This window comes from Cyclopterus lumpus, chromosome 21 (assembly GCF_009769545.1).
Source record: "Cyclopterus lumpus isolate fCycLum1 chromosome 21, fCycLum1.pri, whole genome shotgun sequence".
In the NCBI taxonomy this organism is placed as follows: domain Eukaryota; kingdom Metazoa; phylum Chordata; class Actinopteri; order Perciformes; family Cyclopteridae; genus Cyclopterus; species Cyclopterus lumpus.
The window spans coordinates 21,013,094-21,152,563 of NC_046986.1; the positions used below are offsets into that span (position 1 = coordinate 21,013,094).

Consider the following 139,470-nt stretch of genomic DNA (forward strand, 5'->3'; position numbering starts at 1 on the left):
CACATCAAGGTTGTACAAGTGTGTGTGTGTGTGAGAGAGAGAGAGAGAGAGAGAGAGAGAGAGAGAGAGAGAGAGAGAGAGGGAACTGACCAGCCGTGTCCCAAAACAAATAAATAAGCTTCATAATAATATAATATAAAGGATAATAATGGTGAGTGTGCTTTGATGTTGAGCCAGAAGTTACTGAAAACACCTTTAGTTTAGGACGATTCGACTCACAACCCACAGTTCTTCTTTCAGGTCAAAGGCAGAAGAATCGCAGAGTAAAAGGTCACACATTTAGAAATCTTGCGTATAAGTAAAATATGTTTGCATCAAAGTCAGTTCAATTTCCGAAAGTAAGAAAGTACTGTGAGAGAGTACTGTATCTTACATTTAAAAAAATTGAAGCAATACTGTGCAAGCATTTCAAATGCTTTTTACACCGCTGCCCTCTTGATCCAAAACATTTAATAATTTGTATGAATTCTAAAGAGAGTGCAAGGACAAAGTAGCATAAAAGGGAACTACCAAGCAGAGTGCAACAATCCACTTACTTTCAATACTCGAGTCATAAACGTTCCACAACTGGTTATGGGTTGTCCCAAATCAGTAAGAAGTACATGTACAACGATAACAATAGTGGACATCTTTGCCAGTAATCTACTTATTTGTATTCAGGGAAGGAACTCAATTACATAAAATTACATAAAAATATATATATATATTTTTTTTATAGCGTGCCTTCACCCATTTGAGGTATTCTACATTTACAGGGGAAAGGCGGGTGAAGTCAGACTGTAAGCTGACCAGTCTGTTTACTGTCAACACAAATGCTGCGTTCAACAACCTGTACTTTCTAGTGTTAAGTGGTGGAACCTGAAAGAGTGTGTAAGCACAGGACACACCTGTAGGCCCAGGTCCGGATGGTCTTCACTCCTCTGTGATACAATTGCAGCTATATATATATATATATATATATATATATATATATATATATATATATATATATATATATAACGCGTTATTAATGCGTTAACGCAGCAATCCATTAACGCCGACACCTGAAATCCAGACGAGAGCAGGCGGCCGTTGCAGGGGGCGTGGCCACAAAACTGCGATCGAATCCGACAGTTTTCAGCTGCGTTCAAAGAACACACCGGAAGTCAGTGTTCAGGAAGTCGCAACAACAGTTGGAACTACTTTAGTACTAGTTTACAGACCTCATTTTGATAACTATGGCGGAAGAAATAACGTTTGCATTCTTGATCGCCAATGAAATTGAGGCAGAAGAGAGCCCTCTACTTTTGTTGTAGTACTAACAAGAATAGTTTTCAGCAGCTGGAGTTTTAGTAGTGGTTGTAGTAGAAGTATCAGTGGTTCCAAGAAGTAGCAGCAGCAGTATCAAAAAGCTGAATCATACAGTAATAGTTGAAGATTATGTCAACATTTAAAAGTTGAATTGTGTTGAAATGTGTCTGAAATGTGTCTGGAGATGAAGTTCACTTCACAGCATTCCAACAAATACATTTAACAGAACTAATCATCTTAACAGGCATATTAAATAAGGTTTGGGATATCTAATATGTAATCTCACAAATGAACCAAATGCATGTTCAGTCTGTTGAGGTCACACAAATGGGATTTTCCAAAATAAAATAAATCTACTTTTCACCGTGGTCAAAATGTTTATATCCTTTTATTTAGTTAACTATGTTATTTTTGGAATTGAGGACAAAAGATTGGCCATATCGGAGTTGTTGGATGTCATATTTATTTACACATTTATATAAATACATATATGTAAAGATAGTTGTCATTTCTCTATACATTACTTATATACAGATGCTAAATAAATAACCTTATACATTATTATTATTATTAAAACCCACATATTTGCACTACATGAGACAAATAGTGAACAATCGAATGTTAAGTATTACAACCACACATAAAATATGGATTTTCTACAACACGTGGTGTTTGTTTAATGCTGCTGCACACATTGACCGAGAACATGGAGAAATGCACTTTTAAATGGACATTTTCATTTTAAATCTCTACCAGACGGCGTAGTTAATAAAAGCAAAGTTATTTGTAACCACTGTAAACTGGAGTTATCCAGAGCTGCCAACTCTCACGGTTTCGCCGTGTGACAAAAGCATTTGCATGTTTTCACACACACTCACGCCACACAACCAATTTCTCAGGGCAAAAAAAAATTCTGATTTTGGGCAGAGTGGGAGGTCCTTCCCCGAGACGCGTTCGTTCCTTTTCAAACTCCCCGACGATAGGTGGCGCTAAGGAGCGCATCTGTAACCCTATTCGCTGCATAGACATCCTATTTATCCCAAAGAGTCCCGAAGTTAGCAACAGAAGAAGATTTTCAAAGAGACACTCTGGAGGAGCAGAGACTAAGGTATGTTAACTCTCTTAAACTTTAAATCTTGAAAGAAATGATTCGTTGTTTTTTGTGAGTGTGATTGTGTGTGTTGAATGTACACTCAGCTGTCATAACAAGCAGCAGGAGAGCACCTTGTTAACCTCTTGGTATACTGCATGCTCAAAACATCATAGCATTGTTTATTAAGGCTGCTCACATTTATCTTTTTATTTACAGGCCAAAGAAAAGGACCCTCTCAATCATTTTACAAACAGCACTTTGAACAGGTAAGATGTATTCCAAAGAATTTAACAAAGACAGGAAATGTGTGCAATAGAATTCATTTTTGTAAATGAGAGTAGTTATTAAAAAACATTTAAATTCTTTAAGGTAGCAAAGATGTCTCGTAAAAAGACCTTTGACAGGCCAAGGACAAAAACAACATTTATTATATTATTTAAAGAACCAGCCACTGTCAGAACAGCCAGAACAATTTATAGAAACAACAGGGCAACAGACAGAGGAGCAACAGACAGGACAGAGAGAGATATGGACAGATATGGACAGCTTCTGGGCTGGAATGGCAACAAGGAAACATAAGGTATACATTTTTTTTGGCAGGTGTGGCTTGACTACATCTGAAGTGTGTTACAGTATACTTACAGTATTAATGAAAACAAAATATGGTATGTTTTTCCATTTTGTTCTTGGTTCATTTTCAATAGGTGACAGGAGCCAAAGAATTTCAGAGGCTTGCTGCCGTCGCCAAGCTGGTCCTGGTGTTGCCCCATTCAAATGCAGATGCTGAGGGTGTTTTCAGTTGTGGGACTAAATAAAACAAAGACCAGAAATAGCCTGGCATTGGATGGCACCCTGTCCTCCATCATGGCCATAAAGATGGCCGACCTGGAGCCCTGCTTCAGAGGGGAGCCCCCCTCAGCGGCCATCAAGGCCTCCAAGAAGGCCACAGGCCAGTACAACCTTGCCCACAAATCGTAAAAAAATCATTTTTTGTTGTTTTATTTCTGTGTTGAGCCATTGTTTTTGGTTGAAAAGGCTACTGTTTAAGCACTTTATTTGTTGCACTTTTATTTCATAATGAAAAATATTTCTCCCTAACTAATCTTGGGTCATTTTTTGCTTTTTTGCTCTTAAGAATACAATTATTAACAATATAGGTTAGGTTTCAGTTAAGAATTAGTTGAATACCATTGGAATCAAAATGTCAATCAACCTACCTTCTTAAACACAGGTCTATTAATTAGGCTATATTGTGGTACATAGACAGTCATTGAGGCACAACAATAGTTTTCTGGTTGAATGTTCAGCTCAAGTCTAGAAGGACCTGCAAGTCATGAGCAGATGGACATGAATCGGAATAAGTTCAGGTATTGCACATCTTTAGCATACCACCCAAAAATCCACTAGAATGCATGAAATAACATCTACTTAAACCAACATTTCCTGGAGGCGAACCACCATGTCTTTGCTTCACAGAATGTAACCAATGTTGTCCATCTCCAGTAGGCCGCTCCTATCAACGACTATGGGCCCCACAAACCACCACAATGCAGGGCACAACATGGGCACAACGCCAAATTAATTCAAATGTCCTGATATTTGAGCCACCAACGTGTGTGGCTGCGTGCGCAGCAAAATGTTGGTCACCCCCGACAAAATCTCACTCCAAGGTTTTTTGAAAAGTTGGCAGCTCTGAGTTATCTTTATCACCGGAGGACTACGAGCATGAAGTAATACGCGCATGAAGTACTACGAGCATGAAGTACTACGTGCATGAAGTACTACGAGCATGAAGTACTACGAGCATGAAGTACTACGAGCATGAAGTACTACGTGCATGAAGTACTACGCGCATGAAGTACGTCTTAAAGGCGTTACGCAGCATTTAAACAACCAGTGGAGCTAAACTTCGTCAGACTACTGCGGCGTGCGGGAGAACTGTCGATAAACCAACGCAGGAACAATGAACAACTGCCTCGGCCAAGAGGAGAGCAGCGGACTGCAGACCGCTTCCTGCAGAGGAAGAGGTCCGTCTGAGGAGCGTCCTCATGCTGCGTTCACACCAAACGCGTTTGGAACACGAAAGACGGCGCGGATGAGCCTCAAGACGCTCCGTCGATTTGTATGAAACGGAGGGGACTACAAAGATGGCGGCGGGGTTAGTGTAACTGCTTTGTTTTTTCAGAGGCTTTACAGACTAAAGGTCCCCTGCACAGTCAATTATTTTTGTGCTAGACCTTTTTTTAAAACAGATTTATATTCTGTATGTTAACTTGCTGTTGCGCCCAGAGTGCCTGTTATAATGTTCTGATAACATTACTTTAAAATAAAAGTGTGCAATACACTAGTTTTTTATTCATTCTTGAATTTTGCGCATAATGCGATTAATCGCAGTTAATCACAGAAAAACATGTGATTAATCGATTAAATGTTTTCATCTTTTACCCAGCACTAATATATATATATATATATATAAATAAAAATGTCATGAACATTTTGGCCCAATAGCAACTAGTGGTCACATTTTGATATTTACTGTATTCAAAGGATGTATAATGATAATAACTCATCTTAACATCAGGACACAAGAAGCAAGAAGGATAATTTGACATGAGGATCTGACACTGAACCAATCAGCTGCAGGAGGAAGAGCTACGTTACATTCATCCTCAGTCTGCTCTTTGAAGAAGACGAGCTGAAGAAAAAACAGCTCGGCTCAGAATATAAAAAGCTGTTTGGCTTCCTATATAGATCATAGAAATCATAATTTATTGTTAATTATAGTATTAAATAACACAAACTGCAGTCGTAGTGATGCTGATAAGTAGAACATTTAGTTATTTTTGCTGATCAATTGCTTCCTAAATAATGGTCAGGAGCTGAAAACAGTTGAAACTGAAAACGATTTAAAAAAAACATCGAAAGCAACTTTAATGTTTTTAGTTTTTCTCCCCAAAATGTCACCAACAACAAACATCTTAATAGAAAATACAGACAGACAGATTAAGTCAAGAGATAGACAAGAGAGTGAGTGAGCAATACCCAAATCCCCAACACCCAGAGTGATGACGGGAGGAGGTACAGAAGGAGAAGATGTCCGCGTCAGTCCATCACTGCCGCTTCACCTCCTCCTTCTCTCCTCTCGCTCTCGGTTCCTGTCTCTGTTCTCTTTATTCCTCTCCCTCTCCCTCGGCTTTTCTCGCTCCTTCTCGCCCTCTCTCTTCTCCTCAGGCTCTCGGTCCCTCGCTCGCTCGCTCTCTCTGACCCTCCCTCTGTCTCTCTCGCTCACTCCGTCTCTTTGTCGGCCTTGAAAGTCCATTTTGCTTCTCCTCCGTTCCTCCTTCTCCTCCTCTTCTTCCTCCTCCTCAGCCCTTTCGTCACGTCTGCTCCGGTGGGTAGCCGCACGGTCCTCTACCTCACGTGCGCGCTCACGGCCTTCTGCCTCACGTGCACGCCCTGCCATCTCACGCCCCTCCACCTCACGTGCACGCCCCTCTACCTCACGTGCACGCTCACGCCCCTCCACCTCACGTGCACGCCCCTCTACCTCACGTGTACGCTCACGCCCCTCCACCTCACGTGAACGCCCCTCTACCTCACGTGTACGCTCACGCCCCTCTACCTCACGTGCACGCTCATGCCCCTCCACCTCACGTGCGAGGCCTTTCCTGTCCTTCCTCGCCTGCTTCTCGTCACCGTGGTCATCGTCGTTCTTGCGTTCGACTCGCTTCTTGTCCGACTGTTTGTCCTTCTTGTTCTTGATCTTCTTGTTCTTCTTCTTCTTGTCCTCCCCCTTCTTCTTGTTGTTCTTCTCCTCGCTTTGTTCTTTTCTCTTCTTCTTCTTTTTCTGTTTGCTGTCCTCGTCTGAAGGACAAGAGGGGAAAATAAAATATATATTTTTCAGAAAAAGAACATTTACAGATAAAAAAAAACCATGCAATTAGTTTCACTTTTAATAAAATAATATGGATGTACCTGAGCTGCTGCTGGAGTCAGAGGAATCTGATTCACTCGAGGAGTCTGAGGAGGAGGAGGACTCAGACGAAGAGGAGTCTGAGGAGGAGGAGGAGTCAGAGGATTCCACTTCCTGGTTCTGAGTCATGATTATCTTGGGAGCATTCTTCAAATGTTCCCTCAACTCGTCCCTGAGAGAGAGAATTATGTGCGTGAGAAATGTTTGTATATACACAACATTCATGCAAAAGTTTGGACAGAATGTAATATTGGTTTTGTAATAAAATACAAATAAAGAAATATTAAAATGTTACAAAGTAAAATGATACGATCTATCTATCCATCTATCTATAAATCTATGAAACATTACATTCAGAAAACAAAAACTTATTTTTCTTCCAAACAAACTTTTTTGTGTGTTGAACTTCAGACTTTCATGCTATTTATTTCCCGTTTAACCGACGATACAAACTACAATTATGTATTATATCAATAATCTTTCAATGCTTGGACATGGCTAGACTGGCAAACCACTTTTAATTCTTTAAATTAATTTAAGTCTCGGATAAATTGACATTTACCAATTATGAGAGTACAATCAACTTTTTAATTTATAGATGCAAAAAATTATTAAGGAAACCACTTTCACATATGGCTCAAACATTCAAGCGTCCTCCAATTTGAGGCTGAGACAGTATAGTGTGTGTGTGTTTGTATGCATGTATGTATGTATGTATGTATGTATATATATATATATATATATATATATATATATATATATATATATATATATATATATATACATACATACATACATACACACACACGTTATGCGTTTCTTACGTCAGGCCTCCCAGTCCGATAGAGGTGAAGAAGTTGATGGCAAAGCGAGTATTTCTGGGATTATCACGAGGAAAGAGACCTTCAAAGTACGGCTGCAGAGTCCTGAAACACACAGTTTGCAGCTTAATTTGCTTTTTCTAATCTTTATTTATCTTTGAAGCGAAACAGAATACCTCATGTTTCAGTGGGTGTGTGTGTGTGTGTTCGTACGGGTCTTTGAGCCTCTGGTTGAGTCTGGGGAGGCCCATGTAGGCACAGAGCTCCTGGAAAAGGATCTTAACAAAGATCCTGCTGGATGACGTTGTGGTATCCTCGCTCATCCGGACGCACTCCAGCACCTGGTGATCGAGAGACATTCACAAGACAGCACACACACACACACACACAGAGAGAGAGACAGAGAAACATGAATTCTGAGAAAAAATCAATCAGAAAGAACAACCAGATCCATGTGTGCGTGTCGGCCCTTACACTCCAGGGCACAGAGTCCGTGTAGAGCAGGTGAGCAAACAGCCGAGCCACGTTCCTCAGTTTGTTGGTCTCCAGCCGGTGAATGGTTTCGTACTGCTCCGCAAAAATCCCCTCAAAACTCTCCATATACTCCTTCTTCAGCAGACAGAACCTCTGAAGACAAAAGGCACAACAGTTACATGCAGTTCAGCAGGATTTCAGATGGGATTTGAAGGGAAATCAATCTGCACCCGATCACGTGTCACTCATCACGTTGGGATGCTAGCCCGACTGAAACCTGATCACAAAGCATCGCTTCACAGGCCTCAATGTGCAGGGCGGTTAATCAACCATGATAAGAAAGGGGAACCGTCTGCCTGACACATATTTAAAATATTAAATATCTGGTTTGTATGGCACGGTTGACGTACTCAAGAGCACCGCCAGAAAAATAGAAATTAAATAACAAACAAAACGGCTTGCGAGTTTCCACAGTAACAGGGAAACCGATTTTTAAATGAAAACCACAAACTTCGTTCAGAGAGAAGATGAAGTGTTTTCCCGTCTCACCCCGGCCAGCAGACCAAAGAACTTCTCGTAGGTTCTCTGTTGGGCGCAGCAGTCCAGGATCATGTTACAAAGCTCCTTCTGTTCACACAAACAGAACACATCTTATGAATACATTACATCCCACATCAAAGATCACGTCATGTTTACCAAACAACAATCTTATCGTGACGTTGACTTTGCGTCTGTTCGCTCATGTTCCGGCTTCTCGACCCGCTGTGATCGGACAGGGAGCGGCGCGTTAAATGAGGTTCAAAGGTCAAATGATGTGAATGAGAGTGCAGCGGCCAGGTGTGAAATCCCAGAGACGCTTTGTTTCGACCGAGTGTCGAAGGCAGCTGTGATGCATCGGTGGCGGTCAGCGTCTGTCTTGTACGACACACAAATTCAAAACACCGACCCCTTTCCCAAAAGCATGCTGGCAAAGATAATATTTAAAATCTATTTTATGAACTTTCTTAAATCTGAAGGGGCGTTTCTAAAAAGAACGAAGCGTTTAGTTCCTGTTACCAAGCGTTAACATGCAAACTGGGGCTGAGAGATGTAATGGGGATTATTTCTGACTGACACTAGAATTGAGATATGATTCGGGATATTAGAGGGAGCGTTTGTTTTTACAGTCATTTTTGTTTTCATTGATTCAGCCATTCATCCCTGTGAAAGGGTATCTTGACACATATTTTCCATTTGAATCAAATACTGCCATGTTGCAGTATTTCCATAAATTGTTCGAGAAGTTGTTGGGAAAGAGGAATGCGGTCCCCCGCGAGGCCGCCGCCGTCTTCTTGGTGCAACTGATTCAGACGTCTTGTTTTTCTTTTTGATGTGAAAGCTGTGCAATTATATTGTAATGTACTTTTTTTGCTTCCATCAACATCTCAGTCAATCGGTGTTCCAGCTGCTGAGTCGAGTGAGTCAGTCTTAACGCTGATGAAACGCTGGTTGACAAGGTTCACTCTGCATATTAATTATCTTGAGCGTCCAGCTGTTGTTATGGCAACACTTCTAGGAATCGACTTTTTACCATTTGTCAGCTTGTTTTATTCTTCCACATTATTTTTAGATTTATCCTCAGTGGAGAAAAGAAGAAGGAAAAGAGACAATTATCCTCATCTGTGTGCGTTTGCGTCACTGAGGCTTTTTAAATCTGCCAAGTGTGTGTGTGTGTGTGTGTGTGTGTGTGTGTGTGGACTTACCGTCTGGCTGTCAGGAAAGTCCATCTTGATCAGCTTGTGAGCGCACTCCTCAAAGTCCAAACTACAGACAAAAAAAAAATCTAGCCATTAGTAAGAATACATCTGTGAGCTTGTGTGTGTGTGTTCCTGTTTGTGTGATATTTTCTAAAGCCATTTCAGTTTCATCCTGTTCTCCAAACCTGTGAGCCGCTCTACAATGAAACCATGGTAACTAGGCTGCACACACACACACGAGATTTAAATATTATTCCAAGTCCATCAAATATAGAAGGAGCTGTAAATAACTGCCAACACCCTGAGAGACAATTGAGTCACTGTGTATTTGTAAGAGTGTGTGTTACTCTGTGTATGTCTGCTGTGTGTGTGTGTGTGTGTGTGTACCTGGACTGGATAGCGAGGTAGATGGTTCTTCTAAAAGCAACCAGGTTGACTTCTGTCATATCATAGATGGTGATTTTCTCATCTGAGGGAAAGAGAGAGAGAGAGGCTTCTTTAATATTGTGTTAAAATCTGTAACTTTGGTCTACAAAATTTCCCCCCAAAATGTTAAACTATTACTTAAAAAGCAGAGGCTGTGACCCTCACAAACACTGGATCCTACGTTTCCCATAATGCAACACAACATCTTTTTCGTTAAAACCTACCACGTTTAAGAGTTGCCTCAAACAAACAATATACAACCGTTTCCAAAACTGTCTGTTTTGCAGGCCTCACCTCCTCCCTCCTCCGCGTTCTCTTCTTCATCGTCTTCCTCTTCGTCGCTGCCATCGCCCTCCTCCCCTGAGTCGCTGCTGCCCTCGTCCAGGATATCTGTCGGGAGGTGAGAGCTGATTGGTTAAACTGAGAGGGAAGTGACAGCTGATTGGTCGGTTTGATGTTCGGGTGTATTCTGACCTCTTTTAATGGTTTTGTATTTCTCCTCGCTCTCCAGGAAGTCTGGGTCCATCTTAAACACATCTGAATGAACATAAACACACACACACACACGTTAGAATTACATATACAGATGTCTTTCTGCAGAGAGACTTGGAGAGTCAGGTAGAGGTCTTTCTTACTGAGGAGTTCTTCGGTGTTGTACTCGTCATCCAGCGGCAGCATGTGGGTGAACTGGTCTCCCTCATCCACCAGGTCCAGGCCCTCTAGGATCACTGGATGATCTTTGAAACCATCCTTCCTGATGGCAAACATCACCTCGATCATGTACTGGACCCTCTTATCAATGGCCGACTCGTGAAGGACGTTCCTGAGACGCTCAAATATGGCTGAAAAGAGAGAAGGACAGGGTTAGTAGTCACAATTACGATGAATTGTGCAGATATTTAGGATGAATTTTAATTAGAAAATGTCAGATCTTCTGACAAATGCAATACCGTTAGTTTAACGGTTCAGATTTTCGGATATTTTTGCTTGTTGGAGGTCTTACACAGTTTTGAGGGTGAGCTCAGGCCGAGAAGACAGCTTCAGGGGAAACAAAGTCCCTGAACGCTTCATGTTTTTGTCATGAAGCAGGCTTGTAACAGCTGGCTCCCAAAAACCGTGTCTCTTTTACTTTATTTACAGCTCTCTGTGTGTGTGTGTGTGTGTGTGTGTGTGTGTGTGTGTGTGTGTGTGTGTGTGTGTGTGTGTGTGGCAACAAAGGCGCCTGGCTTGAAGTAGACGTGGAAGGCCGTGTTTAAGTGGCTACCGTTGATTCCTCGCGGGGACACCTCGGTCAGTTTGAGTCCACACTCCTTCAGGAAGGCGATGGCGACCTCCACGCTGTCGTCAGTCGGACGCTCCAACAGCAGAGTGAGCATCTCCAGACAAAGAACCTCGTGGGCCTGAGGGCGAGAGACCACGGCGCCGACAGAGAGAGAGAGAGAGGGAGAGGGAGAGGTAAACAAACTTCAATAGAGCTGAACACAAACACTCAAACCGTCTGATAATAATATTATTAGAACTGATATTATTAGTATAATAATACAAGACAGCAGGACCTACCACGTTCTGGTTGATGAGATGTGCCACAAACTTTGAGGCCGTCAAGCATTGTTGCTGGAAAACAAAAGACAGACTGGTTTTAATAGATTACTAATATGAATACAGTCAAAGTCTATAATGATAGGAAACACAATTCAAACTTCAGGAAAAAGAAAGAAAGAAAAGACTTTCAGACTCTTAACCTTCCATTTAAATAAAGAAATTTGGTTCAGAATAAACATTGTGTCAAATTATTTAAGCAAATGTTTGTGTTTATTTGCCACAAACAGAAACTCCGCAATGAGCTGGGATACTGGGAGGAGCATCAATGTACATATGAAGAAGTTATGCATTTGCTGTGTTGTACTGGCTGAGAAAACAAATCTGGGGTCATGAATCTAATCTTAAACATCTTATAGACGTACAGATATCATCTGTAGTGAGGTGGCCGGGGTTAAAAACCATCTAGAATAATTCAGGTGTAGTTTCTTATTCGTCTCTCTACATTTGAATCATCCAGCTTCAGCCTGCTCAAGTTAAAACATGTTCACCTCAGTGGAGGTGGGAATACGTTGGAAATGGCACAATTAGTTTCTCAATTGAATAAACAGAAACGGCTCAATGGACTTTGAAACATAACCTAAAGTCGGGCTACATGGTCTTGATGAAGGTCACAGTCTGACAAACGGAGAAAAGCTTTTCAATTTCTAAATGTTAACGGTGTTGCTTTGGAAGCATCTCACCGTCCCCTGACTGTATGAGAATAATGAAATCAGAGTTAACTTTACTGACCAACTAAACCATCACTGTGCTGCTACCAACATTATATCTCCAGTAATGGTGAACAAGCTATTATTATTATTACAAAACGCTGTACATGAGCAGGTCTTGTAGATGAAACGGACCAGCGATCACGTCATTGTCCACAGTTGGTCAAAGTTTTGAGAAGTGGTGCAGTTTGAGCTGACCCGGCTGTCTTGTTCACTAGTCCTGGAGTTTAGGGCTCTGCTCATGTTAGTCTCCGGGTAATGGCATTAAAACTATTAACAAAAACACCTCGCCGTAGGGCTGGGCGGTATACCGGTATGGATTTTTCATATACTGTCATAGCCGTAACAACTGTTGTCGCTCTTCGGCAGGCAGCAAAATATATTGTTCACCGCTCACCACTGAGGGTGCAGCGGTCGAAGCTACATGTCTTACGTGTATTGAGATGGAGTTATGGTTATAACAACAATTAATAACACACAACCAACACTCTTTAACAGAGTAAAACACCACAACAACAGTTTGTGACACAAACAATTTGTAGCGCTAATAATGGTACATTTATAAAATGACACCGCCGAACGGCATGCTGGGTACAGCTCGCCCACTATCACAACAAGAAGAAACTCTGTCGCTACACTAAAAAACGGAAAAGAGCGATGCAGGAGGAACAACGAGAGACCAATACAACTTGTTGTTGCTTTTTGGTTACACATATGCAACGCTGATTACTGTGTGGTATTTGTTATAAATGTACGTTGGTACAGAGAGGGTGATAAGAAGATGAACCTGGAGGGACTTAGGACCCAGGGGAATGTAGTTGAACAAAACAGGAAGAGACAGAATGGAAGACACAGCCACACAAACATCTGTTCAGTTGGCTGGTGGTCCTTTTCGAAGTCAACGAATGAATGCGTTTACTGGGAAAAAAAAATACCGTGATATACCGCGAAACCAGCAGAATCTTACAAAATACTGTGATATTTTGGCCATACCGCCCAGCCCTGATTGTATGATATAAAATCAGACAGACAGGTACCTTGAGGTTGCGGCGGTAGCTCCTCCTGAAGGCCAGGATGAGGCGTTTGAGGATCAGCTCTCCAATCTGAGGGAACTTGGAGTTAATGATGGCGACGACGGCAGAGTAAACGTGAGTGAAGGTCGGCGACGCCGCCTGAGCCTGCAGCACCGAGCGAGACAGCAGACCCCTGAGAGACAGACAGGTAGACGGATACAGCGGGAAGTCAGGGAGACAGTCAGACACGACCTCCAGTGGAATACAGAGGAAAGATTCTCAGTTTCACTGTTTTCAATCAATAACACTGATCAGGAAGCATCTTTGTTTAGTAAAGTAGCCTTTGAGTATTAATGTGAAGTTTTATGTTGCTGCGTTCCATTGTTCACCTGCCCCTGACGATGTTCTCCTGCAGCAGCTCCTGGATTATGTGGACGATGTTGGACACGTTGACTTTGTTGATCAGACCGTTGATGGACTTCTTCAGGGCCTCCCAGCTCATCCTCTGATAGGCCAGGCTGCACAGGACAACAAGAATTATATGGCGTCGTATAAATACAGTCAAGATTTCAGTTACACGTCGCAGGTATAGAGCTAAACATTTGATTAGAACTGCAGCTCGGTGTTACATTATTGTTGGCTTTATGCTGCATGCTGGTGCATTCATGTGTCGATAAGATTATTTCAGATTTTTCTTTCTTTAAAAGCCAATTTTACATTCCTTATAGTCTGACAAATGACTGTTTTGGGGTTGTGCTGAACATTCGGTAGGAGCAGACACAGGTCAGAGATCATGTCATAAATGTTATACATATATAATGCATGTTTTACCCTCCACTATACGACTCATTCCTCAGAACTTCTCAAGTTTTCTTTTTTTTTTACCTGAAATGTTCCATTTATTTGTTTGTTTGCTCTTTGTCTTTCTATTTAGTTTAGTTTTGTATGTCTATGCCTTATGTAAAGCGTCTTTGTTATTATTATATGTTTAATGTGGAAGTTCAGGTATTTTATTGGCTTGGGCCCAAAAGTGCTGAGGTGGTTCTGGGCTCAGGTCAGGCTTGGACAGAAGCTTGTGGGTTCATGTAGGGCCAGGGATGTTTTTTGGGCCCGATCATAGCTCTACTTTGAATGCATGTTCAACGGTGATAATTCAACATTGACCAATTTACAATGGTTAATATTAGCGTAATTAAACATTTACTATGATGGATTTTCTCTGCAGCGAATTTTAAATCTGGACATTTTCCCACGTAAATAACTTCCTGGAAGAAAGAAAATAAATCTACAAACTGATGGACAATTGACAAAAACGAAGAGGAAAAAAATAATAATAATTTAAAACAGTCTTACCTGGTCTTGTCAGTGATTTGCTGCTGCATCATGCGCAGCTTGGCGGGGGGGATGTAAGCTCCACCCGTCCTGGTCAGGATCGGGTCGATCTCCTCCTTCTTCTTCTTGACCGGCGGCCCCTCTGCCGCCACTGGCTCCCGGTCTGTTGTAGGGGAGCCGGAGTGTCCTCGCCTCCTGTGATCTGACTCGGCACCCCGATTGGTCCACCGGTCACGCCCGTCCCTATCGTCACGCCGATCATCATAGCGATCCCTGGGTGGAGGACAGAAAGCAGAGAGAAAGCAGAGAGAAAGCGAATAAAATAAAAAGTTAAACTAATGTTCACCTTTCATAAACTCTCTAGCCTAAACTGGTCTGGTAAAGGCAAACTTAAAGGTTTTAGTGGTTCGAGTAGGTTTACACCGTGTCAAAATAAAAGAGACACCGTTTTCTGGAAAGAAACGGTTTCTAAAACCAGGTGTAAAAACTTTTTATCTATTGAAATGGAAAGAGCAGAGTTAACGTATTCAGTATTTTAGTAAAAATAGAATTCGTATAATCAACACTATTATTTCTACCCTAATTAAAGATGTATGTTACATGTCAGTAAGTAATGTCACACTTTTCTGTGTCATGCTTTTAGACAAAACAACACTTTGTTTTATATCATGTGTTTTATATCATGTATGGCCCATTGGCTTGCGGACTACTGCTTTGAAGCCTTAAGTTTGACAATTTGAACGGTGCCATCTTGGTTTTTAGCCATTGTCTTCTTAGTACACTTTTGCAACCAGAAGTGACACAAAAGGGTGGCGCTAAGAACAACTGAATGTGGAATACAATATTATCAGGCAACCAACATTTTGATGAACTTGAACAGAAAACAGACAATGCATTGGTAGTGACCTGTCAATCACCGTAAGCCCCGCCCTAAAGCATCCCCTGCTTTATGGTCTATTTGACTCTAAATGGACCATAATGTACTAAATGAACGTCATGCTGTATTAAAGAAGACTTTGTGTACGGTGTTTTATGAACGAAATGGTGTTGATGACCCGGTTTCACAGGGTATTGAACATATTGATCAACTAATTTTAAACTCGTGAAAAGTTAGTCAGCAAAAATCTACAAGCCAATAAAAAGCTGTGTGCGTCTGTTCGTTACCGTGTATAGCGTCCTCTGTCGTAGCGACCCCGGTCCCGGTCTCTCTCTCTGGACCTGGATCTGTCTTGTCCTCTTGACCTGGACCTGTCTCGTCCTCTGGATCTTGATCTGTCTCTCTCTCTAGATCTGGATCTGGACCTGTCCCGTCCCCAGGATCTGTCTCGCTCTCTAGACCTCGATCTGTCTCGGTCTTTGGATATGGATCCGTCTCTTTCTCTGGACACAGACTTGGATTTTGATCTCTGAACATCAAAGAAGAAAATAGTGTCAGCTTTATTTCTTCAGTCTTTGGTCCCGTTAAAAGAATCTTGATTATCCCTGTATGATGGAATTGCTTGTGATGCCAAATAGCCTACAAAAGAAGGGTAAACATGTAGGTGTGTGCCAGCTGACTAGCTGGAGAGCTAAATGCCAAAAAAGATGATTTATAAATCAGAATATTTTAATAAGATAAACACATGTGAATTAAGAATTTTAAATTTTAAATACATTTTGACTGAAACAAACTGAGTGATCCCGTCACACGACACCGCATCATATTTCTTGAAGCACTGCTGTCACAGCAACATTTTTCCTTCCACATATTTCTTGCCATTTCTGTACATGCGCCAGCCCCTCCCACCAAACAAATGTGAGTTTCTCCAGCAGAGGTTCCTTCCCTGAGCCCGATTGTGTGCAGCAAACATCCTTCGTTTACTAACAGCAGGAAGTCGACCATAATCAGTGTATGACCTGACATGAAATGCCAGTAAAGACAACATTAATCCTTGCTTACTTTGATCTGAGCTACACTGCTCCTTAACTTCCTCAATGCACCATGATGTTCATCCTCATCATCACTGCTGCTGCTGTCGTCTGAGCTGCTGGAGGCACCACTCCCGGAGGCGGGACTCCTGGAGGGGGAACGCCCTGCAGGACTGGCTTGAGGGGATGACTTCTCTTTGGGGCTTCTTTCAACCGATTCGGCCTGTTGAGGCGTCTCTGCTGCGGGATTGGACTTGTCTTCTGGCGGTCCTGAAGACAGCATTATTAGATAGATGTCAAAACAGCAGCCACTAGTATTACCACTGTTACAACAGCATAAACAGTTACAGCAGGTTTTACTCACCACTTTGTTCTTTTTGCGCAGGACTGGGACTTTGACTTCTGCCTGGAGAGTCCATACCTGAAAAAAAGAAAGAAAAAAAACCCATAGATACACATTTATATGATTCTAATAAATATTGTAAAAGCCATTACATATTTACTCACACATAAAAGTACCAAGATTCCATTGATTAACAAACATTATTAAAACAATATTTAATCTTTTCTTCTGGTTATCTAATCCCATGAAAAGACCAACATCAACAGTCACTACAAAATGCTATCTAAAAGGATATTAATAGTTTTGATACATATTTCCCCAATAGCTTCACCTTTGAAGAATTAGCTTAACAGTATTGTTGTGATGACATCAGCTCCTTTTGAACTAAAAACATGATCAATCACATCAAGCCAACTTCTTATTTTCTTGATGATTCATTGAGTCTTAGACATGGGAAGGCAGTGAAAATGGCAAGTGCCCATAACAACAGAAAAAATAATAATAATAATAATAAATATATATTGTATTGTATTTCTGTTCAACCAACAGTCCAAAAACGCGACGGTTCATCAGTTTACTGTGATGCATAACAATGAAAGCATTACATTCTCACATTAAAGGTGGGATCATAAAAGTATTTGGTCTTTTTATTTGACACGTTCATTTTATTATGATTGTCAAAATAGCTGCCGATGTGTTTTCTGTCTATCGATTTATCAATTACCCGGATGACCGTCCCAGCATCATGTAAAGACACTTTTGTTGAGTCTTTCCAAATCATTTTCTGTCCCGACTAAATGCATCAGAGACACATATTTCTAAACGACAGCAGGTATAAAGGGTATCGTTTGTTTTGCTTCTGGGCCATCCGATCCCTTCAAATACATTAATACAAGTTTACTGTTAGCTCGATCTACCTGTAGCTAACGTACAGGAAGAGATAACACCATTAAGTGTCTCCGACATAACTTAAATTAAAAAAAGCCGTAGGCCTCAATTAGTCATGTTAGCCGGTTATCATACCATTATCACCCGTTAATACTCAACCAAAACCCCAAAGACCACGTCTGTGTTATCGCCATGTGTGTTTGGATGAGCTTAAATTAGCTAACGCTAGTGAGCTAACAGTTAGGTTAATCTTACTTTAGTTCCAGCTAGTTAGCAAAGGTGCTAGTTATTTGTCGGTGAAACCTCCAGACTGTTTACTCTCCAACTCTGAAGATAAACTCTATCTGTATTTCGGTGTCTTTTAATGTCCTCTTACCGATCTGTTTTCCGCCTTTTTGTCCGTTAAATCAGTGACGTTCTTATGGCGGAATATTTCCTACAATAACTTAAATACTTCCGGGTAACGGATCGCTTACGGATTTCACAATAAAAGTCCACAGGCTGCTTAAATGTAATGGCTTTTTAATGTATCGCCCACTGGTGGTGGAAATATTTACTTTCACAATGTGACTAGTCCATTACGAGTGTCATTTAAGATAGGAAAACACTAGAATGTCTTTTTGGTATATCCGTCTAAATACAAAAAAAAGAAAAATGCAGGATCAATTTGAAAAAGCAATTAAATGCTATTCTAAAAAGTGTGATGCATAAAGTCGAAGATTCAGTTCAGTTCAAGCCCCAAAAGGAGTGGAAATGAAGTGTAGTTTACTCTATAACGATGCAGAATAGGCTCAATATTGGGTTTATATGTACAATATTATACTACAAAGTAAAAACAAGCAATGGTTGTCAGATAAATAAGTTAAATAAAAAGTACAATATTTCCATTTGAAATGTAGAGTAGAACTACAATTAGCACAAAGTTAAGCAACACTCATCTGTACTGAAAATAAATACATCTTTATTATCCTCTATTTCTACAGAGTGATCTCTCCCCTGCATCCCGCTGAGAAGACATCAATAAAAAGTACACATCATCATTAATACACATCAATAGAAATGATTAGACACCAATAGTCAGACAGAAAGGTCAAATTAGAAGTGTGGGAAGGATTTTCTTGATCAGTTCAAAAATTATAAAAAACACATTACACTGTGGATGTTGGTCCAGCAAAGTCTGTGATCATAAAAACAAAGAAAAGTTTTAAACAAATACAAAGGCAATAAATGTTGATGAGAATAAAGGTTTGAAGTTCAGACTCATTACCGTCGAGCTCAGAATCTCTTCACCATCTATTGTTCCAAACATCAAAACCGAACAACGACAAAAAAACACAATCAATAAATTGTTTCCCAATAGTTCATCTCTCAGTATTTAATTTAAATACTAATATGAGTCTGTGCAGAAGAAGATTTTAAAAAAAGAAAGAAAGAAGAGGAGGTATTTAGCGCGTTTGTTTGATATTGACTGTGCTGTGGTCGGTACAGAGTGCTTGTGTTGCCTCAGCTACTCCCAAGATCTTCAGTTTTCAGCCCCTGATGGTGTCTCTGGAAACCTGCGAGGCACCATGCAGACACTACACACAGGCTTTAGTGCTAAAGAAAAACTGATGTTGAGTAAATGGTCATTAGTAATTCATTGTTCAGTGATCAATCACTTCTGTGGATTCTGTACAAAAAGCAGGAACATCTGCAGATAAGTTTGTATGAATTGTGCTGCAGTGGAGCAGAGTGACCTGCAGTGTTAGCGGTGATTTACTGATACAATAGTCTCAGTAATCAATCAATACGTTCATATTATTGCACAGATTTGTCATCGGACAGTCGGAAGTGAACACACTAATGCGGCTAACATCCTAATGCAGCTACGGTTTGGGCTACTTTGCCTGCTCCACCAATAAATGTTCTGCTGACCAGGCTCTGCGTCGTCATCATCATAAACATCATCATCACTGTGGCCATGACAACTTACTGAAACCTGCTGCTGCAGAGTGACCGTTGACCTCTGCAGTACCTAATGATATAACACGCTAACCTCATCACCTGCTCTGTAACAACCAACACACAGCACACACACAAAGTAGAGACTGTGAGTGTTAAAGGGACAGTCCAACATCTTGTTCAACCCTTTCAGTTCAGAATAGGTTTTGCCAAGCTCAACAAATCAGGATAACAATGGAAAGTGACAGATTCAACGGTGAATGAGGCAAGAGGAGCAGAAGCTCAATGACGATGATGATGGCAATGATGGAGTGTGGACAGCTGTAGAAGCATAAACCTTAAACTGTGTATCTTTAAATTTAAATCATTAACATTAAGGTGAAATGTTCATGGAATGAATAACTTTGAGTAAAAGCTCACTGAAGTTTAAGGAATGCAAACTCAAACTAAAAGGCAAGAGGGCTTAGATTTAAATATCCTTAATAAGGCAATTACAACATTCATAAAGGAGTTTTTCCCCTGTATGTTGCTTTAAAAAGGTTAAACTCTGCCAAATTATTGAATATATTTTAAGTAACAAGCTACTGATTTATAATTATCATCATTATTACTATCACTATCATCAATACGCACTGATCTGATCTCAGACTGGGATTGTAGGGAAAAGAAATTCACAGGATTGGGACTAGTACTGGCAGAGTAATATTAGCAGTACTACTTGTAGTATTAGTGGAAGTGGTAGTGGTAGTTTGATCAAAACAGCTTAGAAACAGGATGTGACGATGACACATCCCCACTGATGGTTCACAGGGACAGCTGGTGTTCCCAGCATGCATCACACCAGCAACAAACAGACCCATAGAAGTGCACGAGTCCTGTCTGAGGCCCCGCCCTCCACAGGTGTGTTGGAGGCGGGGTTTATCACATGTTGGTCACCAGTGTCACAGACATACAGTGTTACAGACACATAGTGTTCGCACAGACAGTGTTTGTTACTCAGCTATACAGTGTTACAGACAGACAGTGTTGCTGCTCAGGCTGTGGTTACGAAGGCAGGATGTGAAAAAGTTGGTGCTCTGCTGTGACTAAAGGGGGTGTTGCCTGCCGGGCAAGGGTGTTTGGCTTGGCGACACGACAGCCAGCAGCTCGCTGTAGATCTCCTGTCGGACCTCCTGCGCCACGCTCTCTCGAATCTGGAAAAGAGTGGAGACAGAATTTGAAAACAGCCGCCATGTTATTTTTAGGAAAACACTTATTTGAGAGTTAAATGAGCAGTTTGAAAGTACAGACAAGCTAAGAATAAGCTATTTTCCCCGAATGTCAAAATATTCCCTAATAGAGGCTGCATTGTGCAAAATGCTCCTGCCGTTTGTCTTTTTAGAACCTTTTATTGCCAAGTATGTTTTCACATACGAGGAATTTGTCATGGCGGGTGGTGCCGACTTTATTCTGTCCTGCAGTCATGTGGCGGTAGAAAGAAGTTTACATTTGTGTGACAACAGGGTGCTTGAAAAATAATCTAAAAATCAACCACTAGCCAACAGCAATAAGAAAGTAATACGTTTCCCACAAAAACAGGACTAAACTAAAATAATCACAAAAACGTATTACAAATTTAATCAACACATAAAACATGATCATGTTAAAGATGGATAAATGGAGATGTTTTGACATTGGCTGTTTTTTATCTCTATACACACAGTTAACATTATATTACAACAAATAAACACAAGACAAGAGTGGACGTTACTTAACCAGTGAAGTACCAGTCAAAATAAAATGTTACCTCTCTGATGAGCTGCTGCAGGTCCCCCACTCTGATTCCTCCTGCTGCTCCTTCCTCCTCTGGTACTCCTCCCCCCTCACTCTCTCCCTCTTCCCTCTCCTCTTCCTCAGTGTGTGTGTTGGGTCGAGGAGCGGGGACAGGGTTTATGTTAATTGATGCCCGGTACACGCCTCCTTTCTGCTCGCCTTCTCCTGCGACTGGAGTGGAGGTTCGGGAGGACGGTTCGGTGGAGGGGGTGTGACTGCCGTAGCTGAGCTCTGATTGGAGGAGGAGCTGCTCTCTGAGGAGGTCTGACACCTGGAGAACAGACACGAAGAGGTTGTACATTAAGACAAACTTAGGGGAATTTAGGTTTATCGAACAAATGTGTGTGTGTGTGTGTGTGTGTGTGTGTGTGTGTGTGTGTGTGTGTGCGCTGACCGGCTCCATGGCTCTCAGCGCAGAGGTGGTGGACAGACTGTCGAAACTGCGGTCGCTACGGAGACCCTGAGAAGAGAGCAGTTCACATCATGTCATGTTTTTAGTTTGGTCATAAATTGTTTAAGAGAGGTTTTAAAAAACTGCAGTTACGTATCTGTATACCCTGTGTTGTGTGTGATGTGTGTGTATACCCTGTGTTGTGTGTGATGTGTGTGTATATACCATGTGTGGTGTGTGTATATACCCTGTGTGGTGTGTATATACACCCTGTGTGTTGTGTGTTGTGTGTGTATATACCCTGTGTGGTGTGTGTAGATACACCCTGTGTGGTGTGTGTAGATACCCTATGGTGTGTGTGCGTATATACACTGCGCTGTGTCTGTTTTTGTGTGTATATACCCTGTAGTGTGTGTGCTGTGTGTGTATATACACTGCGCTGTGTCTGTTTTTGTGTGTATATACCCTGTGGTGTGTGTGCTGTGTGTGTATATACACTGCGCTGTGTCTGTTTTTGTGTGTATATACCCTGTGGTGTGTGTGCTGTGTGTGTATATACACTGCGCTGTGTCTGTTTTTGTGTGTATATACCCTGTGGTGTGTGTGCTGTGTAAGCTCCATCAGTCTGTCTTCCAGCTGTTGTTCCAGCTCCTGCAGCTCCTCTCTGACCGATGACCTCAGAGACTGAAGCTGCTCCACCTCCATCCTACACACACACACACACACACACACACACACACACACACGGTTTTGTATCACACATTATCACTGTCCAGATTACTGTGAGACATGCATCTGTCTGCTGTAGTCACCTGTCAGCAGGGCTCAGGTGTTTGTAGACCAGGGCCTGCTGTCGGATGATTGACTTCTCCAGATCCGTCATCTGACAGCGGAACAAGTTCAGACTCTGCCTCTTCTGGTAAATCTCCGCCAAAGACTGAAAATACAGAAAGAGAGTAACACTCTTAAATAACGCCAACAACAGTCAACTATGACGTCCTAAATGCATTATACTGCAAATCAACAGTAATATGCAAAGCTACTATGTCCTTTTATTATATAAATATGAACATACAGTGGTGGGAAATATGTTAGTATTGAGCATGTGGTCTTTACCCCTCCCCTCTACCTCCTGTTTCATGAATTGTGGCGGTCTGGATCGTGGTCCATGCCTTCTACTAATTATTCATAAATTTCTGTCATATTCATGTAATGTGTTTATGTAATCTGTACACATGACATATATTGCTTCTGTCCATCCGGGGAGAGGGATCCTCCTCTGTTGCTCTCCTGAAGGTTTCTTCCCTTTTTTCCCCTGTTTTTTTGGAGAGTTTTTCGTACACATTTTTTTTTGTGAGGTCCTGGGACAGGGATGTCGTATGTGTACAGATTGTAAAGCCCTCTGAGGCAAATTTGTGATTTTGGACTAACCAAAATAAACTGAATTGAATTAATGACCCAGTCAGAGAACACATCTGCCTTCAAAAGGGAACTTGGGATTCTGTGTTTGTGTCATGGAAGTCCAATGACAACTGTACATTGTGAGATGCACATAGACTTTAAGTGCCAGAAGCATCGCTGCTGGATTCAACACACAAACTTGATAACATTGATAAGAGTGATGAGTGATGACCGTACCTGGTGGTTGAGCAGAGCTGCTCTGTGCTCACTGAAAGCCTCAGGAGTGTCGGCTTGTTTCTAGATGGAGAGAGGACAGTGAGGCCAGGTCAGGAGGTGGAACACGACAAGCTGACAGAAGGATCCGCGCTAATCTAGTACAAACTAAACTGCAGGAAGTGATACTAATCATGTCAATAATCATGGTCGTTTTTAGGAGTCATGGGCAGCAGGGAACAGCTGCTCATTCACACAATGTTCTGCCTGCAGCGTTACCAGCTGTTTCTGACAGGTTACCACCATAGACAGAGAGGCCAATGTCTGAAACACCAGATCTAAAGAAAAATACTGCTTTAGAACATACTGTAATTAGACTAACACTAGAATAAAGTGCAACACATACAGAGTGATGGGAAACTGTAAAATGACAAGCCAAACTAAGTTTATTGTAAACATTGACCGCAGTTGAGAGGAAAGTTTCATATTGCGGGAACTATGTTTATTCACTTTCTTGCCTCTATTATTTGGACAGGATGTATTTTAGGCAACCAGTGGACACTGAAAGAAGTTACTGGTCCCAAATGAGAAATCATTCACAACATTATGAACGTGCTTTCAATTTGACCTCCAAATACAGTGGTAGCTAAAACTAATTTAAAGATAGTGGGACTCAAACCACAACTGACTACAGCTAGTGACAAGAGCTTAAGGGACTGGGACTAAAGAGGACTAACCTGGCTCAGACTCTGAACCGCTCCTTTGATGTCATGCAGAACTCTCCTTAGCTGCATCTCAGTGCTGGATGGGGCCTGGTTGAGTCCTGGACTTGGAGCAGCCTGAGGAGCCAGCCCAGGGGACAGGCTGTGACCCGGGCCGTGGCTTGAGGCCAAGCCTGGGAGGAAGCCTGGAGCAGGAGGAGTGAACCCCGGGTGGAGGCTGTGACCCGGCCCAAGGGTTGAAGCCGGGCCTGGGAAGTAGCCTGGAGCAGGAGGAGTGAACCCCGGGTGGAGGCTGTGACCCGGCCCAAGGGTTGAAGCCAGGCCTGGGAAGAAGCCTGGAGCAGGAGGAGTGAACCCCGGGTGGAGGCTGTGACCCGGCCCAAGGGTTGAAGCCGGGCCTGGGAAGAAGCCTGGAGGAGGAGGAGTGAACCCCGGGTGGAGGCTGTGTTCTGGGGCCAACGGCGGATACTGGGTGACGGGGTAGGGAAACGCCAGGTGTGGATTCATGTTGTACACTTGGTTACCAAGGTAGGGTGATGCGAACTGTGAGCCGTGAGGAGTGGCATGGTAAGGTGACTGATGGCCGTACTGTTGATTGTACGCCTGGTGGTGCATTTGTGGGGTTCCTGGATGCAAGTGGCCCAGATTGAAGTGGTGAGGAGATGTGGAAGTTGAGGGCTGATGCAAGTTGGAGAGGCTGCCATGCTGAGGGACTGGAGGAGTTGTAGGTTGGTAGAGACTGGCTAGACTAGAATGGTGGGTCAAGTTGTGGTGGTGAAGGTGGTTAGGAAGACTGGCGTACGGATGGGGAGGGGATGAGTACTGCGGAGTAGGGTTCAGAGGAAAGGGGTATGGGCTGGGGTTAAGACTAGGGCCAGGATTGGGGCTTGGGTTTGCGTACTGAGCTGTTGGATCAGGATAACGGAACCTCGTCTGCCCTGGATTCCAACTTTGCTGGTTTTGGTTGGCCTTCATGTTCTGTTGGAACATGCCCGGCTGATGCCGATTGGAGGATAGATCAGGAACGCTCTGGGTGCTCCAGAAGTGGGCGTCGGGAGGAGGGCTGCAGCTATGCAGGGAACAGGTTGACCGCATTAAGTAGCGCGGGATGGGTTTAGGTGGGATGGGAGTTTCTCTGGGGAGCCTTGGTGGTTGGTTGTTAAAGTAAGACGAGGGGGCCGGGTTTATGATCAGAGTAGATAAACAATTGTTTTGTCCTTCCTCCTCCTCTTCTTCATCTTCACCATCACAGGTGTATTTGAAGGAGTACCTGGGCTTAGAGCAGGATGCCTGGCCTTGACCAAACTGGATCCTGACAGAGGACACGATCCTGGAGGGCGATAGAAGCGTGGAGGGCAGGGAGGAGGACCTCTGTAGAGTAATACCACGTCTTCTTCGTCGTCCTCCTAGGAGTTTGGGCATATCAAAAGACTGGGGGTTGGCCCACTGCTCCCCCCAGCTTAGCTCTTTCTGTTTGGCTCGGTTCAGAGCATTGAGAACTGGAGACGAAGGACCAGGAGTAGGACAAAGTGAATCGGAATCAGACAAGAATGCATTCTCTTCTTGGGCTTCGTCGTCAGCACCCACCTCTGTGGGTGGTTTTATGTCTGTGGCGGTCTCGGTGGGGTTCTGAGTGTGTTCTGATTCTTGTTCCGAAGCAGTCCGATTCTGAGTGTGTACTAATTCCGATTGTGGTTCTTGTTCTACAGCAAACATACTCTGGAAAGTCTCTTGTTCTGGATCTGGATCAGTCTGGTGTCCACCCTCAACCTGCTCCTCCCCTCCGGTTCCACCCTGCTGTGTTCCCATCGGTCCGTTTTGGGCTGTGAACTGCGGTACCTGCTCTGAACTCCCATCATGCTTGTCTTCTCCCCTGGAACTACTTCTCTCATCGGCCTCAGCAGCGACAGCAGGCTCCGCCTCTTCCTCTTGGCTGTCCGGCAGCTCGAACGCTGGTTGATCCATTGCGAGGGGCGTGGCCACATCTAGTGAAGGGTGTGATGTCACAGTGGTCTCGCTGTCACAGCTGTCACTGCTCTCCTGCACCTATTCACAATTAATCGACAATTAATTACCTGTGGTGGATGAGTTACTCAGATCCTTATAGTGAGTATTATGAGTACCAATACAACAATGAAAAAAATAGTCCATTACAAGTGACAGTCCTGCATTCTCCTTATTAAGTCAAAGCAAAGTTTGAAGTGTTATCTGCAATCAATGCTTCAATGTGTAAGTAGCATTCCACCGTTGTCGCTGGTCAAGGTGGAGCTACTTTTAACAACTTAATATACAGTTAGGTAGTTACATTCTGTGCTATTTATAGGTTGGGCCCTAACAGCAAGGTCACAAGATAAAATAGAGATAGAAAAGAAACAAAATAAAGTTGTGCTCTAAATATATATATACTTTCTTGGGGGGAATATTGGATAATCTCACCTTGTGTATATCAAGCAGTTAGATTTAGTCGAAAAATCACTGCCTTAGATGAAAGACATCTGACATCTTTCATATTTAACAATGCATGCATTTTATAAGCTTTTTGCGTGTTCTATACTTAAATGTCCCTCTGAAATGTAGTGGAGTAAAGTAAGTAGTAGAATAGGATTTAAATACTCCATTAATGAACAAGCACCGTACTTAAGTACAGTAGTTGAGTAATGTGCCTCGTTACTTTCCACCACTGTTAATCCGTGATTGTTGAGCAAAATAACATTCTGAGAACCTGCAGGGAAGGACGAATTAAGTTGGAGCAGAAGCATTGAAGTATCCATGAGATTAATGGTCTATTTATATTAACACTATATTTATATTCCCTTCTTAAAAAGGGAAAAAAGACTGCAGAACAAAGCATTTACTCAAATGTGGATCTAAAAATGTGATCTGCCTGAATTTGAAACTCCCAAGTGTCTAAGCACAAACCTTGCAGTGGCTTGGACTCCATTGAGGTGGGGTGAGGCTGTTCACTTTAACCTGTTGCAGACATGCATGCTCCAGACTGCCTTACAAGGTCTCATTACACATCATGAAATCCTTTTCTTGCACATGTTATGGATTTTCAGGGATGTTTATGTTATGGTGGGATAAGAGCCCAGACAGTTTTTATTATTTTTCAGAGTTCAAATAACCTAAAGGACCATGTTAATAATAATAATAATAATAATGTACACATTATTGATCCCACAGTGGGGAAATTCTTCTCTGCATTTGACCCATCCTTAGTAACTAAGGAGCAGTGGGCTGCAGTGAAACGCCCAGGGAGCAACTGGGGGTTCAGTGTCTTGCTCAAGGACACTTCATCATGCAAACTATGAGCAAACCATAAACTCCCCATGAGCTACAGCCGCCCTACAATCTAAACTGAGATACAGGGCAGGAAAGGCACACAAACAGACCTTGAGGTAGCTGTTGGAGTCAGCGGAGGGCTCCTCAGCAAAACCACTGCTGTCTGACTGCTGACTGGCAGTCCTCAACAGGTCTGAGGGAGAGACACAGGCAATGACGCTGGATTATTATTATTCCGGGCAGTACCCCGTCTGTCCAAATGATGGCAGAAAAGAATCATCCATGCTGAGCATAAAGCATAAAGGAGGCAGGACAGGGTGTCTTCAGTGACCTTATTGCATATAGAAACAGGCTGCACACATAAACTCATCAGATACACTCGAAAAAGAATGCAGCAATGAGCCAAGAAGGAAAAGCGAAGAGACGACATACATTTGTTTAGACGAACATAAGAGAATTGGACATGGAAACAATTAGGACACTTTATTCTGAAGTTAAGTCAAACAATCAGAAAGTTGAAAACAGAAGTTACGGTGAACTCACCGGTGCCTCTGGAAGTTCTGAGAGGCAAAGCCTCATCTTCGTTACTCTGAATCTGAAAGATAAACAACCCAACGACTTTAAAAAAAAGACAGAAGCATTGGGTCAACGTGCTCGTTCCCCTCCGGCAGCAGACGTTTCATCGACATTTTGCTTCGGTAGTTCTCACACGACTCCCGATGCACGTCTGGTGTGAGTCGAAGTATGTTCGGATGCACAGAGAAGAGGATTTCTGGCGGTATTTGCATGAATTTGACTGCGATAGTTTGTGCTGGATAACTAGTATTTACTGGTTATGGGGGGTGCAGATGTAAAACACACACCAGGATAACATTGTTAATGTGGGGAGGGGAGATGGTGTCAGGAGAACACCACAAAGTCTTCATAGTGTAGGATTGGGCTGGGAGTCGACAAAGATTTCTTTAGTCAATTGTTTTCCTGCTTTTCATGTTGTTTCTTTTGCAGAAAGACTTATTTCCAAGGAATGTATGGGCACATACATGTTATACACAAGATTAAAAGTGTTGCTGTTGTGGAGTTTTGTTTGAACCAACTAATCGATTAGAATACAAAGTCGTATCGAGTGTTAGTCGCCAAAGAATTTAATTGGTCGAGGACGTGTGTAGGGTGATTTGAAAGAGATTAGCCCGAAGATCCGCAATGACTAAGAAGGAATCCGCGATAACGATGTGAACGAGTCCAAACTTTTCCGAATTCAAGTATGATGAACTCAAGAGAACCCAGGAGGACAACGTACCTCCTCCATGTCGAAAGAGTCTGTCTTTTCTATGCGAAGCTGTGCCAGCTGGAGCGGGGCCAAGGTGGGAGGAGCTTTCTCTGGGGTAGAGGTCAGGATCTTCTCCTCCACCTGCTCCTCTTTGACCATCTGGGTTCCTTCCTCTGTTCTCCCATTGGGTGACTGAGAGTCAGCGGACTCTGGTTGATGCTCTCCATTGGATGCTGGTCCGGTTCTGCTCTGTTCAGAACTGATGGGATGCGAGATGTTATGGCGCAGTCAGATCAAAATTCACTTCACTTTAAGATGTTGTTGATAATAATTGTGTGCTTTGACTTAAGTAGGATTGTAAAGACTTTTACTTGTATTGGAGAATGTTTACACTGTTGTTCTGGTACTTTTACTTAAAGCTACTATGAGAAACTTGAACTTTAATTTTGTGAGGATTTTGTCAGTCCCTTGTGAGCCTCATCATAAAACCTCTCATTTTACTGCAGCTGGGTTTAACGTGCAGGCTTAAGACTTTTTTAACGGTAACTTTAAAGGATGCGAGTACTTCTACCACGGCTTGGCAATTCCTGTTCAAATCATACACTTTATATAAGAAGTAGATGTAGTCATAGTGACGTCAAACATTGGTTTGTGGCCTGCCGTTATGGAGCCTCAATGTTGGCGATTTCGCCATGTTTTTTGGCAACCAATGAACGGAAGTGACCATATTTGGACTGCTGAGAATCGACTTAGTGACACCGGAAACGGATCTGGTAAGTCGGCAACAACCTGTCAATCACAGTCAGTCCGCCCTAAAGCATACTGTGCTTTATGGTCTGTTTGACTCTAAATGGATTGAGACCATAAATGCATGTTTACTGAGGGAAAAATCCAGTGAGAAGTAGAGTTCTTTTGTCATAGACTTCTATACAATCTGACTCTTTTTTGCAACCAGAGGAGTTGCCCCCTGCTGGTCAGTAGAGAGCATGCAAGATTTTAGACACTTCCACATTGGCTTCACTTAGAAGAACCGGAGGTTGCCGCCTGGTTCAAATGAGCTCCTAAGTAAATATGATATCTCCCGCTATTAATTGACTAGTCGACTAGTCAATGACGACTAAAATGCAGCGGTCCAGAATGCCCTGGCTACTGGTCTGTCCAGCAGTACCTGTCGTCTCCATCCGCGTTGGTTTCCTCGGCGACTGTCGCCAGGTGACAGCTGTCTTTCTTGCGCATGTGGTTCTGGTTGACTGTCTCTGCCTGGTGGTCGGGGTCGATACTGCAGCCTTCCTGTTCAGGAGCGACGTGTGTGTGAGCGTTGGTGTTAGTTTGATCAGAGGTGGCGTGTCCGTTCATCTGCGTTTGTTGGTCAGGTGTGTGTTCTTCAAGGGACACTGTGGCGGCCGCGAGCAGGTTGTGCTTTGTGATTTTCTTGAGCAGTTTGGCGACATTTCTCCTCCGAGGAGGAGGAGTAGCCGAGTCATTGTCCCCTCCTTCTCCCCCTGAGAGAGTTACAAGACCAACAGATAAGTATGAAAATCAATATAGTTCAGATGCAATTCTTCTTTTGTTAAAAAAAAAGAAGAAATCTGACAAATATATATATATATATATTTGAGAACTAACTTTTGGTCTATGGTGAATACAATTGAGGCGTAATAGACTTAATGGAACAAAAACCGTCACAAAAGTTCTACAGAATATTGCTGACAAAAAAAAGAATTTGCCAAAACGATCAAATAAAAAAATCCATTTAGAAATAAAAAGGTCCAAACTTGGTCTTGACAAAAGTAGATTATCAACTAAATGGTGTATTCCTCATCTAATAAGTTCACAGAACATTAAGTCAAGCAAAAAGTGTGTACAATTCAAATGGACCTTGCCAGCGCATCACGCATCATTTGCATGACATTTTTCAACTTCATACAAATAAATACAGCCCCGGGGCAAAAGTCCCACCATGCACTGCGCGACTGCTTCAGCGGCCCTCTATAATAAATAGAGCATTGAGACGCCCTCCTGCACCGGATCTGTTGGAAATGTTCCAGAACCCTTTGCCCATGGCTCCCTGACAAAAACAGTCCTATGCTGGTGGACTTATGTGGTTTCCCCGGTTACCTGGATCCTTGGAGCTGATGCATTGGACAGGCTGACCAGAAACTTGACTGTAGAGATTAAAGAACTCGTTAGCTACTGTAGTCAAGACTTCGATCTGACGGAAACGACCTGAAAGAGACAGAAACAAAACAACAGTTACAAAGTTCTTCACAGTTGCGAAAGGAAAAGGAAAATCTCCCCCGATTAGGATTCTCGAAAATCTTTAAAGAAAGCTATTTTTAACCTGCTCCTTTAACTGTAATAACTGGCAGTGAGTAGATCAGGATGCACCCGAGTTAAAAGTCTGAACACATCCATGTCCAGCAGCGCTCTTCCTCCTCTGAGCCAGTTCAGATATCTCTGCTGGGTGAATGTTTTCTGGTGTCTCTGTGCTCGTCTTTAAAGCACTCCCCCCGCAAATAAAACCTCCACCTAACAAGGTCTCATCTTCAGCCTCATGAAGACGTTGTCCCCCCTCTCAAACCGAAATAAACCAGGGGGTACGGACTTCTTCCAGGAAGCTGGCGTCAGCGCCTTCAAACAAGACCGAAATGTCTCAAAACACACCCTATTAACTGTATAGAGGTCAATTATTAATATCTGCCATTTTATTGGTAAAAGTATGGTAAAGCACCGTACCAGAATTAAGAAAAAATATCACACTATCTTTATAAAAATAATAATTTAAAAGAAAATTATTTTACAAAAATAAGAGTTTGGAATTCATCAACTATCTACAGGGATACAGGACTGGATACAGACGTCAAAGCCACTCCTCCCTCTTCTTCTACTTCTGTGTTTGTGTAAGTCCAGCTGTCAGTCTTGTCTCTAACAGGATGATGACTTGCAATACTTTCCTTCCTTCCGTGCTCGTCCCTCCTCCCGTCATCCCTCGCTGTCTAAATACGTGTCAGTATGTTATGAAACACATACTTCTGTCTTTTATACATCGCACAGACCTGCTCCCTCTGTCTCGCCCCTGATCCCATTTTGACCTCTAACTCCTAAAAAAAAGACAGACTTGTTTCGGCGGTGGCTTTCATTCACATTTCTGTTGTCCAGTGGAAATCTCCTAACATCATTCATATTTAATCTGAGGTGAAGGACTGAAACTTCATCTCTGGATGGAAGAAGACTACTTTAATTACGGTTACAGTGAGTTTATACTCGCAGTAGAACATCAGCAAATGTTTGTAAACACTGACTGATGCAATCAAGAAGTCCAATACATCAACTAAAATTACTAAATATTTTAGAAACAATGCCTTAGAGCTCTTAGCAACCTTTCCTATCCAAAGAACCATTTGGCCCTATTTTCCTATTTTTCATATTATATATACAAAAGCTATAGTTTGTTGTCCTGTAAACCACAAGGTAGCAGGTTCGATACCCGTCCTCCAGTTCAAAGTGGTGTCAAAGTGTTCTTTAGCAAGACCCTGAACCCTCAGTTGCTCCCCGGGTGCTCCACAGCAGCCCGCTGCTCCTCGAATACTAAGGATGGTTTGAATGCAATAACTTTATTATTTGAATGAACTAAATAGGCCATGTCCTCACTACTACGTAACCATTTTAAAAACGCATCTCTTCCGCTACGTTTACACTGAGCGTCCTCACTACGCCGGAGTTTTAGACTCGAGCACCGAGGACGGAAACTCGTTTTCAATAACTGACTCCTCACTGTCTCACGAGCTGCCACAGAACCAGCAGCAGTCGTTGAGTTTGGAGACTTCATGAAAGTAGATTTACTTCAGTTTGCTGCAGCAGTTGAGAAATCGCTCTTCTTCGCTCGTCTGCAGCTCGACACTGTTCAGCAAATGCTTAGTGCTTGTTCTGGAAGAGTCTTTCAACATTACATGTTTTATAATTCCTGTCAGATATAAAGCATACAGGTAAGCCAGCATAGTTGGCAGGGAAATCAAATGAATACGGCCAAGCAGAATTAAACTCTATTTTTCTCTGTGACTTTGTTATTTTTCATCTATCCATTGGCAGTTTAACAAGGTGCTGGGGCTCTGCCCTCGTTATAATGGACGGTAGAATTACCGTCCAGAATTACAGAATTAAGTTCACATCCATGTCTGTCCAAAATGTCATCACATCATCATTTCATCCTATTAGTCAGTGTCTAAATAAATTGTAATACTTGGCATGGGAATTCTTGAGTTATGGCCCAAAACATGTTTCTGAGGTCACAGTGACATTTGAACACCAAATTCTAATCAATTCAACCGTGGAGGTTCCTGAGAGATGGACGTGAGGTCACAGTGACCTTGACCTTTGACTACCAAAATGTAAGAGTTCATTCTTGAGTCCAAGAGGACCGTTTCTTCCAAATTTGAAGAAAATCTCTCCAGGTGTCCCCAAATATCAGGAGAAACAAAACAATGTTCAAGCAACAAATCAGTCAGTCATACAGTTTAGTGTTTTTCAGTCACATCTGGACATGACTACAGAACATGAACCCCTTATTACAGCAGCCATGTGTGATGATAGTAATGCTGTGAGTCTGTTTCCTGCTGACTGCTGACTTACTCTCACTGTAAGAATCCTAAAACAGGAAGTGAGGAATAAGAGAAAATGACACGTACTCCCTCCCTCCCTCCCTCCCAAGAGATTCTTTCTGATGGTGAGAACAGAGCTTACATAACAAACAACACACACACACACACACACACACATGTCTGGGATCCGGGGAACCGATGGAACAGTATGAGAATGTTCTGGAAAAGAACAAAAAAATCTTCCAGGAACCACAGACAGACCAGAGACTTTTAAAGGAGCCGTTCCCTTTAAACACATTTTAAAAAACAGATCCAGTTCTGATCCGAGTCACTGCAGCTTTTTTATACAGTTAGTTCGGAGTTTAAAGCCAAACACGCACGACGTCAGGCTCAATCAGGAAGCAATCCGCTATACCTCAACCTAACCTGACACACTCAAAATCTTTTCAACTCGTCTTTTTGCAGACGTTTTAATTAGTAGATTATTCTGGTGGCTGACAAAAAGTCAGTCAAAGAAATTGCCACGCTTATGTGAATCCGCTATAACACGGCCCTGTGATTGGTTCTCTTTTGCCTTCACACTAACAAACCGCGCCAGAGTTCCCTCCTGTTCAGGTGGTCTCGACCCACTTGTTTAATTCACGATTGAGTTTAACTGATGGCTTTCACACCTGCCCAAATGAACTGAAGCAAATGGGCAAACACTCAAGGTTATGTATGAAGCCCATTCATCAGTGTCTCATGCACATGTGTCTTATTTTAAAAATACTTGGCTCTGAGGGATGCCAAAGCTGGACTAAGTGTGCTCAAGTGATGGGAGTTAATCAGTGGTAGTGAAGAGCGTTCTGAAGCTCCTCCACTTTCTCTCAGCTGGTGTTCTTCATCACAAGTTTATTGTGACACCGTGAGCTGTTTTCCTGCCCGTCAGACTAAACGTTAGCCTCCGTCACTCCTCCCGACTCAGTTCACTGCACTTCAGTGTGCGTGCGACCAAACAGAGCGTGACTCATTTAGTTATCTGAATATAACAAGAAAATTAGTCTGTGGTCGTAAAATAGGGAAACACTATGTATGAAAGTCTATCATGCACCATGTCAGTTTGTTTGTTTTGGAAACCCAACATCCAGGTTAACACTTGAATGGTCGACTGAAAAGAAATGTCAATACCAAACAAACGGAACGACTGATCAGACCAGTGTCAGCCACTCACAATGACACTGTCGGATGAATTCATTAGACTTCTAAGTGGATGTTCGAGCATTTGGGGGCAAAAAAAATGTCAAAGTGAATCTGCACAAGAAGGTTGCTGTCAACGCTAGAGGTGGGAATGTGTTGCATTGTGTAGGTGGACATCTGCTGCTTGTGACCACCTTGCAGCTGCATTTTGGCAAATATTAAACTAGTTTCACAATATAATGAACAGCGTGAAGGACCGCCATAGATGGAAGAAAATAAAAACCTTCATTCTAAGCAGTCTGACATCAGTTTTACCACACAGCTCTGGGATCGCCTCGTCACATTACTATAATATTTATGGTCAGAATGGTTCAGTCTGCGTTATTTATTGTTGTATGTGTTCAGAAGCAATATGATATAATAATAGCTGTCTGAGTGACTGCTCAAAATGTGTGCTGATACAATATTTCTCCATTCAAAATGCAAAGTCACTGTGGCGACTAGTGTAGTTAGTTACACTATTGCACACAGTCCTGTTGACCATGATGCTTTTTACTGTTGTATGACATATTCAAACTAAACCATTCATCTAAATATATATTCAGCAGTTTGTGTTTAAATCAGTTATATCAGATTGCATGCCATTAATGTGAAAATCATCTGGTTTGTGAGTTCCTGCTGCAACACAAAGGGGGCTAGTTGTAAGCTCGTTGACACCAAAAATGACTTTGCACCAAAGACGGCCTTTTTAATCTGATATCTGTGGTGCCGATCAGGACTTTGTACTTGTATTTACTACAACCAGCAACAGCAAGAGGATGTTAAGCGACAAAACCAGGGGTGGGAAGAATAAAAGAATTGTCCGCCCCACAAAAGACCAGTAAGACTGGAGGAACTGGTGCATCGTGGCAAAAGTCAAAATCTGCTGCACTGAACAACAAAAGAATACACAGAAGTCCAAAAGATCCGAGACAGGAACTCTAGTTCTAAAACCTATTTTTTCTACATTGATGTGCAAATATTTAGAGCTCCTCGGTTAAACAACACTCAAAATGTCTTGTAAAACAAACTGGGACCAGTGATGACTTTTCAAACTGCCCAAAACAGCCATCAAAGTGTAAAGTAAAACTTTAGCAGTCCTGAGGTACTTTCATCTATAGACATCTTCTCACACATACGTGTGTGTGTGTGTGTGTGTGTGTGTGTGTGTGTGTGTGTGTGTGTGTGTGTGTGTGTGTGTGTGTGTGTGCGTAATTAGGGAGCCAGTCCCTTCATGCAAACACAAGTTTGAAAACAAAAAGAGGCCAGAATATTAGCAGTGCAGGTTTGTGTATGTGGTGTGCACGCGTGTGAGTGTCTGAGTGAGTGTGTGTGTGTGTGTGTGTGTGTGCGTGTGTGCGCAATTAGGGAGCCAGTCCCTTCATGCAAACACAAGTTTGAAAACAAAAAGAGGCCAGAATATTAGCAGTGCAGGTTTGTGTATGTGGTGTGCACGCGTGTGAGTGTGTGAGTGTCTGAGTGAGTGAGTGAGTGAGTGTGTGTGTGTGTGTGTGTGTGTGTGTGTGTGTGTGTGTGTGTGTGTGTGTCTGGGACAAATAGATCTTTGTCCCTGGTGGCCAGCCAGTTGGCAGAACAGTTAAAGGGACCCCACAAAACACCCTAATAACACTGGGAACAGGACACACACACACACACACACACTAACAGGGGGAGGGAGGGAGAGAGAGAAAGACAGAGAGAGAGAGAGAGAGATTTTGAGAAAGTATTTGAGCTTCACTTCCTTTGTCTACAGTTTCAGGACATGAACCTCCTCATCGCTAACATGGTTAACCCTCCATTGAGGATGTGAAGAGACGAGTACGGCCATAAACACAAGCACAGATGCCGGGAAGTACAGGTAAGATTATGGAGTATGGCACATACTAGTCAGAGCGTAGTTGGGGTTCTCCACTTCCATGCGCTGCAGCTGAGCTCCCAGGTAGACCTGCAGGTGGAACCACAGGAAGGGATGTCATTACAAAAACAGTACCGGTGATCAACAATGCAAAGCAGGCAGCAGACTCCAAAAGAAGAACCATCCAATGAATCATCCCCATGAGGTCTTCCTCAATTTAATTGATTTTAGATGGGTTTAAATTGGGCAGGACTACACAGTAGTGTAGGACTGTGTTTGTGGGTGATCATAGTCGTCTGTCCGCTCACGTGCTAACGTTATCACACCAGCAGTTCAGTGGGCTTTGAGAACACGCCCCATTTGTCGTCATTTTGTTTTCAGTGGCTCCACGCTGCTGTCTTCCGTACCTTGATGTCGATGCCTCGCGCCGTAGAGAAGTTGCTGAAGAACCTGGAGGGAACCTTCGAGGCTAAGTCAGGTTCTTCTCGACCAAAACCGAGATTTAGGAGGATTTCCTCGGGGTCCTCCTCATACAGGTCTAGCAGCTCTGAGACACTGTGGACACACACACACACACACACACACACAGGCAGTCAGACACTCAGTCGGTGCGTCAGTGGGTCCGCAGGTCGGTGAGTTAGCGAGTGAGTTAGACTGCTGGTTAGTTTAATCAGTCTAACCGCAAGGTAAGGAGGGTCTCCTCAGGGTGCTCCTCTGACTGCTCCAACACCTTTGAAACACTATGAAAACACAGACAGCCAGTTAGTATTTCTCACACAATCGGTTAGTCTATTAGTGAGGTAGTTTAGTTAAATGCCCGGCCCTTCCCCAGCACCTCCAACCGCACCCGGCTAGAGGATGAACACCAGAAGAGACCTGAAGAAAAACTGATCTGCATCACGTTACAAAAAGAAACCGTTCTTGTTCGAACAATCTAAATAGCGTAACAAGTTATAAAAAGTGCGATCACTGAAGCAATTGATGGGAAACACTGGAGCTTCCGTGTACCTCCGTGATAATCGATTAAAAAGGATTCTAGCTCCAGAGAGTCTAGCTCACTCTTCCTACTCATCACAACAAGGAAAGTTATTGTTATAATGTGAAAAATATCTTGTTGTGGCAATAAATTCACTTTATAACGTGATACTGATTGGTTTAGTGTGCAACATTGCGGTGGTTGGTAAACCTGCCAGGCCGTTGTTTTGGCTCATTTGTTCTTAACATTCTCTAAACTGTAAGTGCAATTGTTACAACTGTACTGGCCCTGGTCACACTAAACGTATCGTTTAAAGATTTACACTTATTGTTTTGAAGAAGAAAAAAAAAAGAATTGAGCCAAAGCGAATGAGGAAAAACTGTAAAGTAAAATTACAAGAATTATTTGGATGTGCCTTAATTGACAGATTCCTTAAGGGACTATATGATGTAGTAAAAAATATTATTTTGTATTATTATCCTGTATCACCCAACTGCTAAAAGCTGCTACAGTTAGTCCTCTTACACTGACAGCAACAGTTTAAATCTATGTTTGCCGTTTTCTGTTAACCTCTTTGGTGTTTCAACACATCATTACTCTACATGAATTCAGTGCTTTTCTTCCTGGCACACTTAGAAACCTGAAAACATTTTCAATCTTCTGCAGAACTTTGTGACACAGCCCAGGAGTCTCTCGAACCCTACATCAACAACATAAAACGGAGGATGGATTACCCATGATGCTCCCCCCCCCCCCACACACCCCCCACCCCAAACACACACACACACACACACACACACACACACACCATGCAGCTCCAACGGCTGGAGCACTGTGAAAACCCTGGCACCGTCAGCCTCGTACCAACACCAATAAATCCGCCTTGCATGAGAACTCCCACCACAGACATTCAGTTCAACAGTAAATCCATCAAACACAAATCTGCTGATGATGCACCTCAGACATGAAGATACTTATTTAATTAGTTTACTGACCACTGGCAAGTGACCCGTTTAACCCCCACATTTTGGATGGAGCAGTGACACTGTGAGCGGTTGTGATCAGTCGAACCAGTCAAATGTCACAGAGGAGCTCTGAGAAGAGCCTGGTTCTCATCTGGTGTAAGTAACATCAAAGAGACGCTTCAGATATTAGAGAGAGAAAGCGAGACCATGTGTTCAGACGCAAAGCGACGTGATTCAAATCAGCTGTGTTAAAGTCTTTATATATTTACATCTTTATGTACAGCTAACATAGTCTTATATGACTGGTTCCCGATACTATTTTGCTTTTCATCTCTTAAGATTGTGCAATGTCAATCCATGACCAAAGCCCGACCAATAGTAGCTTTGAACTTCTTTTATAAGGGGGTCCTGGGCTGCTACTGCAGCACGGGAGACGGTGGGAAGCTTTCATAATTAAAACCCCACAAAATGATAATAACAAATTCAGCTGAAGTTCTGTGAGATGCTGATAAGGAAAAGCTGCTAAAATCAGGAAGACACCACAGAAACTGCAGAAAAAAGCACTGTGTTGTGTCGGAGTGGTCTTTGCGAGGAGAATGTCACTCCCGCCGGACTGCTTTTCCTTTTCTGTCCATTTAAGTTCATGAGAAACACAGCGGTGTCTGGATATAGTGGGAATAATACTTAAACACATGCTCCTTGTTGGATTACGTGCTTGCCGAATCACAGGAGATGCTTTGACAGATTCAGAAAAGATGTTGACGCTAACTTTATTGGTACATCTGGTCCGTAATTAGAGTCAAATTGTTATATTCCTTGTTTTTTTTGTTTTATGGAGTTCTGCTCATACCCAATCCCATTGTAGTCGTCCTGCCCATACCAACGTTAATATTTGAGTTAGAAAAAATCCAATGACATATCGAGAGATTACATTTTTTTCAAAGATGCATAAAACAAACAAATATTCTTCAAACTACAAACACATGGCCTTTCCTGTTTCCTGTGTAAAAGCCACTGCATGTTGTGCAAGTTGAATGTTTTTCATGAGAACAGTAGGATATGTTGGGTTAGCATGAGCAGTAACTTAATACAGCTCTGATATGATTGTGGTGGAGTCAATGATATAAAATTACAAAAACAAACGCAGGAATGGCAACTCCACCGATAACATAAAACTACTCTATGGAGAGTTAGTTACTGAATGTAAAAACACCGTGTGGATACTGCTGAAAAAAGAAAAGAAAAGTTGAACAAAATAATGTCATCTTTTTTTTTTTTTATTATCCTCGTCATGAATATTTGTACTTTCTTTAATCATATTGTGTCCCATTAGTTTTCACCCTGGGACCCGTTGCCGATGGGAACCACGTCTCTACATGCCTGTGCCTCTTTTGGTTGAGTTCTCTGCAGTGTCAGTTAATTGGCTTGACGCTCAACAACAGCACTCTGTGTCTCCGCCCCCCTCCACTTGCGTTACTTCCCGCTGAAACCTTCGCGAGTCAGACTGAAGACTGAGGAAGGTGAACTGACCTGGAAACAGTGCTGCTCTTCCCTGATCCTGTGGAGTTCATACTTCTTGCTCTCTCTTTATACTGACTCCTCTTCTGATCCGCCGCAAGTCCAAAGCTACATATTAACACACACACGCGCGCACACACACACACACACACACAGGAGCATTAACACACATGCACAGTTATCAACTTCATTTACTTCATGAATGTTGCGAATTAAAAGTGAACTTACCAGGATTCCGCTTTGCTGTTACTGGACTGAAGATGGTTGGCTGCAGAGAAAAACAAGGAAATTAAGATGACTCATATGAACAACAACAACATAGAATCAGTCTGCAACTACCGATTCCCCAAAGACCACCATTGAAAATTAGACGTCTCTTGACAGGATCTCCAGCTATAAAAATGGTCAATTATTACTCTTTTGCTTATATATATGTTTTTCTGAATTACTTCACTGCTGAACGGGTTCGCCTGTTTTCATCGGTTCATTGACCCGCTGGGACATAGGCACAAACACAATAATAATAATAATAATAATGTGATCCAACATTTTCCCTCAACATACATACAATGCTAGGACTAACTAGCTGTGCTCTGCAATAAAACAATAATGCATAGGTTTCTTCTACATACTGTATATCATCAATTGAGGACTTTTTTTGCCTGTGACGTGCCACTTTAGCTTCAGTCTTCTAGCATATCACGTATGAAAATGCACATTTAAGACACTTTATAGGTTTCTTGTTTCAAAACGGCATTTCTTTTTTAAACTAACTCACGGAGCGATCCTTAGCTTCATTAGCTAGCTCACTTTAACATGAAAACTGCCAGTCTCAGTTCTCATTTCAGGGAGCATAATCATCAGTCGTTGGTTAAAAAATAGAGACGCTGTGTTTTTCCACCTTGGCCTGAAATCAAGGACCCATTGGGTTCAAAGAAAATTTAAATCTGCTTAACACTGAAGCAGATTAACTTTCATACCGTCAGTGAAAGTCATCACCAACTGCAGATGTGTTTTCTTTTTAATTTCAAAAGAACCTGTTGGGACATGTCATCCTGTCAATGTCTTTCTCTGAATGTCTCGCTCTTTTTCCTCACACTTAGTTTTTGCTGAATTTCTTCTTCTTCCTTTGAATCCACAGTATTTTCCTCTGGTTTAAAAGGAGCCTAAAGCAACAAAAACTGGCCTTCCAAGTGTAATTCGCCGACTCACATCCATCCTTTAATGAACTAATTCACCTCAATGCCATTCACACAGTAACACTTTAATCCCCTCCCATCCTGTCCCAATAGTGGTTGACATGGTTGCAGCCCATTAGGATGTGTTCATACATGACAATCCAAAGTCTTCTGTACCACTAAAGCTACTTCTGATGCATGTCATTCTCAACATGATTAGGGTTCTTACTGTCCGGACATGACAAAATGGGCTGAGATTTAGGCCGATGACAAGGAGTAGCCGGAGCCACTCAACTAAATAGGTTTCCTACAAATACTTAACCATAATCTAAAAATGGTACCATTATACTTTCATCATAATGCAAAAACACAAAGACAGTCAACTCAAATGGAAAAAGGTTGTGGTGTGTGAAACTCAAACTCGGTTCTGGTGGCATTAACTGAGGGGACATTTTAAGTCACACCACACATCAGTCTTAAGTTTGATATGAATAAAAGATGTGATGCATTAATATCAGTTATTGTACCTTTAAGTCTATTTTAATATATTTTTTCACAGTCAAATTATTTTCTATTAAGGAAATGTTGCTGTATGACACACACCATTCTACATTTATGTGTTAACATTTACATAATGGGGTATAATCAATATTTTTATATTGGCAATGTTAGCAAGAATATCTCTAGGATGCCGTTTTGCTTCCAACATTTACATTATACATTTCAACTTCAAGGATTTTCAGCAGTTCAGTTCAATGCTTTTGGGCTTCAACACTTTTCCCTTTTCTATATTTTCAGATATTTAAAAAAAACATGTCCGCTTCAAGACACACACACACAACACACACCAAATTTCCCACGTGTCAGTGTTGGGTGGGTTCAACATAACGTTAATAATAATAATAGTTATTTTTAGATCAGTCAACTCACTGCTGATTTTAAGCATAGCAAGACTAAGTGGTCTGGAAGCACAGGGGGGACTTTGTTTAGGGCCGAAGTTGATGCTCACTTTGGTGAGCTGCAGCACTTATTCATGGCCACATTGAAGCCTCCATTGTACATCTACTGAAGCAAAGCAACTTTACCGTTAATGTCTTCGACGCTCCGATCGCCAACAGCCGTTTGCTCCAAGCGCATCTTTCTCTCTCTCTCTCGACCACACACTTGATCAACCCACACAGCTCTCATTTCATAACATATGCAAAGTGTCCACACTCTCCAAATACAGTTGTAACTCCTTCAATGTTGTTACTTCATCATTCACTCCGACTTGTTGTGCAACTCCATCACAGAGGAAGCTATCCTAAACCTGACTGGTAAGTTCTTGAGAAGCCATACCAGCTGTAATACAGGTCTGCACTGCACCACTGGATGAAGCTGCTATTGATATGTTTTCGCACACTTTTCTATACATTGCACTGCATCTCTGAATGTTTCACAGAACCGCTATCTTCTTTTGCATTGAGCAATGCCATTATCTTTGCACTACACTCATTTCCACTTTTATGGCCTACTTTAACTTGCAGATCTTGCATTGTGTAATTACATTGTGTCTTGAACCTTGCTAACTTTTCACATTAAAATATCATTGTACCTTGTATCATAGCACATTAGTCCTACTTAAGATAACCACAAACTAAACAGGTAAATAGTTTATGTTTGGTGACATCTCAGTCTATCTTTTTGAAACTGGACCCTGTTGCAACTATTGTTGGACAACATTAACAACAGATAAAGACAACAAACTTGCCCTGTATCACTCTCAACAAGTGTACGGTTCCTGTCAGATAAAACCCACTGTCAATGTGTCTTAACACCATGTGGTATTGTATTATTTACTATGGAGATAAATGTGGTTATTGGGGTAGTAATAAATTATCAAATATGTTGCCCTCGTTTTCAGTCACAGTTTGTATTTTCTTTCTCGACTAAAGACTCATCTCATTGATATTCTAACAATATCAAGTTATCATCTGACTTTAGGTAAGACGTAGAACAAGAGGATTTTCCAAAATGTCAAAGTCTTTCTTAAGTTTGTGGTGTGAGTTAAAATACAAAATTAGAACACGGGGGACAACTCTGAACAATATGCACAAATCTGTAATCTTGGTTGTTTTGTCAGTTATTCTCTGTACTGACCTTCAGCTCCCAGTGAAAGGTCATCTTCAAAGCTGCAGCCGTTCTTCAGCACTCCTGTTCTCACACACACACACACACACACACACACACACACACACACACACACACACACACACACACACACACACACACACACACACACACACACACACACACACACACACACACACACACACACACACACACACACACACACACACACACACACACACACAGTTGTGAAATACCTTAAAATACCGTAACACATCCATAGAGAGAAATTTCACAATTAATTTGGACACAAAACGTTAAATCAAATACCAACTAAGTTGTGATGGCTGGTTTCAAGTATATTTACTATAAACCAGATTCCCCTAAAGTGTCCTAACAAGTTGGAGTCCTCCCAATGTAATATATAAACAACACACAGACAATGTGGATTACCTCTGCTGGGTGAAGCACTCTGATCATCGAGAGAGGCTCCAAGGGGAGTCCTGGAGAAAACACAAAGAGACAGAGAGTTATATATGAACCCAAAACATAAATTGACCATGAAAAGTATAAACAGAAAGTGTGCTTGTATATCAAATGTTTGATGGCAGTGTGTTTCAATGCTCATTATTTTACTGATACTTCTGGCTAGTTTAAAAATAACTGAAGGCACAGTTCAAACAAGCTAGACCTGCAAATAACAAATCAATGCCCATTAGCCTAAGTGAAGTACTGAGCTACGCTAACTATCATAACGTTAAGTGTGTGTCGTTTGAGGGATAGCGGTCCCACACTGCCAGTCAGACTAAGATGAACTTTCCCCGAAACTAAAAGTATCTCCCAGTCACTGCAGGTCAGGCGAAGGAAAAGCTGACCACCTGTCAGGCAAAGGTCAACCATCCTGTCAGGCAAAGGTTAACCATCCCAAAATTAGCTGCCTGTCAGGTGAAGGCAAGCTTTCTCAATGCCATCTGCTTGTCAGGCTAAGTAAGTCAGGCTAAGTAGCTTAGGTTAACTGCATGTCAGGCTTAGGCTAAGTAACACCGGCTAAGTTCCTGTCGAGGTAGGCTAAGTTACACAGGGTAATTGCCTGTCGGGCGAACTCTAAATTACACAGCTTAACTGGCGGTCTGGTTAAGGCTAAATAACATAGGCTTGCTGCCTTTCGGGTTAAGGCTAAGTAACACAGGGTAACTGCCTGTCGGACTAAGGCTAAATAACGAAGGCTTGCTGCCTTTCGGGCTAACTCTAAGTAACACAGGGTAACTGCCTGTCCAGTGAAGGATAACGATCCCAGCGTCAGCTGCCTGTCAGGCAAAGGCTAACTATCCCAGGCTAACTCCTGGTCAGACTGGGCTACTTATTGTAGTCCAATATTGACCAGGCAAAATTAAATACCCCAGGCAGTTTTTTGGTACCCATTCCAGGTGTCCTTGACCAGACTAGTTGTCCCAGGTCAACTAGCTGAAGGCTCAGGCAAGTTGACAGTGGCCGTAAGCTATCGGGTCTGAGCTTCTGTCTGCAGCTGAACGCTGGGAACACTGAGCTGTTACACAACCTGCCACTCTTATCAATGGGACAAAACTTCCTGCCACCATTTAACACACACAAACACACAGATGGTTGTGCCACAGTGCGCAGCCGCAGTGTTTGCTACTCCTCCTACTTTCCACCGGCAGCCATGTTGGCCTCAAGCCTCTGTCCTGCGGCCGTTGCTATAGTAACCTGTGATTCTGCGTCTGCCGGTCGCGTTACCACGGTGACGTTACAGAGGACACATCAGAGCGCTGGAGAGTCACATGGTTCAGTCACGGCAGCGAACACCGTGCGTGTTTGTGATAACAATATTGACACAACAGGGGAAACCCCTCCTCTGTTGACTCTCTGCCTTTCTTCCCGTCCTCTGTTAGCTTCTTCCTGCTTCTTTCCCTCCTTCTTCGCCTCAACTGCTCTATGTGCCCTATCTCTGGGCGTTGGTCGGCTCCATTTGAGTGTGTGTGTGTGTGTGTGTGTGTGTGTGTGTGTGTGTGTGTGTGTGTGTGTGTGTGTGTGTGTGTGTGTGTGTGTGTGTGTGTGTGTGTGTGTGTGTGTGTGTGTTGTATGCCTAGGTGTTAGCAGCGTGGTTTGACGTCAGCAGCCGATAAGACTGCTACTAAACACACACACCTCCAGGCACCAGAAAAATATATCTATAGGTTTATTGATGTTAGCCACTCAGTCAGGATAGGATCATATCCTGTACGTTTTACATTTTAGTCCATGAAATTCTAAGTCTGTTTACTGTACATTCCTGCTGATCATTTTCAAATCATCCATCAGTTTTGTGATTGATTTTCTTCCTTCTAAGCAGCAGTCACTGGTTTCAGTTAATTTCGAAGAAAATCAACTGGCAGCATTCAACATTTCTCAGCTTTAATTGAAGTCGTCATTAAGCGAAGACTCACATTTGACAAACAGGATATCAAAAAACTTAAGTATGGTCCTTTAATCAGGGGGTGAATGGATACTATACCTGCATTCAATCAGCCAGCTGGTGATGTCGTTAGGAACTCGGCCTGCCACAGAGAGACAGAGGAGCATGTTAAAGCTAGCAGATGCTGTTCGTCACAGTAATTACAACATGCAATAAAAGCATTAAAGCGGTGCCAGACTTTGGAATATAACCCAACATCTCAGCTGAATATTGTCTGCAGCTATTCATTTTCCCCCTTACCATTCTATCTATCACCAATCAATCAATATTTTCATATGTAAACATTATAATAAATCCATATCTGTTTGGTTGAGGGCACGAGACCAAGGGTAACTACCTTGCCTGACGGGTTAAGTCTAGCCCTGGTGGTTTTTTCTGAACCGGAGTGCTTTTCGCCAGTGTTTCTGACCATGAGTAGCTGCGTCTAGGGTCTGTAATGCAACTACTGTATGTTATGGCAGGTGTATTGCTGAGGACCCAAGAGAGCGCAGTGTTGAGTGTGAAGGTGTTTCTATGAGTGGCTCATGAGAAAGCTGCAAGCAGCAACACCACAGGCTAGGAAATACGACCTGTTCTGAACAGGTCCATTGAACGGATGTTCAATGCAGTTCGGATGCAGTTTTTGTAAAGCTGGAACAAGTGAATGTTTAGCATTTTTGACAAACAATTTATGAACAAAGTTGTTTTTTCGAATTAAATCCTTAGTGACTTGAGAGGATTGTGCATGTTTAAACAAGACTAACTCCACCATTGTGAGGATGTCCTAAGGCAAAGCTACAGTACTTTGAGTTAAATGCTCACGTCAACGTGCTCACAATGACATGGCAAACATGCCGATGTTTAGCAGATGCACCGTTTACCATATTCACCATGTTAGTTTAGCGTGTTTCCTTGATAACATTTACAAATTAGCACAGGACAAAGTACAGCTGAGGCAATTGAGAAAGTTCATTAGGTTTGCAGGTGTTTGGTCATAAATCAAAGTATTGTTTCATGGAACGTTGTGGAACCCCAAAGTCATTAAGTTATGCACATATACAGTGTAATAGGAATGAATCCATATTGCCCAGTTTTCTTAAAGCAGCATATAGGCTTGCATGGCTGTCAGTAAACCAAGTAGACGGATTTGCCCTATTTAGCACCGACTTTAGCACTCTGCTATGGTGGTTGCAGAAAATTGAATTTTCTCAGAAAATATAGGTTTTGCTTTTTAAGAATACAGTAAAGATTTAGGATTAAAATACATTAATATATCCCCAGTAACAACATCGTGACAATTTAGCTTGGTCTAACCTGGTTCTTCGGAGGGTCTTTGTTCTTCACCGACCCCGTGGTTCTCTTGGGGCCCCTGGGGGCCACCGCTCCCTGCTTCTGATTCTTGCCAGGTGGAGTCTTTGCTCTGGGCCCAGGCCTGACGCCGCAGAAAGGCTAAGCTGCAGTTTGACTGCACTCGGGGACCTAAGGACCAATCAAGCACACAATCTGTCTGACAGCAGAACAATTTAGTCATCAATCAGGTTTGGCAGACTCAACCTGACAAACAGAAAACACAACTGATTCAATACAAACACACACAGCAGGTGAGTCGAGCTGAACAACCACATGCCCTACATATCGAGGTAACAGACAGACAATTATTCCAACTGTTTATCTGTTACTTTTAGCAAACCATTCCAACCATTTATCCATTTCTTTTTAGCTAATCATTTCAACTGTTGTAACAATGACATTTTGCATTGAATTTATCCGTTACTTTAAGCTAATTGTTTAATTAATTATTATTCCTCCTATTTAAACAGGTTACTCGTTACTTTTTAGCTAATTATTTCAACTATTTATAATCAATTGTTTTGACTGTTTATACATGTTTTGTATTTGTTACTTATGTTTAGTACTTTTAGCTAACTATTGACAATCTTAAAAGGGAAATTTGTTACGGTGTTCAACCGTCTTTGAATCATTGGAATGAGAGCGGTATGTGCAAATGAACAATGTTTGGCTGCCCTCCATGTAACCGGCCTGCGGAGCTTCCCACACCATCGACACTGATACAAAGGCAAAGTCTTCCTTGATGTAAGATGACCCACCTGGAGCAATGTTGGTGTCCATTCCCAGAGGTCCACTCTCCATGTCTACCTGTGTGCGTGTGCGTGTGTCTGGTCGAGGTCAGTCAGTCAGAGGAGACTGAGGACTCTACAGAAACATTAGCAACAGGTAAAACACCTGGAGAGACAAAGAGAGAGAGTGAGAATTCATCTCACTTATTGGTTCATTTAACAGGAACACTACACAATAATATGCAAAGCTATTTTCGTATGTAGACCGTGGACAGATGTTACAAAGTCAAATATAATAATAACACATTACATGTAAGTTACTGAAATAGTTTATAATGTTAGTATTTAATATACATATTAGATGCATTAAATATATATATATATTACAAATCACATAATTATACTACATTGCTACATACCAATTAGCATATACAACACAGAAGCACATGATGCATGGCATGCAAGCAATAAAATGGGCAAAACTACAGCCAATATAAATATTCACTAAATAAGTGCAAAATGCAAAGCAGAAGCATACAGTAGCCAGCAGAAACATTACAAACTACGCATACAGTACATGAAATATATGAATCACTCTGGCATATGTTGAGTTGTAGTGGATTTTATATATACTTGCACATGTAGATAAGAAAGTTTATGTCTTAAATTAATACATAAAGAAAGTTATGATAATTAATTTGGGATATTATGAGGAATATTCTGGGGGAATGTATTGTGAAACATAAGAGAGGATCACTGTTCTATTATTCTGTTTTAATGACAAATGTAATGATTAACTGTATGATGCATGAGAATGAATGAATGTTTTATTGTTTAGACAATAGTTAGACAATAAACAAATGGATGCCGATTGAAACCTGATATGTTGCTTTTATTCTGAAGGCAGGATATAAGGTTTTATTCTGAAGGGGAACTTCCTCTCGTTGACCGGAAGTGTGAGCTTTGACCCCCCCATTTTATCGATTAGCTTAGCGAACAGAACGGCGTTATCCTTTGAACTGACCAATGGAACTAACCCATAGGTGTGAATTCATTTGCATGACCAGACTAACGACCGAGCATTTGTTCTGGAGTCAGAGTTCTTTTGGTTCGGGATCTTGAGACAGCCCCGGTCTGTGGCTCGTTGGGAGCTGCAGTCCGTCTGTGGAGAACTCTCCCTTACCAGCTCCACGATCGTGAACGCTATATGAATATTATCTTTGCCATTAAATATTGTTAAACTTTAACTCATTGAATCCTGAATTTCCTGCGGCCACGGGACCAGGAGCTTTGAACAAATCTTACACATAATAAAAGCTGACAAAGCTAAACACTGATTCGTGGAGTTCTTAAAATTAGCTCTAAATAAATAGTAGCACGTTCCAGCCTGCAGGGATGAAAGACACACAGACACACACACACACACAGCTTTGTTGTCTACCCAAAAACTCATTGATTGTGTTAAAAACACAAGGCTTTAAAAAGGTTTGTTGAAAGAACATTGGGTCCAGTGCAAACCACTTGTTTGGTAGTTGACATTAACACAAGTTTCCGGGCCAGAAAGTGAACAGTTGCTTATTTTTTTCAATCCTCTCTTGTTCTTGTTATTTTATCCTCTCACCACCAAGAAACTGAACCGATTGCCCGTTACTCGCACAAAGAGGCAGACTCCATGCTTTTGGTTGCCGCAAGAAAAAGCCTTTAAAAAGTTCAACCTGTGCACTGTGGACACAGATGTTGTGGTCCCAGCCAATGCACATGTGTCAGAGCGGCACACCGAGGAGCTGTGGGTGGTATTTGGGACTAGAGAAGCTCCGGCTGGAGTCTGAGCTGAAGGAGTTTCTGGTGAACCTGCATGATTTTATCTGATTTCGCACAGGATCCGAGCCAGTGGCGCCGATGACGAGTATTAAGAATAAATTCATAAGTAGCCTTTTCTTGTTTACGTATGTAGATCATTGAGCCATCAGTATTACACTGAGACTGTTTCCTAACCAGTTAAAAGTCTCTTGCATCTTAGTAACATTTAAAGCACTTTTACATTGTGGTGTTGCGATATTTACTTCATCAAAGAATCTGAATACCTTTTCCACCCCTAGTTTTCCCAGTAGCTCGTCTCTCACATTTTCAGATGTCTAAGTGTCCATCAACGCACCAACAGGGAGTTTTACAAACTGTTAACACGCAATGATGATTTGACAAAGAAAATAAAGGGGTGTGTATGTTGACTTTGATGTATTGTCTCGGTCCGAAACAAGCTTCAAGTCTCTGCCAGTTGATTTAACTTAGAAATGACGGGAAACCAGAGGTCAATATAAACACAGATGAAGACAGCCAGCAGTAACCCGTGGTGGCTGACAAAACACGTGTTCCATTAATGCAACAGGATTTCTTACGAAGAAGAAAAAATATGATTTTTGTGTCTGTAACTAATGATTGTTTACATGATCTAAAGGCGTTTTAAGATTATTGTATGAACTATTTAGTCTATAAAATGGCAGCAAATGCCAAACAGTTCAAAATCTTAGTCTTGTTGCTTGATAAATGACATAAACAATCAATAAATTATATATATATATATATATATATATATATATATATATATATATATATATATATATATATATAATATTATATGAAGATTTGCTGTCTAAATGTAAACTTAATCCGATCAACCAAAAACCGATCTGTTAGTAGGAGCTGTATTGAATCTTTTGGCAACAACTCCCTCAGCTCAGTCTCACAGGCGAAAGGCTTGCTGAGCTCGGGCAGCCGGCCATTGACACAAGATCACAGTTCACTACTGAGGAAGTCTAAACACGGTTTACAAACAGAGATGTAATAATAGGGAATTTGGCTATGTGGTTGCTAATAATAGCCAACACAGTAAAAATAAATAAAAGTAAGTTAAAAAACTCAAGATTGCATAATGAGGAGGAGAAAACACAGTGACCATAAGGAGTCACTGACGGGAGTAGAAGGATGCATGCAGCCAAATTTGAATGAGAACGTGTGAAGCAGGAAACAAGTGTTTAGGGTGAATAACAGAACAACTTCCTGTCTGAGATACAGAGAGGGATATATCTATTTTTAGATTCTGAAGTGGAAGGTCAGAAAACAACAACAACAAACGCACGGACAGTGTGCAGTGTGCAGTGAGCGAGTCCATCACGAGCCTCTTCAATACCCTCTCAGGCCTCTTTGGTCCTCCTTCACCTCTTAACATCTGTCTCTGCAGCATCAAACACTCCTGCAGGCTTAAAGAGGGCCAGTCGCTCTTTTTGGTTTGGATTCTGAGGGTTAACAACGGGTGCAATGGTGGCAAACTGTTTACTGGAGAAAGGCTTCAAAACATGTAGGAAAGTGTTGGTTAGCTAGTTTGGTGGATTAAGATATGTAATTTACTATCACTAGGGATGTTAACCATTAAGCGGCAACAAGAATTTGGAAGGATTGATGCTATCAGTTAAAAGGTTAGAAGAAATTTTAAACACATTTTAATAAAAAGCTGAGCAAAACTCAGGAGCGGCTTTTTTCCCTCGTAGTGATAATAGTTGGTCCACCTTACAGGTCTGAAGTGCCCCCTGTGCCCATCGCTAGCATCAGGGCTAATTGGTTGGAAACAAACTATTACTAACTATAATTATATTCTATAAATTATGGACGTCCGTTGTTATTTATGGCCACTAGTTATGTTACGTAACGGTGTTTCCTTAACACAAACCATTTGTCTCCATTTCCTCTCTAACCTTAACCAAAACGAATCAACAACTATATCTATTTATCATTGATCTATTGTTATGGTCACACATCAAGCGAGAATACCGAACATTTTCATGGTTCAAGTTCTAGATGTGTTGCTTTTCTTTTTAGTTAATGTCAATCAATTGAATGCATAATGTAATAGTCTAATTTTGAGGTTTGTGCTATTGGTTGGACAAAAACCAACACGGTGACTTTATGTTCCTGGTTTCAAAAGACATTTGTCACTATTTTCAATCCATCGATTCCCCGGGGAAATAATCAGCAGATTAATCCGTAAAGATAATAGTCATTAGTCACAGTCCTATAAAAAATAGTAAAAAAAGATGAGCTCCACCTTAACCAACTCTAACTTTTATATTAATGCATGAGCACTAATAATTGTATAACACAAAACTTTAATATCTGTAACTCTAGTCTCTGCATATTTTAATACTGTAAGAACATTTTCCTGATGACCTACTTTTACTGAAGTGACATTTTCAATGCAGGCCTTCTACTTCGGTGTGGTATTAGTACATTTACTTTGGACCTGGATTACTTCCTCCACCACTGGCCCTATAAAAACGTCGAGGACTTTCTGCTTCTCTCTGTTCTGCATCACGGTACATCGAATGTCTGCGAGAAGATGAGCCGCTGACGGCCGGCTCTCGACAGAAACCAGACTCGAGGGGTCACGGCCGTGCGAGCGAAAGCACACTTTACGTCGGTTTTCCTGCAACCTGAACTCAACAAGCTCCATCTCCCTGACGGGGACCAAACAGACCGAAACAGAGTGGAAGTGTGGAGCCTGTTTACATCTCGGCTACAGTGAAGCTGCAGGATGTCCACCCGGATGATCAAAGGGACGCTGAAACAAAAGGCTCTACTTAAACTGTCACGTGCACCGTGCAGTCATGACACAGAGAGCAGTGGTAGAAAACTATTTGCTGTACTTGCACTTAAGTATTTCCATTTCATGCAACATTGTTGTATCCTTCATATCTACTTTCCTTTTTGTTTTGTTTTGCTCGTACGGATGCTTCAACTCAGATATGAATGAACTCGTATTTAGTGGCTTGTTCCAGACGGATTAATGCCACCTGTTCACGAGGAGGAGGAGGACAGGAAATTATCACTGCGCTAATCGACCTAGTTGTTTGAATAATTTCTCAAGCAAAAGAAAATAAATTAAGATTCTATTTGGTTCCAGCATCCGTGAATGTGACGACTTTAAGCTTTTCGTTGTCATCACTCTTATATGATAGTGAATTGAGTTTATTTGGGCTTCAGTCAATTATTCAAGCAATTTTAAAAGACATCAACCGGGGCTTATAATTTACAATGTTCTGACATTTCTTTCAGAATAAACAATTGATTTAACTTATCAAGAAATGAATCAAGTACGTTTGACTTTTATAGATACTAGTTACTTTGTACATAAAGAAACATGAAATAGCGCTCTACTTCTAATCTACCCAATAGACAAACTACAACATTGAAATGCTCTTACTTTGCTAGTGAAAGTAAATGTTCTTACATTGCTAGTGAAAGTAAATGTTCTTACATTGCTAGTGAAAGTAAATGTTCTTACATTGCTAGTGAAAGTAAATGCTCTTACTTTGCCAGTAAAAGTAAATGCTCTTACTTTGCCAGTAAAAGTAAATGCTCTTACTTTGCCAGTAAAAGTAAATGCTCTTACTTTGCCAGTAAAAGTAAATGCTCTTACTTTGCAAGTGAAAGTAAATGCTCTTACTTTGCCAGTAAAAGTAAATGTTCTTACTTTGCAAGTGAAAGTAAATGCTCTTACTTTGCCAGTAAAAGTAAATGCTCTTACTTTGCCAGTAAAAGTAAATGCTCTTACTTTGCAAGTGAAAGTAAATGCTCTTACTTTGCCAGTAAAAGTAAATGCTCTTACTTTGCTAGTGATAAAAGAAAAAGAACAACACTGAACGGCGCCGTTCTGCATAATGGCGAGATACTTACATTGAGCCGATAATACTTCTTTACTTTTATTGAATTAACATTTTGTATTTATGACGTTTACCTTTAATGCTGTGATTTCAGTGGTATTTCTACTTTTAAAGGATCTCTGTCACATTACTGTACAATCACAAGTGAACTGAGGTTTTTTTTGTAGCTCCAAGAACTTCAACAGATTGTTAAAAGAGTCAACTCTCTTAAAACGATCAGCTGATCCCATCATGTCAACTTTGGGAGTGGCAGCATTCTGTCAGCTGAACTTTAATTTATTGTTTGGATGTTTCGAATCAAAGCCTTCAGTATTTGGATTGAGGAGCTCCTAAAAATAAATAAAAGGTGTGCCATATTGTGTACACATGCTGCTGATGTATTTATAGAATAATATAACACTCAAAATGAATGGTTCAGTAATGACAATAATCATTAGTTGCAGCCAGTTGTATTATGGGAGTAAAAAACAGTTTCAGTGCTGATTGGCAACTGAATATTGCTTTAAGACAAACTGTGACTGTTCTTCAACAAAGCGGTTCGTACATGCCGTTCTTTTTACTGCACTACATTCACCTGAATGCTCCAGTTGTTCACTTCAAGGGTTTCACATTAGAGACACAAAGGCCTAAGATATCAAATATGATGCAGAAAACTGTCTGTGCATTCCTGACAATTGGCTAATAATGTACTGTTGATGCTTTAATTACATTTTACTGATAATATTCTGTACAATAGTAAATTTACTTATAATTAAATATAACATTTATTGTGTTAAATAATAACATTTTTAATTATCTAGAAAAGTTTTCAAATAATTTACTATAAAGGGAAAATTAGTAATACCATAACAGCACAACACTATAGAAAGTAAAGTAAAAGAAAAATAAAGAAATATTAGGAACAAAATGTACTTTGAATATAAAAAGAGCAAATTTGCTAAATCCACTGTCATTGTTATATAGCTATATTTTTGGATAATAATTGATAACATAATATGTCGGCAGTACTTTAATGTTGAAGTTGGGCAGCTCATTCTAATAAGGCATCATCTTCTTTAAAAGTATCTATAGTGCAGTATTTCTGCAGGGGTGGAGTATTCAGATCATTTACTTAAGTAAATACACACACCCGACTAAATAAAAAAAACTCAATGTTCACCATTGATGTATTGAAAATAGTGAAAAATGCCGTGACAATTGCGCAAAGTCACATATTCACAGATAGAAACCAGTAGTACACATTCAATTAAATGACATTACATTAAATGATGAGAGTATTTAAATAAAAAAACAGCAAACCCTCACATTTTGGAAGCATGAACAGTCAAATGTGTTTGAATGAAAAATGATTTAAATATTAACTAAATAGCTGCCTGATTAACTGACTAATCGTTTGAACTGTGCTATACAGCTGTTTAACAAAACATCACATTTCATAAGTGGTGGGTTTTGTGTGCGAATCTCTTCATTTATTATGTAACTTAAGATGTGGGAGATTTAGATCATATATAATAGAAGCATTAAAAAAGAAAGGAGTGGAGTAGCCTACAGTACAAGTTACAGTCCTTCGGGCAGTGACGTTAGTAGATTGAATGTACTTCCATCACTGTCAAGCTTCAACACATGTGTACCACTCTCACTTTAAATACCGGCGTACTCTTATACTTAATTCACAGTAAGCCAGATTATTAAATCCCCACGCGTCTTTAATCTTTCCCTGGTTGTTGTTTTCAGGTCGGACTCTACTTGTTTGTCCCGTTCAGAGGTTCCTGCGGTTTGACGCGGAGGACGAAGACTGACAGCAGTAAAACTCTCCGTGTGCTCAGAAACTCACGTCCGCGGCGGCCCGGCCACATTCCGCCGTACGACGGGCGGCGGAGAGGAGCCGCACTTTGAACGGATACGGCTACTCACCGTCATGTTTCCCCGCGGTTTATGTCTCTGCTCCCGAACTGTCAAACTTGTCCAAACTTTTTCTGAAAACACACCAACATTCCTGCTTCCGCTTCCTGAAACCTGCATGAGGAGAGGGGGCGTGTCCTTGACGGGTGGGAGACGGCAAAACAGCGACACCTGGCGGACTGACTCGGTGCACACAGGACGGTCATCATATGCGGGGATGGAGGAAGTACTCGCGCATATTTGACTTACAATACAAAATAAATACGCTAGTTAAATACAATTTTAAAGTTGAACAAATGAATACCATAATTGTTGTAAACTGTTGCTGTTGTTACAAAAAAGCTGTTGTCTTATGTGTGAGTTGCTGCAGCAGAAACAGTGACGTTACACAGTGATGGGGAATAGTAATATCATTAAGTAATAATTAGTAGATTTACTAAACTAATGTAATGTTTTGAGAGGGGTGGATACATACATACATAAATGTATCATCCAAAAAAAAGAAAGAAAGAAATTGTGACCTGAGCTTTTACCTGCAGTGCTTTCATTTAACCACCAGGTGGAACCAAACACCATGTTTCAATGAGACGCTCCTGTCAATGCATCCGTGATGATCCAACAGCTACCTGCTCGTTATCTGAATGTAAACCACACTAATGCTATTAAAAGGTGTTCACCCATTAGTCATTTCGTAAACAGGAAAACAGAATCACCGGGACAGAAACATTTACACTATTAAAGTTTATTCCAGATAGTTCAACTAAATATTATGGATTGATACCGAACTTACTTTTAAACCACACACAAATCACAAAGAAAAGAAAAGAAAGAAAGAAAAGAAAGGAAAGAAAGTTAATTAGTCTATTCATGTTCTGTATCGTTTCACACAACGTATTGTACTGGTACTGGATAACACTGACTTTGTTTATTTAAATGCCAATCGTCTTCCTCCCATTGTCATATACGACTCTCCAGATTCATATCAAGTTAATCTTTACTTCAGTGGTATATTATTTTCGAATGCATTTTAATCATCCTCATTAATTAAAACAATTATGTGTCCCTTGTTTTTATAGCTCCGTCTGGACATAATTGTTATCTTCATATATATATATATATATATATATATATATATATATATATATATATATATATATATATATATAACCACCAGGTTAATTGTTATCTTCATATATATATATATATATATATATATATATATATATATATATATATATATGAAGATAACAATTATGTCCAGGCGGAGCTATAAAAAGTTATCTATTTATATAAGTTATTCATATATATATATATGAAGATAACAATTATGAAGATAACAATTATGTCCAGGCGGAGCTATAAAAACAATGGATATATATATATATATATATATATATATATATATATATATATATATATATATATGTTTTTTCTTATAAATTCAATGTTTTATTTGTTCTGATGTTGTGTTATATTTTGTGCTGTTTTCAGCTCGTTCATGTGAGTGTTTGTTTTGGGTTCCCCCAATTAAACCTTATACGTAAACATTTAATAAATGGTTTATAACACACTATAATGTAATTGTAAGCACATATAGATGTTTATTAATATATTTGACAATAAATATAACTTCGCCTGTGGGCACCCAGGCTGCAATAAACACATGATGAATAACAACAAAGTAAAATACAGTTGTTATAATATAAAATATGTCGTTATAGGAGAATATACTAACTATTAAAACAACACTTCATGTGTATCTGCTTATAATGACACTAATCTGTGTTATAAACCATATATTGAATGTGTATATACTGCTTAAAGATGCAATAGAGGTTCAAGTAAAATGTTATTTAAAAGATGACAAATTAAATGATTTAAAGTTTGAAAGTTAATCATAATATAAGACATTGTATTCTGTCTAAGATGTACTACCGTGTGCGTGTGTGTGTGTTGAGTTTTCATTGCTTCCTTCTATTTATGAATAGGTTAATCTGACCTTCTCCACACACACACACACACACACACACACCACCTGCAGTATAGAATAATAGTTCTTATTCAACAGCGAGTTGCTCTGTTTGTTCTCTTTGTTTAGAGTAATTTAGTTATTGTCACCTCACTGCTGTTTAATCAAAAGTTCAAACTCTTCTTGTCCTTGTTTCTTTCTCCTGATAAACGTCTGTAAAATGATTTATGTTTCTCTGGATGTCTTCATCCATTGAAACTGTACAGGTAAATATATTCAAGGCCACTTCCAGCTTTGTTTTGACTGGAAACCATCAAATCAAACTGTGACTTCTGTCTATTTTGGATATCAGTAAATTCTGACGTAGCTATTTATTTGATTAGTATTTAGTTATTTTAGTCACATGTGGTATTGTTTAATTATTCTAGATGTTTGCTTATTTAGTTTAGATTTTTTGAAATATTTGAATAGATTTTTCTTTTGATAGTCTTTTTGTTTACCTGGGATTATAGGAGTAGGCACAGGACCACCATGCACCATGGTTGGGATGTCTTTTATTTGTTGGCTTGTTTTGTTTTGTTCAATAAATTATGAGAAAAACAGAATATTGTATGGACAATGCATTCTTTTGCCTGCGTGGACCACAAACCCATGTTGGCCCTTTGATTTATGTTTCTTTTTGATTTATTCGACAAATGGCCACTGCAAGTTCATTTTTTACATTATAAAGTCGGCCTTATTATAAGTTGTATAGCAGAAAGTAAATATCATTCCATGTTATACTCGGCATTCATGAGTTATATATTCATTAATCCTGAAGGGAACGGTGGATTGATTTTGTGTTAACCATTATCTGTGAGAGGATCCACGGTGATGGGACGGACACACCAGTCCTCTAAAGTCGCCTGGTAACTTCTTGGCAACCAGTTTAGCGTCACCATAGCAACCTCTTCACTGGAGAACAGCCTGGTCCAAAGTCCGCTGCTTCTTTCCGTTTGGTCAGAGGGACTAAACGCAACCAGACTGACTCAGTGGATGTGGACCAATGGGATAAGCCCCTCCTACGGCCTCGATAAGCCACGCCTACTGGTTTCCTCCATCTTCTGCTGACATATTTTTTTAACATTCAGTCGGTGTAGCAAACCCGCTAAACTAACTTTTAAATCATAGACTGTATATAAGAAGTTGTCATTGTCATCGTGACGTCCCCCATTGGTTTGTGGACTGCCGTTTTGAAGTTGCGTTCAATGATTTCGCCGTCGCCATCTTGGAATTTCGCCGTCGCCATGTTGTTTTTTTGCAACCGATGAACGAAAGTGACCATATTTGGAATGCGGAGGAGTGGCGTAGTGACGCCGGATACGGCTCTGGTAGCGGAAGCGACCTGTCATCACAGTAGCCCCGCCCTAAAGCTTACCTCGTTTTATGGTCTATTTGACTCTAAATGGACCATACGTTACTGAATGAACATCATGCTGTATTGAATAAGACTTGAAACTAGAGATTGAGACCATGAACCCCTGTTTACAATCTGAGGTAATAAATCAAGAGAGAAGGAGGAGTCAACCCCTGCTGGTCAGTAGAGAGAATGCAAGTTTTAAGACGATTCTGAATCGGCTTCACTCTGCAGAGCCGGAGGTTGCTGTCTGGTTTATACAAATTTACGGTTAAGCAAAGAGGAAAAATTTTACTAATTGTAACTAATAACTAGCAGCTCTGCAAGGCTGTACGTAGCGCTGCTTTGAGCTAAATGCTAATGTCATGCTAACATTCTCATCCATGTTTCCATGGATGCATCCATTATTACTGGGACATTTCACCCAAAACCTCCCGATTGCAATGGAATGGATTCAAACTTTGACTTTAGGGCGGCGCAATAGGAAAACTCATTGAAAGATATTCCAAAACTATTACTGTTGATCCTGAGGGGAACACAAATGTCTGAAACTAATTCATTGCAGTTCATCCAATACTAATCAATATATTTCACAAAATAAACTGAAATACCAACCTGCTGGTGGTGCTTAGGAAATGTGGATCACCAAAATCATGAGGATTCATCCTCTGGGGAACCCGAATGTCTATAAATCTCATGAAAATCAATCCAGTGTATATGTTGAGATATTTCAGTCCGGAACTGGTGATGGATCAACATCCACCTCTTGAGGCTCTGCACTGGTGGGGCTAAAGCCTTATATCGAGCCAACAAGCTTCACAGGTGGGGCTCAGTATCAGTCAGGGAGATAACTGGTTGGGGTTAGAGGTGAGGTTGAGTGCAGGTAAGGTGGGAGGAAACAGGACAATGACTTTGACACACCTGAAACCTGCACCAGACAGTTAGCACGAACTATCATTTGGTTTGGACCCCATCTGGTAATCTGTAACTTGGATATGTAATCTGGACCACGAAGAACTCCCAATGAAGCAGGTGTACATACACCCAGAATGCATTTCGATTTTCTATATTTCTTTTCTATATATTCATACATTCAACAACAATTATGGTAAACCTTTACATATAATCATCACGCACCTTCCATGATGTGCATAATATTCGTGCGGGTGCGCATGCGTGCTACATGGCGACAGATGGTCAACTTTTCCTCACAAAGAGAGAGAGGGGACGAGAGGGGGGGGGGGGGCGGGGGAGAGAGATAGATAGAGAGACTTTTGGCTCGTACAAATGGATTCGTCACGTGATCCCCGGGGCCGTTTTAATGACGTTCGTACCATATGGCGCGTGCCGGGAGGGTGTGGCCTCGATATGCTAATTACCCCCTTGTGTGTGTGCATGCGTGTGCGTGTGTGTGTGTGTGTGTGTGTGTGCGAGTATAAATGCAGCATCCTCCCACACACACGCCTCAGAAAGCTCAGAGCAGATCACGCACAGTCACGCCCGGACACGCACAGAGCGCGCGGGATGCGTGCAATCTGACAGACAGCGGCTTGCTACAACAGGTAGGGGTTTTCTTCTTTTTAAGATTAGCAACTAACATCTGTGTAATCTAACCTTGAGGATGATGATTATGATTAATTATGTTTCGGCTCCCAAATTAATGAGCCATCACCAATGCTAATTTAGATCCGAGAATCATTAACACGGTTTCGGTTCTCCAATAATTCCTCTCGTATGAAAACTATTTCGCGTGCAGCCTAAATAAACAAAGATGCTTCTTTTTTTTTTTTTAAAGTCTGATTTGTTTTTATTATATTTTAGTTTTTAATAGACTTTTTAAAACTCCCATACATATATTTGTGTTCCCCTCATCAGTTTATTTGACTCATTAATACAAATAAAGGCAGTTATTTGTTGTTATTCGTGTTCGTCCCTTATGTCTCACCTAAACCTGTCTGTCGGTCTGTTGAACAGACGGGACGAGTAAGCAGAGAGCGGGAAGGGTATATAAAGGTAATAATACTCATTAATATAATTATTATTCAAAAGTTGACTTCCAGCCAACTGCTTTTAATTAATGAACGGTGAATCGTTGCCTTTCAAGACGTCCGTAAATCATCCGCTCCTCAATTAAAAAGACGAGGTTTTCTTTTAACGGACTTCATTTTTACATCTGTTAAACAAATCAAATATATTAATTTCACTGACCATGAGCTGCAGATTTGAGCATTTTATCAACAACTAAACTGAAGGCTGTTTTACTTTATATTCAATTAGGCCAAATCTAAAACTAAATATCGTATTTTCTGGGATGAATATTGTGAAGCCGTCCGCGTCAATTGTGTGACTGTGGTATACATTTAAAATTGACATAACTCTGCGGGGAATTGTCTTTTATTTGCAAAACGTTTATCAATGTTCCCCGTTTTATGTATTTAGCCTCAAGGCCTCCGTTTATTTCTCCGGAACCGTTAAGTTCTACGCGTGTTGCATTTTTTGACACTTTATTTATTTATTTTAAAGAAAGCCACATCAATTAAGATTCAAACCCTACATTTATTTTATTTTAGATTCCGTTTTGATTTAGACTGAGAACCTGCCGCATAAAAATAATCTGTAAAAAAAACGTGTGTTTTTATAAGTAATGAATCCGAGCAGCTTCGTTACATATTTGTTTATAGTTTCTGTCCATTTTATTTTAAAGCAAATAAAAGTATGAAGATCCTTCCTCCGTATACCTGTGTATTCCGTTCAGGAAATTAGTCAGATCCCATAATAATAATAATAATGTTCCATAATCATTTACAAAATAAATGCCACCTGTTCATTAAAATATAAAAAAAAACTATAGCAAATAAGCAGGTAATTTCTAATTGTATTACAATATTTATTCAAACTAATAACAGCAGTGAGAACATGCTGTATACTATAACCAGGTCTCTAATGGGCAGTTTAATTATTTACTTTCAATAAGATACAGAGATTAAGTGTGAGTATGAGTTTTGAATTGTTTTCTAATGAACACATCTATTCTGTTCTCTTTACTCTCAAACAGAGAATCAGCATCATGACCAGGTCTGTGCAGGAGGAGCAGGAGTCTGTGGAGTCGGAGGAGCAGCAGGAGCTTCACAGCCCCATGGAAGGAGGGGGAGAAGGAGAAGGCGAAGAAGAGGAGGACAGCCTCCACCATCTCGAGGAGGACGAAGAGGAGGACGATGAGGAGGAAGAGGACGACGACGATGGCGAGAACAAACCCAAGAGGCGAGGGCCGAAGAAGAAGAAGATGACGAAGGCTCGTGTTCAGAGGTGAAGGAGATTGACAGCGTTTTTTTTAAAAAGAAGTCTTTTCAGCTAAAGTGTAAAGTTTGTCCTGTGGGTGGCGCTAGAGGAAACGTCATGCGGTCATGAAAGTGAGCAGGGGTCATCCTCTGAGGAGCAGGACTGGGAACGGCAGATCTTCTGGAAATCTGACCCGTATCCTTGTTGGACGGATGAATATCATCATCCCTCTGAAGGGACAACACGAGCTGGCGGCAAAACCATTATTTGATTATAATAATAAAAAATAACAATCAGACTTTAAAAAGATCTGATTAAAAAAAAAAGTTTTAACTATGGATCTGAGAATATGTTGAAGTGGGACCATCGGACCAGTGTTTCATTACCCAGAAGCCTCAGCAGTCGTCCGGCTCTCATGGTCTGTGGTTAATCATGAAAAAATTTGTTATAATGTTTGAATGCAAAAATATAACTCGACACAAATCAGTTCACCAGTGTATTTGAGCAACTTTTCCGATCTGTCGTCCTCCTCTCCAACACATTTATATTCATCACGTTATACAAGAACGACACCCACAATATGACATCACATTCCCAGCAGTGTAATGATATTTGACTGGTGGAACTTGATGTGGCCACGTGCAGTCTGAAACAACAACAACAACCTCCTCTCCATATTGTCATCTATATTTTGATTCATGGAATTGGACATCAATCTAATGTAAGGCAGTCAACGACAGTTTCCCGTCTTAAAATCCATTACCCCTGCGGTGTGAATCCTTAGGTGGAGTTTCCAGAGTTTTCACTGAAGGTCATATACAGAACTTTCCCAGCGTGGCTGCAGATTTGTAACTACATAATCGCTCTCCTGTTTAATTTTGGGTTAGCAACCTGTTTATCTAACAGCCCATTTACACCAGCTGGGTTTTAATTGCATCTTTTCATGCCTCAAGTGTTTATTTTCTTCTGTTCTATATTTGAGTGACTGTCAGTATCTATTGAGCTGTAAATTACTGCTAAAATGCCTGGAGGCCAACATGCTGACGACTTGGGGCTGCAGACATTTGTCTTGCTCCATGTAGTTCTTGGATGCTGATCCCTGCTAACTGATGACTGATGCTAACTGATGACATATGCTAACTGATGAGGCGGCTAACGTTGAATTTGTTTTGCGTTTCCGCAGGTTTAAGGTCCGTCGAATGAAAGCTAACGCCCGCGAGAGGAACCGCATGCACGGGCTGAACGACGCTCTGGAGTGTCTGCGGAAAATCGTCCCTTGCTACTCCAAAACCCAGAAACTGTCGAAGATCGAGACGCTCCGCCTCGCCAAGAACTACATCTGGGCCCTGAGCGAGGTCCTGCGCTCCGGCAAGGCCCCCGACCTCATGAGCTTCGTCCAGGCGCTCTGCAAAGGTCAGTGTCACCTTAAAACCAAGACCTCCTGAGCTAGTCTGGGGCCTGGTCTCTGGTTATAGGAAATTAAGATGAAGGGAAACAATATGACCACGTGCCCTCGACCAGGGAGAGTTTTTTTATTTAGAAATGTCAGTAAACCAAATAAAACATGAACATATTGTATATTTTAAACCTGAATCTGACACTTTCGTGGAGGGAAAACAACCCGACTTGTCTCCAGCTCTGCTAGCAGCTCTGTGTATTGATCGGTATTGACTGATTATTGTCTCTGCTCTCAGGTCTGTCTCAGCCGACCACTAACTTGGTGGCGGGCTGCCTGCAGCTGAATCCTCGAACTTTTCTGCCGGAGCAGACGCCCGACCTGCCGGTCCACCTCCCCCCAGCCGGCGCCGCAACCTATCCCGGACACTACTCCTACCAGAGCCCAGGGCTGACGGCCGGCCTGCCCAGCCCGCCCTACGGCACCATGGAGCCTTCCCACATCTTCCACCAGGTCAAAGGTCAGCCCTACGGCCCGCTGGAGCCCTTCTTCGATGGCGTGCTGGTGTCGGACGGCCCGGCGTTCGACCCGCCCCTCAGCCCGCCTCTCAGCATCAACGGAAACTTCTCGTCCTTCAAGCACGAGGCCGCCGCGGCTGCAGACTACGACAAGAGCTTCTCCTTCAGCGTGCACTACGGGGGAGCGGGAGGAGCCGGCGGGCACCCTGCCGTCTACGGTGGCGGGGGGCCCAACCCTCGGTGCAGCGAGCTGCAGGTGGACGGGCTGATGGGCTTTGACGGACACACGCACCACGAGCGGATGATGAACGCCCAGCTGAACGCCATCTTCCACGACTCCTGAGGAGGAGGGCGACGAAAGACAGAGGCCGATGAAGACAGGGAGACGAACAGAGACAGTTATTTAGAGAGACGGACAGTTCTATGTATGTCAATCGTTTCATAGCTGTCTTTCTTTCTGTCTTTCCTTTCTTTCTGTCTTTCTGCGCCACAACTCCTCCTCCTCCCCCTCCTCCTCCTCCTCCCGAGGGTGGCGATGGTGACGGCGATGACAAAGTCACGTTGATGATGTAACCTTCTCTGTAGCGCTTCGTCCCGCAGGAGACGCTCTCTGAATGTCTCGTTATTATTATTCTTATCACTTAAAAATAATCAATAATCAATGAGCAATAATCTGGAGGAAACTATGCAATTTTGTTCAAACCTGAGCGATGCTCAGTTGATAATTCCAAATGTTGAAAGAATAAAGATTTCTCTATTTTTGGGTGTGTAAGGCGGCTCTGAGCCGGGTGTTTGGGCCGGCGTCGGGGCCGAAATGTTCATGTTGTTCATGTGGTTTTTACTTTTTGCTTTTTATAACGTTCCTGTAGCGTTCTGTTAACTTTTCATGTGACTCTTGTTCATATTTTATAAGATAGATGTTTATAAAGGCCTTTCATTAAAAGGAATTCCATGTGATTCAACCGAGAGACTCTGTTCATCAGCAACAACACAACAAATGCCCTTTTCGTTCGGTCGTAAGCGGTTCCTTCCAGTTTAGCTCTCTATCAAATTCAACTCAAAATGTTTGGATGACACATTTATACGCGGGAAAAAATCCAGAAAGATTTAAGCAGTCAGGTGATGTATGCAAAAAACGTTCATCTTGGTCGTGCAAAATATGGATATCTGGTATACAGATGACCGATTAACCAGTTACTTCAGTGAATGTCAATACCACAAAATATTGTGATAATATTAATAAACCATATCTTCATTGGAGAAGTTATAATTGTAATGTCAAAAGTAATGGCGAGTATTTTGATAATCAATGAGTCATTTGAGTAGCTTTTTAAGCAACAATGCTTAAATTGCACTGGTTCAAATGTGAATATGTATCTTCTTAGTGTTCTATGATAGTAAATTGAACATCTTTAGGTTTTGGACGGTCGGTCGTACAAAGCAAGGAATTTAAAGACATGCACAATGAATCCAGAAAATGATCAGCAGATAAAATAAGAGTAATAATAATAATAATGAATCATCGTTACAACATCCAACTTTCCACACAGCTGCTGTCAAAAGATCCACTACAAACGGCAGTGAGCTTATTTTAATATTTTTGGAGAACCAGCTCACAAACCTGCAGATTCCGTCGTAAATGAGATGGAAGCTCGAAAAACTTGCAAAGCTGCAGGTTTTACACGTGACTACAGTATTGATAAACACATGAGGGAAAAACACATATCTCCTTACAGAGAAAACCCTGTTGACACGTTAACAACATTATCTCAGACGGAAGGACACAACCAGGATCACTGTAAGTGTGTGTGTGTGTGTGTGTGTGTGTGTGTGTGTGTGTGTGTGTGTGTATGAAGGGCACAGATGTTCGTTCTGCGGGCAAGATTTTAATTTATGAAAATGATCTTGTTTATGCATGAGAGCCCCCCTCTATACACACTATGTCCTGCTGTGTGTGTGTGTGTGTGTGTGTGTGTGTGTGTGTGTGTGTGTGTGTGTGTGTGTGTCACCTGGGACAATATGGTGGCCATATCCCACCATTTAGCCTCCCTTTTAAAGTGGAATAATAATGAGAGAAAGTCAGACGGTGGTGTAAAGATTTATCGTGTTCAAATAGATTAGAAACTATTCTTTTAAATCCTGCGAGATATCTGGAACAAAAACAACAAGGTGTCAAGTAACAATGCAGGGAAAAGATGCTTTAAATTTAATGGCAAACATCGTACCGACATACATAGTGATCTGGAGAAAATACCAAATACTTTTTGTTTAAAAAGCTCAGCTGTTTCTTTTGTTTTTTTGGAGAAATATATGAATTAAAACATCATGTCGACATGTTTTAAATACATTGTACTAGCATCCGCAGTATTAGCAGTATCAATAGTAGTATTAGCAGTGGTCTTTGTGATAGAGGTTTTGTGTTTCAGTCTGTTGTCTGATCATAACACTGATTAATGCAGCTTAAATCCCGCCATCTGCCATCAACACACACACACACACACACACACACACACACCACACACACACACACACACATACACACACACACACACACACACACACACATAGGATGGTGTTTATACCACAGCGGGGGAACACCATGCGCTCTGAATGGTTGGCATGTGTCTTTTAAAACCATATAGAGGAAGGATTGTATGTAGTATGGTGGGCGGGGTCAAAAGGGGTGTTGGTATGTGTATTTTTGAACTTCTGGGTCTGTGATGCCATTGGTACCAAAAGCAATGTTTTGCCTATAATTCAATTGGGAAAGTTATGTCTGTAAAATCAGCTTACCAGTCCAAACACTTGAATAACCCGTATTTAAACTGGACCACGGATGTGGAAGAAGTGCAGAAGATTTGTGTAGTTTTATACACAGCAGTCGAGTCATTTTGGCTTCATGCAGTGACTTTCATAGGCGTGAACCCCCCCCCCCCGCCTCCAACGCTGTACCCCGTTCTCTCTATACGTCCATGTATTGCTAAACTAAGCTAAGCTAAATATCTCCAAGCTCCAGCTTCATGTTCAGCCCCAATTGAGAAGCCGCTACGCGCCGATACGCGCCGCTCTTTATTGGAGTTGGGGAAGTTAACCAGACATACACATGGCGGTCCATTCACTCAAAGTTGCGCACTGCGCAAATGATCTTCTGTAGTTTTGGCGCCATATCATGGATGTATTATTATTAAAGCTGAACACTGGACTCAAACATGGAGCCTTGTCACTTGAATGCAAATCGCTTTATTGAGCATGAGCCAAATTAAGTTGTTTGGCCTCCTGGTTTATCTCCATTTGATACTTGCTTTTCTGAAGCCGGCTTAAATCCTCTTGGCTTCCGGCACACTAGAATGGGATAAAATAAATGAATCCCATGGCTCCTCTAGAAATCCTGATTAATACTGGACCAAATGGAACAACTGAAATACAGAAATATAGTCAATGGATAAAAATACATTTTAAGAACCTATAGAAACCTAAAAGAAGATGACGATGACGTCCCTCAATGCAATGCTGTCAAACCAGTAGCCCAACCTTCACCAGCTGCACCATTAAGATGAGATATAGCCTACATTCTACCAATTATTATAATTATGTTATAATAAAATGGGTTGCTATACATAATGAGTAGGCTACTTTTACTTTTGTAGCATATTTAAAAAAAAACATATGTTGATGATAATACTGTTGGATTTTAAATGCAGAGTATTTTAACCGGAGAAGCCTATTTTTATTGTTACTTTTACTTACGTAAAAGATCGGAGTACCCCGTCCCCTGATAATGAATGCACGTATGAAAATGTGCCAAACCTTACTTAGTAAAAGTATACATGCTTTAAAGTAGCACACATTGGAAATGCTCAAGTTAAGTACAGCTATTAAATGTACTTGCTGAGCCCGTAGCTGCAAACACTGTGCGCACTCCCGCTTGGATGAACGCGGGAGCGAGCGCACCTCTTCGAAACGGTGGATCTCCCGCGTGCCCGAGACAGTCCTGCAAAGCCGCTCCCCGTCTCCATAGCGACGACACCCCGGAAATACAACACATCCCGACCACTGGCGACCAGCTTGCTGTACTCTTATCTTCTGTTTATCCTAGTGGAACAAAAGCGAGTTTGTTTGTTTGTTAATTATTCGGTTGAGCCGGTAAACATGTCGGAGCCTGAGGAGGAACTCCAGGGAGAGCAGAGACACAGCACGAAGAAGAAGAAGAAAGAGAAACGGAGCGCGAAGAAGAAGAAGAAGAAGAAGAAGAAGGAGGAGGAGGAAGAGGAGGAGGAGAAGCGGGAGGAAGAGGAGGTGGAGGAAGAAGAGGAAGCCGAAGATGACAACAGGTGAGTGTTAGTTTTGAGGGTTCCTTCAGATTCAGGTTCCACGTGGAGCAGAGAGGCTCTCTGATTGGTTCACACAAGAAAACCTTCATTTCAGTGAAAAGTATCAAGAATCACACAGCTCTTTCAAAGTAAAAGCCCCACAGTCAAAACTTTACCAAAGTAAATCTAAAACTCCTAAAATATCCATGAAGTTGACTGAGTATATTTAAACAACTAAATATCTCGACCTTCTGACTGTTTGGAATAACCTGTACGTGTGTGGTGTGTGTGCCTTAGTGAGTGTGTCGTGCTGCGTGGGATCTTCAAACTGGGGAAGAAGAGTCACGACGTCCTGCTCACCCGAACCAGGCTGACGTGGATCCCCATCACCCCGGAGACCCCCACAGGTCAGTTACCACGGTGACAGAGCTACCGCGGGGATAACAGTAGCCCTGTTGATGTCAGACAGACAGGCAGACTGTGTGTGTGTGTATGTGTGTGTGTGTGTGTGTGTGTGTGTGTGTGTGTGTGTCGAGCCAGCTGGTGCTGTAATGGAGAAGTTCTGTCATGTTGAGACCACCTAAAACATGACATCTGGACACAAAAACACACACGCACACACACACACACACACACACACACACACACACACACTTACACACACACACACACACACACATTATTACTTGGGTATGAGGTTGTTGGACTTTCTGGCTGTTTTTAAACTCAGCTAGATGATATCAAATCACTCAAACAGCTGTTTCTGAACATTTCTTCAACTTTCATGCACGTTCCTTATGTTAGAATCTGTGTTCTGGAGTGAAAAAAACCCAGAAACAAACAGTGATTCTCTGTGTTGCCAAAAAGTGTCCAGCAGTTTGTGGGCACATTGTTGCCTACAAACCTGTAAGAAACACAAACGGACCAAATACTCTACTTCCACCATTTAACTTTTAGTTGACTTCTGATTGTTAAACGTACGGCATGGCATGCACACTACTTTCTGCTAACAATCCCACAATGCAATATGGTACCTTTTATAGATGCCAAAATTACAGTTGTCCAACACTACACCTGTCTAAAATTCCACACATTTGAATTGAATTTCTTTGCTCACTATAGATCTAACTATTGTAAAGTAGTCAAAGTAAACAGTCAGCGTCCTGATTGGTTCACACAGCCTAGCATACTTTACATTTTTTTATTATTATTATTGGAAACACACCTCTACATTTGTGACTTGGCACCACCACAGACATTAGATTAAAAATACCGTCTTTGGCGTAAAGTCAATAGTCAATAGGTAATAATAATAAAGCAACAATTCATACAATTAATCATGCATTCAACTATTTAATGAATTAATGTTGTTATTTATGTCCTTTGGAATCATCAGTTGCACATTAATGAGCCCATGTCATGGAAAACTGGCCATGAGTGTTGGTCTAACTAGTCTTCTACTCTACCAATGAGACTCCACGGTTTTGGAACAAGACATATTGCGCTGGGACACGTTTTGAATGGACAACAGTTACGACATCGTAGTAAAACACAAACACGTTCCAACCACGGTTATTGTAACAGTGACACGACCAGCTGATCCCAGAGCTGCATGGTAGAACTGATGTACCACTATGTAAATATGCCATTCCCTAAATAACAGCCGCAAGGTGATCACAAGGAGCAGATATATATTAATCTGCTCATTGTACGCCAACTTCCAGTGCAGACAGGAAGTTAAAAGACAAAAGAAATGGAGCTCTTTCTACCGATACAAGAAGCAGTGAATGAGTTCCGTTCTACGAACATAATGTCATTAACAAACTAAAAAAAAATATTTGTATTCTCAGAGAAGAAGGCGTTGTTACATGAGTTTTTTTCTTTATTTAGTCTATCTCAACCCCTTCTACCTGGACTGATTGCAGGTCCAAGTCTCTTAGAATGGACCACCACGATCCCCCATACGCTCACCTCAGCCCTGTTGGTCCCCCACAGCTCCGATCGCAGCAGACGCTGGCAGGAAGAGATCCTCCCTTCTCCTGTGATGACAGGAAGTGGCAGAAGCGCGATATCAAGCCAGCTACGTCTACAGCTTGCCAAAGCTAAACACAACCCTTTTAAAAGACACAGTTCTAGTGTGTACAATATGATGAACTAAAACAGAGGAAAGGACTAATCCGTTTTAGGATGACACGGTCCAGGGTGTGGAGAGAATTCAACGGTCACGATATTTGAGACCGAATATCAAGATAACAAATAGATAACGAATAGAATATCTCGATAGCGAATAGAATATCTCGATAACGAATAGAATATCTTGATAACGAATAGAATATCTCGATGTCGAACATCCCGACGATATTGTCGGGCAGACTATTGGTGCTTTCACATAATATAATATATATAATATATCATTTAAAATAATTAATCATCAGTAATGTCAAATAAAGGCAAATCATAGAACAGCTAGAGCAGTCTGCTATGTTCAGAAAACAACTTTACTGCAATGCAGACTTCAGGATATCAATATAATATTGATACATTGCCCTAACAGAGTCTCTCGTGTAGTCACCAATCGTGGTGATATTTCGGTTATGTGTTGGTGTCACTGTGGTATTTCTGGGATTATTTTGGCAAAATATTGTGTGATTGTTTTCAGTTGAAATCCATTCAGACAGAACTCGTTGGTGGAGAAGGATGAAGGTGTAAATACAGTGTGTGTGTTTGTGTGCGTGCGTGTGTGTGTGTGTGCGTGTGTGTGTGTGTGTGTGTGTGTGTGTGCGTGTGGTTGAAGCCAATCTGTTTTGCTGTATTTCATCCAAGTTAATGTCATTAAGCCAACACTCCATGTGTGTGTGTGTGTGTGTGTGTGTGTGTGTGTGTTGGCAGTAGTATAGAGCAGTTGGTTCGGCCCGTGGGAGGTTATTAGAGTCTCCCAGTGTGAGGAGATTAACACACACACTCTCACACACGCACACAGTCAGCCTGTCAGCATGCTGTGTGTGTGTGTTGATTAGATATTTCTATATAAAATGGATCAGCTGTTGTTGTTTATTTTTTACACATGAATTCATCCTGTTTCACCCAGCAGCCTGTCCGTCTGTCCGTCTGTCTGTCTGTCTGTCTGTCTGTCTGTGGAAGCCTGAGCTGACAGATAGACAGACAGTCCGACAGACTAACAGACAGACAGACAGACACACAGACAGACAGACAGGTGTCTCATGTATAACATCTGCAGTGAGTATACAAGAAATCAAAGTACGTTACTGTTTTTGTATTATCATAAAATCATGGAATAAACAGAAACCTGGGCGCGTTGGGTCGCTTCAAGACTTGGATTGGTATTAACTGTCCTGGCTGAAACATCAGAGCGTCGGAGGAGCAACTGTGTTAATAATATTTTGTTCTTATTTTGTCTCTTCACAATTCCACTACACACTAAAAACAACACCTACCCAGATTAAGTATTACTTAATAATAGACTCACCTACCCTTTCTCTGGGTTAAAAACTGAGAATTCCTACGGGCAGTAAAGTATCTCTGGACGGTTAATAAGAAGTGTAAAGGAAGTGATCACTTTACAATCAATTTACAATATCAGAGCGCTAGAGCAGTTTACATCATCAATGTCACCAGCAACACTAGATGAGTAATGCAGCGCTGTGTGTGTGTGTGTGTGTGTGAGTGTGTGTGTGTGTGTGTGTGTGTGTGTGTGTGTGTGTGTGTATGTGTGTGTGTGTGAGTGTGTGTGTGTGTGTGTGTTGGTGTGAGAGCACAAACTCTGTGGGTTCCATCAGCTCAGATCAGTCTCATCTCTAATGGGGTAGATGAACAATCTGTCTCTCTCTCTTTCAATATAAATCTTTACGGGGGGAGTTTTTCCATTTCCCATGCGAGGGTCCAAGGACATATATAATATCGTATGCTGTACAAATTGTTGTGTCAGATTTAAGTGGTGTACAGCTGTTATTTAAATGTGTCCGATTCATATTCAATAATTGGAATAAATGTAGTATCAGACAGGACCTCGGATTTGGCAGATACCCAATATTATAGAACTTGATTTGGTATCTTGGCCCAAAAAATAAATACAAAGCAAGCTTCTTTTATTCACTACCTTTCATCAACCTTGTTGAGGCCGCCAGCTGTTGTCACTAAACAAGTTCCCTTGTATTATTTAAAATATGAAAGCAACACAGTGAGCAGAGAGTGAAGCAACAACACCAGGCCGACCACCAGGTGACCCTGACATATGGCCGCTGGCCTCTGCGGAAGGGGGTGGGTGGTTTGGGGTTTTTGGTATTCGATAACAGCGGGAGGGTATTTCACAGAGAGGAGGGAGTTAATCAGCTATCCTCGTATACAACTTGTTCCTGAAGGAGCCGTCCCCGATCCGCTGTGCGTTTCATACTGTCGCAGGTGCCGGATTGTCTTTTCATTTCCGCCGAATGGAGGAGCTGAAAGGTTTTTCACCGTCTTTAGAGACCTGTTTATGCTCGACTTCGTTGGATGTTTGAAGGTGATACCTGATGAACATTTAATTAATGATTGACAAAACAGTGCTTCATGACGTCATTTTTAAACTACTGCCTTGGCCCACAGTTGCAGCAAAATCCAAATAAAGAAATGTTTGAGTAACATATTAGATTAAACATGAAAATAATAATAAAAACATGCCTCCATTGCTGTTCCCTGAATGTGCATACAATGGTCAGTTGAATTCCCCCCAACAAATCTGGATGGATTTGATTATTTTTGATGATTAAAGTGGATTAATATCTTATTAAGGAGTTTGTTTTTTCATGTAGAGATGTTTGTCCACCGGCTGCTCGTGTCTGAAGCTCTTTAGATCTTCAAAATGAGAGCCATTTTTTAAATGTCAAACATATAAAAAACGCTAGAAGCAGTGTGTGTGTGCGTGCGTGTGTGTAATGTAACTCTGAGTGGACTGTCTGAGGTCCTCTTACATTATCCTGGCAGGATTGGATGATTAATTGTACACGGACCAATCAGATTTCAGACTTTCTCCCTTATTACACTGATTGATGGACAGGTGCTTCTGTACTGTATGTTTTGCTGATCACTGGATTGTGATTAATACAGTTAATGATATTATGTAATGCAATAGTCAACTACCTCGACTGACAAGGAGGTTGGACAAAATAATGGGAACACCTCCTCTTTGCAGCCGGAATAAACAGATCATGTTATTCACACAATTCCAAACTGATAGTTTATTTTGTGTTATTACTAATAAAATGGTTGTTCATGTACAAGTCTGCACTTCACTATAGCGAGCAAATATCTATTATATTATTGGTCTTATTAGTAAACTCATGAGCATGTTGTGTTCAGGTGTTGCGTGCGCGCTGCAGCCGGGCGTGCTGCTGCTGCGTGACGTGTTTGCGGTGAAGGTGAAGCGGCGGCGAGCGGCGGGCCAGTCATCGGGGGGACCCGTGCTCGGCGTTGCCCTGTTCTGCTGCCGGAGGAGGGGGAGGAGGCTAGAGGAGGAGACGCTGCACCTCCACAACGCCTCTGCAGAACACACACAGACCTGGTACAACACCTTGAAGGAGCTGCTCCCAGGTACACACACACACACACACACTTTTCACACGGCCACTCAGTATGAAGAGCCAGCACCATAAAACCAAACTGAAATTGTGAGTGTTACTTATTTTGAGCAGTGTACACTTTTTCAGCCCAGGATGTGGTCTGCATCTGTTCAACAGAACAGTTTGGAGACTCTTTGGCTCCCCTCTGTCAACGTGATGGACTTGAGAAAAACACATTCAGGCCGGTAGTTAGATTGTCAGCTTTTCTGTGTGACATTAGAGCTGAGGTACACTAGACACACCACTCAGTACTTCTCTGAGCATCATACTATAAGATGATTACAAACACCGTGCCACAACTGCTGGATGGACGGATGGCAGTCAAACTTTGTGCAGTCCTTATTGATTCCCAGATGATGAATTCAAACTTCTCTGCGAGTGCCACCGTGACGTTGACATTTTTGGTGGGTTCTTTTGGTCAAATATCTTGACCACTATTGAATGGATGTCCATGAAATGTGGCACGGCCCTTCACGTCCCGCTTCAGAAGGACTGTCCTGTTAAAAGGAAACAGAGCTGACATTGTATTGTGCAGCTTAGCTTGGACTCATGTGCATCAGATAGGGTTTGCATCCGGCTAGTTAGCCAGTCTGGACCTGGTATTGGAAAAGAGCCACCTGTGATGGCTGCCCTGGGATATAAATCAAAGTCACCTTGACCTCTGCATATGGCCTCCTTTTGCATGAAAGGAAAGGCACCAGGTACACATTAGTTGTGATGCTAGCTGCTTGGATTATAGTTTCCTATCGGTCAGTCACTCAGTTTAATGAGGCGGGTCACAGTTACATCAGACAGTAGATCCAATCTGCTAATCCACCGGAACAAAGAGACTCAGATTACACACACACACACACACACACACACACACCCACACACACACAAACACACATAGTAACGTGCTGTCAGCAATTGAATCATGTTGTCTGCGAGAGAGATTAGCTAAACTAATGTCTGCACAAACACGTACACGTGTCCAATTCACTTTAGCTCATGCCGAAAACCTTTTCTAATGTACAGTACAAGGCTAAACGTATGTGGTCACTCAAACGTTGCATCTGTGTGTGATGAGCTGACCGCGTCATTCCAAAAAAAGGTGGGCATTAATCTGCTTTCATGTCAGCCTTCACGCTACTGGTTTCAGACTTTCCACCAATTTGCTCCCAGTCAGCCGCAAGAGCATTAGGTGCTGATACGGTCGGTGTTCCAGTTCGTCCCCAAAGGTGCCCGATGGTTTTGAGGTCTGAACTTCCAATCCAGGTTTTTCTGAATCAAACTGGGAAAAACTACAGACATAAGATTTATATCAGACTTTGCATCTGAGAAAGAAAAAAGAAAAGAAAAGGTACTGCACAACATGTTATTTAAAGGCTATAATAAAGCTGCACAAAAAATATACTCAGTTACAACACGGAAAAGAAAACTATCAAATTATTTTCCCCAGTTAATACTGGAGAACATAATACAAAAGCATCTTTGTTTGCTCACTAAAGGTACAATTATTTATTTTTATTTAGTTTATTTTATTTTTTTTATTTTATTTATTTAACCAGGAAAAGCCTCATTGAGATTAAAAATCTCCTTTACAAGAGTGTCCTGGCCAAGGCAGCAGTAGCACATTTAATACAGTTTCAGACATACAACATAAAAAATTAGTAAAACCAAAACTAAGATTCAAGTCATCACATCCCAGTTCACACAGGTGCACATACCTCATTTCTTTCAATCTCTTTTTAAAACCACCTAAAGAGACCGGCTCCCGTAGACCCAAATCAGTCTGCACCAGATTCCAAGCCGCAGGAGCAGCAAACCTAAAAGCCCTTTTTCCCATTTCGAGACGGACGCTAGGGACAGATAGCAAGAGGAGGCCTTGCTCATGGGTCACAGAGCGAAGATGGTAGCTTCCAGCATTTTTCTGATGAATTAACATACATAGATAAGATGGAAGTACGTTAACAATTGTCTTATCAATAAGGACATGCCAATGATTTATTCTACGGATGCACAATGCAGTCCAACCAACCCTAGCATACAGGGAGCAATGGTGAGTAAGAGCCTTAAGATTGGTTATGAACCTCAATGCTCCATGGTAGACAGTATCTAAGGAGTGAAGACATTGAGAAGATGCATGCATATATAAAACATCACCATAATCCATCACAGACATAAAAGTAGCAGCAATAAGTCTCTTTTTAACATCAAAAGAAAAGCATTTCTGAAATAGAAGATTGACTGCCCATGTACATTTAGTTACTATCACACAATGACATATTCTTGTGCCTTTATGTAATGCAAAAGGCATCACTCCACTCATAGTAACAAAACCACAAGCCATGCAGCTCTTCTGAGCATTAGCATCATTTTGTTAGTTTTGTTTCACTCTCAAGCGATCATTTCTAGCCAAATCAGGCACTTGTCATGATAAAAACAATTTAAAAAAGCTTTGATAAACCCACGCTACACTACCTGCTCAGCACCACAGAGCTAGATATAGTTTTTATTAATAAAGTGAATATTGAGCTATAATTCATCAGGTGGATACAAACATGATTTCAATTGAATGCTAATGTTGCTGCTGGTAGAAATAGTTATGGAAAAAGGTCGCTTCTTGCTAACCAACAACTTTAAAAGTTGATAATATGTTTTGTAGCGTGTGCCTCTCTGCTGAAAGTAAGCTAACCTATGCTTTAAAAATGAAAAAACTCAGTGTTTTCTGCCAATGAATGTTTGCGTGGATTGCATGAATTCAGGCAACTTGTGCGTCAACCACCTCCTGACAGTCTGATCAACTTCGACGTTGCTGCCACTAAAGTTCCCAGACGCCGGTTTCCCAGGTGCACCGTAGTGGGCGTCGCCTGGCTGACACCGAACACACAATAGAAATGTTAGAGTGCTGTGTGTATGGATTTAACTCACACAAAACACGCTTTACATTTCGTTTGTTTTCTCCTATGTCCACTGCAACAGAGACGTTACAAGCTATCCATAAATTGGCGAGGTCAAACGGTCGCGCACACGCGCAACCGTCGTGCCGTCACCATGGCATCGGTGTGACACGTTATCGCTGGTCACCTGTCGGTCTGTCCCGTCCGCCTGTCCGTCAAACCAGATTACCCACGAGGCCCCGCAGCCAAGTCACAACTTCTTTTAAGCGTGTCGTCTTTGGCCTCACGCACTCACACACACATGAATGGCTCACAGGTCGCGTGTCAGCTCGCGTGGTCACACCGCACATCAAACTGTGACGGCTTTTGTGACTTTACACACCGCGGCGGAAGAGCCTGTGTGTGTGTGTGTGTGTGTGTGTGTGTGTGAGGAAGGTAAACAGTCGACCGCTCTGCTGCGGTGCGGACATTAAGCCTATTTTCCAGCCAGGGGTCAGTGTGAAAAGCGCATTGTTGTGCGAATCGTGGCGTCGCGGAGCGGGCAGTCCCTCCACTGACACCGACACCTCCGCCGCTTCTTAACCCTCAGGTCCGAGAACATTCAGCAGTACAATGGCGAGCGGGAGTGCGGACACTTTTCTGCTTCCATTTGCTGTGTGAAGCAGCTGCAGACAGCCGCGCGGAGAGTGAATGGCAGTCAGGGTGACAAAAGGCCGGCAGTGGTGCTGTATAGAGTTGGCCTCCATACATGCAGTCAGGCGGTGGGATGGATTGACTGCAGTTGTTTAACAGCACAACAGACTGACAGGCCGGTGGCGGCGGCGTAGCTCACGGGACGGCCAGACGGAGCTCGCCAAGGCCGCCAGCGGCCGCCGCGACTCCTCCCAGATCAATTGTCTTGTCAATCCAATGGCAGTTCCTCCGCTCGCTTACAGAGCTGTTAGTCTGAGTTCAGCGTGACAAAGTGAAATCTGTGGGATCTGGTGGGACTGTCAGGTGTCTTAAGGTCAAAGAGACGGCATCAGCACACTGTGTGGCCAGTAAGCATTTCATCAAATCCATATATTTTCATTTCTCTTCCTCTAGTTTCTCCCCTATGTCTTTCAATATGTTTAACTCAAGGCTCAAATATATACAACTCAAAGACTTCTAATCACTTTTATTTCTTGCTGAGAGGCAGTTTTTAGTGTAATTGCTGTTGAGACTGAGATGAGCAGCATGACATGAACTGTTCATTAAATGCATCTGACACATTCAGTTCACAACTGCAGCCTACTGTCCACAAGCTACTCCAAATAGTGAAGGTCCTGATTCACTTATGATTTGTGGGTTGATTTAAAGAGCACATTGCACTGTCAGACTTATGAAAGAAAAATGCAACAGTCTGAAACCCCAAAACTCAGTTTACATTATATAAAGCTGAGAAAAGCCACACATCGAGAAGCTGGAACTATAACAATGACAAACGACTGTTTGATTATTGAAACAGCTGCCGATGGACTAATCGCTTCAGTTCTAATTTGGACTTTTCCCGTGTAAAAATCACTTTCTTCAATAAAATGCAGAATCACAGCACTTGGTTTTACTGAGACACAGCGAGCACAGAACCGTTTTATTATAATTGCTCTCTTCTTCTAGTTTGTCTCTTTTAACATGAAGAGGTGGTTCGGTCTGTGGACGACTCTCTAAACTGCTTTATGGCCTTGTGTGTCTCTGTTACATATTAACTGGGGCCTCTCGGAAGTCAGCAAGTGTCTCCATAGTGACATGAAGGGAGAAACCTGTCTCGCTTTTTATTCCCTTCATATTCAGGTTGAAAGCTTTATTTTTGTTTGTCAGGACACAAACTTTATTGCACAGCAGCACACACTCATACAGTAACCCACCCCCGCCTACCCAATCAATATACAGAGGCTATCAAATGTCCAACCCTTTGATTTGCATACTGTTTTTCTGCAACCTGGCAAGTCAAAGGTTTCTACGGACTTGTGACCCGTCCACATGAGAACGGGAGGTTGAAAGTTAGAGCTGTGAATTCCCATCATGGTACCCAGAGGATGAATCAAACCAACTTTGGTGATCCCTTGTTTTTTTCCTCTAGAGCTAGGAGCAGATTAATGTTTATAATTTGCGGTGAAATGTTTTGGACTATTGAATGGATTGCCATAACAATTTGGTACAGACATTCATGTAGTCAGGATGAATTGTAATAATAACAATGCCCTGAACATCTCGTTGAGCACCATCAGGTCATACCATCAAACATATCAAACATACTTTGGATTACAACCAAATACCTGCAAAACTGCTGACCTCAAGGTGTGTTCAATCCACCTGTTTCATCTCAGATACATGCACCTTTTTACATTTTAAAAACGAACCTGATCAGCCAGATGGTTTATTATTCAGAACCATCTAAGAGGTTATGTGTACCAAACCATTTGGAAAAAGGACAGTATTGGATGGAAGAATGCATATGTTAGCATTTTTGTATGCATACTTCTGAATATTGAGTTATAATTTGCATTCGATTTGGATGGAAACCTGGCTACTGCTGTAATTTATGTTTAGCTCTAATTACCAAATGCTAGCAAGCTAATATACTCAACTAAAATGGTTAACGTTATCCCTACCAAACACCAGTATGTTATCATCTGAATGTTAGCATTTAGCTCAAAGTGTTAAAGTAGCCTCACTGAGCCGCTAGCACGGCTGTACACTCTTAAGTCTTTTGGAAAGCTGACAGAGTCCGAATTCTTCCCAAATATGTACGGCAGTGTTGATAAAAAACATGTTGCCATAACAGACCTCGCCACAAGCAACACATTATCAATACCTTGTTGTCTAGTCTATAAAATAGTGGGAACATGTCTATCAGTGTCCCGGAGAGACAATAAGCTAAAACAGAGAAATCCGTGATTTGGAACCAGAGAATTTGTTTTGTTGTTGTTATTATTTTGAATGTAAAAAAAAACTTTAATGAATTGCTGAGGATTCAATTTCTGCTGTTGAACTCAATTGTCTAATATTTCTTTGAGAGCCACAGATACCAGATTATTTTCTTTTTTAGTCAGAGCCTTTGACTTTTTTTATCGCTGTCTATAAAACCTCTTTGGACTGTATCCTTCTGAGTAAACAGTGTTTATATTAAATTGATTACTTCTTTCCGCTGACCTTCGGTGTCGTCGGCACCAAGATATTATCTGCTTTTTGTCAACAACATGCAGCAGCTTCAATCTTCGGTCCTCTGTCAGAAACTCAACACTTCTCCTTGACAACACTGGGATTGTTTACCATGGGAACGCTTCAGCAGCGCCATAGCAACCTGCGCTGGCCGAGGCTGAGAGATGATCTGATGGATACTTGATCTCTTCACATGTACCTGTCTGTCCGCCTTTCTTCTTAGAAACATATCAACAAATTGAATGATCTCATCTCCTATGAGACTGTGTGTGTGCGTGTGTGTGTGTGTGTGTGTGTATGTGTGTGTGTGTGTGTGTGTGAGAGGGAGCATCAGTCATGCAACAATCACTTAGAGAAAGAGAGAGAGAGAGAGCATCAATCATGCAACAATCACTTAGAGAAAGAGAGAGAGAGAGAGGCCCAGTTTTGGCGTCAGGATCCATAATTTCCTTTGTGACATAACATTGATTCGGACATTATTTAAGTATTTTTGTCAAGAACACCATGCTTATTAATCTGCTTATATAAACAGGCAAACATTTGACTTGCTGTAAAAAGGAAGTATCATGTTGCCACGGTGTCTGGTAATTATCTGTGGCCTCCAACTCGAAACTTGTTTGTTTTATTTGGTCTGAATTTGTTACATTTTGGCAAATTGGCACCATTAAAAGTATGCCAAATTAGCCTTTAGCAGTTTGTGCTTGTGCAAATTACTCATGGATGTTTAAACAAGTATCACTAGGTTACTTTGATACTGAACAAAACCCTAAAACCTGATGATTCTCAGGCAACTTCTGGAAAAACAAAGCCTCTTTTTTTCCATGATATTCTACGGCCATTTATGGATAATTATGTGGGTTAGACATCAGATATAATGATATACTCAGAAAGTGGCCGAGGCTGAGAATCATGAAGATTTGCTATAATCTTCATGGTTCTTCAGATGTGTGGAGGAAATGCAAACAGTAATGTACAAAAGGGACTTTTAGTTCAGGAGTCAGGAAACGGTGGTTCCATAGTGCATGGAACTGTTTGGTCCCGAGGGGCTAATTGGGTCCTGGTGCCACCCTGTCTCCTCGTGCTGCCTTGGGAACCCGTCCTAGTCTGGTAGACAGAGTCCCAACTGCCCTTGCCACCATGGCTCCTTGCATCCTGGTGTCCTTGAGGCACTTGTAAAACAGGGTAGGAGTGGAAGTTCTGTAAATGCTATCGTGGAATCATGTTACTTAATGTTGGGGTTGGGTCTACAGTTTTGAGGGGGGGGGTACCAGAGGGGTCGAACTTCTGGTAATGGTGGGGGGCCGGTAGAGCGAAGAGAGAGAGAGAAAGGTTGGGGGGATTGGGTAACTCCTCACGGGAACTCCTGAGAAACCTGGTCAGAGCCGTGGGGTATGAGTGATGGCAGGAGGTGTGCACTGTGTGCATGTGTGTGGGGTCATTAACAGGGCGAGGTCACAGCCTCCTGGGAACAGATTATAGTAATGATCTGGATAATGGAACCGGTGTATGCGTATGTGTGTGTGTGTGTGTGTGTGTGTGTGTGTGTGTGTGTGTGTGTATTGATCTGCGCTGGTCTACGGGGATTTATAATGCGGCCTCTAAATCTGCCTAATGATGAGCTGTACAGGGGGTAAGGGGTGTGTGTTTGTGACTGTAGTTTGGAGACAACACCATGTGACCGCACACATGCACGCTCATGCCGTCTACCGGTGTTGGGATTGGAAACGATATGCTGGATATTTTGCATCAAACAGGCTTCTGCAGCGTTAGTGCAGTGTACAGGTGTCTAATCTCCTTGAGCACAATCTACAACTCATCAAACATCCAGACGTTTGCCAGTGGGGTCTTTGACAAAAAAGGAGACAAAACAACAATCCAAAACCGCAAGATAATGCGTGATGTAAAATAATAAAAAGTAACAAATCTTCACATTTGAGAAGCTAGAAATTCTGACATCTTTCTCATCCTTTAATCCTTTTTCCATTTCTCAGACACATGCTAGGAGTCTTGCCGTGCTAATTGCGCTATGACGCTGTACTTAGACACTTCTGTGATGTGAGCTGAATGCTAACATCAGCATGCTAACACTGATAATGCTAGCATAGGGGTGTTTAGCAGGTATACGATATTCACCATCTTAGTTCAGCAACTATCGCTCTTTTATTATATATTATATATATAACTACTAACATTGCAATTTGGAATGTGGGGATTAGCCGATTTGGCTATTTATATTAAAGAATTAAAGAAGCTATGACATCCATGTTGTCATGTTTCCTGCATTGACGTTGTTATATACAGTCTATATGGCATTGACACATCTGCGCGTGCGGTGAAATCACCAGCTTGTTTTGATGTGTTTTAGAAAATATTGCCACTCACCTAAAGCGCTGCTTTAAACATTTCTGAGGGAACCAACACTCCCGCCTTTTATCTGTCAAAAGGTGCAATAAATCAAAATCTGAATCAGAAGTGTCTATTGCCAGGTACGTGAAAAGTGTATAACAATAAACATAGACAGAATAAAAATATAATAAAAACAAGAAACAAGAAGAAATAATGGGAGCATTTTGGATAGAAAATGACCAGGGAGTCATGTGAAACGAAAGAAAATGATAAGGTTATCATATATAATGTAAAATGTAGTTTGTGTGAGAAACTTTAATAAATCCAGTCTTTTTAAGGAGATGTTTTCAAATCAACAAAGGCGAGGAAATTATGACCTGTTTAACTTCTAGCCCTAACACAAGCTCTAAGAAGCTTATAACACATTATTAAAATTACTAATACCACAATTTGTTTTATTAATACAAAAACATTAATTTATTTAATATGGGAATAATAATATTGCAAAATGTCTAAAATAGCAATAATATTGTATCGTTACTTAAATTACCGTGATAACATCGTATTGTGACTCTCTTGTGTGCGAGTGTGTATGTGTGTGTGTGTGTGTGTGTGTGTGTGTGTGTGTGTATTGATCTGCGCTGGTCTACGGGGATTTATAATGCGGCCTCTAAATCTGCCTAATGATGAGCTGTACAGGGGGTAAGGGGTGTGTGTTTGTGACTGTAGTTTGGAGACAACACCATGTGACCGCACACATGCACGCTCATGCCGTCTACCGGTGTTGGGATTGGAAACGATATGCTGGATATTTTGCATCAAACAGGCTTCTGCAGCGTTAGTGCAGTGTACAGGTGTCTAATCTCCTTGAGCACAATCTACAACTCATCAAACATCCAGACGTTTGCCAGTGGGGTCTTTGACAAAAAAGGAGACAAAACAACAATCCAAAACCGCAAGATAATGCGTGATGTAAAATAATAAAAAGTAACAAATCTTCACATTTGAGAAGCTAGAAATTCTGACATCTTTCTCATCCTTTAATCCTTTTTCCATTTCTCAGACACATGCTAGGAGTCTTGCCGTGCTAATTGCGCTATGACGCTGTACTTAGACACTTCTGTGATGTGAGCTGAATGCTAACATCAGCATGCTAACACTGATAATGCTAGCATAGGGGTGTTTAGCAGGTATACGATATTCACCATCTTAGTTCAGCAACTATCGCTCTTTTATTATATATTATATATATAACTACTAACATTGCAATTTGGAATGTGGGGATTAGCCGATTTGGCTATTTATATTAAAGAATTAAAGAAGCTATGACATCCATGTTGTCATGTTTCCTGCATTGACGTTGTTATATACAGTCTATATGGCATTGACACATCTGCGCGTGCGGTGAAATCACCAGCTTGTTTTGATGTGTTTTAGAAAATATTGCCACTCACCTAAAGCGCTGCTTTAAACATTTCTGAGGGAACCAACACTCCCGCCTTTTATCTGTCAAAAGGTGCAATAAATCAAAATCTGAATCAGAAGTGTCTATTGCCAGGTACGTGAAAAGTGTATAACAATAAACATAGACAGAATAAAAATATAATAAAAACAAGAAACAAGAAGAAATAATGGGAGCATTTTGGATAGAAAATGACCAGGGAGTCATGTGAAACGAAAGAAAATGATAAGGTTATCATATATAATGAAAAATGTAGTTTGTGTGAGAAACTTTAATAAATCCAGTCTTTTTAAGGAGATGTTTTCAAATCAACAAAGGCGAGGAAATTATGACCTGTTTAACTTCTAGCCCTAACACAAGCTCTAAGAAGCTTATAACACATTATTAAAATTACTAATACCACAATTTGTTTTATTAATACAAAAACATTAATTTATTTAATATGGGAATAATAATATTGCAAAATGTCTAAAATAGCAATAATATTGTATCGTTACTTAAATTACCGTGATAACATCGTATTGTGACTCTCTTGTGTGCGAGTGTGTATGTGTGTGTGTGTGTGTGTGTATGTGTGTGTGTGTGTGTGTGTGTATGTGTGTGTGTGTGTATGTGTGTGTGTGTGTGTGAGTGTGTGTGTGTGTGTGTGTGTGTGTGTGTGTGTGTGTGTGTGTGTGTGTGTGTGTGTGCGTGTGTGTGTAGAGTCCAGCATTCGTCCCAGGTATCTAAAGGTTTTCATCAACCCCAGCAGCCACAAGAAGGAGGCCGTCCACATCTACAGAGAACATGTGGCTCCACTCTTCAAGATGGCGGACGTCCGCACTCACATCACTGGTCAGTCCACCTACGTGTTTATTCATCTGCTGATCATCTTTATGAAGAAAAATAGTGAACTATTATTATTATTATTATTATTATTATTATTATTATTATTATATGTAATTATGTCACACGTTCTGTGTATTCTCATACAAATATGTGTATGTGCAGCAGAGCTGTTGCAGTGGTTTTAATATTTTTAAAGTCCCTCCTTCTTTATTGATATTAGAGAAGACAATGTTAAATCTCTGTGTGTGTGTGTGTGTGTGTGTGTGTGTGTGTGTGTGTGTGTGTGTGTGTGTGTGTGTGAGGTGTGTGTGTGTGGAGGAGGTCCAAAGGTCAGAGTTAATGGCAGTCTCTGGTCGCTAAGTAACCTGATACAGGGGTGGAGCCTAGTCCATCTGTTATGACAGGGAGACAACCTGCTTCTCTCCTCTCCTCTCCTCTCTTGTTTCCTTTCCTTATCCCCTTCTTTTATTGTTTTATCTTCACTTCTTTTCTCCTCTCTTTTCCTTTACTCTACTCTTCTCACCTTTTTGTTTCCTCTATTTATCTCTTCCTTTCTTCTTATTTCCTCCTCTCTCCTCTTTTCATCCTGGTTTCCTCCCCTCTCCTTTCCTCTCCTTGTCCTCATATCTCCTCCAGTCCTCCTCTAAGCAGATGGTGTGATATCCGTTGTCCCACTTTTTTTTTGGCAGCCATCGAACACATGCCTGTGTGTACTTGTGACCACACACATATATGAACATTCTATCTCTGTCCATCTCAATGTCTCTCCATCTGTTTCCCTGTCTCTCTCTCTCCCCCTGTCTGTCTGCCTGTCTCTCTGTCTGTCTCTCTTTCTCCAGTGACAGAAAGGAAAGGTCATGCTCTCTCAGTGATGAAGGAATGCAAGCTGGATGAATATGATGGGTTAGTTGTCCCTTGTCTGTCTCTCTCCTGTGATTTTAAATTGATTACTTGGCTGTGAATATGACACCGTTTTAATAATTACATTTGTTGCATTGTGTATGCATAAAAGGCTATTTATACTGATATTCTGATATTCTTCCACAAAGCTAACAGTCTAAAAGTCAGGATCCCCACCAGCTGAATATCTATGTAGAAGAGGTAAAATAAATACCATTCTTGAATTTCAGTGTAGAGCTAGTTAGTCATGGCATATCTCATTCTTACATAACCCTGTCTGGTTTATCTAAACTAGCAGGACAGAGAAGTATGCGTTATTGTTTGTAATGTCAAACAATTACAATTACACTTCAATAATGCAAGAGAAAATACTTTTAGGAGGACTAACCTGTGTTTACTAAATGTAACACTATATCTTAAATAACAACTTGTTCTGGGGTTGCTGTATTTTCTATGTAAATTAAGTTTGAATTGTAAGATTAAATTCCAGCGTTTGCGTTTAAGTGCAAGGTAACATTTTACAATCAAACTGTGACATCATTCTTCCACAGCAGTCTGAACTGAACCAGATAATTAAACAGCAGTTTACGGTCAGAGGCTGACCAAAACCCACTGACCCACAATGATTACGTACACAAACAGATACTGACACACAAACACACACTGACACACACTGATACGCATGCAGACAGGTGAGGTCAAACTGCGACTGCTAACTGAGCTAACCTCACTGATGAAATAAAAATACAAGTACAAAAACACTGATCAAACTCTCATCTTCACTATCTATGATGGTCACTCTATGTGTGTGTGTGTGTGTGTTTGTAAAAGCAGCTTTTGTGCTCAGCCCTCATAAAGCTTAATGTGCTTAGAGCAGATTAGCTCAGCGTTGCTAAACTAGCTGCTGCTGCTGTGTGTGTGTGTGTGTGTGTGTGTGTGTGTGTGTGTGTGTGTGTGTGTGTGTGTGTGTGTGTTTGTGTGTGTGTGTGTGTGTGTGTGTGTGTGCATGTGCGTGTGTGGCTGCTCTGGTGAGGATTTGGTTGAAACCTACATTTGCCAATTAGGCTGTCTGTCACCGTGGCGACCGGAGCTTCAGGTAATCCCATACACAGGAGGAGGGGGCGGGGGCGGAGTCTGTTTACTTTACATTTACTGGAAACACGAACTCTGAAGATGAGCCTTCTCGCTTTTTAATGAGCTCCTGAAAACATGGACCAATCTGTCAAAACAGTGAAGAAATTCTTATTCTTATTTTATCTTACCTCTATACTACTAATGATAATAATAATAATTAGTTTTACAGTAATACAAAAACTATATCTATATCTATAGATATATATACAGTAAACTCCCACAATTCACCGAAATATCAGCAGACATGACATTAAGGGTAGCTACAGTCCCAACAGTTATAGATGCTTTTCAACTCCAGAACAGTACATATTTCAGTTTATATTGATATATTTCAATCTATTTTTCTTTCACTGCTAGTGCAATTTCTTTAACTTCTGGTTGAAGAAGATGAAAACATTTAGCCTTCTATAATTATTTATGTTCAAATGAGTTTCCGTCTTCCTATCTATGTTTTGGTCTGTCTCAAAGTTTTTGATTGTTATGGCTGGGTATCCTTACAGCATCCTTACTAATCCAGTTTTAGTTTGAGCACAGATGCCTTAACAATACTTTATTGATAACTTACTTTAAGAAATATGAACATGTTTTTTTAAACTATATATATATATATATATATATATATATATATATATATATATATATATATATATATATATATATAAAGAAGCCAAGTATTTCAAATGTTAAATGTTGTCTTTTTCTCTAAATAAAAAACAGCCTCATTTTATTTAGATTGCGATGTTTAAGTAAAAAAGATTACAAATGTGACAAATAGTTCCAGAATCTTGGAACATTTTGGTCGGGACCAAAAAAGTATTGAAGCTTGAGTGCTATGCTCCTATGGAGAAGCCATGCCCCTGGATGACCATGAGCTTGAGGATATACCTGTTAAAAAGGACAAACATAAAGCACTTTTCTGAGTGTTCCCTACCAATGGATTATCTGTTCGCCATCCAAAGTTAGGAACACTCAAAAATGTCTTCAACTTCACCCTAAAAGTCCAAAACATTGGACTTAATGGATGAGTGAGACAGAAATAATTAGTTTGACTCTACCTGGCTGTCCACCTGTCTGTCAGGGTGGTGTGTGTTGGTGGGGATGGGTCGGTGGCGGAGCTGTGTCACGCTCTGGTCCTCAGAGCTCAGCTGGATGCTGATTCTCCAGAGAAACCAGTGAAACCAGTGCTGCCACTTGGAATCATTCCTGCTGGTGAGAGAGAGGACACATCTTCATATATAGATCCAAACACTGTGGGCAACATTGTGCAGAAACACATTTATCTATGTTAGAAAACTGTCTTTCTGTCTGTCGTCTCAGGCTCTACAGACGTGGTTTCCTGTTCTGTTCATGGAGTCAGAGATCCAGTCACTGCAGCCCTGCACATCGTCCTGGGTAGGTTTAGGTTTAGGCCTATTCATTTGCACAATTAAAGCAATTAAAAAATAAACGAACATAATATAGATACATGAATATCACTGTGCAGGAAGAGGCAAAAAGCCAACTGGGCTTATTTAATGCCTCCACCTATATAATATTAAAATATTTTACAAAATTACAAACATAACATGAAATATGCATAAGATAGACAACAAAAGAAAAAGAAAGAAAGAAAGAAAAGAAAGATAATGTAATTGTGTGTGTGTGTGTGTGTGTGTGTGTGTGTGTGTGTGTGTGTGTGTGTGTGTGTGTGTGCGTGTGAAAGTAAGCATGGCTTGTGTTTGTTCAGGGATGTTGGATTATACCTCTGTGGTATTTCCTAAGCAATGAGAAACAACTATCAATGTAGATATAACTGTTAAAACCAGAAGAAAAAAAAGAACACTAATACACAACACTCGTACAAAACGCAATTAGAATTTCTTTTAGGCACTTTTTGAAGGTCATTTTTTTGTTAGGTGGGAAAAGTCCTTCCAGGTAGGTTCCACCTGTTCTACGTCAGTAGGTACAACATCCTTCAGTTAATCACAAACATTGAACGTCCCAAACGTTATAGATGCAGTACCGTTTTCAGCCGCAACAAAATGCCATTGGGCTGGTGGCGCTGTTTCAACATTTTGGCTGCTGGCTTAATCATGAATTGTTGTTGTTGTTTTTTGTGAATTCATTCATTTCAATGATGAAATACATTAAGGGCCTGGGATGGTTGGGGTTAGACGAGGAGAGGAGATGTTTGAAGTTAGGATACAAGTACATGATGTTCCCGCTTTCACCCACACATTTCAATTCACACTGTTTACATGAAATCAAGTAAATGCAGTTTGGGACTGCCTAGACTGGGTCTGTGAGTAACAAACCTCATTAGTATATTGATTATTGAACCAGTCTCGGTTTTGAAAATGTCCCCCATGCCCTCTGGCTTTGGGTTTGCTTCTAGTTTCTAGCTGAGCTTTAACCAGAACATCTTGTCGACTTTAGTTTCTCCCAAAAGCGTCAATGATGCTGTGATCCTGCAGCAGTGCTGCAATGTAGATGGGGAGGAAGTGGTCACAAATTGAAGGTTAGAGGTCACCACAATAGGTTTGACCCCAGAATAGCGACCCCACGTGTGTCTACATTGAAAGGACTTCTTCATTATTGAAAACAGGTTGCAAAATTAAGACTGCAGGTTTTTTCAGAAATATTTTAAATCCACCAGTATTCAATTTCTACAATATTAGAACAATTTAGGAACAACTTGTGTGTTAAAGAGGGGTTTTAATGCTTTGCTGAATGGTTGCAAGATTCATATGACTTATAGCTCGGGAAAAAATGAAATCTATATAACAATCTATATATTAATATGCCACTTGACTCATCACTTGACTGCACGCTCTTTTTGTAATTATGATATATTGGGATTAAGATTACCACTGCATTGGTGTTTTGTATTTTACTGCTGCAGAGTGTTGCTACTTTATCTACTGTACATGTATCTCTAAAAAGTCAACATTTCCTGTATATAAATAAAATATGGGAGTATTTCATCCTTTAGCCTTTGGTCACATTGGCTAAGGTGGGTTCTACCTGTTCTATCGTCTAATAGTCCTAATAATAGTCTAATAATCCTTGATGGGTTTTGTATTTTCTGGTCACATTGTTCTGGGTGGGTTCTACCTATTCCAGATCTATCGTCCTGTCTAGTTTCTACCTGTTATGGATCTATACTTGTGCTCTCCTGGGGGATTTGACCTGTTCTAGGTCTAAAGTCACCTCCCCATCATGGTTATAATTTACTTTACTTCAAGCCACGCACAGGGAGCCAATCAGGAGCTTAAATTCTTGTTTAGCTTTGCCGTGATTGGCTGATGATCACTCGGATTGTTTGAGAAAAACACACACAGACTGTGTGACTAGACTCTGGAGGCGGCACACAGACAGATGTCTAACAGCAGGATCAGTTTAACTCTAAATCACAGGTCTACTCTGCTCACTGTAGCCCGCCCCTTTCACCTCGCAGGTAAACCTGACGACTAATCAGCTGGCAGCAGGACAGGCTGCCGTGTTTGATGATAGGTTGTGGTGAGGTGGTGGCTCGTTAGGTTTTGTGTGTGTGTGTGTGTGACAGATGGGAGTATTCAGTGGCATAAATGAGAATAATACCTGAACAATAGAAAACAGTTAAAGTTCCCAGGCAGGAAGCTGTTCCCACAAACACCAGGGGACTACAGGTGAGTTCAGATGGGTTCATGACACAACCGAGGGGAACATACCTGAACTGCAACGGGCAGCACATCGCATTGTGTCTCTCCTGTATGAAGCTATAGCCTGCAGCCAGTTAGCGTAGCTTAGCATAAAGACTGGAAACAGGGGGAAACAGCTAGCCTGGCTCTATCAAAACGTAATGAAATCTACCTACCAACATATCTAAAGCACAGTAATTAACATGTTACAAAATGCACATTTCTAAAGTGACGATTGTAGCCATAACAAAACAGAACAGGCTAATGTATTCAATTAAGATCAGTCAACTAACAGAAAAGTATGATATTTAATTATTTCTTTTGTAAATCAAACTCTCCAGTATGTTTTACTTGCAGTTTCAAAATGAACATTGGTCACACTTCTAAGGAGCACTGCAGGTTTGATCTCACTGACACACTGACTGTGAGACTGTCCGTCTCTCACACAAATACACGCACACACACACACACACACACACACACAGACAACATGCCATATGGAGAGGAAATCAAATGCTAACCAGAGAGACAGACGGGCAGTCAGTCAGACAGACAGGTGGGCAGAGAGCAGTTCAGTAGGTTACAGCAGGTATGCGGCCAGATGGCATGGTGTGTGTCTGTGTGCATGTGCGCCTGTGTGTGTGTGTGTGTGTGTGTGTGTTTGAGAGAGAGAGAGTATGTGTTTAGAGCATGTTACTGAATGGTCTTAATGGTGAAATCAGGTCAATGAAGTAAATATCATTTTTATCTCAGTTACTTTGATGTTTTCTGTTGCACTCATGGGCTGTGTGTAAATAAACAGTGAAATCATAGTAGAACGTGAACTTGCTGAATTTTGTTTTCAGACAAATCTCGGCCTTCGTCGGCATTGGTTTCACGTTGTTTCTCTTCTCATAGCGTTGAAAGCTTTCAGGTTGCTGTTCTCTGGCTCAACGAGAGTGAGCGAGGGAAAGAGAGCGCAGAGAGTGAACGAAGAGAGGGACGGGCGTTAGTGAGAACAGAGCCATGACCTAAGAATAAAATGTTATTTTGTCTCAAGGTCGCACGTTCTAAGGCACAACAAAATGCATCCACATTTCCTAACACCTGCGGGAAGGTGCCACATAAAAACACGGTTACGTAACAACCTGTGTCAGACGCCTAAAGAATGCCACAAATTGTTGTTTAGGAAAAATAAATGTTAAATTGAATTTCAAGATTTCAAGTCAGAAGCATCTGAAAGGGACATGCTAATGAATTATTTAACAAAAAATTCTCTCTAAATATCTAAACCTGCTCTGATTGCCTTGCGAGAACAAGCCTTTGGAATCCCAGAAGTATATAAACAAGAACTGGAAAGGTATTTCATTGTATGTCCCCTTTAAAAGGAACAGATTGTCTTTTAATCTTCTTCATTCACTGAGTAAATCTGCTGTAAATGTCCTCTGAGTTGTGCTGCCCTACTATACAGATATACAGCCAGACTGGTCAAACTGGAGCAATAACAACCAGAGACTGGTCACTCTACTGCAATGTGATTCCCCTGAGCTTTATAGATATTAAAGACAAACACACACACACGCCTGACCTCTTTCTGGAGCCATATGTGTTCTGCTTCTCATGAATATTAATAAGCTTCTCACCATACGACCACTTGGCCTTCTTACAGGCTGTGTGTGTGTGTGTGTGTGTGTGTGTGTATGTGTGTGTGTGTGTGTGTGTGTGTGTGGAGAGTCCTACGTTTTCTGGATAAGTATTCATAATGTCATGTTTCTCCCCTCTCTGTCCGTCTGCAGGTCACATGCAGCAGGTGGACATGTGCAGCTTCTCGTCTCTCGGCCAGTTGGTGTGTTTCGGTTTCTCCGCCATGTTCGGTTTCGGTGGGCAGAGCTTAGCGCGGGCCGAGAAGAAGAGGTGGATGCCGTCATCGCGGCGCCGAGAGTACGCACTCGTGAAGACGCTGGCGAGGCTGAGGTCACTCACCCACGTACACACAAATGAACACACACACACACACAAGTTAAGTTATATGTTGTTTTCAAGGGTCCAAGTTGGAGGTCATATGGAGGTCATGTGTTAAAACCACTAAAACAAAATGGTGATTTTGGATATTCTAATTGTTCATTGACTTGAATTCAGATTTTAATAAATGTCACTACAATTTAAAATATTAAAAAGCACATTTCAGTCACCCAGTATTGGATGGGTTGCCATGACATTTGGTATTTGACACCGATCAAGACATTTTTGCAAGACATTCATGTCCTCTTTGCCAACTGGCAAATGTGTGCATGCTAACAGGCTAAACTAAGATGGTGAACATGGTAAACATGTTGGCGCCATCCTTGTTGCTAGCTTTTAGCGCCTCTGTGTCTGAGTACAGCCTCACAAAGCTCTCATTCTGGGTCCTCATGTTTGTTTTCTCCTCTGTCTCCCTCAGACCAGAGGACTGTCAGCTGTCTTTTCTCCCTGTGAAGAAGTCAAACGGGTGAGAAACACATGCATTAGCATTGTGAAACAACGTGGTTTGGGTGGTTTCACAATGATTATCTACCTCAGTGGAGCTACAGACACATTTACTCAAACAGTGTTGTGGTCCGGTTTGACTTTAATAGAGAAATATTGTGTATTTGTTTATACATGTCATACTGATTCTCTTCAGAATAAACACAGCTGTCCTTTCATGTTAAACACTAAATTAGATCTCTTTTCTCAGAGACCAGGACCCAGAGTCAGGTGAGACCAATCAGGACATGAGATAAAAAGCTGGTTCAGATTTCCGTCTCTGTTGATCCAATTTGAGTAACAGATTTTTCTTTTCTCTGATTGGTCGCTACAGAGGGGGAGGCGTCTTGGACGACTAATCAGGGCCTGTATCTAAGCATCAGCATCATGTCCATTCCCTGTCTGAGTCCACACGCACCTCAAGGACTGGCTCCCAACACCAGGTACATGACGAGCAGTTAATCCTTTCGGGAAAGTTAAAGTTAGCTTTGTTGTGACCTTGAACGCACCACGCTGCGGGTTTATGTCATTGCCTTTCTGCTACTGCACGTTCTCTTCCACCCCCTGTTTGTGACAGTTTGGCAAATGGCAGCGCAGCATTGATCGCAGTAGGAAACACTTCCAGGTCTGAGTTCATCAAACATCTGAAGAGATACAGCAGCTCTAGTGGACAGGTGAGAGCAGCTGTCAATCAACATCCTCTCAGTCTGTACTTTCAAAACAAAAGGGAAACTTTCAATGTTAGGGATGGGGTTCAAAATCAAGTATCGAATCTGCTCACAGAATCCAATAAATCAAAGTTTTACCTTTCAACAGTCAAAAGTATCTAAAGGCTAAAACTGAGATGTGTCTGATCACCTTTTCTTGGCAGAGGACATACACATTAAACGTTGATTAAATGTTACTGAAGCATTTATTTAACAGCTGTAGTAACTGATGTTGTGAATTTATGTTAAACTGGGTGAATCTTAAAGCGGCTGTAATACATTTTCTTTTCTTTTTTACAATAGCATAGTGTGTCAAATGACAATGTGAAAGAGGCCGCTCATAGTGATGAACTCACAGAGAATTATCATATGACTCTGCAGCCCCCCCCCCCCCCCCCCTGGTTTTGGTTGACCCGCACCACTCTCACAGCTTTATCTTCAGAAGAAATACTCACAGCAGACGGACACAGTTATCAAAGCAGAGCTAAAAGAGATATTATATAATATTTGACTGACATTCATCTTATTTAAAGTAGAAATGAGTCAAGTTATTGGTTGCATTTGATGTCAACAAATAAATCAGACAACGCTTAGGCAACTAGTTCATTGGTATCCCATTAGTTGTTGTCGAGAAAAGGGCGAATAAAAATGCAATTGATTCTGAGACAAAACCGTGGCCTTTTAAATTGTGGTCAAGAGACCGAGGCCTATTTAGAGTACTACAACACCGGACGACTAATTGCTCCGTGACAGTATGATCTGTAAATAAGCAACTATTTGCTGACAAGTTCAACCGTAAATCAGTGATTGCAAGTTTACACTGCTGTGAGGTGATCAGTGGCCCATTTCTCTAGAGACGAGTCACAACTCTGTTGGTTTATTCTCAACTTAAAAAATAAATAAACCACCGTCCACTCGTAATTATACAGTGTTTGGTGTTAAGCGGGATTTCGCTCACCAGAAATCTTGGGCTGAATAGAGACACCCCCTGTAGAGATCACCAGATTAACTAGACACCCTTTTCACTCTAACCGGCAATAGTCAGCTAAAAAACAAGATGCCGCTACCAGGTTTAGATCGGATCCAAAATGGAGCCAGCTGTCTGAACTCATCCCTAATGTGGGTTGTGTTTTCTCACTCCTGACATCTCCATCCTAAAGCCTCCACCTCTCAAAGAGATAAAAAGAAACAAACTAGTTATTAGTGAGTGGATTAGCCTGGTTCGACCCGGCCTGTGAGATCACACTCTGACCCACTTACTAAATATACTGGCAGCGTGGCGTTCACTATCCATCTGAGTAAACCGTCTGTTTACTCGCTGACATACATCCTGTTAGCCCCCACCCTGGTGAAGGAACGGACAGCTCAAAGCCAAACACAACAAGACGGGGCATTACGCAGCTTTTTACTGTTGTAACTGGTTGAGGTGGAGATAATGTTTTACTATTTTATATCAGGCTGCAACAAATGATTATTTCCATTACGGATTAAAACCGTGAGAAATGTCCATCGTTATTACCAAGAACTGATAAATGAGACGTTCACATGCATTGTCAAGGCTGACCCGCCGTCCAACATTATTTATTGTTTAACCAGCAAATTAACATAATGAAGAAGCTAAAACCACAAGATGTTCGGCTTTTTTGCATGAAAAATAGTCACTGAATAATGTATCACTCATTTAAGCTAAAATTGTACCTGTTCATTTTGCAGTGCATCACATTTTTAAAGTTCTTAATTTATCAAATTCACATGGTGGGGTCGAAAGTACAACATTTCCCTCAGTATAAAGTGGCACGAAATGAAAATAAAAATGACATGTACCTCGAATTTGTATTTAAGTACTGTAGTAAATTAACTTATTGACATTCCACTACTGGACCCTTTTTTTTAAACAGACTATATCAGACTACTATCAGCTTTATTCCCAAATAAAATGAGCAAACATGAGGGGGAAAGACAGGAGACAGGGCACAGAAAGACAGTCTGTCTTTCTGTCCGTCTGTCTGTTGGTCTTTGCTGCCCCCTGTTGGAGCTTCATGGTGTTACAGGAGAGACCGTAAAGGACAGTGGATAAGAAAAAACCCAGTCACTCCTACAGATAATTAAGCTGCTTAGCGGGATCATAACGAGCTTTTCTGTCCTCCTCATTTGACCTTCAACCTGTGAGGACACACACACACACACACACACACACACACACAGACTCACTCTCTCTCACTCACTCACTCACTCACGCTCTCTCTCCTTGCTGTCTGATTGTCTGTCTGCAGTTCAGCTTCTCATTCGTGGAGACTCAAGCCGTGTCAGCGGTGAGGATTTGCCCCCGCTCCCTGATTGGCTGGTCAGAGGAGGAGAGTGAGGAAGAGGGCGAGTCCAAAACCTCGGCCATCATCCAATCAGAGGGAGCCGCCTTCCCCTGGAACATCGACGGGGAGCTGGTGGAGATTGCTAACGAAGTGCTCGTCAAGTATGCATTATATATATATTCTATTATGATATTATTATGATTAAGGGCGAAGCTAATGATTCATTTAATTACTAATTAACCTACCAACAACTATATTAATGAAGTGATTATTTGTTTGGTCTTTGAACTATCTGTCCTCAACCTTCAATTAGATCTCACTTACAACCCTGTAAAGTTTTGTAACTGTATCTTCCTCGGTTGTGAAAACAGACAGACAGACAGACAGACAGACAGACAGACAGACAGACAGACAGACAGGCAGACAGACAGACAGACAGACCAACAGACACCTGGTGACTCACACACAGACTCAATACAATGCAATACCAGCGTCACTGCCACGGCTGGAAACATGTATAAGTACGTTAAATAATCCCTGTATGTTATTAAAGTGCATTCAAGTGTGTGTGTGTGTGTGTGTGTGTGTGTGTGTGTGTGTGTGTGTGTGTGTGTGTGTTTACGTGTTGCGTTCAGGGTCCACCCGCAGCTCATCACTCTGTACGGGGAGGAGGTGGACGAGGCCGAGTCGACCGTCCCATGTAGCTGCTTCTGACTCCGGCAGGGGGAAGCTCAGGAGCAAGACACATCGCCATGGTAACCACATTGACTTAACAGCCCCCTCTCTAGGTCATTACTGTTTCCATGGCGATGTGAACTTACTCACATAAAATGTTATTATGTTAATTACAAGCTCATCTCTTAATATTATTTATATCTTTTTTTATTACAATTTTCATTTTGTTTTTTTCATGACCACTTTCTGGTTCTGCTGCAGAGCAAAATAATCCTCTGTCATTGAAATTTTTTTAAAAATTGAATCCAAACCTATAAGGAAAGGTTTCTTTTCCATTAGCCGAGTCTTGAGTATATTGATTATTGTTTAAATAGTGTTTGTTTGTTTGTTGGTGAGAGTCTAGTAACTTTTATATTTTAATATAGCAGTTTTTATTTGTTTGTTTTTTAATTAGAAACTCTTTTAGATTTTTTTAAAGTGAGATAATGCTGTTTTTTAGTGTAACGGCAGCATTCATGATGATAAAAAAAAAAAAACAAGAAAATGTTGTTGTTTAAATAGAAAACCCTTCATTTTAATAGAAAAAAAGTGTTGATAAAAGCAGTGAGACTCTCCAGTGCAGAACAACTTCATATAAACATAAAACAAACTTATTAAAATATAAAAAACATCTCTCTGTGTGATGTGCATTTTTACTAAATAGATAAACGGAAACCTTTCTTTAAGTCGTCTTCCGTTATTTAACCCTGTGGCTCTGCTTCTTTATTTGTGATTTCACACCGATAGTTTAGTCCGAATCCAAGAGAAGGTGGTGACATTGAAGCTTTTTACAAACTAAGGTCACAACCAAGAAAGTAGATCTGGACCATATACTGTCTGTAAGATGTGGACAAAGTCATCATGACATCACCTTTTGGTTTGTGGACTGATGTTATGAAGCCTGGAGTTCGGCAGAAGTTACCATATTTGGAATGCGAAGGAGTGGCGTTGTGACACTGTAGACGCCTCTGAGCATACTCTGCCTTATGGTCTATTTGACTCTAAATGGACCATAATTTACTAAATGAACGTCATGCTGTATTGAAGAAGACTTGAAACTAGAGATTGAGACCATAAAGTCATGTTTACAATGTTTACTGAGGGAATAAATCAAGAGAGAAGTAGTCATTTCCTCATAGACTTCTATACAACCCCTGCTGGTCAGTAGAGAGAATGCAAGTTTTAAGACGCTTCCGAATCAGCTTCACTCTGCAGAACCGGATGTTGCTGCCTGATCTGGATTAACCTGAACCAAGTGGTCCAAGAACAGATCCAGTGAGACTGTGGTACATATGCGTATCGAACAGGATTTCATTTGTCACGTAAAGCTACTTTAAATCTCTAAAAAAGCGCTCTAGAAATTAAATGGATCTCCAAACCGCAGAAACTATTCAAGCCTAACTTGGTGTCACATGATATTTGTATTTTTGAGGCGCTCATTTTTCTCATTGTGACAACTACTTGAGATCCATTTATCATCAGCCTCCATTGAATTGAAGTGATTCTGAAAACTTCCCGGCCTCGAGAGGGACAAAAGCTCAACATAATGAAGTAAAAACAGGCTGAAGTGTCAGTGATGGTGTTCGGCGTCCATAAAACACACGCATAAAAGCCCTGTACCAGCACATCCCGGCGGTCAGCACTTGACTTCTACTTCGTTCTGGACAGCAAGCAGTGTGTTTGTGTGTGTGTGTTTGTGTGTTGGTTAGCAGGTACACTAAAATGTGCACCAGAGAGCTATGGGCCAGTCAGAGGCCAGGCTTCCATCCCCTGAAATGGAAGGTCATCAGAAGGTCACCTCCTTTGATTTGTTTCCTCTTCAAAAGAGTCCAAACGGCGGACATCGATAACCAGGTGATGCCAGGTTTCAGGAAGCTTCAGGATCTTCTAATGGGTTGTTTCAGGGTCACTTCCCTTTTTCTAAATGTAATCATACATCCACCGCTGCAGTCTTTTTCAAGTCATTGAACTTATTATTTGTGAAGGCACATCTGGTGAAATAGTTTTGAAAGATAAGCTTCAGGTTCAGGTGTGTTAAGGAGGCGTTCACTTGAGACATGTTGTCAGCCATCACACTCTCACTCTCACTCTCACTCTCACTTTTGTATGCGTCAGATCAGCTGACTCGTTCTGGACGGATTTCATTGGCCGACGACGCTCAACAGCAGTAATGTTCTACTGTTTTAGGCAAATCGGCTTGCCACATTTTCATAAGCAGCACTCCATCCATCCGTCAGCACACATGTCTCATTGAAACTGTTGCACTGTTGTCCCAATGTGAACTCCTTCATCCTATGGTTAGAGGTCAGAGGTCGTGGCCAGAGGAGACAGCCGGCGCTATGAAGTGCTCTCTTTTTTGTCGTTTTTAGGGACGTAGTCCCAGCTGTCTCTCTTGAACTCCTCCTCCTCTTCTTTCTTCTGGAACTCCCTCTTAAAGAAACCAGCCTGAGAGACACACAGGTAATCAGAGAGGTGGGCAGACAGGCGGCGGGTAGAGACAACCGCTATAATGTGACACACTGTGCTTTATCAGGAGATTATACTGCAGTGTTTCAGTACCATTGTATTGTGATATACTGCAGTTTACCAGTACGTTATATTACAATATATTTTACTGTAAAAAAGATGTAGTGTATATCATTTACCTTCCACAGACACCAGATGAGAGCAGCCAGGATCATCAGACCCAAAACTAAACTGACGACGATGATGAAGACTTTGACTGTTGTTGAGGGTTTCTGGGTAAAAAGAGCTTCTACCACCACCTGTAAATGTGCAGAATACAGGATATGATTACTGGGGACATGGAGAATACACAGTGGATAGATAGGAAACACATTTCCAGGTTGAAGACATAGATGAGCCTTTTCTTGTTGGACTCTACAGCGTGGTCGGGTCTTGGTTGAGACCTGGTGTCGAGGTGTTGTACCTGTGCGGCCGGTTGTTCGGTGATGAAGACGGTGTGAGGACCTTCTCTGGGATGTGACATCGTGGCTGTGCTCTCCAGCCTCATGACGCCGTGACGACCCTGAGACGGAGACAGATGTCAGGAGTTTTTATCCGTTTCTCGAGGTGCATTCGAGATTGTTGGACATTATAAGTTATTTCAACTTTTCTTCTGGATTTTGAGAGTGTTTTCATCTGTGAATGAATTGTTTGTGGGTGTTTACTTATACATTACGCCTTAAAGGACAGATACAGTATTGTTAGTTGAAAAAAGCCTTCTTGTTAAAGAAACTAAAGCTGAGCTGATAAAGTCTGAGTGAAAACAGTAATGTGTGTGTGTGTGTGTGTGTGTGTGTGTGTGTGTCTGTCTTACCGGAGCTTGGAGTAGTACAGCAGGGTTCAGTCTGATCTCCAGTTGGATGAAGGCATCTCTCCCCGCCTCCAGGTTACCGAGACGACACACTAAGCGCTCACACAGCTCATCACTACGGCCACAGAACTACACACACACACACACACACACACACACACACACACATAGTAAAAGGTTGAAGTCCATGCACTATAGACCAGTTGGGTGGAGATCGTTGACTCCAGCTCGAGCATCTCAATATCACGGCCACAAATGATTGGCCCTGCCCTGTGTACCATTCTGCGGGTGGAGGTGGAGGAGAAGAAGAAGATGAGCTGTTTGATGAAGGACGCTTGAGGCACCTCGCAGTCCTCGAGGACCGAAACAGTCGTGTCACTGATGGAGCACGCGCCGTGAGACGACTGCAGAGAGAGAAAGTGAATATATTAGTGTTATCCACACACTTTATTTACCGTGACCATGACGTGACAACTACTACTGCTCATGCTACTACAACCACCACTTCTACCCAATCAGCAACCATCATTAAATGACGGATTCTGAGTCTTGTTGATTTACACTTTGATAAGAGGTTTCCTGATTTAAATATTTATTATTACAGTTTTAAACTATTCTATTAAGTTTTAAATTATTCTATTATCATCTATTAACTGTTCAAGATGTTTCTGGACGTCAACCTTTATAAAAACCTTGGGACCAGGTGCCAGATAGTACGAGCACACATCCGAGAGGACGTTAGGAAAACGTTCCAAAACGATCCGGCTCTACCTCAGCGCCAGCACCGCTCTTCATACAAGTTTCTCTTTTTGCAAACATCGTCAATTTAAATGTGTCTTCAGAAAACCCAAATTAAGGGAGCCCAAATATACTGCAAGTAGTTTTTACACTGACTGTGCTACTTCTACTTCTGTCACTTGTGTTGCTGCTGGACGCACCTGCCAGTCCACCACCTGCAGCAGTCTGTGTCGGTTAGGTGTGAGGATCTTCGGGAGCCTGATGTCCACCACGGTGTCTACAGACCTGCTGGGACCAGAGTTTAACACCTGCAGGCAGACAAAACAACATATATATATGTATCCAACAAAACGCAAAAAGGGACTGTTGAGTAAATGTCATGAAGACTAAGATGTGTCCCCTCTGATTTGTAGTAGAGTAGAAGTATAAACTAGTATTAAATGGTTGCTAGTCAGCAAGCAACGCTCATTAGCTTGGATAATAGTTTCACTTGGTTCAAAAGACCGGTTGTACCATTGACCTCTGTTTCATATCCATTCTACTTGTGGGTTCAGTAAATACCTTGTACGTGTAGTTGAATCTTTCAGAGTAGCAGTCGACCGGAGTCGTGTCTTCATCTCCAAACACAAATGAGGTGGGAGTCACAAAACTGCAAGACAGACAGACGGGCAGACAGACAGGCAGACAGACAGACATCAGTGTGGATTCTTTCTATCTGAGTGGGGCTACAGGCACTGAGGGCTTCTGCTTACACACCAACAATGTTGTTGTCACCCTTGGAGCACTAAGCTTTGACTCCAGCTGCAGAAGACGGTCACATGAACAGAAAAGCGAAACACACTCAGCCCAACAGCTCGGCTGCTATTTTAAATACTTTATCTGAGTGGAATGCAGTTGCTAATTTTTTTTTGGCAATAAGCCTCAGTTATTGTTAGTGCATGAAATTAAATACAAACAGGGCCATCTTCTCTCGTGTGAGCTCACAGATTTTTTAAACCCATTTACTTTCGGATGAGATCAAGAGGAATTGTTGAATTAGGGTGTGTTGCCCATTAGGAAAGAGAATACAATATAGACTAATGTTTATGGTTAATTTCACATTGCATATTTGAAATAATATTCAAATGCATTAATTGCTCATTTTCTCATTTCAACTAATTAAAAGCGCCTCCACTCTCTCTCTAAAAAATGCTCTTATTAGAGTGCATGTTCTGAATTGACTTCAGTTTTTCCTTTTAGTTGAGCCAGCCACAACAAACGGGTCTTGTTTTTCACCTTGTGAGTCTGTGTGTGAGTATTGATATTTCTGTGTGTGGACAGACTTTGTCATAGCGAGCATGACGCAGTCAGGAAACATTACAGGTGAGAAAATTGTGATCAAAATGAAGGCAGAGTTTGAAGAAGCAAGGGAAGTAGGAAGGCCTACAATTTAAGCCCCTGGTCCTGATTTGGCTTTCCCAGTCTCTCCTTTGTTTTTTATCTTTTTTTTCTTACATCACTGAAATTGGTGTGATTTGTTTCATCAAAAAATCAAGTGATTCCATACTTTGCTGACTAACCTTTTGAAAGGTGCACTATGCTATTTAATTTTACTGATATGAATTCTTAAAGGGAATGACAGGAATGAGTGCCAACTCACCCGTGGATGTTAACGTTGACTCCGTATTTGAGAGGGAGGAGGAGGCTGACGGAGTTGTCATAGAGATACTCTTCCCTCTCATAGTTATCACTGAAGAGAAAACAGATTGATTACATTAATACATTTAAATTTAAATAGGTATTTTACTGTGGAGGCGTCTATACTTTTACTCCTGTTGCTTTTGTAAAGGGTTTGAGGACTTTCTTCCCCTCTAGAGACGAGAGGAGAAGTGTCCTTACCTGCCAATGTCGACGTGAATGGTGATGTCACCAGGTGTGCTGTTCTGGTTGACGTCCAACAGGAAATTGATATTCAACTGCAAGAAACAGGAAATGCGTCAGGGGTTTCAAACACGTTATCCTTCCTGTACTGTGGACTCTAATATGGTAATAATGTATATGTAGAAATAGATATATTAAAATGTGTTTTTATTCCTCTTCCTCTTCAGGTTTACACGCTGAGGGAAAATCCACCTAAAACTGATGCTCTGTCTTTCTCTGGTGGGAACTCAGATATTTCAACAGTGTCTTTCACAAGATTTATGCTGAAAAATGATTACGACAAAGCAAATATCTGCTGACGAGGAAAATGCTGGGGTTCAAAAGTACAGACACGGTAGATCTGACTTTTGATCTACAGGCAGAAAGAAGCGCCTGAGTATAATTGTCAAACTGTGTCGGCGACGGCAATGTCCGCCTGCCTCGACTGTCACTAATTAATTTAGACATTCATGGTTTCCATGATTGCTCTTGATTTTGGTGAACCCCTGTCTTCCTGTAGCGCCACCGTGAGGTTCACATCTCACATCTCAACAGCTATCGAATGGATTGCCATGAAATTTGGTTCAGACATCCATTCATTTTGTGCAAACCTAAACTAAACAATTTCAATCCAGGTGTGTGTGAGGTTCACCTGTGCGTTGGCTGGGAGCAGGAGGCTGCTGACGCTGCAGTCAACACCTGCCGTCGTGCTGTTGACTTCCTGTGTGACATCACAACTGACCACATTGTCCTGCTGCACACACACAGACACACACAGACACACACAGACAGTTTTTGTACTTGAATGATGAATGAGTTATTTGTGTTGTGAGCAAGCTATAATTCTTTAGATTTCATGTTTTTTATACTATCTATCGTTGGATTTTCTTTTCAGCAATAGCCATTTGTTGTGTTTACATTCTGTAGTTATCTTTATTTAAAAACATTGTGTTGAAAAGTTGCAGCGTGAAATCAAATCGCGCTGTCTCATTGCATGATGGGTAATGTCAAATTATTGATTTCTTTATTAACACCAGCTGCTCTTCTGTTGAGTGTTTGCATATCAAACTACACCTGCTGTTACCAGCGGTAACCACAGGTGTCACAAAGTCATCCAGGATTTGAATCCTATTTTTACTGCAAAATCACCAACCGATCCTTTCCTCAAGCTGCCCCAACGGCATGCCGTTAACTCACGTTCTGCAGTACTTTAATGTAGTGGATGTTGTCGGGGAAGCGCAGCGTCAGTCGCGGCAGGAAGGCGTCGTCTCCGGAGTTCAGCAGCGAGGTTTTCAACATGATCGTCTGTCCAGAGCCGAGGGCAAAATACTGCTGCTCACTGATGACAAGAAACAACAAGATATGCCACAACATTGACCTGCAGTCAGGAGCCAGTTATTTTAGCTTAGTATGAACACTGAAAACTAGCTGACCATTTCTGGACAAACAGCTGGCCTGTCAATAGTTTAAAAATACACCTTCCAGAATCTTTACAGCTCACCAATTAACATGTTATATCACACATGGACAGACTAAAATGACAAAGTATTTATTGCTTAATCTTAAAACAAAGCCAGGTCAGTGTTAGCTGCATCTAGCCATGTGCAGACACCCAGCAGAAAAGCCAATGAGCATATTTCACAAAGAAATGGCACAGTAACCTATCTTTCCGTCTCTTTCTTTATGATTCACACACAACTTCCTGCTGTGTGTGTGTGTGTGTGTGTGTGTGTGTGTGTGTGTGTGTGTGTGTGTGTGTGTTCTTACTGTGGCAGCACTAGTTGAGCAGACAGCTGCATGTTGGTCGAACAGTTCACCAGCAAACAGGAACGAGTAAACCAAGTCTGGCAGAGAAAAAGAAGCTGTGAGTTTTTATTGATGACATCAATGTTGATAACAAAGAATTTTATAATTCTCCTCATTGATGTCATTACAACCTTTGAGTCCACGGTAGATATAATATAATAATAATGTGCTGATGAATAACTCCAGCTGCAAATTCCTACATGCTAACACATCCTGCTCTGTTTTCATGAGTCAGCGGGACGTGGTGTGCACTCAGGATGAGCTGACTGATGTTAGGTAATGAGCTGCAGCTGTAAACACATCTGGAAGTGTGATGGCGTCGACATCCGATTGGCTGTTTCCTGCCCTTTAACACAGATCAGTTTGGTGATGGACAGAACAATCTGACACAGGAGCTGTTCCAACACGAAACTGATGGGTTAGTTATCATTATTCTTTTAATTTTTTAATTAAACGACAGCACCATCAAACAGTAGTACATATGAGTAAATATAAGTCAAACTAAAAGTGAGGCTAATAGAAATAATGAATACTCTGGGAAAGAGTTCCGAGTGAAAAAAGGCTAATTTGTCAAACTTGTACCTGTTTTGTGCTGAATAAATGTGAGGGACAAATTAAGAATGAATGTTTCCTGAATGTGTATCTACAATAACAAATCACAATCACATTGAGATCAAACTAAGAGGCATTCACAACATAAAATATTAGCACTGAGATGTAGCTTCCAGAAAAAACTGTCTTTAACTTGAAGTCCTTTGAAAAAGTAATTTTGTCTTAGCTGGAAGACATTAAACTGGTAAATGGCTCGAAACTAATGCCAAGTATTTGGAAATTGCTTTTTGGCAATAATGAATTACACCTAGATGCACAATTAAACAACGTTTAATTAAAAAATTATCCCAGGACAACTGCTGCACCTATTTGAAGATACATTAAAAACCACATTTTATTGGCCACTCCTTTTGATAACCACTAGTGGCTAACTAGCTGGTGATAGCATTAGCCTGCACTTGGTTGGTGTTAGCATAGCTGTAGCTGGCTGGTGCTAGCACCGGTTGGTACCTGTTTGGTGATAGTGTTCTGGTGTCCTGCACTCTGCTGCAGAATGGGTTTTAAAGGAGGGAAGGTTTTGGAAGAGGCTTTATGGGTGTTTGTTTCTTTGTGCCTGTAAGAAACCTCAAACTTGACCGGAGTAAAAATGTCCTTCACATCTTTCTGATGGGGGAGCAAACAGGAACAACATTAGCATCATTAGTGTTATTACGCCCAAATGAAAAGTAGTCGCTGTACGTTTGTGAAAATGTGTGTTTTTTACCCTTTGGTAAGCTACGTGTGTTGTACAAGTGAGCTGGCCATGTCGGGCTCTCACACGCCCCCTTGTGCTATTGGATGACCCGTTGCCATGAAAATAGAAACGATGAGGGAAGGATGGTTTATGGAGGAGGTCAGAGGTCAAATTATATTGAAGATCTGAAGAGAGAGGGAACATGTTCAATATCAGTAAGTAAGTCATATACACTTATGTACAAGATAATTGACCATTTCCTGAACACCTCCCCCAAACAGCAACTGGCCAATCATAGCTTAGCAAACGTAACTAGGCACAGAAGGCCTTTCTCTCCATGACGTTACTGTAGTAAGAGAGATATTTTGGAGGGTTGTGTCTGTGGGTACAGTACCTATAGCTCCTCTGAACTGCCTGGACTTGACACTGAAGCAGACGGTAACATTGAAGCAGACAGTTGGAGTCTTGTGTTCTTGGCACAGCGCCAGCCGCTGGTCAATCTGATCGGGCAGAATCAGCGATGCCTTCACCTGAATCACCGGACGGGTCCTGAAATGATTACAGCATTGTGACTGAAATGCAGCCATTTGATTCCCTGCAGGCAATTTCACATGTGGATTGAAAACAGTATTATTATAGTATTATTATTTACAATCTGGAATCTGCTTCTACAAAATCGGATTATTCAAAGCAAAGCTTTCTTCCCACATTATGTTGGGAAGCTTTGGTTATACAGGATGTCCTGCTTCCCCTGCAGTATAATTTCCTTCCAAATCATCTAAAATAAGGAAGCTTCTTTCCTGTACACCTGCATGAAAGGATGCAGAACTAAAACTGGAGCATGTATATGTCCTGTTAGAACAGAAAGCTTCAGTGTGGTTTTACCTGAGAACCACGGCAGAGTCTGAGAGGAAAGCACCAATCGCCACATCTGCAGAGACAAGGTGTTGAATCTGGTTTAAATGTACAACATGACAGCTGTTGTGACATAGGAAATGGTTGTTTAGGTTACCTTGGTAGCCGTTATCGTCGATGTCAATGCCAGAGCTCAGCGACTGGCCAAACATCCTGAGGTTACGACCCAGAGTGGATCCAGTGATCCTCTGAAAACACACACACACACAGTCAAATTTCATCTTCATACTCAGCAAAGTTAACCCTGGTTAAATTCAATATTCCTCATAGTGAGAATCAAGTGAGAGCCTGGTCTTGCTGCCTGCCCTGCATCATTCTTTAATGACATCACACTTGTCACTCAGTTTGGTAGAAACGGAAAGTGAATGTGAAACAATGGTTTACAACTGATCTTTTTGCTCAACTACATTTCACACACATCTATTTACTTAATAGAATTATTCTATTTATTCACTTTCTCCTTTCTTTTGACTTCACAATTGTGAGTTATCTAAAAGTATTCCAATTCACACACAAAACTGCTGCGCTAAGTTCTCTATTTATTCAATAATACATTATTTTTTTATTAGCATTGGTATTATTAGCATTATTATTTGTACCTGAGATGGAGTTGGTGAGATGCCATCCTCCCTTCCGTTGTAAATGTAGACGGCTCCTTTTAGGTCGTCTTCCTGTGGAGCACCAACCGCCACATCTACATACACACACACACACACACACAAGTTGATATTACTGCATTTGTGAGGACCATTGCTGTCTCCAGTAGCTAACCCATCAGCCTAACCTCAATCTGGGGCTGGACAATATATTGATATTATATCAATATCGTGACTAGGTAACGGTTTACATTTTGGATATGTTAAAAAGTCTGGGCTTTTCAGGTCATGTCCAAATTTTCTGAAGGTTGGGAAGGCCCTGTTGTGAAATGCTCAGCGGAATGAAAGTATCCAGGATTAGTACACAAACGTGAGAAAAAAACAGTCTGCTCCTTTAATATTTAACCTGAGTCCTTTGAAGATGTGAGGGTCTGAAAGTCAAACATTTTCTGGGGGTTTTTTTGTCCAAAGATAGAGCTACTGGAGCATGCGCGCACACGCACACACACTTATCTAGTTGTGGCAGATTAGAAGGCAGGTTCAGCTACAGAGCGGCAACAGTTTGTCATTACAGCTTTAATGAACGTAATAACACACTCCGACCTTCACGCTCACTCACACACACAGATTGCGGGGGGGATGTGTATGTGTGTGTGTGTGTGTGTGTGTGTGAGGGCGTTGTGGTAAAGTCAGTGATGACAGCTATCAGGAAGTGGCAGTTACTGTTGGCGGTGAGTGGATGTGTACCCTTGAGTAAGAATTGTAAAATATACATTAATATGTTCTTTTTGGGTGTTCAGTGCAGTAGCGTTCATCAAAGTATTGTAGTAGTATTAGTAGTATTGTGGTATCATTTGTGAAGCAGAAAACCAAAGAGCAGCTCCCCAATGACCGATGTTGAGGTGCCCTTCCGCAACGATGTGCACTCCCACCTGCTCCAGTGGGAATGCTTTGGGGAACCACTGAAGATAGTTATACAGCTACTACCGAAGCAGCTGAATTAATAGAAGCTTTTTAAGTAATTCCAGTAGTAGTATTGGAAATAATAGAAAGCAGTTTCGGAGTACTATTTGCAATATTTATGCTTGCAGTGGAATTAGCAAGAGAAGCCTAGTATTAATGGTAACAACAGTAGTATTATGTAGTAGTGACAACAGAAGGAGTAGTATTTTCAGTAGCAGCATACAGTGATATTTAGCAGTATCAAAAGAAGTAAAGTATTTGTAGTACAAGCAGTTATTAGCAGTATCTGAAAAAGTAGTAGTATTCATAATAATACTTATTAGTAGAATCGTAGTGGTGGCTCCACCAAAATAAAAGCAGGTAGGTCAGGCTGTGCAGGCGCGCTCATTACCGGGGTAACCGTCGTCGTCTAAGTCTCCCAGGTCGGCGATGGTCTCTCCAAACCGGGCGGCGTAGGCATCGCTGCCACTCAGCTGAAACTCCGCCTCCAACAGCTTCGCCTGAGGCAGAGTCAGTTCGTGAGGAAACAGGCGACAAACAAACAAACAAGTATGAGATGTATATGTAGAATGGAGCACAAGGTGTAAAATAGTATTTGTGTTCAAGTGTGTGCTTACCTTCCCCTGGTTGATGTACACATGGACCCTTCCCTCCTCCCTAGTGACGCCCGTTGCCATGGGAGCGCCGACCAACAGATCTGACAACCCATCAGCGTTCAGATCCACCGCGCACACGCTGGAGCCGAAGTAAGATCCCAGCTGCACAACAAACATGCATAAGCCAAGCGCTAAGTACGCCATTGTTGTAAACAGGGGACAGCTGACGCTGAGCGGCTTCTCACCTGTTTTCCGGACACCTCAGAGACGACTCGCAGCATTTTGCTGTCAATAGTGAAGATGAAGACCTGCACCACACAAAGACCAACAGACAACATCAACCAAAACACTATCGAGAGAAAGTGGGAAACGAGACCGGCTGTCTTAGCGTTGCACTCACAACCAGCATTCAGTCTTTTAGTGCACTTAGTAAACAGACAGGTGGATGGCTGCACAGGTACAGAAGGTCTCACCTTGCCCTTCTGGTTGTATTGCGGAGCTCCACCCACCACCTCCACAGTACCGGGATTCAAAAAGGGGCCGGCTCCAACGGCGTAACCTAAACAACAGCAGGACACAGTGTGACATATTAACATAATATATAGATACAAAAATTAGGAACAAAAGAAGAAAATCAAAAAACTATATAAATACATATGTATACACACACATATATACATACTGTACATACATATAAAAAGAAAAATAATAATTATCTTTCACATGTCCAATTGTCCTTTTCAAATGTGAGCCCATGGTAATAACTGAAGGCAATCCAAATTAATCAATAAATCATCTTCACTTTGTTATTATGAGTATATCAGACTGAAAGTATGGAATTAAGATTTGAAAAGTAGAAATGACACCGTTGGTTGAAAGCTGGTTTCTGGCTAGTGGTTCTGGTTAGGGTTTCTGGTTAGGGTTAGGGTTTCTGGTTAGGGTTAGGGTTTCTGGTTAGGGTTAGGGTTTGACATCCTGTGTTTATGGTTGAGTAAAATGAATCTATGAAGTCTATGCAAAACGCAAAGAGAACATTTGAAACCACAGAAACTGAGCTTCCGTCTTTCATGTAAACCACAGGACAGCGCGGCAGGGTGAAAGTTGTTTACCTCGACGATATCTTCATTTAGGCAGCTAACTGTGGCTTCTTGTATTATTTCTCCCCGCAATATTTTAAACTGCTCTGCAGAACACATGCATATCTTGTGTAGTAGACTTTTTACCAAACAACAGCACCGCTAACAAAAGACCTGCTCGCACCCAGATGACAAAAACCTGCCTTTCTTATTGTGAATCACAATAAAAGCCTCCATTTTGAATGTGAAGCAGAAATATAAACACAATGTTGTATAAGCAGTAACTTAAGGTCATTTTCATACCGACATCAGCGCTGCATGTAAAGTCAACTATTTTTCAACTATTGAAGGATTTAACAGCAAAAGCTATGTGGGAGGACAGAACACGCTCCTCCTTCAGTGATATCCTGAGACGACGTCGCCTCCTCTCATGCACCAGGTGCCATATATGAGAGGACAAAATCTAAATACTAACTGAATAGCAACTGTCTTGTGCAACTAGGTTTTATTATCTATCACAACCAGTCGACACAGGCTGCACAGTGAAGGCAGCGCATCGTCAGAGTCCTCTGTCAGTACTCTGTCAGTACTCTGTCAGTCGGCACACAGGAAGCATTCAGCGACAGTAGAAATCATACTGCAGTGTTGACAGCGCTCAGAGCCCAGCACACAATCACTGTAGTTATGTGTGGAGAAAATAGACATAGGGAAGACTAAAAAAGCCTGTGTAGACATCCTATGTAGAATTAATTAATTAAATCATATGAGATGGACAAAACAAAAACTCATCCTGTTTCAACTGAGTCAGAGTCGACCTGTGTATCAGTAGCTGCAACGCACTGAAAGTTTTTTTTTAGGGGATTTGTTTTAGGAAGAAGGTAGATGGTGCTGACTGCCTGGGAGGAACACACACTCTGTGTCTGTGGTGCTGTAGCAGTAACTACAGAGTACAAAGGTGTACCGCAGCAGGTGTATCGCTTACCTAGGTAGCTTCCGAAGCCGACGGCTCCAGCTTCGTCGTCCAGGTACACCGACATCCCCCCGCTGGACGTGTTGAAGACCAGAACTGAACCCGTCCAATAAGACGTCCCCGGGGCCCCCATGATGATCAGATCCTGAGAAGGACAGAGACATGATATAACGTGAGATACATTTATTTAAAAAGCTCTATTGTATACTCTATAATACATGTGACATTTCTCTACACCGCTACGTTTTAAGAATGAGGAAGAAGAATTAGAGCGCAGATCGGTTACAGATATAAAAACAACATCATGTTGGTCAGAGGTTGTACATAAGACAGGATGAATCACATTCAGTCTGGTGGTGTTAACTGTGAAAACAAACAGGATTTTAATGGAGCTTACTGACCTCTGTCAGGAAGTTGGAAATGCCGGCCTGACACGACCCATAATCCTCACCAAACTTCCTCTGGTGGTCTGTAAGAGACAAACAGACATGTCGAGGGGGGAAGGTGAACAATTAAATAAGGAGATAAAACCCAAATATTTTCCTTCTGCCACTGAACAGCTGCTGTGTTCACACACACACACACACACACACAAAAACAAACACAAATGGAAGAAGTGAGATCCAGACATTTCTGGACATCCCAAAAATGTCTCCATCAAACTGCGGAGGGGTCTCTGTTGATTTAGTCACAATGCATTTGGAAAGATTATAATTTTTTACAATACCAAATGTCTGTTGAGTGCTTGTGTACCTCTGTAGCAGGGAATGATGGGTAGGGCGTGTCTCATGTCGTTTCCGTAGCGATAACAGACTCCATTAGGCAGCTTGTGGTTCTGACCATCTTTCTTTGAGTAGAAGACATTCTTCCAGCGGTGAGCACATGCCTGAGCACACACACACACACAAACACACACACAGAGCATGCAAACTCATTACTGACAATAACACAATCACAAGTTAGCTGTAGAATGTCGTTATTCTCATGACCCATGTCATTGTGACCGAGGCTCTGTTTGTGGGTTTTTGTGTGTGTGTGTGTGTGTGTGTGCGTGCGTGCGTGCGTGCGTGCGTGTGTAGGTGTGTGTGTGTGTATGTGTGTGTGTGTGTGTGTGTATGTGTCGACCGTTATCAGTGTGTAAATTCAAAGCGTCTTTCAGAAATGGCCTGAACTGAACTTCTCAAACACAGCTTTGTGTTCTGTAAATGTTCCATGATGCTTTATTTACACACATGACAGGATTTAGAGCTACAGACAACGATGAATTCTACATGTTCTACAGCATTTAGCACTCAGTCACAATGACAGGGCACACTCCTTTATCAAGTTACAAAAGTTGAAAAGCTTTTATGTCAATTTAATTCAATACAAAATATTGTATGTACAGTATGTCCCTTGAAAGCAAGGGAAATTGCAAAATACAAATCTAAAAATACAAATATGTATTACTGGTTTTAAACGTTGGGGCCTGTGTGAGTGAGTAAGAAAAAGAAAGTGTTACCAGGATGTGTCCTCCGTTGACACCAGGTTGTCTGGACAGACTGACTCCCAGCCACTGGTGATCGCTCTCTGCATCACACGTCTTCCCACATTTCGGAACGTCTGCACACACACACACACACACATAAATTAATTCAACAGTTTCATACATGCAGCCTTCATGGGGGATTCATTAGTGTTTCATTGTTAAAGGCCCCAACTGACAAGCTGATAGTGTTAACATGGTAGACATCTGAATCCAATACTTAGTCATGTTCAGACCAGATCTTAGTGTTTGTGTGTGTGTGTGTGTGTGTGTGTGTGTGTATTTGTGTGTTGCTTTGTACTTCTGTATGATTTCTGAATTATTTACCTTATTGTATACCTTATGACACTGTATATCATAGACCTTATTTTGCGTTGTAGGATAGGTGATGCTTGAGATATTATATTGCGTTAAAGAGTGGAGAAAACCTGACAGCACACACACACACACACAGACAGAAACACACCGGCGTGCATGGGGTGGCAGCGGCGGGACTCGGCAGTGATGTTGCAGCGGTACACGGCTCCTGGAGATCGCACCGACGGGCTGGAGGATGAGTTTGCCACCGGGGCGCCAACCACCAACCTGTGAGAGACAGAGAGACAGTTAGACAGGGTCTGTCTTTGTGTCTGCTCAGTGTCTGAATAGCTTCTATGTGTGAAGCATCAAAGAGCGTCTCTCATTGACAAGGACGGGCTAATTAGCATGCACACACCAACACCCGCAGACACAGCCCTTCTGTGAGCGTGGCAGCTCATAGAGCGTCATTAACATAATTAAATGGATCTAAATGTACTGATCTCTCACATATCAACACAAGTTCAATGGCAGGTCCAACAAGGATCAACAGGCAGATCAATAGAGGATTAACTAAATATTAATAGACAATGAACAAAGGATCAATAGTAGTTTAAAATAAGTTCATGGGTAGATCAATACCATCTATGGGCTCCATGGCGATGCAGCAGGACTGAGTACCCAAACATGGACGAGGAGGGGCCGCTGAACTCCAGACTGTGGTCCTGATCCAGACTGTATCCTGCTGTGGGTTGGACCAGGACCAGGACCATGAACAGGACCGGGCTGCAGCTCGCAGACACGCTGCCCGCTGAAGGACACATGATGGAGGACAGACTGCAGGGACACCATGAGAGACACAAATCAGTAATACGCATGAGATCAAAACAAACTTCTGATCTTTCCGTCTTCATCTTTAGAAGATTCTTGTGTCTTCTGTCTAAACCCACAAAGCTGTATTTGAATTTTAGTGACGATCTTGAAGTTCAAAGGTACCAAATATGTCCGACTGAATATACTTGAAAATATCTATTTGATGTAACGTTATATTTCTCTCAGTGTAGACATCATATAGCTTCAGCCAGTAGATGGCTAACCTAGCTTAGCATAAAGACTGAAAGCAGAGTGGGTGGTGGCTATATTGGCTCTGTAACAACATCTATCTATCTCACTAATTTAATGGCAACTTCAATATTTTTAAACCGGGACCATATTTCCCCATGTTTTGTGTCATTTTTTATCACTGGACCAATATGGAGGCAGAACGCACGACCACTTAGCGGGCTGCAATTTTAACGCAAAACCTTCAACACACAGCTGTTTGTTGTTGTGTCATGTGACTTGTGGCCGGAAGACAAGGGTGCAAACGTGAGGTAGAGTTCGAGAGAGCAGTGTTGGGAGGTCTGCTGTGTTGTAGTACAAATGAGGCCTTCAGAGACATGTATACTGAATATGTATTTGATTTCAACTTGATCAGACACAACTAACCGACCGGATCAAGCGAAAAGTGGAAGAAGACCTTTGTCTTTCTTTGTTGGATCCTTTCTATAATGTTGGCAGACATTTAGAATAACAATATTTTTTGGAGAAAGCACATTGAGGTTGGGGGGTTGCCCCCGAGGGTTTACATTGCATCCCGTTTAGTGGCGGCCTACTGCTTCTTTACCCCTCAATGCTGGACCCATTTCAAAAACTGTTGTCCCCATTAGTCACTTAGACACACAACATGGGAAAATAGGGTCCAGGTTGAGAAGTACCAAAGTTACACGTTTGTTTGATTTTTACAAAAAACAGAGTAAAATAAATGAATAAAACAATCAGACAGAATCAGTTGGAGGAACAAATCAGAGGTCCCCCGAACTTCTTGATCCGGCCCTGTCAACTCTTCGCAACTGTATTGTGGTTCTCTTACTGGACCAAAATGTCCTTCCTTGGCTTATTAATAGGCTATACTTACAAATTAATATGGATTAATCAAGGACGATTTTGTATCTAAAATGCCCATTTAAAAAAACAGCGTCTTTGGATGTATTTAAACAGTTCATAAATAAATAAATAAATAGATTTAATTAAAGGAGGGAAGCTTTGTTTTATGACTGAGCACTTTTCTTCATAAACTTTCAGTCACAATTAGTTTTTCCCGTACACTATAATTGTTTAACCGACTAACGGTCATCGTTTCATGTCTAACTAACGGCCAGTTTACCGTACCGCTATCCCGAGTCAGACAGCAGATATCCCGGGTCAGACTGTGGGTCCGGTGGGCTACCGGGCAGATGTTGGATTCGTGGGCTTCCTCCGGGCGGCAGATGTGAACCCGGTACCAAACAGCCGCAGTGTGTTCCAAAAGGTGTCCGCTAAATCCTTCTGGTTTCCCGGCGTGACGCGCTCGTGGAAACCTCCTGTTGCTCGCGGGTCCGTTAACCGTCTCGCGCGTGAAACCGGGCTGGAGGAGCGCACGAGGCTCTGGGTCTGTGTGACAGGCAGGAAAGGTGAAGCCGGGTGGAAGCAAATGGGAAGAGAGAGAGAGAGAGAGAAAATAAAATAAAAAAAATAAAACTAAAGTTCATTTGAGTTTCAGATGAAGTCAATGAAACTGGGAAGTGAGCGCGCGGAGACCCTCCTCCCTCACTGGGCGCGCGCGTGACTGTAGTGTGTGAGCGTGTGTGTGTGTGTGTGCGTGCGTCCGTGTACTTAACGGTGTTTCCTCTCCACCCCAGCAATGTCCGCTTAAGCGCGCGAGGTTCCACGTGTGTGTGCGTGTGTGTGTGCGTGTGTGTGTGTGTGTGTGTGTGTGTGTGTGTGTGTGTGCGCGCGCGCGTGTTCGGGGTGTTTCCTCTTCGTTTATCACTACAGTGTGAATGGACTCAGCGTGGCTCTAATCTGATTTCTACTGTCTGAACGCTGGGACACGTAGTACCCTACTCCAATATACAACTTTAAGAACAACACAGAAACAGACCAATGAATAAATATAAATAGATATCTTCAGCCTGTCCGTCAGAGCTGCTCCATATGTCCCAGATGTGACAACGGAGGGCATGTTGGGATGCCGATTGGAGGCTACTTATCATTCCCATGTTTTGTCAAACCTCTACTCTACATTTCCGTGGGACACATTTCAGCCTGCTTTTTACTGCACCACCAGAATGTGATAACTTAAGTCACTTTGCAGTCTTAGATAAATAATACAAAGTATAATAAACAGATACATTATGACAAATATATATGTATATAAATTACATTGTCAGCAGTGTATTAAGTCATTAAAATCAGCTGCAATATATATGCAGCCTATGTGTGTGTGTTTTTTTTGCTGTGTATTTGTGACAATTTTGTTTTTGTTTCTATTGGACACTAATGTTTATTGTTTCATCGTGACTTCACTTATTTTTTTAACTCAGGACTTTAACTTCGAACAAAGAATGTCCACAATGTGTAAAATTGCTGCTTTTACCGAAAAGATTCCAGTGAGAGATGTGAGCAGGAGGAAACTCTTTTTAAAAGTGTACTTAGAGTGCACTTAAAGTTGATTTACATTCAGCGTGACGTCAGGGCTGTCATGTGGTCTGTAATCCTGCTCAGCTGAAGTGACACTCCTTGTAGTACAACATGTAATTATCGCAGTGTTCAGAGCAACATTAGGGTTGTGTGAAACAGAGGGTTATGGGTAAAAATAAAAAACTCAGATCACTCATTCACTGTTTAAACGCTTATATCATCATTTAGCATTGGCTGATTATTCAACACATAATTCACAAAACAAAAAACAAAAAAGTAATATATACTGTACTTACATAGTAAATAGAGAGGGATTATAACTACTATAGCAGCTCTGTAATGCTGCGTTCACACCTAAAGCGGTGCGGATATTCACTTTACTCGCGTGAGGTTACTCGCCCGACTATTTGTGGTTTATTCGCTTCATTCGCGCCTTAGAGGCTTATCTCTGTGTCTTTACTACGTGGTTATTATTTATGCCATCTTCATGGCGCCTCATAGTTGTCGAGACGTGTCCCTCTGAAACATCGATATCGAGCTCATGACGGCTCCTCTTGAGAAGTCAGAGGATCAGTAGAGTCATTAGGACACATCACCTGGGATCCTTCGGAATATGTAGAAATTATTATGTCAAACCATCAGTCGGATATCATGACATTTCACAGAATAAATAAAAACGTTGACCTGAGTGTAGATGAAAAGTCGGGGGGTCATTAGGCTTCATCCTCTGGGGATCATGAACGTCACAGCAATTCATTAGTTGAGTTTAAACAAAGATTGTGAATGTGTTCGTAATTATTTTACTTTTTAAACAATCTATCAATATAATAGCTTTCTTATTATGCTGTGCTAACATTTAGCTCAAAGCACCAAGACTCCCAAATGAATCCTCACAGAGTGTGTATGGTACAGCCTCATAGAGTTTCTAGCATGACTGTAGGTTGTTTTTCTGTCTATTACACAGCCAAAAAGCTCAGCAGTAAAAGTAGAAGGGGACATGGTAATAGAATAAAAGTAGAACAAGTAGTCCAGTTGGAAATCCATCCTCCATCTATCGTATCATAACTGTTGGTCCACTGGTCCAGCGGTTCTTCTTTAGAATTCATCCTGAAGGAATATTTACACAGACCTACTTTGTGTGATCCAAACAGTTTTAATTCAGTGTTACTGGGCTCAGTAAACAATGACTTTATAAGTAGTTTGACAAGACTGAACAGCAGACGAAGTTCGGGGGAAGAATATTTGTCCTGAAACAGTCACTGATGAACTCAAACAGCTCTGTGATTCATTCCAGGCCTCCAACCGGCCATCTGTGAGTAAACCAGATCGAGGGACACGGAGAAAATAAAAGAGGGAGAGCGTTTTTAAAAACGTTCAAACTTTTTCAAGTTAATTGGCGTATCTGTAGGACATTTTCACAGAAAGTCATTGGTGCAAAGAAATGCATATAAATAGCCCCAGACAGAAAGACCGTTGAGGAGCAGACAGCTTGCGTGAATGGCGGACAGGAACTCTGTGGTACACGCAAACAAACACACACAAATACACGTCCACTCACTGTGTTTGTTGGTATTTCCTGTTAATGACCCTGCAGTTATTATGCTGGAATCTGACCAGCTACTGTTCCCACCCTCCCACACACTCAGAGACCCTGATGTTTAAAAAAAAAGAGGGGAAAAAAAGAAAAGACGTTTCCTCCATGTTTTGAAGGGTGTTTGTTGTCTCTATGCGGTGTCCGCTCGGCCGTTTGCTGGGTGTTTCTGCTCCCAGCTTTCCAAGCAGCTTCACTCTCAACACTGCACTTCCTTGGGTCCTCAGCTGTACACCTGCCGGCTGTGCGGTTGTTACATACAGTTACATACTCAGTGATCTGCGGCACTGGTAATTTTGCTAACCTGAACTAACAACAATGATTTCAACCCACTGCAAGCCAATCAAAGAGCAGGGTTTTCCTTGGTTGTGATATTCAGAATTGAAATTCAGACACCAACTCTCAAAACTTGGAATAAGACCCAAGGTAGGTTTTTGGCTGAGATGAGAACTGTTGTTAGCATACTTTATCCGCTGGAGCTGTGCTGTATGCACACACACACACATACACACACACACACACACATACACACACACACACACACAGACACAGCACTAGCATCCCTTCAGCCGTGAGCAGGTTCCACTGAGGTCACTGTGAACCTCCGTTAAGCCAGCAATCAGGGGGGTCATAGGTCACAGCAGACAGTCATTCAACAGGAGGACAGAAGATGGGAAGCAGATAAAAATACATCCACTCCCATTCCTATTTCTGTGCCTTTTCACTCTGAAAGGATTGAAAGCGCGCTACCAGTAAGACCAGTTAACGTAACCAGTACAAACAGTCAGGTGCCGAGAAAGCAGTTGTCAGTCATGCAGTCATCCTGTGATATATAAGTGGCTGTTTGCTTCAGATTGAGCAGCTTCGACACTTCCTCCGTTCTCTTTCGTTTCCTTCTCTCTTTACTCTCACACAGTCCCAGTTGAACTTTCTGATCTATTTTCAGGAGAGTAGACATCATAGACTAGTTGGTGTTTCAGGGTGTTCAGGGTAAAAACTGGGCTTCTCCAAAATAAAGATATAAGTTGTCCTGTGAGGGTTTAAAAGTGAATCAATCATTAATCAATTATGTTAAAACGCCATTATAGCCAAATACAAACCACAGCTGCTGTCATTAACCTGGATTCATATGTTGTGACCACAGAGCCCACATTGAATGCTACCTATGAGCCACAATTACTACTCAGAAAAATACTTTACTAAAGACTATTTCATACTCGTTCTATTGATGAGCTGGACAACACAGAGGTGTTCCTGTTGTTTAGTCATCGCTCATTGATATAAATGGAGGGCAAAGCAATTGAAACACCCGTCAGTAACAAACTACATGGTTCAAAATAACAATACAGTTTAAAAAACCCTGAACCTTATAACCTTGGTAAAGGGAGGCATTGCTGGACTGTTGTATTATTACTAAAACCCCTTGAGGCAAAGTTGTGCCATTATACAGACTTGACTATTAGGCTGCATCAGTTTTATCTTGGTGTATCTAATAAACTGTGTAAGCGCATCCTGTCAGCTGGTCTTTGACTTGAGGCGAGGCATTTAAATGGTCATTCTTTATTCAGAATAAACGTAAAAGTGTTGTCTTTTGTTTAAAAAAGAGTCAGCTTTTTTTTCTTCAGTTTTTCAGTGTTCTTAATAACACATATGTGTCAGGAGTGAATCTAACAACACCCAGAAAACAATGTTTTCAATATCCAGCATCCTAGCAGTTACGTGCCTCTGTGAAATCATTTCACAATGTCTATGCAGTCGTCGTGACAACGGAGACACAAACACAGCTTATCATGGACAACATCTGTGTGACGTGATACTGAAACAAAAATCGAGAGAGAAAAAACCATGTTCAACCCATTCAGTTACATACTTTAAGAAGCAGGAAGCAATTAATGGAAACTTAGTTTGCATTTATTTCAGTTGTTTAGTTAAGTTCTAAGTTTATTTAATTTACTATAGTTGTTGTATTTCCTTCAGTGGAGTTTAGAAGTGAAGTTACTTTTTTTTGTAGATGTTCAGATGACTTTACTTTCAATTCAGATCTTTGGTTTATTTTGAAGTGGAAGCAGAGAATCCCGACAAAACAATCAAATAAATAGATGCAAAAATGAAACAAAAAATGTAGAACTAAAAAGATGCAAGTGACAAAAAGCAGACACATTTGAAGAAGCAACGAATAAACAACAGATTATATGTCTATAACGGTTTGTTTGTCTTCTCTGCTGATGGAGCTCCACAAGATAACAAACATATTCACAGATTAAACATACCACTTATCTGTGGTATGTTAATAGACAGCTGATCCCTGCTGTGTTCACATCTACTGCTCACAGATCAGCATGATCAGATAGAGGACTTTGATCTCAGAGTAGGATGTGTAAGAGTGTGTGTGTGTGTGTGTGTGTGTGTGTGTGTGAGGCTGTACGGGTCCGGAGAGGGCCGCTAAGACATGGAGGAGGTGGGCGTGGCTGCTGACATTACTGAAAATGAAAGGAAACGACTGTTTATTACACACACACGCACACAGACAGACGTTGTGACCATATCAGATAACCTTTTCAAATTTCCCCTCATGTTTCGTTGAATTAAACCGCTTCTGCACTGTGCTGCTGTGACAGAAAATGCTTGTTTCTGATTGTCTGGTAGTATAGTGACCACTCGTAGTGCTCGTTGGCGAGCTAACTGCTAACACACTAGCCAGCCTGAACGCATGCAAGCCCTGGTCAGTCAGAGTAGTTCTCCAAGGCAGCCTGGTTGCTAACGGGGCAGTATTTGCAACGTTGACAGAATGGGTTAAATATAAGTGGGTTGTGCCTCACAGCCAACAAGCTCTCAGTTCCCTCAAAAAATCTAATTCACCTGCCGACGTTCACCAAAGTTGAACCCGCACAGAAGAAATTAGCAGATTTTTTAAATGTTTTAAATGCTGACAATGGCCTTTTTTCTAAACCCCAGGTCTGGACCAAATCCCCCAGAAGCAGGTGAACTTAACTCTTGTGTGCAGTCCAAATATCATCTGTACTCATCATTCTCATTCTTTCAATAGAGCAGGCAAAACCGAAGAGATAATAATTAATTTACATACTTTAAGGCCTTTCGTCCATCGTCCAGTTCGTCATCCAACCACCGTACTGTCAAAGTGTAAACAGGAAGTGGGACTGTGAACCGTGATGGCCAGTTTGGGTCATAGTTTGACTTGGGTCATGGTTTGATCGACTTCTTTTTAGTGATGCTGCAATGTCCTACGATTACAGTAATTAACTTGGTTATTAATGCTGTTATAATTAGAAATTCAAAACATAATGGATAAAGCTCTGAAAATACTGGAATTAGCCCGTTTACATTGTTCTAATATCATTTTACCTGTTTACGTCAAAATGTATGCTGAAGTTGTATCCTAGTAACAGCGGTAAACAGACACACGGATCGGAACTCAGAGAAAACCCATCTGATTTAAAACATGAGGACACACACACACACACACACACACACACACACAGAGCACTGTGAAGCCCTGTGTGTCCACAGCCCTATATGGAGATGTTCCTGTAGTTGAGGTCACTGACAGTGAGCCATGGCAACACGCAACACACACGCGCACACACATACACGCACGCACAAACACACACACTCACACAACACAGTGATGTGTGAATCTAGGTCAGTAATATAAACTCTAAAACACAGAGGACTGTAAATATTTTAGCAGTGATGTATGTGCAGTGACACACACACACGCACCCCGACACACAGACCCCCCGGGGGGAGGGAGGGGAGGCAGGGGGTGTCTGAACAGCTTGTGACGTCTCCAGGCCATGATAACGTCGGCTAATTGGTTCCATCAGGGCTCAAAGTGTGTGCATGTGTGTGTGTGTGTGTGTGTGTGTGTGTGTGTGTGTGTGTGTGTGTGTGCGTGCGTGTGTGTGTGTGTTTTCGTTTCCTTCCTAAGCAGCGTGGCAAAAAAGGGTCGGTTACCACTTTGGAGCACAAGATGCAGCCGAAGCGGTCCAAGTGGAGGGAGGAGAGTGTCTCGACATCCTTCATAGGTGGTTTCACACCAATTCACCTTGAATGGTTTTGACTCGGACAACTCGGACTGTGACCTCACCACCTCTCCAGAAGTTGGTAAAAAACAGGGTGAAACGATTCCCCAGTGATCAAGGGGTTCAATTCCAGGTAGTGCCACCTACCTAAGGTACACACCAATGGTGGAAGAATTAAGTACTTAAATCCTTTACTTGAGTAAAACACCACAGTGGAACGCTGACTAGAATAAAAGTCAGTGATTCACTCCTACTCATTATGCTGTTATTTAAGATCATTTGAATGTTGCTGGTAAAGCTGGAGCCAATTGTAGGCTCTTAAATAATGCTAGTTAGCTTATAGTAAAGCATCATAATATATATGAAGTATTATTAATCGGAAACTGCAAAGTACCTCGTAACTAAAGTCATCAAACAAGTAAAGACTACAATATGTTCTCCTGAATTGTAGTGGAGTAGCACGAAGGGAAAAACTCCAGTGAAGCACAAGCACCACCAACCTAGACTCCAGTGAATGTACTTACTTTCCACTACTTTATGCTAAGCTACGCTAACAGGCTCCTGGCTGTTGCTTCATGTTGAACAGATAAATACGAGCGTGGTATCAATCTCCTCCCCTAACTCTCTGCAGAGTCTTTAAGTTCTCTATCCGCGGGGGAGCGATGTAGATCCTGTCATCCGCCTGTGTCTGCGTCCACAAACCTCGTGACCGTACAAACCGACAGCGCACGTGTGCCTGTGCAGCAGCATAATCAGAGACGCTTGGAGTGCACCGGGGCCTTCGGAGGGAGACAAGGGCTGCAGTGTGAGAGGACTGCATGTTACAGAAAGAGTGGAAACATGGAAAACATGCCGAAAATAAATAGAATTTAAAAAGAAAGTTAAAAATGTCTGGGGCCAATCAGGAGAACCGAGGGAGGTTCTCGGATGAGAAAAGAAACATCTTCAAACCCAGCTGCCTTTCGACTGGACGATTTTAGATTTTCTATAAGCTGAGCGAGTGAGAGACGAATGAAATAAACCTGACTGTTAACTGAAGACAGAAAACTCATCACAGAACGGTGCAGGAGTCCCGACTGTGCCACTCAACATAAATAAACTCCCCCCACCCCACCCCACCCCAACTGGGTCAGAGTTCATGTCGTCAGTCTGTCTTATTTCAAATACAACAGTAATGAATGACAAAATTAGAGGAAAGAGACTGTTTACTGTGTGTGTGTGTGTGTGTGTGTGTGTGTGTGGCCATATGTTGAATCAGTAATGAGCTATAGGCCTGCAGCAGTTAGACTCTGTGTGTGTGTTGTCCCACAGGCGACACAAGCTGTTACTGAAGAAGAAGCCTGTGGACACACACACACACACACACTGACTGAGGACATGACTACACACAGTGAGACCCTTTAGCAGCTCTTTCTTTTCTAAACACGCTCCTCCTTCATGTCTTGAGAAGGAGGAGAGTTAGAGTTAGGTACTGAACAATCACAAGAGGAACATACGAGGAGTTCAACTAATGGCGCTCCAGACTGAAGCCCCGTCACAGACCTGGAATCTGTAACATTGTTGTCATCCAAATAGGTGCCCCTTACGTAAATGTTATCGAGACACGACAGGACATTTACAGAAAGAGGATTATATATTATATATGCATATATGTTGAGCTCAAGTCTGGTGTGTTCACGTTTGTCTTCAGTCTTTTACAGTCCGGACGAGCGTACAGTGACGCCGGAGCCAACACACTTTAAATCCCGGGTCAGACTCGGTGTGAAGACTCAGCAGCTCCAACCTGTAACAACACCTCCAAGCTCTGCAGTGACGCCCCACGGAGAGGAGGAGAGCTGTGATTGGTCAGCTGGGACTGCTGACCAATCACAGCTCCATATTCCTAATTTTGAATGATTTGACTGAAGACAACAAAGCAGTCCAAAAGAAGAAGAAGAAATGTATGGTATTCCAAAACTGACTAAATACAAAACTGGAAAATGAATCAAAATCCTTAAGTAATAAATTCAACAAATTCTCTGTATTTAAAAGACAAATAAAAGGTAAGAAAATCTAATAATTTATTAAATGAATGTTCAGTTTTTGGTTATCCATATCTATTTAAAATGCATCCATGGTTCTTTATTTCTGAATGTAATTTATAAATGTTATGTTGGCCATTTGGGTCCTACAAATAACTGTAAATACTATTTCTATAAACCTTCCTCTCTTATTGTGATCGTTCCTCTTATCCACACAGAGAATGAGAGAATGTAAACATGATTAGTTTGAATAGCAAACACGACCCGTTGATGTGATAGATACGATGCAGAGTTTCACCCAAGAGCTCCTTCCTGTCCCGAAGTCCTTCACGATGATGTCACATCCTGTCTGGAACAACAGCCATTGTGCTCCCCAGGAAGTGAGCTTCCCGCAGAAGGTGTGTTCTTCCCACCGAGGGTCAGTCAGTGCGGTCTGACACAGGAAGAGTCATGATGGAGATCCATCACTCATGACAGTATTTTTTAACTGTATGTTCACACCAATGCAGGTCATTTACGAGCTGAGGCGTGCGTCTCTCCTTCCATGAACATGTAAGATGATCCTCGAAGTTCGCAACAATACAATATTCTGTGGTTCACAGCTCCCATGTCACAAGTTTTTTCACTGTGACTTAAAGCAAGAGAGTTTGACAACTGTTTCAATTTTGACAAATTCCATATCTGTGGTTATGATCGATATCTCCATCTCTCCCCAATATGCATCAGTTCATCTTTATACCCTTATGAAAGACTTAAATACTGAAGAAAGGCAGTCATTCAACGTCAAAATAAAAACATCCGGCTTCTTTGACCATCCTACCCTGCGTGTTTTTTTCTATTTTTGGGGGGTCAGTAGACTATGAACGTGTATTTTCTCTGAACGTCCAATAACAACGCGTGTGGATTTACATTGGAGGAACTTGAAAGCTTGGTGAAGTTCGGTGGGTAAAGATGCAAAAGCGTTTTATTGGGCATGACAAAGCGCCAGCGTTTGAAGCCCCTGGGAACTCAGGCGCTGAGGCTGCCTGCTGCATCTGATCCCATTAAAGACCGTTAACCACGCAATACAAGTCGGTGATATCCACAGACTCGAATCTCACCGCGATACCACAGAGTCAAATGTTTAGCATTATGAGACACATCACGACACACCATTAATACAGCCAATTTAACGGATACGTTGCTCCGAGATAACTTTCTCCTCATTGATATATTGCTGGAAAAAAGTTGAAAAACTTCGATCATCGATAACTCAGGCGGCAGAAAAGAATATATCGGCGGTCGTCCTCGCTCCACTCGCCACTGCCATCATGTTTACATTAGAAACAATGGAGGGAGAGTCGGCCATTGCTCGCTGTCAAACAGACAAAACATTACCGAGACTATTATTAGTCTGCACATCAAATTAGTTCAATGAAAAACTGTGCCGGAGGAAGCACTCAGACCTTAGCACACTGCAAAAATATTATTTTACGACTAAAAGTCTTACATTGACAATGGTACTTCTAAATACGTAAGCATAATCAGCTAAATATACTTTTAAGAACTGCAACGAATGATTCTTATTTTGATAATGTATTGTATCATTGACGTATTGTTAGATTTTTCACAGGCGATGACGCTCGCATGACTGTTCATGAGAGTTAATCTGTCACTGATTGTTTACACGTTCATAGAGCTGGTGTAAAATCGTCTGCTGCATCAGACTCTGAACGGGACACAAAGGACTTTGTTTTGTCTGTTAACCTGCAGCTTCATTAAGCTAACGAGCATCAATTTATTATGTTAATGAGCTGCAGATAAAATCTCCCCCTAGGGGAAAACTGATAGTCTGTTAACGAGCTGGCGGGTGAGAGGCAATCTGATTGGTTCAAACGGCAGTTAGAGGCAGTGTGTGTGTGTGTGTGTGTGTGTGTGTGTGTGTGTGTGTGTGTGTGTGTGTGTGTGTGTGTGTGCGTGCGTCCATGCGTGTGTGTGTGTGCAAGTGTGTGTGTGTGTGCATGTGTGCGTGCGTGCGTGCGTTTGTGTGTTTGTGTGTGTGTGTGATGGGAAGGAGGCCTTCATCCTGAATTTTATCACTCTGTGGCCATGACATGCTTATCTCTGACAACTACACACACACCCACGCACACACACACACACACACACACACATTCAAGACCTTGTCCCACTCTGGTCTCCTGCCAGACAAGAAAGGATCTATGTGTCGGTGTATGTGTGGTGCGCGTGCGCGCGCATGTGTGTGTGTGTTGGATCCAGCTGTTTGCCTCATATCTGTGACCTCCTGTGGTCGCTGTGTGGGTGTGTTGGGGGGAAGGAAGCTATAACGGGTTTACACTAATATCATCTCTAATGAAGCTCTGTGTGTGTGTGTGTGTGTGTGTGTGTGTGTGTGTGTGTGTGTGTGTGTGTGGGTGTGTGTGTGTGTGTGTGTGTGTGCGTGTGTGTGTGGGTGTGTGTGTGTCCACATGAGCTCAGAGAGAGACAGGCAGATGGATGACATCCTCCATTTAAGTGGAATGAAGTCAGGTTTGTGTTGACGAATGCACAATTTAAAGCATCAAAGCTGGAAAACATTGTAAAACAGTACTATGTTCCTTATTATCTGATCAGAAGAGAATACGAGCAGTTTAATAAAGATTACAGCAGATAGAAGTAGGACTACAGTTGCCTCAGACTCAACAGCATCAGTTATTTCAGCCAAAAGACGAAATGTTGAGGTTCAAGTGACAACGCAGTCGTCCTACTGATAAGAATCCAGATTTGAAAAAACTTTGGTAACACTTTAAAAGACATCCTGCTATTTACATTTTCTTGTATAAATCAGGTTTCAATAAAATACTTTAAAAAGGCCAGTGTGTAGCATTCAGGGGATCTATTGACAGAAATGGAATATAATATTCACAACTATTACAACTCTTTACATTAGTGTATAATCACCTGAACATAATGTTTTCGTTACCTTAAAATGAGCCCTTCACATCTATATAGGGAGTGGGTCTTCTTCACGGAGCCCACTAATACTGGTATAATGAAATACATTTTACCAGTATTTTTGTAAATACTTACTCACAAAGTACAGTAATGAGAAACACAACTGAGCTTCGGGAAACACTGATTCACTAAAAACCAATAACCGAGTAATTACGTACATAATATGCCACCAAACATGTGAGGGGTAAGCAATACTTAAATGTAGGGACCGGTAGGAATCAACCATCCAATGGCATCACGGCTGGATAAGGAAGACCTGGATACAGTATTTCATAAAACTAATACTACTTTCTCACTTTCCCCTCTTAGATTGAATCATTCGGACCGGTGTTTGAACCTCTGACCTTCTGATTTATTCCCATCAACACTGAGGTCATACCCATAATCATTTATTTATTCTTCCTTCCTTCAACCTGAATGGAAGTCCTTGTGTGCCCATTTTAATTGTCCATTGACTTTGTATGCAGACCTTTTTAGACCTGCAACCTGCGACGAGCACAGTTTGCACATCTTGTACAATCTGGTAATATGGAGAAGCACATGAAGTATAGTAAGAATAGTGCACTGTCGGCATCATTACACAGTGTGAAGTGACGAGCCGGATGAAAGTGACACACTGTGAAAAACTATGAAGGAACAATTTTAAAATTTGACCTTGACTTTGACAAATCAGAGGTTCCCTTTGTCGACTGGGAGCCCTCTTTAATTCATTCATCTTAAACCCTTCTTCGGCATGGAAAATGATTGTCAGCATTCACACAGAGACTGCAGTGTCTTTAACTGCAAAATACACACACTATCCCATTAGCAGCTGGCTTGTCTCCCACAGCTCTCCGACTGGTTTCCAACTGTTCAGGGTTAATTAATAAACTGCAGGAAGCGAACCTTCTTTTTCCTGACTTTGTCCCACTTTGTATTACAGCTGTTTTCTTATGTCCGCCCTCTAAAATGTGTCTCGTTATGCTTTGACACATGGCGTCATCGGACGCATGCAGATGTGGTTCAACGTGGAAACCGATCTACTCAAAGGGAAGTGACATCACTGGTGTGTCCCTGGTGGGTGACATCACTGCTGAGTCCCGGCTTCTGGCCACATCAGACGGTTCACTCTGAACTGTTGTGGCGTTTGCTTGCGCTTTGAAACTTATTAAAACTACCCCACACACTTACAAGTCATACCTCATTTGTAGCTAAATGCCCTCCAGATCGACACAAAGGAGCGTTTTCTCATCTGAAGCCCGTCAGCAGAACAACAATCGGTAACCAAAACTTGACTTTTAATGATGATAGTTTCTTACTAGCATGTACGACGGCATGAAAAAGCATAAGTCACAGAGATCGGTCAGATTGTGGATGCACTTGTGTGTGGTGTCATTCTGTATATCTCTTCTTGTCATGTGACCCTAAATACCTCCGGGAGGTTCAACACATGACTGAAGACAGTATCAGCAAATAAACACACACACACACACACACACACACACACAAATAGCCTCAAGATGGTGACAGCAGTGCATCAAAACCCTTTGGTCAAGAGCCTCTGATGACCAGGCTGTCATGAAATTTACCGATCACATTCGGGCTTTCTCGAGGATCTCTCATTGTCTCCCTTGACATTTGGCTCAGACATTCACGTGCACCTCTTTATGAATTAACATTAGTGATCCAACTTGTGCCATCATCAGGTCCAAATATTATTGTGTCCCAATACTTTTGTTAATGCCCAAATATCTACAAAACTAATTCCCTTCAGCAAATGTTGGCATGCTAACATGCTAAAGAGATGCTGCTGATCATGAAAACGGGAACGTGGACGCCAAAAGACTTCCCGTTGTTCTCTCAGCAAGCTAGCGAGTGGACATGTACTGCAGGAAATGACGGAGGAAAAAGATGAGGCTGTTGGAAAAATCCACATATTATAGGTATTATAAAATTACAACGTATTATAAAACGTATTATAAAATTACAAAGAAAAAGTCTATACGTCTAGAAGTACAACCGTCCACCGAAAACTCAACGTCAGCAAACAAGTCACAATTCATGAACTCTGAGCTTTCAGAAAATGTTCACTTACCAGGTTGCGATTACCACCAGATGTGGGTTTTCCATAATTGTCTCTTTTGTGAACAGGGTAAACACAACCCCATTCGAAGGCACAATAAGATGAAGAACATGGTAATCCTTTTACCTAAACATTAGTATTACTTAGCCTTGTCATGAGCATGTTAGCATTTAGCTCAAAGCACTGCTGTGCCTTAGTACAGCCTCATAACGCTCTTAGCTAACGGGGCAAGTATACACCAACAAAGCTGGTGTCAGACCTTCGGATAGCTTTGGAAACTGTTCGCCTGCCCATACCGTGATGATATTCCATGTAAACTTTTGTAACTTTCCAAAACAGACAATCTGACGTTCACATCCACTTGACAAGCTGCAAGAAAGTAATTGAACTTTGGATTTGAACTTTGAGAAAGCTTTTCCAAATAAAATGTAGTGTGTGGTTGGAAAATAAATGTATGAGTCCGATAGGCCACATATGGTCACTACAATGGTTGCCACTTCCTCACAGCTGGTTTTGGTTGTAAATTATTTGCTGACCATAGCAACTGCGTTGAACTTCTTATTTTTCCTTCTTGTTTTTTGACAGCGAGGCTCTCTAGATTGGATTGGGCATGCTGAGGAGGTTTTAGCACCCGTTGCCCCCGGCAACAGATGTTGGCTTGTCCTTTGTTTCCGTCGCTCCCTCTTCCTGTTGTCACAGGAAGTTCACCTCTGTCAAGGTCTCGCCTGTTTAAAGGACATCAAAATGAAAGCACTGAACGCTGACCTTCTGTCAAAATAAGAGTTTAGGTCCTTCATCCCTGTCGGAGAAAAAAATTAACTTCTTGGACACACACACACCTCTCTCTTCATGCCTCGCTTCGATCCATCTTTCTATTACAGCCCTCTTAAAAGCAGAGGTTACTGAGGGAAGCCCCGCCTCTGCTTCTCCCTGATTCCAGCCCAACTCTTGAGATTCTTTTGTATATAGGAAATGTTTTGTTAAGTATGGTCGGCTGCACTTGTTGCTGCTTTCTTGCCAAGAGTGAGATGGGAAGATTGAATTATATGTGGCTACGAACATCAGCTGGTTAGCTTAGCATAAAGACTGGACATTTCATTCAATGGACACATTGACATATTCGCTCATAAACTTTTGCTGTAGTAGTTTTGGTTTTGGAAGGGCTTAAAAAAAGAAGGCTACTTGAAGTCCAAGTGAAACGGAAGTTAGAGCATCTTTAGCCTCTGGGACGAATGCCCCAGAGAAAACGAATATTTGGTATGGGAGTGTAGTGGAGGATATTCGGTGTACAGTTAAAGGAAGGATTTTAATAAAATCCTTTGCATGACTGCAGTTCGACACACACACCTCTTCAAGTCGCAGATTGATTGATGGACAGATGTGGTTGAAATTGGTTGGTACTAGCTCACGTAAGCATTCACATTGTTTTACAGGTAGAAAAGATGATATAAAATATGAAGAAATCAAATGTTTTGTATTATATTGTTATAAAGCCGCACAGGGTGATCTTAAGATTTAAATATCCATTTTTCATTTGATCTCGACTTTAAAAAGTATTATTTATTTCAAAATATTCTACACTCTTGAACATACATGTGAAAATGTTTTCAATTTATGTGTGTTATTTTCAAAACCTCACTGATCGGTGTGGATCCTGTCGAATATTTTAACATGATGTTTGATGAATGTTTTCCTGACAGCATTAAACGGTTCAAATCTCTCCCAAACAAACAATGAGCGAGTCTTCTCAACCAGCTGACAGCTGCACTCAGTGGATGTGTGTACGTGTGTGTGTGTGTGTGTGTGTGTGTGTGTGTGTGTGTGTGTGTGTGTGTGTGTGTGTGTGTGTGTGCGTGTGTCTGTTGAATCAATCTCCATCATAACCAGTTTCCAGAATTACCCATTCAGATGTTTATTTTGCTCGTTAAAATAAACAAACAGGAAGTGAGACAGAATGGCAGGAATGGGACATCCTGTGAGCGGAGAGCCTCAGTAATGACCTCCAACCAATCAGAGACTAGAGCAGCAGTGAGGTCACGTCCTGTCAGCTCAACGCCATCGGAGGGAAACTGAGAAAAATGTAGCTGTTTTCTATTTGGAAACAAAAACGCCTTTTTATTGTGTGAACACAGCAGCGAGTGGAGAAGAGAAAGAGGCGTTTTGGTTGTTGATGACTGAAGCCACACACACACACACACACACACACACTATAATCCTGAAATATCTTGCATTTATGCTAATGAAGGTTTTACTCCTGACCGTGTATGATGATGAAAGGGATGTTGTTTTCCTTGTGGTTGCCAGTAGCGATGTTGACATCGAGAGCAGCTGGCGTAACTGGAGGCATTGCCACAGCAGCACGGACCCACAATGCCTCTGGAGCAAAACAGCTGTTCTGACCAGGGGCGAGAGACCTAGAAAAAGAGCGAGAGACAGTCTCGTAGTAGTGACATACAGTCTTGCAGTGCAGCGGTGACTGAAATCAAGGAAAAATTAGTTTGGCCCTTATTGACCTCCTCCAAGTTCCCATTTTATACCGACAACATGCACTGCAGTACATTGGTACAGAATACTGCTTAGTGTCAGGTCTTCTGTCAGTGGCAGGTCATCTGAGTCAAATTAAGTCAGCACAAAAAAGTGGCTATGATCAGTATTTGAAATGGGCAGGGAACCTCAGAACCGCCACACCCTGGACACCGTACGCCAAAACCACGAGACACAAGAACAGTTTCTTTCCACATATATGTACGTAGTTTATGTACATATCATCTAAATGTCTCCATGCTGTATGATATACATGCATATACTGTACATTACCAACTACTTACAGTTAACTATCACATCACTTGATTTTTATTCCAGCACTATTTGAATGGTTTGTGTTTTATAATCTTTGTTCAGCCGTTGTCTGTCTTTTCTTACCTGCATGTCTGTCAATTGTTCTGTAAACATAAATTGTGTGAAAGTATTGAGAGCATCTTACGATCAAACTCCTCGTATGTGCACACATGCTTGGCAAATAAAGCGGATTCTGAACAATAGATTAAATAAAATATATCGAATAGTGAATGTTATAACCTGACTCTGCAGTGCTCTCTGGCAGCCTTCAGTTTATTGTTTGGGTTTTCTGGCCCCCAACTTTAGCCCAATGCTCTTATCAACCTGTTTTCAGTAGCAGCAGTCCGCTAGCCGGTGGAGCTGTATGGAGCATTTAGCAGCTAAATAGAAAGGAATTATCCAAGGGAGTAGGTGGAAATGAGATACTGCTTTCATCCTAAAGACAATGGGCTGCAATACAGATGTGAGCTTGTCAAATAAACCATTATGGTTTCTTTTGAATGGAAACATGTGCAGCAAGCATTTGGATTTAAATAATCAAACAGTAAAGGTATAATAAATAAGTCAATTGTAAAGAAAATTTAAAATACAATATAATCAGATTGAGTTGTTGGAGACACATTATTGCACATATGAGGAAGATAATATGAAGTTTGTATAATTTGCTCATACATACATTGATGTTGACACTGCTATTGCACATAAATGAATGAATGAGCAATGGCACAGATTGAACCCGAATTGCCCATTTGGAGATTCCGCTGAAACATGCTTCTTTACTATGTACTAAAACCTCTCAAACATTGCTCACATGCAATAGCACCTGCATCCTTCTTCATGACACTCACTCTGAAACCGTTTATGCTGTGTTCCATCTTCATTTACAGATACCCAGTAACATGTGGACAGCAGATGTTTGTGGACAGCAACAGTTTTACTGTTGATTGGTGTGCATTGTCCCTATAAAATAAAGAATTCAATTATGTAAACGGACGCTTACACCTTTTGCAGAATTCTAAAAAGTGTTAGATGTATTATTATACCAAGATTATTCAACTCAACCTTGTAGTTCCAGAGATACACTCTATTCAATTTGGGCACGTCATTTATTTTCAAGCCGGGGCTTTAAGGAGACCTGACATCCAGAGCTCCAACTGAAGGATGATTTTCATTTCTTGATGAGATATGAATGCAGAGTCCAGACAGAGAAACACAAACCTGCTCTGCTTGTGAAGCTGACCTGTCCTTCTAGGTTTGGGGGCCTGTGATCGGACCACCGGTTTTCAAATGGGCAAATCAGGTCTGATCAGGTGTGTTAAATCACCTGAAGACCTGGACATGAAGAGGAACAATAGCGATAATATGACTTTAGTTTAGAAATCATACAAATATTGAGCTAAAATATAACTTTAAAGACATGTTACAAGGCACTTTACAGGAGTACAGCATAAATGCACATATGTATAATAAGATTTTCTAGATAGGATCACAAAACAAGTACGTTTAGAAAATAATCAAAGAAATACATCAAAACAAACATTTAGATAAAAATGAGCCATAAAAAAAGACTTGTTAAACTTGTTTTTAAAAGCAAGACCTTCATGATAATTGAGCTCCTCACGGCTGAAACATGGACTGAAATAAACACAACGGATTAATGGACTTCTTTTTCTCCTGCAGACCGAAGAGACTTCCTCACCGCCTGCAGAGGAAGGTATCAATACGCACTTCAGGCAAAACTAGTTCTACTAAATCAGCTGAGTGATGAAGTCATAAGAGTTTAAAGAGAAAACAGACTCTGTGAAATATGAATCGGGATGTACACTATGTGTGTTTGTGTATGAATACCATGTCTAATAAGCGTTTAAATGTGTCCTTCCTGTCCACAGTTCTCATGGTGATCGTGGGAGAGATGGGTGGGGGGGGGGAGTGTATCTAAACACAGATACACATACACACTCAAAATCAGGACCCCTCTTGTTGCAATAAGTCCATGTTGTGGGTAAAATAAAGCACAAATAATGGTTCAATACATTTTTATTAAATACTTACTTGCTACTTTTATACATTTGAACATTTACACATAACATATGATGAGATTATAGATGATGGCTCAATGATTGTTGGTACTTTAAAGGAGCAGTGTGGAGGATTTAGTGGCATCTAGTGGTGGGGTTGTAGACTGCATGCAATGTAATACCCTTCCGCTCACCCCTCCTTGCCAAACACTACAGTGGCCTTTAGGTAACGTGGGAACGCTATGTATCCTATACCTACATGTAGATATAACGGCTCATTCTAAGGTAAAGAAAACACAGTAATCCCTACATTATACATTCATGAAAACAAAGTTATGAACATTATATTCGGTTTCTGCCAATAAACCCCCATCAATACACAATGTTCCTTTGAGTATATTTTAAGATAAACTAAATTATGAATATTAAATTCCAATTTTGCCAATATATGCCCCTACATACACAGTTCCCTTTAGTATGATTTATACTTCTGCACTGTGGTATTACTACTTTTACTGAAGTGAGTACTTCTTCCACCACTGCTGGATTGTGAGTACACATTTTAATGGAAGACCTTTATTTCTAATGGAGTATTTTTACATATATTGCTACTTCCTCTTAAGTAAAGGATATTTATTTGATCTCAAATTAGACTCATGCTTACATTTGTTTTTGTTTTTTTTGCGATCAAATGTTTTTATTTAGCATAATCACACAGGATGGCGGAACACCAAGACATGGTGCCCTTTCAAATTATAAACAATATGCTGAGACAAAAGGAGTCTCTCAGAACCATAAAACAGAGAGGAAAGATGAGGGGGGGACATAAATATACACACAACACAAGAGACAGACAGACAAACAAATAACATTGACAGGGACCAAACACATGTGCAAATAGAAGTAAGGGGCTATAGCACACATCTACAGCATATTTTTCAAAGAATCAGCAATGTTGACCCAAGTGTCCAAAGTCTTTTCTGATGCACCATTTATGCGAGCTGTTGAGATCTCCATATATATAACATCCAAGAAGGAAATCGTCCATGTTCGAATAGACAAGTCATGCTTACATTTGTTGTGAATAATGTTCAACGAGTTGCAGGAGGAGTGGAGCAGAAACCCATATTCTGGTTAGATCTGAGAGAAACAGGACAGGAAACAGGACCTTTTTGTTTTTCCTGCAACAGAAACAGTAAAATATACAGAACAGTCTGTGTGTTGTTGGTGTTTCAGCTCTATTGTTCTGTTTTGTCCCAGATCTGACAAAGCTACTGTATTAATGATGAGGAGGCTAACAAACACACACACACACACACACACACACACACACACACACACACACACACAGACGGTGCAGCGTTAACTTGTTGGACAGCAGAATGGAGCTCCGTTGTCACATCTGCAGCCCTCGGCAGTTTCCTTTTTGCAGAGTTCAAAGGTAGTTCCACCACTGGAAGGTCAAGGGTCAGAGGTCACCACAGCAGCTTCTCCCTTTAAATGGACCTGTACTTTTAGAGCGCTTTTCTAGTCTTCCGACCACTCTAAGTGCTTTAACACTATGACATCATTCACCCATTCACACCCTGATGGGAGGGGCTAAGGTTCCACCTGCACATCAGCAGTAACTAACATTCATACACATTCACACATTTTGGGGATAAGTGTGTGACTCTGCAGTTTACGTTCCCCTTTGTTCACTTCACTTTGTTACATGCTCTACAGACGATGAGCAGCAGACACAGATGAGGATGAGCAGGCCGGTGAATGCCAAAACAGATGTGAACTGGGCGGCTCGTGTCCACCATTAATGAACTCTTTAAATGTAGTGGCGTAAGCTGTTCTCCAACGTTTAAACCTGTCGTCATTTATTTTTTTGCCAACTTGTGGGTAAACGTTGTGCTATAAAGACTTCACGTCACCACCACGACGGACCAGTGTTTACACATTAAAGCTTCAAAGGAGGAGCAGAGGAGCATTTCATGACAGTTTATGTTATAGAAAAAACATTCAAACCTTGTTAGCTTGCGTTAACCACAGACCTTATTTCAGGCATCTGACTTAAGCCCATTTAAAAAACCTCATGCTCACTCATTTCTGGGTTTTAGGACTCATGCCTGAAGCACCCTATTTACCCATCCAGCACACACAGAGAGCAACACGATTATTATCATTAGTTGGGTTCGATAGATATAGTGAAATTCACTCATTTTTGCTCTATTTTTGGTCTCCACCAACACCTGAGGTAAATATCCGTCTCTTTAGCTGCTTAATGCTCCACGATGTTCACCAGATAGTCGCTGACTGTGACCGTCTGCATGTTTGGTGCTGAGCAGGTAATGTACAGTGGGTTGTGAAACCTTTTTCATGAAAGCGGTGAGACTGGATAAAAAAACATTAGCTGAGTGGATGAGTCGGGTGATAATTCTCTGTTTGGTTGTCACCCTTTCACATTACTCTGGTTGTCCATCTGATCACAGCCACTCTTACTAATTCTCACTGAGGTCGGTACTTGTTAAAGAGGAGTTAAAAATGATCTTTAATCTTTACTGCATGGAGCTGAAAACAGTCAATCTAAACAAATTGATAATGTGAGTAAAAAAGAATTCGGGAAATGTCTCTGTAGGAGCACAGGGCAGCAGCTACAATCAGAGGTCAAAGGTCACAGGATATAAGCTCCTGTCAGTTACACAAGTACCACTCTCAACATCCCACGCTTGGTGTATCTGGAGTAACAGTACCAGCTGTGTGTGTTTTACTGCCAAGAAGCTGGAAGCTTTAATGATCATTTATTCAGAAGAAGAAAAACAATCTCTTGCTGTCACATGTCAACACATGCAGCCAGCCCTTCTTTTTGTTACGCCAGCCGTAAAAATACAACCTGCCTGCATTTGGAGTCCCAGCATGGTCAAGACAACAGCCTCATCAGGAGGCTGCTGTACTCCACAACAGCGCAACCGAGAACCCGATTGTTGTTTTTGAAGAAAACACTGCTTGTGGGAAATTATTTGTAAATTAAGTTTAATGATGTTCATAATCTATTTTCTTATCACGGATTATAAATAACACTGAGTTATCTAAAGAGGCTGTCAAGGTAAGACATTATCATTTAGCATCCGTGGCTAACGTGGTCAGCTTTACCGTTAGCTTAACTGCTATTTGCCCACAGTGCTGCACACAGGTGTCACATCTTCACACGGAGGTAAGAACAGTGATGTTGGATCCTCTTGATTCTTTTTCTTGATCTGATTTCAAACTCATGTCTCACTTTTGGACCACTTGCTACAGGAGAATAAAAAAATAATAATACATAATAACAGGAGAAAAAAAATAGGAAAAAAACTCAAAAATGACTATAACATCCAGGAAGAACGCAGACGAAGTCATTAAAGAAATATCGACCAGTTGTGATCAATCGGAGCATCTTTATCAGACTGAAATATGTGTCGTCACAGGAATACAAACCTGCACAGCTGCGTATTCGAAAGAAAAGAATAAAAGGATAAAGCATAGCACAAAAACTGTGCGAGTGTATGTGCAATATGCATGTTGTACCAGGGGACTGTATAAAACAATACAACATCATAATACCTGAACCACATATTTATCACCTGCAGTGTCAGCCCTTTGTGTGTGTGTGTGTGTGTGTGTGTGTGTGTGTGTGTGTGTGTGCTCGCTCATTAATCACAGCAGTGTTCTTCCTCCTGCGGGACGCTCTGATCTCAGGGGGGGAACCATCTGTTGCTTAACACCTTTTCTTCTTCTGTGGTGAAAGGAAACACCCAGAAGTCTGAGCTCAACTCATTACACATTAGAGATGATAAAACACTGAAATCTCTCCTTGGGAAAAAAATTTAAAAAATCTTCTGAAGGCGCGACAAGCAGGTTGAAGTCATCTCTGAATTTAGACTTTTGGAAGGTACAAAGTTAACATGCCACTCTCCAAGGATATAGTAATAAACACTATACAGAATATTTTAGGAACTCTTTCCGAGGGAATCCCGGGCTAGACGGGCCTCCTGTGTGGAGTTGTGTCTTCTCTCTGGGTTCTCCGGCTTCCCCCCACAGTCCAAAGGCATGCAGCTTAGGTTGACTGATGACTCACAGGAGCCGCTAGCATGGCTGGAGATTCTTTAAGAAAATACACTCTTGACATCATGTATCTCCTGTGGAAGAATAAACCCCCCACATCTCTGTTAAAAATTCTGAAAGATAATTGCAGCTCCATCATAAGAGTCAGAGAAGAAGTCTGAAGCTACTTAAACTCTTATTGCATTTAGTGAAAACTAAAGCGAGCCCCCCCTAGTTTTGTGACTCACAATCAGCTTAAAATAATAAAAAAAACTGCATTCTATGACGTACTAGTTCTGGCAGTACCATGTGGAACAAAGAGATTGAATCCAGACCATTAATCCTGTTTGTCTGATGAACACCAAAATCCAACTCACGGCTACTATCGTGTTTTTATTTTAAGATCCTGACTTCCAATTTTCCTGAGATCTTCTTACATATTTTGTCCATCTATATACTTATTACAATTCCCAACACACTCCTCGGCCTGACAGTAGTTGGTTCCCCTGTCGCTCCTTTGCTCTCTTTAGTGTTGCATTACTGCCATCTTTTGGAGTTGGTTACCTCCTACAGGGTCCTGGACTCTTATGGTAACCCACCAAACGTCTTCTGCTTCTTCCACTCCCACCATATTACCCCCAGTATGCTCTTTAAACATGTTCCTGTGGGTCCTAATCATTATATTTCTTCCATATTTTCTAATATATAAACAAGCACACATTCTGCCGTTTCTGGTAGTTCACTTTACTTCAGAATCAGGTTTATATGCGATTTATAAATCTTTTCAGAACTTAATGGCCTTGGTATTTTAGTGCTTTGTGGGCACGATAAACACAGTAAGAGAACATTTTAATAAACAGCACTGCAAGATAAGATTCTTAAATATATAATGGAAATTTACAATAAAAGAGTAAAGTATAACTGTTTAAAAATGAAAAGAGATGTACCATGTTTAAGAGAGTGGAGTGTGCAAAAACACTGGAAAAGGAGGATGCACATGTTCATAGTAGAGTATGATGATAAGAATAGGTGCAATAAATATTGTATTAATGATATGTCAAGTAAGGTGTGGAGACTTTACGTTTCGTAACGTGTCCATGCACTTAGTTTAATCTCCGACGGCTTTAAAAGAAAAGTGAAAATCAATCTTTAAGCCAATTTTCATGTAACACCTCTGTTGTATTGAACAATTATGGTTTAAAGATATACATTTTAATATGCTATTATCTTGTTGCATTTACAGTTATGTTAATTTGGAAAAGGAAAAGTAGGCAGGTTCCACTGTACAGTAATACTTTCAAGTTAGAGTTGGAGAATAAATACATAAAATACAATACGAGCATTATCAAAATAAATGAAAAGAATAAAGAGGATTTATATAAAATGATGTATAGAAATGTATAATTTAATTTCACTTAAAAACCAATGAAAGAAGGGCTTACTATTTCTCCACTTACTATAGCTACTTTTCCCATAATAATGATCATAGATTAAATGATCCATAAACAAAAAAGGGAGAAATGTCAAAAGGCAGAATGTAATTTTTCTACACAAATCTTTTGACACAAGGCAGGAGTTCATCTTACTAAATGTAGTCTACAGGGGTCGCCTTCAAATTAAGAAAAACATTTAAAAAGACATACTAAACCGTATTATTTTATTTTTCAACTTTTGAGGAAATAGGTCGTCTAATAAGTTCAGAACGTGCTTTCCCTACACGGATATGTCTATCTGCCTACAACTCCCGTCAGACACCGCGGTGATTTCTCCGGAAGAAAACCTCCGCTTTTCCCCTCGCACTTCCTCTTTCCGTCAACGGAGTTTAGGTATGACACCCACAATCCGATTGCCTTCGTAAAATCTATCTATATCGTGTTTTTGTGTGTTCATCCACTGTAATACCACACTTCTAAATATTCGCTATATGTATAAGAATAAGTTATACTGAGTATTTTAGTGACGGACGTGTTCGGGAGCATTTATTTGTGGTTCCCAGTAGCTCGGTGATAACATGGTGCCGTGACGGCGGGGTTTAGCTGCTCAGAGGCCGGTAGCCGCTCCAA

The 139,470-nt window shown here is 41.4% G+C and overlaps 5 protein-coding genes and 1 long non-coding RNA gene across 9 annotated transcripts; 2 read left to right on the plus strand and 4 right to left on the minus strand.

Annotated features, from left to right (window-relative positions):
• Positions 1-5,198: 5,198 nt before the first annotated feature.
• Positions 5,199-18,080, minus strand: cwc22 (CWC22 spliceosome associated protein homolog). 2 transcript variants are annotated; one of them, XM_034561444.1, is made up of 20 exons: positions 17,983-18,080; positions 16,740-16,796; positions 16,407-16,645; positions 15,632-15,873; positions 14,489-14,740; positions 13,525-13,653; positions 13,160-13,328; positions 11,374-11,427; positions 11,078-11,213; positions 10,449-10,655; positions 10,288-10,350; positions 10,108-10,203; positions 9,775-9,856; positions 9,394-9,454; positions 8,201-8,278; positions 7,652-7,804; positions 7,391-7,518; positions 7,181-7,282; positions 6,359-6,528; positions 5,199-6,247 (listed from the first exon to the last, which is right to left on the minus strand). In XM_034561444.1, the coding sequence occupies exons 2-20, from the start codon at positions 16,792-16,794 to the stop codon at positions 5,505-5,507; spliced, it is 3,159 nt and encodes a 1,052-aa protein (XP_034417335.1). In that variant the 5' UTR covers positions 16,795-16,796; positions 17,983-18,080; the 3' UTR covers positions 5,199-5,504. The 2 variants fall into 2 exon arrangements, with proteins under 2 accessions (XP_034417335.1, XP_034417336.1); XM_034561445.1 differs by having other exon boundaries at positions 17,862-18,002.
• Positions 18,081-18,545: 465 nt separating this feature from the next.
• On the minus strand, positions 18,546-55,319 carry itprid2 (ITPR interacting domain containing 2). 2 transcript variants are annotated; one of them, XM_034561056.1, is made up of 22 exons: positions 55,208-55,319; positions 47,610-47,745; positions 46,816-46,980; positions 45,562-45,604; positions 43,503-43,552; positions 43,080-43,133; positions 39,991-40,030; positions 39,775-39,870; positions 36,711-36,858; positions 36,333-36,393; positions 30,754-30,861; positions 29,804-30,137; positions 28,666-28,894; positions 27,912-27,963; positions 27,479-27,561; positions 24,102-26,132; positions 23,389-23,448; positions 22,563-22,687; positions 22,342-22,456; positions 21,754-21,819; positions 21,334-21,630; positions 18,546-20,740 (listed from the first exon to the last, which is right to left on the minus strand). In XM_034561056.1, exons 2-22 carry the CDS (start codon positions 47,650-47,652, stop codon positions 20,633-20,635), a joined length of 4,308 nt encoding a protein of 1,435 aa, XP_034416947.1. In that variant the 5' UTR covers positions 47,653-47,745; positions 55,208-55,319; the 3' UTR covers positions 18,546-20,632. The 2 variants fall into 2 exon arrangements, with proteins under 2 accessions (XP_034416947.1, XP_034416948.1); XM_034561057.1 differs by lacking the exons at positions 43,080-43,133; positions 43,503-43,552; positions 45,562-45,604; ... (1 more) ...; positions 47,610-47,745; positions 55,208-55,319 and adding an exon at positions 42,026-42,138.
• Positions 55,320-60,033: 4,714 nt separating this feature from the next.
• Positions 60,034-65,018, plus strand: neurod1 (neuronal differentiation 1). Its single transcript, XM_034561722.1, has 4 exons — positions 60,034-60,122; positions 61,616-61,866; positions 63,023-63,252; positions 63,534-65,018. The coding sequence occupies exons 2-4, from the start codon at positions 61,628-61,630 to the stop codon at positions 64,094-64,096; spliced, it is 1,032 nt and encodes a 343-aa protein (XP_034417613.1). The 5' UTR covers positions 60,034-60,122; positions 61,616-61,627; the 3' UTR covers positions 64,097-65,018.
• Positions 65,019-67,749: 2,731 nt separating this feature from the next.
• On the plus strand, positions 67,750-96,669 carry cerkl (ceramide kinase-like). The gene is made up of 14 exons (XM_034561050.1): positions 67,750-68,084; positions 68,361-68,470; positions 73,419-73,649; positions 84,254-84,385; positions 85,219-85,282; positions 87,492-87,622; positions 87,731-87,805; positions 91,848-92,025; positions 92,492-92,539; positions 92,768-92,787; positions 92,891-92,999; positions 93,134-93,230; positions 95,537-95,733; positions 96,208-96,669. The coding sequence occupies exons 1-14, from the start codon at positions 67,903-67,905 to the stop codon at positions 96,284-96,286; spliced, it is 1,653 nt and encodes a 550-aa protein (XP_034416941.1). The 5' UTR covers positions 67,750-67,902; the 3' UTR covers positions 96,287-96,669.
• Positions 96,670-98,216: 1,547 nt separating this feature from the next.
• On the minus strand, positions 98,217-114,953 carry itga4 (integrin alpha 4). Of its 2 annotated transcripts, none has more exons than XM_034561052.1 (29): positions 114,480-114,953; positions 112,911-113,105; positions 112,438-112,556; positions 111,948-112,048; positions 111,200-111,332; positions 110,848-110,915; positions 110,459-110,591; positions 108,874-108,959; positions 108,646-108,708; positions 108,422-108,562; positions 108,196-108,304; positions 106,845-106,939; positions 106,343-106,433; positions 106,216-106,261; positions 105,725-105,879; positions 105,361-105,515; positions 105,108-105,260; positions 104,007-104,083; positions 103,437-103,578; positions 102,892-102,990; positions 102,219-102,295; positions 101,980-102,069; positions 100,902-100,989; positions 100,541-100,648; positions 99,881-100,006; positions 99,606-99,731; positions 99,216-99,314; positions 98,932-99,051; positions 98,217-98,731 (listed from the first exon to the last, which is right to left on the minus strand). In XM_034561052.1, the coding sequence occupies exons 2-29, from the start codon at positions 113,090-113,092 to the stop codon at positions 98,624-98,626; spliced, it is 3,090 nt and encodes a 1,029-aa protein (XP_034416943.1). In that variant the 5' UTR covers positions 113,093-113,105; positions 114,480-114,953; the 3' UTR covers positions 98,217-98,623. The 2 variants fall into 2 exon arrangements, with proteins under 2 accessions (XP_034416943.1, XP_034416942.1); XM_034561051.1 differs by having other exon boundaries at positions 102,892-102,993.
• A 4,348-nt stretch (positions 114,954-119,301) lies between these two features.
• On the minus strand, positions 119,302-120,807 carry LOC117750926. The gene is made up of 3 exons (XR_004611832.1): positions 120,724-120,807; positions 120,446-120,602; positions 119,302-119,840 (listed from the first exon to the last, which is right to left on the minus strand). It is a non-coding gene; the product is annotated as an uncharacterized LOC117750926 (long non-coding RNA).
• Positions 120,808-139,470: the final 18,663 nt, after the last annotated feature.

Bases quoted from the DNA above. Each gene is read 5' to 3' on its own strand.
- cwc22 (XM_034561444.1), bottom strand. From the start codon at position 16,794: ATGGACTCTCCAGGCAGAAGTCAAAGTCCCAGTCCTGCGCAAAAAGAA. The intron at 11,214-11,373 runs GTAGGTCCTGCT...TCTCGCCCTCAG, and splicing joins ATCTCATCAACCAGAACGTG to GCCCACGAGGTTCTTTGTCT. The intron at 7,805-8,200 runs GTGAGACGGGAA...TTTTGTCTTCAG, and splicing joins TCTTTGGTCTGCTGGCCGGG to AGGTTCTGTCTGCTGAAGAA.
- itprid2 (XM_034561056.1), bottom strand. From the start codon at position 47,652: ATGGAGAGTGGACCTCTGGGAATGGACACCAACATTGCTCCAG. The intron at 30,862-36,332 runs GTATGTGCCATA...TGTCTCTTTCAG, and splicing joins CCCCAACTACGCTCTGACTA to GTCGTTTCCGTCAGATCGAA. The intron at 23,449-24,101 runs GTTAGTCCTCTT...CTCTCCATCTAG, and splicing joins CGGTTCAGAGTCTGAGCCAG to AAACAAGCCGACACTCCTGA.
- neurod1 (XM_034561722.1), top strand. From the start codon at position 61,628: ATGACCAGGTCTGTGCAGGAGGAGCAGGAGTCTGTGGAGTCGGAGGAG. The intron at 61,867-63,022 runs GTGAAGGAGATT...GCGTTTCCGCAG, and splicing joins ACGAAGGCTCGTGTTCAGAG to GTTTAAGGTCCGTCGAATGA. The intron at 63,253-63,533 runs GTCAGTGTCACC...CTCTGCTCTCAG, and splicing joins CGTCCAGGCGCTCTGCAAAG to GTCTGTCTCAGCCGACCACT.
- cerkl (XM_034561050.1), top strand. From the start codon at position 67,903: ATGTCGGAGCCTGAGGAGGAACTCCAGGGAGAGCAGAGACACAGCACG. The intron at 85,283-87,491 runs GTTAGTTGTCCC...CCTGTCTGTCAG, and splicing joins AAGCTGGATGAATATGATGG to GGTGGTGTGTGTTGGTGGGG. The intron at 92,540-92,767 runs GTGAGAAACACA...CTCTTTTCTCAG, and splicing joins CCTGTGAAGAAGTCAAACGG to AGACCAGGACCCAGAGTCAG.
- itga4 (XM_034561051.1), bottom strand. From the start codon at position 113,092: ATGTGTCCTTCAGCGGGCAGCGTGTCTGCGAGCTGCAGCCCGGTCCTG. The intron at 102,994-103,436 runs GTGAGTTAACGG...GTGTGTGTGCAG, and splicing joins ACATTAAAGTACTGCAGAAC to CAGGACAATGTGGTCAGTTG. The intron at 100,649-100,901 runs GTATTTACTGAA...GTCTGCCTGCAG, and splicing joins GATTCAACTACACGTACAAG to GTGTTAAACTCTGGTCCCAG.